Consider the following 144,179-nt stretch of genomic DNA (forward strand, 5'->3'; position numbering starts at 1 on the left):
AGGTCAATGCTTCACAAAGGCTAGTGTAGATCTTTGTCATTCATAGATCCCTAATTATCTTTGTTGTTGGGAAATTATCTAGATCAAGTACCTTTCTCAATTATCCATAATCATCTAGTTGATCAAAACCATAATCCCTTTCTGTTGGCATTAGATTGTCATTGATGTCAACAATTGAGAAGATGTAGTGGACAGTTTAGATTGATAGGTTGGCAAAAGCGTTGTTGCAATATCGTATAACACATTATGTTATATGCACAAAGGAGATACATGAGGATTGCATGATGCATGTCATTGGGAAATGAAAATGTACAAGGAGGACATAGGCAATTGCATTGGAAATGTATCATGAAATTTGGTCTAACTCATAAAAAAGTTAGTTGCAGTTGTCAATAATACACATGTTATCACTATCACTATGAACAAAGGGTTGTTGCATACTATGATAGGAAGTGTCAATAACCTAATGGTTATGTGTCTATAAGTGTCAATAACACAATGGTTATGTGTATGCAAGTGTCGATAACACGTTGGTTATGTGACCGAGGTTATCAATAACATGACTAGTTGGTCGTAATGGTCTCGCAATAGAGGATGTGAATAAGGTGCATGTTATGTGATCCTTTCTATCCTGCAACATGTGCAGTTGAAGGTGTATGACCTTATGGGATAATAATTATGTGTTGCACATAATGTTTCCTCTTATCCCACAGTATGTTGGACAAGGGTTGAATACCTCACGGGATAATACTTAAGTGAAGAGAACAAGTGTTATACCTTATCCCACACAAGAAAGAAGCTCACACAATGTCATGCAGGTTAACAAAAGTAAAGGAAAGAGATGGACTCGTAGGATAAGAAAAACAAAGGGAAGTGAAGGGTTTGATTATCCTGCATAACCAAGATGGGATGTGAAGAAGCCCATGGGATAAGGAAAAGAGAAGTAAGCATTGAAGAGTTTGCTTATCTCGCATGACATAGTAGGGATGAGAAGAGACTCGCAAGATAAAGAAAAGAAAAGACAAAAGAGGAAAACCTTATCTTACTTGGGTCAAGAGACACACAAAATTTTGTGTGGGCTAACAAGTGAAAGAATACCATGAAGAAAACCTTATCCTATATGAGACAGATGGCTATGTAGATGTCTATTGATTGACTCGATGGTCCACATGGGTGTTGAATGGATGATGATTGGATGTTGACTTGTTTGATCAAGTGACCTAGATGCAGATTGAGGAGAATTTAAGGAAACATTGCATGCCGACAAATATAGGGATTATGTGGAAACTGACTATCTAAACAATCTAAAAGATACATTGGAAATTGTACACATCAAGGGACATGGCAACAAGGAAGAACAACGATTGTCTTGTGTGTGATGAGTTATGATCCAGTCAACTATTTGGAAGTGATGTATGCTTTATGAACTTAGCTGTGGATATAGTGTAATGTTGTTGTCAAAACAGAAGTAGAGAGTAGGAAAAGAGTGACAAAGTGATTACTGAACAAGGAAGAGAAAAAGTGTTGTAGAGGTAAACCTGAGAAAGGAAGCAAAAAATTGAGCTGGAACAAAATACTAATTTGGAGAGGCCAAGAAAGAAGATACAGAGAGATAGAGATGAAGTATCATTAAGGTATATTTCTCAGAGTAACAGATAGGTGTTACAAAAATCATTTGTAACAAGGTTTCTATAATTGTAATAAATTGTTTATTGAATCACTTTGTATCTCTAAGCAGGTGCTTAGAGAAGGGGTAGGTGGTCCTTGAGTTGGTGCTCAAAATATTAGGGGTTGGTTCACCTTGGGTTTGTGCCCTAAAAAATATTATAACTATGATTTACTTGTGAGGTTGGATTAGAGGAGTAAACTCCCACAACTATTCTCACCGAGGTTTTTCCCACATTGGGTTTTCCTCGTAATTTCTAGTGTTATGTGATGTGTCCTTGTGTGTTCTATGATTTTGGTTTTATTTTTATTTGCACACACACTTGATTGAATTTTTAATATTATCACTGATTCATCCCCCCTCTTAGTGTTCACTTGTGTCTTTCAATTGGTATTATTGTCACTAAGGATTGCACCCATGATGCTAAGTTCAAAAATAAGCAATCCTGTGAAACATGGAAACACCTTCGAGCCTGTGGATTGCTCAAAGTGAAGGTGAATGTCTGAAGATTAGGTCGGCTGCCTGTTTGGTGAATCTCTTGTAAATACTTTTGATAAGAAAAGGGATAGAAAGTGTGTATGTAATAAAAATCTATTCTAATGAAGGTGATGCACCAAATATCTTATCTGAGATCTGTAACCCGCTTAACTCACAAAACCTTCAACAAATAACCTTGATTGCTTCACAACTCAACTAAACATGTAATTACATAAACATTTCCTAGAAAGGGATGAATTTAATGCATGCATGAAGGAAAATAATAAGTTTTCACAACTTCAAGCAACTAAAATCAACTCACACAAACTAGAACCTGCAACTAACACATATCTCCTTGCACCACAAATTAACTGAATGAGATAAATTAGAGGATAAAAATAACAGGAAATCATCAAATCATTCATTCACTAGATAATACAAGAAGTACCAAGAAGGAAATCTATTGCCATATTATTGAAAAATAAAGAAAGGTTGTTGTTACAAAACTCAAATACTGTTGAGCTACAATGCTTTTTTGTAAAAATGTGTATGCAAAAAAGAAAGAACCAAAGGGAAAAATAAGGAGAGAAGGAATATATAGAAATTATGATGAATCCCCTTCAAAACCCTAAAATGACTGCATGAGAAAAGCCTTGGGCAAATCTACCCCAAAATGGCATAAAAATGCATGCATAATACTGTAAAATAATAATCTTTACTACTCAAAAGGACTGTCACTGATCTTGCATGAAGAGAAACCGTCATTACTAAATATGGAATTGCTAGTCTCGACCTGAATAGCTTCATTGAAAAAATGAACCTCCTATTTAAAAATCTGCATATCTAAATGTGAAAAATAGCTATCCCCATATGAAAGTTGCATGATGAACTAAACTATAACTATATAGAAAAGAAATCCCACTGAAAAAATCTTATGCATTCCTTGGCAACTGCTCTCCATGTTGAAACTTCTGTTAAAAATGGTTGAAAAAATGCATCTCTCTATTTCGTGAGCTTTCCAATGGTATGTCACACTTAAATGTTCAGAAGTTTCATTTTTTCACCAGCCACTGGACCACCACCTGTCTGCCACTTGTCCCTGGTCATATACTCTCTTTTTTGCCACATCATTAGTCACCAAGTCACAATGATATTTGGTGATCATCTTTTCATTGCAACAGTTGTTAGATCTCTTACATCACTATTGATCTTTCTTCAACTTTCTCATTCTTTAGTCTCTACCCGCCATCCGGTCACAAAATTAGGACGCTTTGAGATGTGCACACATGGGGTCCACCAGGACATGAGCTGCCTCTTGCCAAAAGCTTTCTAGCTTTTGACGCTTGATATGTGTGTGGGTTTACATTTAAATGCTGAAGAATTCCTTCCCACTATCAATGTGGGATAAGTGCTTTTCACAGCCCCTACTGCTATATGTGATCTGCACCTAAGCATTTGTCATGAAAATCTCTGAGCTTGATGCTTGAAAACCTCTGAGTCCTTCTTTGTCTTTACTTGATCAGGTGACAGGAAGATTTTGGCATTCTTAAATCAGCATGTTGAGCTCAACCCCTTCGAGAGCCCATTTTAACCCACATGCTGCATTGCTTCTCCTATATCTGCACATGAAGCAAACAAGTTAGAGAAAAAAGGTGTATTTATGATTTCTTGCTCATGATTTAGACCTTTTCAAATGAATGCAAGGCTTCATTAGGGCACCAAATTTGGCATGTGCAAAATTTTGGTAACATTTTTGGCAACCTCTGAGGGGTGTTTGTCTGCTAAATAGTAGAATCCAGTAGCCTAGCATATCCATTGGGCATTGAGTCAATTTTTCTTTTCTCAAAATCTGGAATTACATCTCAACATTCTAAACAAAACTAAAAAAGAAACTACAAAGGCTCTGCATACATTTGAGGCTACATACTGTGCAATTTGCACTTAAGGAAAATAGAAACAAAAATAGACTGAAAAAAAATCAACTACGATGTGCTTGAAAGCACTTTATTCAATCAAAACTACTATAACTCTGCTAATAACTGAGCTTGACAAACTGCTGAAAAGAAAGAAAAGCAACTATTCTACTATGTACATATGCAAACTATTATTACTTAATAGCATAGTTTGAGGTGAATCCCATTGATAGGGATTGGAAACACCTCTTCATTCAACTTAGCAAGTTGGAATACATTATTTTTTTTGCCTTTTGTGATAACATACGGACCATCCCACATGGCATCAAACTTGGTATGTCTACCAGGTTTGTTCTTTAATTCATCCCATTTGAAAACAAGATCACCTTGATTAAATATGCATGGTACATATTTTCTATCAAAGGTTCTCTTCATCTGAGCATGGTGAATTTCTAACTTTATGTATGCTTCCCTACGAGTTTCTTCTAACTCCATAAGCTGATCAAGCCTAATTTGTATTGGCTATTCTTCAAGTAACTCAAATTCTTTTACATAATTCAAAGTTGGCAATTTAACTGAAATAGGTAACCTGGCTTCTTTGCCATAAGTTAAAACATAAGGAGAGTTACCTATTGATCTCTTTGGTGTAATTCTGCTAGCCCAAATGGCTAACTTGAGCTTTTCATGCCAAGTTCTTTGATTCTGAACAATGGTCTTCTTAATGATGTTGATCAAGTTCTTTTTAGTTGCTTCAGCTTTTCCATTACCTTGAGGGTAATAATTGGATGAAGTATTCAAATATATATTATGCTTAACTAACCAATCTAAAACTCTAAGACCAATGAAAGCTAAAGCATTATCATAAATGATTGATTCCGGGTTACCAAACCTAGACACTAAGTCTTGATAGAAATTTAGGACAAAAGTTTCATTAGCTTCTTTAAATGGAGTTACTTCTATCCACTTTGTGAAATAATCAATTTTTGTAAGAATCCATTTGTGACCTGCACTTGAAGGTAGATTAATAGGTCCTATAAAATCAAGCCCCCACTTTGCAAAGGGTTGTTCTACTTCAATTGGTTGCAAAGGCAAGGTTGTCAGCCTCTATTTACCTACGAACAATGAACATTTTTTACATTTCCTCACCCATGAGTGAGCATCTTTAAACATTTCAGGCCAATAATAACCAACTCTCATAATTTTTAGGGTTGTTGTTCTTGTTGCAAAGTGACCTCCTGTAGGTCCTTCATGAAATTCTTTTAAAAAAATTTCTATTTGATCTGGCTTAATGCATCTTAATAGATCATTGTTATTATCTTTTTTGAACAAAATACCATCTATTAAAGCATAAGGAATGACTTGTAGCGTAAAATATCTTCATTTTGATCTGCCTAAGCCTTCGAGACAATCACCAGTTTGTAAATAATGGACAATTTGCTGATTCCAAGTGGTTGGTAAAGTTAGGGCAGCAGGTTGTTCTTCATTATTAAGCATTGTTTTAACTTTTTGCTCCTCTTCTTTACTATTTTCTGTACTTCTAGCAAGTTGTTCACATTAACCCTTTCCTCTAACTATCTTGGTTACCTTGATAGAGATGTCATATTCCATTGCCTTAGTAATCCAACCTGCCCTTTTGTCATTTATGTCTTTGTTGAGTAAAAACTCTTTCACTGTATGATGAGCAACCATAAGTTGAATCTTATTGTTAGAGAGAATGTGCCTAAATCTCTTAAGGCTTCTTATTACTACTAACACATGCTTTTCTACAAATGAGTATCTAGTCTCATAATCATGCAAAATATGGCTAAAGAAAGCAACTAGATGTTCTAAGCCTTTATCATTTTGTTGACACAACATTGCAGAAATAGTATCCTCACTCCCAAAAGCATATAGAATAAAATGTTTCTTAAAATTAGGATTAATGAGAGTAGGGGCTGCTACAATTACTTCTTTAATCAAAGACATGAGCATGGTATCGAAGATCTAGATTTTTTATCACTCTAAAAAGGATGAGAGCATACTCTCCTACTCCAATGTCACACTCAACAATCAAAGCAAAAACATGTTCATTCCAACCTATTTAGAAATCACTAGGTGCCTAATTAAAAATCACAAACACAAAGTTCGGTTGTTTCTCCAAGGCAACCTGCAAAAACCAAAGTTAGAAGTTTGATTTGTTGTCTTTGACTATCAATTCTGCATAAAACATGTTAGTAATTTGATTTGTTGTCATCACCATGCATATCCAAGATTCTGCACAGATAATTAGTACCAAAATCCAAAATACAGAAAACAGAATGCAAAAACTAAACAAATTTCAAATAAAATACTGCATTTTTACCTCTATTCTGGACTTTACACAGGAGCAGAACTCAGGATACAGGCGCATAATGCATGACACAGGCATAGAATGTCTTCAACACAGGCACATAATGCATAACATAGGCGCAAGTTGCTTCACACAGGCGCAAAAGTCTCCAGAAAACCGTGCACGACCCTGTTTTGGGGTTTTTTGGCCTGCAAATCAACTTGAAAGCACTCAAAAACACCATAAAGAGGTTAGATGGTTAGTTTACACATCGGGTTCACTAATTAATGTAGCTAGGAATCAAGAAATCTGGAAATCATCACAAGCAAATATAAAAATACTAGTCATAGCTCAATCACAAAACTAAATGTAATGATCTATCCTAAACACACTCAATAAAGACATAAAGATAAAACATTCAAAAGTAAATACTATGCAAACCATATCTGGATATGAATGCTTCCTTCATGCAGCTCCATTGTTCTTCTTTCCTCTTTAAATAGTTTGGTTGTGGATCTCACCTACAAGTGCACAGACATAATTGAAAGCAAGTAGACAAGATTATTGATCAAGAGTACTCGAAATGTGATTGATTAGAAATTCGATAATCTGATTAGGGATTAGGGATTATTAGGGATTAGGGATTGAAGAAATTCATCCAATTTATAGATAAATTGGAGACAAGATCAAATTAGCATGACAAGGATATTAGAAGCAATTGATTTCAAAATGGCAAAATTTAGTGAAAAGAAGAAGGTTATGACACCTTCTATGTCATGAATTATGACATATTGCCAATGCAAAGCTTAGAGAACTAGAACCTTATGACATCTTGCTATGTCAAGAGTATGACGCATGAAGCACAAAAATAGGGAGAACTAGAGACAAGTTAATTAGGTGGAAATTAAAATTAGGAAATTAGAAAATAGGTGGAAATTAGGAAATTAGGAAATTGATAAAAATTAGAAATTAGGAATTAGTGAATTAATTAATAATTTTTCATTTATTAATCAATTCACAAAGAGGAATAATTAGCCAATTAATTGAACATTTAATTGTGACAAGAAGACTTAGGATAAATAAATAAATTATTTAATCCTAGAGGAAGAAATGACACACAAGGTTAAATGATTAAATCATGAAACCCTAGAAGATGAATTAGCAATGAGAATGACAATTAGGTCTTGATTGAAGATAATTGATGTCGATCATGATTCTGATTAAATGATTTGATTGATAAATATGCCAATTGATGAGGAACAATGACAAATTGATCCAAATTGACATAATTGAGACAGACAACGATCGATGACACATCGATCGCAAAATGACAAGAATTGACAAGCGGACAAGGGTTGATGGCAAAATAGATTGCAAGATGACAAGGTTAAAAATGACCACGATCGATGACAAATCAATCGCAAAAATGACAAGATCGAACATGACAACGACCGATGACAAATCGATCGTTAAACGACAAGATTGAAGGATTGATGATAAAGCGACAAGATTGATAAGAATAAAACGATCGATGACAAATTGATTGCAAGATTGACAGGAGGAAAAAACCCTAATTAGGATTGATGATGTCCAAAATGGTGACAAATTAGCACGCATATTGATGCGACAGGATAAAATTGATCAAAATCATGACTGGATAGTGTTGTCGACAAGACCAAATTTGAGAGCGAGATGAATGAAGAATGTAGAGGAATGACTCGATGCTTGCAAATGATAAAGACCAAGTGCCAATCATAGGAGAAATGTTAATGCAACACAAAAACCTAAAATGAGGCAATGCGCAAATGTTAAAGTATGACTCCACAAGCGTTGACCATTTTTAGGTGTCTACATTTTGCCCCTCTTTGAGACAATGCAATTTTAAGCGTTGTTTCAAAGAACAATAATGAAAATGCCCTAGACAATAATAATGACATATGCATGCCCCCTCGAGAGGAATTGGCCGGAAACATCTAGAAAAGAGGCCAATTGATCGATAAGAATGATAGAAAATGATAGGAGCAAACAGATCACCAAGACTGACGAAAGGAATGTTAGTAAGAAGAAATTAGACAGAGGACAGTTAGAGATGAAGGAAAAACTTGCTTTTAGTAATGCACTTTGTAGGTGAGAACCTTTATTTTTATGTAGCAAAATGGATGCGTAGCATCATGGCATTGAAGGCCAGAGCTGAAATGCAACCCTTTTTGCAAAAGACATACACATCGTAGACAAACAACAATCACAACAAAAAAGAAAGGGACCATGAACCATCCCGGTCACTCTAAATCACTCAATGACATCATCGAGCAACATAGGAACATGATCGAAGATAAATCAATAAATGATAAGACTTGCTAATTCCAACAAGTCAAACAATCATCTTGATCTTCATTGTCAAAAGTTGAAAGTGCTGATAGGATGATCATGCTGTCTGATTTCAGGACATGTGGTACCCCATCTAAGACAGGACACAGTCTGATTTCGAGTATACCACACCCTGTATAAGACCCATGATAGTAGATACAAGGACAAATGATATTGATGGTAAAATTCGATTAATATGACAATTGTGATCAGTTTGAATGTCTAGTTTGATTGAAAAGTTCATCTGTTTAAGTGTGATTTTATTAAAGTGCAGCGTTGGATTGCGAGTCGTTGGATGTATACTTAGTGAGCTATCTATGCACAAAGGGGATCATTTATTGACAAAATGCAAAATGCCAAAGGAATTGTTTTTGGATTTTGATGCTTTTCAAGTTTTTACAATTTTTTTTTTTTTTTTTTAGGACTTTATTTGACTTTTTAGGGATTTTTTCGAGACATTATTTGATTTTTAGAGATTTTTTCAGGACATTTTTCAATTTTTTTTAGGATTTTTTTTTTTCAGGACATTATTTGATTTTTTTTATGATTTTTTTTTTCAAGACATTTTTTTATTTTTTTGGATTTTTTATGATTTTTGCCCCCAGTGTCTAGCTAATTTGTCAATAAATAGGCTTGCTGAAATGTTGGTGGATAGAGGGAAGACAAAGGCCTTTTATCATGGAGACAATATGGATGCAATTTTCAAGGGCTATGGCATGATGGGACAAGAGACTGGATATGACAATGTAAAGCAGTGACATGGAATGAGGGACTGTCAAGAGGTTTTTGAAAAACATGTTTTGCATTTCACGTCCGTATGTCAGATCAATGATCAAGAAATGAAAAAGAGTGTATGGATAGTGATAAGATATGGATAGGATAAGCAAGACCAAGAATGGATAAGGGACATGGACTGAAGGTCAGGATTGGCTAAGGGATAGTGGCAGAAAGTTGCAATAAGCCAAGGAATATGGATGAAAGGTTGTAATAAGCAAATGGATAAATGACCAAAAGCTATGATGGACTAAAAGCTGCAAACAAGATGCATGATGCTCATGATGATCCTCAGCCTTGTCAAGATCAAAGGTGGAAAGGGAAACTAGACATGAGGGACAATAGGATATGAAGGGTAATGATAGGGGTTCAATAGGATAAGGAAGGGCAATAGGATATGAAGGAGGAAATCTGCCCCCAAGTGTGGTGTGCAAGAAGTTCAAGGATTACACATGATGCCTATTTGCCAGGTTTTCATCACGGTACTTGCCCAAAGTGCCTGTTTGCCAGGTTTTCACCAGTGGACGAATTATTTTTCTTTCTTTCTTTTTTTTCTTTTTTTTTTTGTTTTTGATTTTTTGACTTTTTTTTTTTTTTTGATAGTAGCCTTGAAAAAATTGGACCATGACCTTTAAAAGTATGCTCAAAGACATTGGTAGGATAAGGACATGGAAAATGAGATGGAACTAAGGTAAGGATTTATGCAAAGGATTGGACCAAAGGGGTCAAAGGATGGAAAATATGCATTGGATAATGGATAGGGTATTGGAAGAACTGGGCTTGAGTGGACAGAAATGTTGGCAAGATTGACATTGGCACACACCTTGAGGGGTGATGGACTGATGGAGGAAAAATGTATTTTGGATATTGAGATTTTGAGGAAGGAAAGCATAGTGATTTTGGGACATAAGGGCCCAAAATGGATGAAGAAGGTGGTGGAGAAATAGACTTGGAAGGTTTGGATGGAGGAACAACAATTTTAGATGCCAATCTGGGTTGTTCTTTTTGTGCTTCAAGGAGCTTCTTGGGGATCCACATGGTTTTTGATTTTTCATGCTTTTGTGGTTCCTTGGAGTGCATTGCTTGCACAAGGGATTTAGGAACCCATATATATTTTGACTTTCCTTTATTTTTCATAGTGGGCCTTTGTGGCCTTTTGGATATATTTTTTTCTTTATAGATCTGTGTAGGGGAAAAAAGCAAGACTAGGTTAATCATGCCCTAATCCTACCTTTCGACACACATTACGGAATACGAAAGAGCCTAGAGATATCACACAGTTGGCTACTTCTTTTGGTGAAAGAGAGAGCCACGAGATATCTATTAGGATTTCTATTCCCTTGTTGAAATTGTAAGGTCAAGTAATGCAAGTTCAAACCCTAATCTCAAAATGCAAGTATGAACTAATAACAAGATTGCAGAATTGAGATTAAACAATGAACAACTGTAAGTGTAAGGATAAAATAAGAATGCAGATATGTACCCGGAGTCGAAATCGGACTGAAAATGTTCCGGATGGGGGCACAGGCGCCACTATCCTGAAAACTGCACCGGAAACCACTGTTCTGCACCCTGAAACACTGTCGAAAAGTCGTTGGAAAGCTGTCTGTCCGGAGGACCAGGGCGCCCAGCACCTCTGTCCCAGGGACCAGGGCGCCCAGTGCCCCTGTCCCGGCAGGACCAGGGCACCCAGCGCCCCTGTCCTGGTCTTCTAAGCTGCAATTTTGCACAGGGTTCTGCCTCAGCCTTCTCTCTCCGGATCTGTGTCCCGCGGCGTCATCCGAATCCCGAAACCTGCAATAATATCTGAAAAGGGGGAGGGGCGGCTATATAGGGTTTTGCCTTAGTCAAACCCCCACTTCGGTGATTTCCACCTCCACGAATAGCCAAGTTGTTTTGTAAAATGTATTGTGTGTGCAGACCTAGTGTGTGTGCAAGGTCCAAAATGCAAGAAAGCAAACTACAGCAACCTAGAAAGTAAACCCTAATTGCTTGTAAATGATAATGTAAATGCTCTAAATCAAGATGCAATGTGATCTAAAGCATGAACAAATGATGTATCAAAGCTTATGCAAAGACATGAAAACAATACGAAATCATACCCAACCCTCAAGGGAGGAGTACAAGCCAATCTTCAGTCGGTAATCTCCTATTGTTCTTCAATGTCTTCCAAGCCCTAAGTGGATGAATGAATTTGATAGATGCTTGATAAAATGATGTTGAATGTTGTTGAAGTCCTCAAAGATCTGCTCTTTCGCTGCATATGAAGTTCCTGAAAACAAAAATCTGATCCCTTCAAATCAGGAAAGAGAGCTCTTATGTATGAAACCCTAGGTCATAAATTCATATTTTGGCCGATCTAGAGATTGAATATCCTGCCAATTTCTTGGGGTTAAGCTTTATTTTATGATTGGATCGTGCTCCTAAAATTTTGGGAAAAATGTCCGGGACCATGTGCACGGGCGCCATGGTCCCGACAACTTTTCACCAAATTTTCAGGGCCATCGGATATGATGATTTTAGAGAGAATCCCGAAGTTACAGGTGATTTCGAGATGTTTTGACCCCGAAACCAAGCCCCCAAGTTTGGAATAGGACTTAATTAGGGTTTTTGATTAAGTGATGTATTGGAGGAATAAAATGCGAAGGGCACGCTTTAGTGAAAGGGCCCAACTTTATGATGTAGAAAATGATGAAATAGGGCCTTAGACCTAATTAATCTGATTAATTAAGTGCTTAAGGAGAAATGCAATGCAAAATACAAAATGCACTAAGGCGGGTGCTAAACTAGGTGCGAAATTGTACCACCCTAGCGAGTGCGTATAATTTACGACGCTACATTTAGCCCCCACTTTAGCGGTCATATGAGTACTATGTGCATATGCAAGCTAAAGTACAGAAAAGTAAACATTATTTGAAAAAGGATATATCCATAAGTCGTCGGACGAAGCCCCCAGCGGTATCTGCAGTACACAGTTAGGAACCGCACCCTACAAAACAAACGTTAGATCACAAAATCACCTAATGCTTACTAGGGAAAGTGATGAAATCTGTGAGTAGCTATATGCCCCCCCTGTTTCGACTTGCTTATTTAGGGAGGTGAAATAGGGTAGCATGTTTACTTGCGACAAATTGTGTAAGAGAGCGTTGATGAGGAGTGTTCACTAAATAGGCTTCATCAGAGCACTTTTTGGAACATCTCGAGAGTAGGAGAAGGAAAGTATGATTCCAACACAACAAACGGCTCGAAAATCACATCTCCCAAACTCAAGTTATGATAAAATGAATGATAGAAGAAAAATTAGGGTTTCAAGAAGTAAAAATAAACAAACGAGAGTATATACTTCGAAAGTGACACTTGTATTCGTCACTTTGTCGATTTTAGGATACTATTCAGTGCAGCGGAGCCCACCTAGCCATCACCATGCCTTCACGATGATCAGAGCGTCCCACGAGGATCAAGATCCTGCGCGAGGCCATGATCGACGACGAGCCACTGGATGAGGTGAGTTGACTGAACATTTGACTTTTGATTTTTCGCATGTTTGACTTTTTCATGATCGAATGCGGACCTTGAATGCCGACCGGTGCCCACCTAGGGCGCCATGGTCCCTGAGGGGCGCCCTGGTCCCCCCAGGGCACCATGGTCCCTGACAGGGGCGCCATGGTCCCTACAGGGCCCCATGGTCCCTGACAGGGCGCCACGGTCCCCTCAGGGCGCCATGGTCCCTGACAGGGCGCCATGGTCCCCATCAGGGCGCCATGGTCCCCAATCAGGGCCTGGCGAGGGGTTACAAGGCGAGCATACAATGTACGACAGTTTGCATTTGCGATTTTGATGATTGAGTACTGATTATGGTCATGTTTTCATTTTGGAGGGTCTCCCGTACATGAGAGAGCATACAGCGGGACACATTCTTTACACTTTGCGAGATCAAATTCCATGGCTGACTCAGTCAGAGAGAGAAACCCTATCGATAGTAGGATTGTGGTACGTGATTCTTATGCCGGCCATTCGATTTCATCCTGCGATGTTGATGGCACTGATGGAGAGATGGGATCCTGACACCTCTACCTTTCACCTTCCAGTAGGGGAGCTGACGGTCACACTCGAGGATGTGTACCGTATACTGCATCTTCCTATCAGAGGAGCGACAGTCACATACATGACTGATCGGGTAGCGGAGGATCATTAGAGGGAGCAGAAGTATTGCATAGGGAGAGTCATGCCGAGTGAGACGAGAGGCCATATCATGGTCAGCTGGCTCTTACATCCTACAGGGGAGATACCACTTCTGAGATGCCTCATGATAGCCATCATAGCACTAGCTGTCTGCCCTAATGGGCGAGGGACACACATGCACGGGGGCCTCACATGGTGTATCAGAGCGATGGAGAGACACAGGAGAGTGTATGCCTGGGGTCGGAGTATGCTTGCGCATCTCTATCACGACCTGGAGGAGTATGTATTCGGACAGGGTTGTAGTTTGATGACATGCACACTTCTGCAGGTGTGGATCTTAGAGCACGTCACATGCACTAAGCCCATCGGCTTTCCACTGAGTATAGCGAGCGAGCGACCTAGGATGTTCGCTTATCCACTGACCAGCGAGTGGAGATTTGGAGATTTGTTATATTGGAGAGTGATTATTGATAGACTGACATCCGAGGTGATAGTGTGGAGACCTTACCTACTGATGCACAAATGGGATGGGATGGAGAGACAGTTAGCATGTCTACAGAGGAACCACCTACTGCGAGGATGATATGCACACATCATAGTCCCTTTCTACTTTGATCGAGTATGGAGGCAGTTCGGACTAGAGCAGTGTGTTCCAGCCGATGTGCCCATCTATACTCAACACTCACGGGTCCTTCCCAGACCTAGAGCAATAGCGAGACCGATGGTAGATGATATCGAGACGACAGACTTAGAGGGATCAGATCAGGATGTAGTCACTGACTATTCTGCAGAGCCTGGAGCACAGCGCAGATATGTTTCATGGTTCATGAGATCATATCCAAGTCCTATCTTTCCACCAGATCATCCGACAGGCTATCTAGGCCCATGGAGACATGGAGACTGAGACGAGGATGAGGGATCCAGGTCAGAGGAGTCAGAGGAGGGAGAGGATCATGAGGAGGCAGAAGATCCTGATCCACCTGCAGGCGATCAGCCCAGTGATGAGGAGGAGGAGGACGAGGATGCAGATAGAGAGGAGGACGAGGAAGATGCAGGTGATGATGCGGATGAGGACGAGGATGATGAGGATGATGAGGAGGAGGATAGAGATGATGAGGAGGAGTCAGATGTAGCTCCCCACCATTCAGGAGACGATACCATAGCTCTGGATCCACCTCTTATTCCCCAACAGGGGGAACAGGAGGCGATACGGAGACCACTCACCAGTACCATCCAGCCTACACCCATCGTGGATAGAGTATATGAGCGAGGGGAGCCTAGCGGTTCTCAGTCACAGATACTACCATATCATGATCCCTACTGGCGCGAGGGAGATCGAGGTATAGTAGGTTTATATTGATTGATTAATGTTTTGATGATAAAGAATGGTACTAACAAAGATCTGTTCTACTGCCATAGCTAATGTGCAGGAATGGCATTCCTTGATTCAGCAGGCAATGATAGACATTTCCATGATAGCACAGATCCCCAGTTCCTCACAGATTGCCTATAGGCCTCAGGGGAACGCAGGTCGGCATGAGAATTTGTTTTTCCCATTCCGAGTACAGGTAGATATATGGAGGGAGAGAGAGAGAGTCCTATCAGAGGACCTCCAGCAGGCATGGCAGAGAGAGAGAGGACCTCCAGCAGGTGCGGCAGAGAGAGAGAGTCCTATCAGAGGACCTCCAGCAGGTGCGGCGGGACCTAGTAGCAGCTCAGACCGAAGCTACCACCTATCGTGTGATCCTTATGGATAGGGATCGTAGGAGTTCCTCTCGGAGTCACTCACGATCTGTATCGCGCTATACACCCATGGGTCCACCTCCACGGCCAGATCAGGAGGGAGCATCCAGTCGACACTCCCCAGCCACTAGCCCTAGAGATAGAAGATGATTGTATGATGTAGGAGAGGTCACATTTTGGATATATAGTGACCTATGTTTGTATACGATTCACACATATATATATGTATATATACATGCTTCTCTTTTGTCTCAAATGTGTTATCTCTAATGCTTAAAACAATGTATGTTTTGTTTTGATTAAATCTAATACATTTGGTAAATGTACATGTATGTTCAGAATTTAATTTCTATGTGATTGATTTCTCAATGCTCCATGATTAAATTGATACATGTGTGACTTAATTAAAATATTTAATCAAGTACAACATTGATGATAAGGAAGAAATATGCATTAAGTCTAAGAATCATATAACTAATGTGATTTAATTTTGAACTTAAACACAACATGATACGATTCTACTTAACACACATAAAGACACTGTATAATATGCTAGCATAATGGAAATGTAAATCTTTCACAATTTACATAAATGAATTCAAGACAAACTATAAAGTAAGAAGGCACGCTTGTCAGGAATGAAGCAATATAGATTAAACAATATAACATTTAATTCTATTTTTCTTTAATTAAGAAACACTAACATATTATCCAATGTTGAAGATAGATAAGAAATGAAGAATTTAAGCATAATATCTATGCAAGTGCATAGCATTGATAGGTTCTTTAAGAGGCGTACCGTCTACATCCACTATTTTGTAAGCACCTGATCCATAATCCTCAATAACGATATATGGTCCAAGCCAATTAGGACTAAATTTTCCCTTTTTGGCCGGCAAGGCATTCACATTGCGCTGATTCTCATAAAGGACTAAATCACCTACTGAGAAGGAACGTTGAATAACCTTATCATTATAGCTTCGCTGTAGAGTTTTGTGATACGCTTGGATATGCTCAAGAGCGTTTATACACTGTTCATCAAGCATCTCAAGCTGTTGAAGTCGTTGTTCTCTATAAGAGTCATCATCTATTATACCTTTAAGAGAAACCCTAAGTGATGGAATTTCTAACTCTAAGGGCATAATAGCGTCAGCACCATAAACAAGATTATAAGGAGTAGTTCCCGTAGCAATTCGTACACTCGTTCGGTAGGCCCAAAGAGCGTAGATTAGCTGGTTACTCCAATCCTTACCATGCTTATTTACGGTTTTACGAAGAATTTGCTCAATTATCTTATTGGATGATTCGGCTTGACCATTTGACTGAGGGTAATACGGTGTAGAAAATCGATGTTTGATATGATACTTCTCGAGGAATTTCTTCACGTCCTTGTTCTTAAACGAAGTTCCATTATCTGAGATAATAGTGGAAGGTATCCCAAATCGAGAAATAATGTTTTCTAGGAGAAATTGACAAATCACTTCAGCAGTAGTAGAGCGGAGAGGAATAGCTTCTACCCACTTCGTAAAGTAATCCGTTGCAGTTATAATGAAGGTGTGTCCTTGAGATGAAGGAGGAGAGATTTTTCCAATAAGATCCAAACCCCATGCGGAGAAGGGCCAAGAAGCTACTTGAGAGCGGAGTTCTTGGGCAGGAGCATGAATCAGGTTATTGTGTTGTTGACATTGATGACATTTTTTAACAAATGAAAAGGAATCCTTCTGCATAGTTTGCCAATAGTATCCCATACGAAGCAGCCTATGAACCAAGGATTTACCCCCAAAGTGCCCCCCACAGGCACCCGAATGTGCCTCTTCAAGGGTAATAGGGATTTCTGACTTGTTAAGACAACGAAGGAGAAGACCATCATAACCCCTTCGATAAAGGACATTAGAAAGGATGATATATCTAGCAGACAACTTGCGGATTCTAGCCCTAGTGTTCCTATTAGTAGAATCAGGGAAGGTACCATCAGTCAAATATCTTAAAATATGCGAGAACGATTCATCTGAGTCTACAAAGTCACAACATGTTACCAAGCTAGAATCATCTTCAATAGCTGGAGAAATAAGATTGTGAATAATGAAGTTAAGATCGACCATAGGGTCCTCTAAAGATACTAATGAAGCAACACATGCCATCGCATCCGCATGTCAATTATCTTTTCGAGGAACAGGTTCCATGGTATAAGAATCGAAATTTTGTAATAAAGAGATAGCTAGGTCTTTATATTGTGATAATTTGTCCTGTTTTGCTTGATATATTCCTGTTACTTGTCTTATAATCAATTGCGAATCTCCATAGATATGTATGTGTTTTATAGTAAGAGCTAAGCCTGCTTTTATTCCTGCTATAAGAGCCTCATACTCAGCAATGTTATTGGTACACAGGAAATTTAGATGATATGACAAGGGAATAGGTTTCTTTGTAGGAGAAACCAGAACAACACCTGCCCCCGATCCCGTACGACATTAAGAGCCATCAAAGTATAACTCCCAAGTTTCATCTTTCTCTATAGAAAGAATGAAGTCATCAGGAAAGGATTCAGGGTTAGGGAATGAAAAAGGTGAAGGGGCCTCAACTAAGTGATCGGTCAACGCTTGTCCTTTAATTGCTCTTTGTGAAACAAATTTAAGGTCAAATTTAGTTAACATCATAACCCACTTAGCGAGACGTCCTGATAAATCAGTTTTAGAGAAAAGATGCTTCAACGGATCAAACTTAACCATGACGTGGACTTCTGAATTTAAAAGATAATGTCTCAATTTCTGAGTCGCAAACACCACGGCCAAGCATTGTCTTCCTATCGCAGAATATCGGGTCTCATAATCGAGTAAAGTATGACTTATGTAATACACCGGACACTCCTTACCATCTTTATCATGTTGTGCTAACAATGCTGCGAGAGCATGAGAAGAAGCAGCTGTATACAGGATAAAGGGTTTAGAAGGTTCAGCAGGTTGAAGAATAGGAGGACTAGCCAAATACACTTTTAAATCTTCAAATGCTTGCTGACAATCCTCATTCCACTGAAAAGTGATATCCTTTTTAAGAAGTTGAGTAAAAGGAAAGGTACGATCCGCAAGCTGAGACACAAACCTATGAATAGCTTGAATCTTTCCTTGTAAGCTTTTAAGTTGAGATACATTTCGAGGAGGTGGCATGTTAACAATAGCATCTATTTTCTTAGTATCCACCTCAATCCCACGATGCGAAACTATAAATCCTAATAGTTTTCCACTATCCACACCAAAAACACATTTTCGGGGATTCAAGCGCATGTGATATTTATGAATTCTTTCAAAAATTTGTCGAAGAATTTTAACATGATCCATGCGAAGAAAAGATTTGGCCAGAATACCATCAACATAATCCTCTAAAATCTTATGCATATAATCATGAAAGATAAGGGTCATCGCTCGCTGATAAGTTGCACCGGCGTTTTTAAGTCCAAAAGGCATCATTATCCAACAAAACGTACCCCAAGGAGTGGTAAAAGCGGTTTTGAATTGATCTTGAGGGTTAATGAAAATTTGATTGTAGCCTGAAAAACCATCCATGAAGGATAAGAGGGAATGTCCTGTCGTAGAATCAACTATCATGTCAATGTTTGGAAGAGGGAAATCATCTTTTAAAGAAGCCTTATTTAGATCCCGAAAGTTGGTACACATTCTTATTTTGTTATCTGGTTTAGCCACAGCGACAATGTTTGAAATCCATGGGGAATAGTCAATAGGGCGGATAAATCCAGCCTCCAATAATTTTTCAATCTCAGCTTTAACAAGCAGAGCTATCTTAGGATTCATTTTTTGAATCTTTTGTTTCACGGGCTTAGCATCAGGAACTAAGACAATATTATGAGTAACAATCTTAGGATCTATACCAGGCATGTCAGAATATGCCCAAGCAAAGATCTCAGGGAATTCATGTAATAGTTCTTCATATTGTTTATGTTCCTCTTCATCCAAACATTTTCCAATTTTAATGACTTTCTCTTTATTGCAAGGATCCATCTTAATATCAGTGGTGTCACTTATGAGGAGATTACTTTGTTGAGGAGTATCCTTTAACTGAGGGAATTCTTTCACAATCTCGTAATTATCAATCTCTTTTCCAAAATAGGCTTCAGTGTTCAAACAATAAGGGAGTCCCCTATTGTGATGATAACGAGGAAGAGTGTCATAGGCTCCCAAGAACTCAGCTAAAGCATCGTCGGTAGGGAAGATATCTAGAGCACAATCACCCGAAGAATCCTCATCAATGTACTCAGGGTGTTGTATTGATAAAGATGTAGAGATAGCATTAACACTAATGCATGGTCTTTTAGAGGCTTTAGTACGTCTGCATGGATTATAACCAAGTCCAAAGGCATAATGTTGAAAATTAGTCTCTAGAGGAACTCTTATCCCTTGTTCATTAGCACCACAACCTTTTCCATGATACCCATGCTTAGCAAAAATGCGAAAACCATGACCATAACGATCAGCCATTTCAGGAAGAGAAGGTGGTTTTTCATAAGACAAAGAATCAAACTCTTCATAATTATAGATGTGAGGAGAAGAAGTTTGAGAAGCGGCCACAAAATTATTACTCATAGCTTCAGGTAAGGTTGATTGACTTTTAGCTTCTTCTTTCTTTTCAACTTTATGATTTTCAGCTTCTTCCTTCTTTCCAACTTTAATTTCTCTAGAAGGAACCTTATATTCACCTACAAAGGTAGGGTTAAAATCAAGAGATCCCCAATCATCTTCTCCGAGATCCTTCTCAGGATCAAAATCCTTTTTATGTGTAGTTTCAAGTCGAGAAGGATTTTCTTCAGGAGTTCCAGATTCATCCAAAGGATTTTGATCATCGGAAAGTGAAGACTCATCGATAGGTTTCTTGTTTAAAGAGTCATCACTAGACGAGGATGGCTTAGAAGAATCTCCTTTGGAATTAGATGTTTGTAGACAAGCTTGAAAATTAGTATCTCCCATCAAAGTATATGTCTTATTGTTATAAATGAATTTAACTTGTCTATGCAATGTAGAGGGGACAGCTTGCATGCTGTGAATCCAAGGCCTCCCTAATAACAAGTTATATGTTAAATTTCCTGGCATAACATGGATAGGAGTAGGCAAAGTAACAGGTCCTACTGTGAGAGGTAAGGTGATGATACCCAATGAAGTCTTAGCCACATTATCAAAGCCACGAATGGAACGAGAGTCAGGCTCCATAAGAGAAGTATCCACATTCATCTTATGCAATAGATTGATGCTACACACATTAAGGCCAGAGCCATTATCTACTAGTGTTCGTCTTATAGCAGTGTCTTTCATGACAACCACAATCATCAAGGGATCATATTGTTGTTGGACTTCACCAGTAGGCAACTCATCTTGCGTAAACACAATTTGAGGTTTAGGATTCATCACGGAGTTAACAAAAGATGCTATATTACTAGATGTATTCGGTGGAGGAACATTCAAATCATTCAAGGCATCTTGTAACATTCCATGATAAGTGGAAGAAGTTTGAATCAAATCCCAAAGGGATATCTTAGCAGGGGTAGCTTTGAGTTGTTCTATGAGATCATATTCCTTACCCATAACTTGTGAAATACGGGGAGCTTGAGGAAGAATTGGTTGAGGATTAGGAAGAGAGACTGGAATAACAGGAGGAAGATTAGGTTGCCTATTATTTCTGGTATGATAGGTATGGGCAACCGCATGATAACTCTCTCTAGTTATTTTCTTAGCATAATTGTAAGGACTTATAGGTTTTCTTCCTTGTACGGTGATGATTGGTTTATTCGGAGTACAAAAGGAATCATGATCATACCTTCCTTGGACAGTAAGGAGAGGAGTTTTAGGAATTTGAAAGGTGGGGGAAGGATAAGCACCTTGGACTTCAAAGAGAGGCTTGTTATATTCATTCAAATTTATCATGTTAACCAATTTAGAAGTCTTGTTTTTGTTTAAAGGTTTCGACAAAGCCACAAAGTCATCAAGAGCATCATCCAACAAAGCATGATCATATCGATTAAAAGGTTTGTCTTTTGATTCAAAAGGAGACATCTCCTCATAGAGGGGATTATTGAAAACAACCATGTTACTAGATTCAGGGGAAGAGTGGATAGGAATGTATCCTTGAGAGGAATCATTCGACTTATCTTTCTCATCACACCTAAATGGCATAATAACAAGGTTTATGAGTTTTTGGTAAAATGAAGGTTTAGCATCCTTAGGGTTTAAAAACTCATCTAAAGCTTCATCTAATTCATCTTGGCTATACTCATAATAATCATCAAATGCATGAACATTTTGCAAATAGAAATCTGACATTTTGAAAAGATTGCATAAAATTTAAACACACAATGCAAAGAAACACAAGTTTTCTCTCTTTTTTTTTCTTTTTTTCTCTTTTAATGAAATGAAATGAAAACACACTAAATCTAGATCTAGATCTAATAAATGCAATGCAAGAGGAAGCAATGATAGATTCACATCAGGTTCACCAAAATGTGTAGGGGAAAAAAGCGAGACTAGGTTAATCATGCCCTAATCCTACCTTTCGACACACATTACGGAATACGAAAGAGCCTAGAGATATCGCACAATTGGCTACTTCTTTTGGTGAAAGAGAGAGCCATGGGATATCTATTAGGATTTCTATTCCCTTGTTGAAATTGTAAGGTCATGTAATGCAAGTTCAAACCCTAATCTCAAAATGCAAGTATGAACTAATAACAAGATTGCAGAATTGAGATTAAACAATGAACAGCTGTAAGTGTAAGGATAAAATAAGAATACAGATATGTACCCGGAGTCGAAATCGGACTGAAAATGTTCGGGACAGGGGCGCGGGCGCCACTGTCCTGAAAACTGCAAACCACTATTCTGCACCCTGAAACACTGTCGGAAAGTCGTCGGAAAGCTGTCTGTTCGGAGGACCAGGGCGCCCAGCACCTCTGTCCCAGGGACCAGGGCACCCAGCGCCCCTGTCCTGGCAGGACCAGGGCGCCCAGCGCCCCTGTCCTGGTCTTCTGAGCTGCAATTTCGCACAGGGTTCTGCCTCAGCCTTCTCTCTCCGGATCTGTGTCCCGCGGCGTCATCCGAATCCCGAAACCTGCAATAATATCTGAAAAGGGGGAGGGGCGGCTATATAGGGTTTTGCCTTAGTCAAACCCCCACTTCGGTGATTTCCACCTCCACGAATAGCCAAGTTGTTTTGTAAAATGTATTGTGTGTGCAGACCTAGTGTGTGTGCAAGGTCCAAAATGCAAGAAAGCAAACTACAGCAACCTAGAAAGTAAACCCTAATTGCTTGTAAATGATAATGTAAATGCTCTAAATCAAGATGCAATGTGATCTAAAGCATGAACAAATGATGTATCAAAGCTTATGCAAAGACATTAAAATAATACGAAATCATACCCAACCCTCAAGGGAGGAGTACAAGCCAATCTTCAGTCGGTAATCTCCTATTGTTCTTCAATGTCTTCCAAGCCCTAAGTGGATGAATGAATTTGATAGATGCTTGATAAAATGATGTTGAATGTTGTTGAAGTCCTCAAAGATCTGCTCTTTTGCTGCATATGAAGTTCCTGAAAACAAAAATCCGATCCCTTCAAATGAGGAAAGAGAGCTCTTATGTATGAAACCCTAGGTCGTAAATTCGTATTTTGGCCGACCTAGAGATTGAATATCATGCCAATTTCTTGGGGTTAAGCTTTATTTTATGATTGGGTTGCGCTCCTAAAATTTCAGGAAAAATGTCCGAGACCATGTGCACGGGCGCCATGGTCCCGACAACTTTTCACCAAATTTTCAGGGCCGTCGGATATGATGATTTTAGAGAGAATCCCAAAGTTACAGGTGATTTCGAGATGTTTTGACCCTGAAACCAAGCCCCCAAGTTTGGAATAGGACTTAATTAGGGTTTTTGATTAAGTGATGTATTGGAGGAATAAAATGCGAAGGGCACGCTTTAGTGAAAGGGCCCAACTTTATGATGTAGAAAATGATGAAATAGGGCCTTAGACCTAATTAATTTGATTAATTAAGTGCTTAAGGAGAAATGCAATGCAGAATGCAAAATGCACTAAGGCGGGTGCTAAACTAGGTGCGAAATTGTACCACCCTAGCGAGTGCGTATAATTTACGACGCTACAATATCATATTGTTCTTTGTTTTGACATGTCGATTATATTGGACATGTTGATCCTTGAATACATGTGGATTGCTAGACTTATGATTTTTATACTTTGCATCCAAATTGCTTGGAGGAGGAAAGGAATGAATGGATGGATATGAATGAAATGGAGTTCTTTTGGATGGATGAAATTTACTCAAGGATGTGTGCCTTTGCTGACCTTGCATAGAGGATGAAGGGATATAAGGACCTAAGATTGATGGAAGGTATGATGGGGAAGGTGTATGTTTGGATTGTGATGGAGGGATACCAACGTCTTGAGAGTGAGTTGTGTAGACATGAGCCTTAAGATCTTCTTTGACATGAAGGGATTCTTTCTTATGGAGATCTACTCCTTTGCCTTTATGAATATCTTGACTTGTAGGAGACTCTTTTCTTTGGGAAGAAGACGCGAGTCCATTATGAGGTGGATATGATATGAGAGAAATAATGAGATCTTGAAGTGGATCGGATTGCACCAAAGTGGAAGAACCCATTATGCATGTCGAGGGTTCATGAACATCTTGCACTGACACGTTAGAATCATGAGGGGAATTAGGATCATGAGAGGGACTAGGATTTTGTAGTGGACATAGTTCAATGACAGGCTCTTCAAGAGATGGAATGGGAAAAATAATGGGATCATCAAAAGAAATGCGATCTTGGAGTGCATATGGAGCATTAAGACAAGGAGATGGAGAAACAAGTGGATCTTGTGGAGGATCTGAAGGCATAATTTGATCTTGACAAGGAGGAAGATCATTGGAATCCTCTTTAAAAGTGCTTTGCTCTTGATTTTCAATGGGATCATTAGAAAGGATGGAAGGGATATCTTGAATGTCAATGGGATTTGAAAGGACATTTTTTTCATGAAATGGAAGGGGATCATTTGGAATTTGATAGACTGGGATATCTTGATCTTGCTCAAGGAATGGAGTGTCAATAGGACTTTAGACAGGATGGAAAAGAATAGGGGAAGCATCGTGAGTGTCTGGGAAGATGGGGTCCTAGTCAACAATTGGATGGGATGATAAGGTTTCAGGATCTTGATCTTGATCTATTTTAAGACACGTTTCTTCATGCTCTAAATTATCCTCTTGACATGGGGTTAGACTTTGGATATGAATGGGGGATTCTGACAAGGAATCAATGATTTGGCATAAATGAAATGCACTTTGAACCTTTGTGATGGATTCTGGCAAGGAATCAATGTTTGAACATGAGGAAGAGGGACTTTGAATGGGGTCCTCTAAAACAGGTAATGGCAATAAAGTGCATGGTGGCATTGGGTCTTGTATTTCTGAAACATGACAAGTATGTGCATCATGAATTGGATTATCTTGGCAATCAGTTATGGATAGCCCTTGGATAATTGCATCCTTAGGTGTATTGTTTGATGAGGACAATATAGAAGGTTCTTGTGAAACTTCTAGAGGTGTAGGGATAGATGCCACTGGAGAGTCAATTTGTTTGTGGGGGGATGAGGCATTGCTAGACATAATTGTATTATTTTGATCTTCCTCAAAGAACTCACTTGGTAATTTCTTTAAGATCATTGCAATAAAGCCACCTTTCTTTGGAGGTTTTGACATAGTTGTATTTGGAATTTGAACTTGTTTGGCAAGAATTTGGTTTAATGTCATGTTTTGATATTGGACTTGGTTCAATTGTTCTGACATGTTTGAAACTTGGGTTGGTGTGTGCTGCAACCTTTGTTTTTGAATGTTTGTGATTGTGGTTGTTGACATTGATATGTTGATTGAACTTGTCGATACCCCACCATTGGTTGAACTATTTGTTGACATTGTATAGTTGGTTGGACATATTGTTGAAATTGAACCATTGGTTGTGTTGGTTGAATATGTTGAAATTGTTGAACAATTGGTTGTGATGGTTGAAAATCTGATTGATAGTAAACACCTTCTTGTTCTTGTTGTGAAGGCACATAATGTTGTTGTCTCTTTTCTTGAAATTGTTTCATCATCTCTATTTGTGAGAGGAGAGTTGGTATGTCTGATTGTTTAAGAAGAGATTTTACATCAATTGGCTCGATATTTGGATTTCGACCTAGAAATTTTTGAAACATTTTGGACACTTGTGATCTATTCTTCTCAATGTTTTTCACTCTTTGTTCCAATATCTCTTCTTCTTGAGCTAGCTTCTCCTCTAGTTTTTGTATTTGGAGACTTGTTTCATCATAAAAAGTTTGATCACTGTCGCTTTGTTGTTGGGTTGGATAGAATTGTGATTGCATTGTCGGTTGATACGTCAAACTTTGTTGCATCATTGGTGCTTGGAACCTTGTTTCAATAAACATGTCACTTATGCAAATGCAATATTTTTGGATTTTTTTTTTTAAGGGCAATATATAATATGCAACTAAATGCAAACTAAATAGATGAAAATGCAATCTATGTTTTTGGTTGTTTTTGAAGATTTTGATAAACTTTTGAACGCAAATCTAAAAGAGGGACCCTTAGGAAATTGGAATGATGTCTTAGACCTCAAAGGACAAAAGGACTTAAGTGACAAAGGACAAGATGACAATGTCTCCCCTATATGCTTGGATACTAAGCTAGGTTTGACGAAATGACATTGATGATAAAAGGACAAAAGGTTTGATAAGGTCTAGACTTCTTAACAATGACTTAGAGTTTATCAAAGATTTGGATTGCTCAAGTATGACAAAACCTAGTTTTGACACTATATGCAAAGGAACAATTACTATGCAAATGACCCTAATATGATATGATAATGACCTAAGCTTAATGAAGAGACCTGGGGTATGCAAATACAAATGTATGATAATGGTATGACTTTAATGCAAGAGGACACATACAAATGGATGACTCTTATTGATATGTGAAAGGAGTATTACTTAGGTGAAAACCTAACCTTGGTACTTGATAATGACCTTTGCAAAATGCAAACCTAAAATGAACCTAAATCTAAGTGACATGAATGTTGAGACAAGAATTTGAACAATGTTTGATAGCCATGTTTGAAGGTGTTTTGAACTTTGTTGGATGAAATGTTCTTGTGTTTAACTTTGTTTTTAATCAATTTGTCTTGCTTTGGAAATGAGATGCAATTCAACTTTTGAAAAGTAAAGAAGACAAGATATTTTAACATAGACTCAAGACAATCATGCTCATTCCCACATTTCTTATGGTAGGAAAGGACATTAGGTACTTGAGAGGTAGACTCATTATGGGATTCAAGGAGAATACATAGATGCTTGACCCCATGGGCTCCCCTCCACAACACTCACTTCTCAGGGCAGCCAAGCATCAGTCCCCATGGAAATCTCCCCATGGCGAACTTAGTATCTCTTCCAAGTATCCGAACTTGTCCTTCTCAAGCAACTAGAAGGGTTTTTGGCCTCTAAAAACAAGGTGTTTAGTAAGGATTTCTATTAAGTGTTACTCCTTGGTGTCATGGAAGCGTGATTGAGACAATAAGCCCACCAAGATACCAAACAAATGTAGTTGCACAAGCATGATTTAGACCTTGAGGCCCTACTTAGATGTTGATATGAGAAAGAGTCCAAGGGTCATCACTTCCCAAGTAACTACAATTCCCACGTAACCCTTCCTTCAAAGCTTTCACCCATCAGGTATTTGTTTATAGTGAGTTAGAATGCCAAGGTATTCTAGCTATACTCACTTTGGGTTGTTCCCCTCTCATGATTATCACTTGCTTGCAAAAGCAAATGGTCGGGAAGGCAGGCCCTCTAAAGGTGACACACAATCAAAGACATGAGCGTGGTATTGAAGATCTAGATTTCTGATCACCCTAAAAAGGATGAGAGCATACTCTCCTACTCCAATGTCAAGCACAACAATCAAAGAAAACATAGATTCATTCTATCCTATCTAGAAATCATACTAGGTGCCTAAAATATTAATTGCAAACACAAAGTTTAGTTGTAATCCAAGGCAACCTCCAAAACCCAAGTTAGAAGTTTGATTTGTTGTCTTTGACTATAGATTCTGCATAAAACATGTTAGTAATTTGATTTGTTGTCTTTGCCATGCATATGCCAAGATTCTGCATAGATAATTAGTACCAAAATCCAAAATACAGAAAACAAAATGCAAAAACTAAACAAATTTCAAGTAAAACACTGCATTTTTACCTCTGTTCTGGACTTTACACAGGTGCAGAACTCAAGACATAGGCATAGAATGCATGACACAAGTGTAGAATGTCTTCAACACAGGTGCAGAATGCATAGCACAGGCACAAGTTGCTTCACACAGGCACAGAAGTCTCCAGAAAACCCTGCACGACCCTGTTTTTGGGTTTTTGGCCTGCAAATCAACTTGAAAGCACTCAAAAACACCATAAAGGGGTTAGATGGTTATTTTTCACATCGGGTTCACCAATTAATGTAGCATAGGAAATAGGAAATCATCACAAGCAAATATAAAAATACTAGTCATAGCTCAATCACAAAACTAAATGTAATGATCTATCCTAAACACACTCAATAAAGACATAAAGATAAAACATTCAAAAGTAAATACTATGCAAACCATATGTGGATATGAATGCTTCCTTCATGTGGCTCCATTGTTCTTCTTTCCTCTTTAAATAGTTTGGTTGTGGATCTCACCTACAAGTGCACACACATAATTGAAAGCAAGTAGACAAGATTATTGATCAAGAGTACTCGAAATGTGATTGATTAGAAATTCGATAATCTGATTAGGGATTAGGGATTATTAGGGATTAGGGATTGAAAAAATTCATCCAATTTATAGATAAATTGGAGACAAGATCAAACTAGCATGACATGGATATTAGAAGCAATTGATTTCAAAATGGCAAAATTTAGTGAAAAGAAGAAGGTTATGACACCTTCTATGTCATGAATTATGACATATTGCCAATGCAAAGCTTAGAGAACTAGAACCTTATGACATCTTGCTATGTCAAGAGTATGACGCATGAGGCACAAAAATAGGGAGAACTAGAGACAAGTTAATTAGGTGGAAATTAAAATTAGGAAATTAGAAAATAGGTGGAAATTAGGAAATTAGGAAATTGATAAAAATTAGAAATTAGGAATTAGTGAATTAATTAATAATTTTTCATTTATTAATCAATTCACAAAGAGGAATAATTAGCCAATTAAATGAACATTTAATTGTGACAAGAAGACTTAGGATAAATAAATAAATTATTTAATCCTAGAGGAAGAAATGACACACAAGGTTAAATGATTAAATCATGAAACCCTAGAAGATGAATTAGCAATGAGAATGACAATTAGGTCTTGATTGAAGATAATTGATGTCAATCATGATTCTGATTAAATGATTTGATTGATAAATATGCCAATTGACGAGGAACAATGACAAATTGATCCAAATTGACATAATTGAGACAGACAACGATCGATGACACATCGATCGCAAAATGACAAGAATTGACAAGCGGACAAGGGTCGATGGCAGAATAGATTGCAAGAATACAAGGTTAAAAATGACCATGATTGATGACAAATCAATCGCAAAAATGACAAGATCGAACATGACAACGACCAATGACAAATCGATCGTTAAACGACAAGATTGAAGATTGATGATAAATCAACAAGATTGATAAGAATACAATGATCGATGACAAATTGATCGCAAGATTGACAGGAGGACAAAACCCTAACTAGGATTGACGATGTCCAAAATGATGACAAATTAGCACGCATATTGATGCGATAGGATAAAATTGATCAAAATCATGATTGGATAGCGTTGTCGACAAGACCAAATTTGAGAGCGAGACGAATGAAGAATGTAGAGGAATGACTCGATGCTCGCAAATGATAAAGACCAAGTGTGAATCATAGGAGAAATGTTAATGCGATGGAAAAACCTAAAATGAGGCAATGCACAAATGTTAAAGTATGACTCCGCAAGCGTTGACCATTTTTAGGTGTCTACACTAAGCCTTTATCATTTTGTTGATACAACATTACAAAATAACTATCCTCACTCCCAAAAGCATATAGAATAAAATGTTTCTTAAAATTAGGATTAATGAGAGTAGGGGCTGCTACAATTGCTTCTTTAATCTCTTTGAAATTGTTCTTACCTTCCTTAGTCCACTGAAAAGGAATGTTTTTCTTAAGCATGGTTGTAAGTGGCTATATCAATGCTACAATATTAGGAATAAATCTTCTGATAAATTTAATCCTACCTATGAAACTCTGGAGTCCCTTCTTATGTGTCGGTAATGGCAATGCAAGTATGGTTGTGATCCTCTTAGGATCTATTAAAATCCCATGCTTTGAAACAATATATCCTAGCAACTTGCCTTCATGAACAACAAATATGCTCTTCTTATGATTTAATGAAACTCCATATTCCCTACATCTCTCAAATACCTATCTAAGATAGTCAAGATGTTCATTAGTCTTTTTAGAAAATATAGTTACATCATCTAGGTAAACCAAAACAAACTTGTTACTTAGGCCTTGAAATGCCATATCCATTGCACGCTAAAATGTTGCCCCTACATTAATCAGTCCAAATGGTATTTTATTATAAGCCATTGTACCCTACTTGGTGGTAAATGCTCTTTTGTACTGGTCTTCTTCTTTGACCAGAATTTGGTTATATCCTAAATAACCGTCAAGTAATGAGAATCTCTCTAATCCTAATACAACCTGAAAAATTTGCTCCATTGAGGGCAACAAGTAATGGTCTTTTAGGGATGATCTATTTAGATCTCTAAAATCAAAACATAATCTCAGTTCACCATTCTTCTTCTTAATGAGAACTAGATTGGACACCCAGGATGTGTGCTTGATTGGAAATATGATGTTTCCTTCAATCAACTTATTTAACTCAGTCCTCATAAGATGTTCTAATTTTGGATTAAGAGGCCTTTGTTTCTGCCTTACTGGTTTTGCATTATCTACCAACTCTATTGTATACTAGGCTAAATGAGGATAAAATCCTTTCAAATCTTCATGCCTCCATGCAAATATGTCATTGAATTCTTGACAAAGTTTTATGAAAGTGTGTTTTTCTTCAAGGGTACATACCTTGCCAATTTTCAGTAGCTTGTCCTTGAATATTTCAACATGGTCATAATATTCTTCCTTCACCAAAATGTTGCCTTTATCATTCCTAACTTGATCATCTGTATTAAAAATAGATTCAAGGGTTACCAGACCCTTGGGTTGCTTGTTAGTTTTCAATTGGAGAAACTGATTTTCATATTGATCATTGAACTTACATTGATTTAAAGCAACAAACTCAGCTTCTTCAATTAGGAAATTAGTAATTTGCTCATCTAAGTCAAAAACCTACCAATTAATAGTGTTATCTGGAATTGAGGGCCTTACTGCAACTTTAACATGCTCTTGTCTATCAATATTTTTTAGTTCTATTGAAATATTGAACTGAGTTGCTAAAGCAGCAAGCCTATCTGCTTCTTTATTTTGACTTCTAGGTATGGACAATAGATTAAAAGCATCAAAATCTTCAATTAAATTTCAAATTTTATTCTTGTACATCTTCAAAACATCATTTTTGGTGGCATGGATATTCCTTACTTGGTTCACAACTAGTTCACTATCACCAAAAACTTGTAAACATTTAACTTTTTTCTGCCTAGCCCATTCTAAGCCATGTGCTAGTGATTCATACTTAGTTGTATTGTTTGTACAGCTAAAAGAAAATTTGAAAGTAGTGTAGTATCTCATACCTTCAGGGGAAACTAGCATAACACCACCTCCGGAACTATTTTTACCTCTTGAACCATCAAAATAGAGCTACCAAACTTGATTTTTTTGCTGCTCTGACTACTGGTCAAGCAAAATATCCTCTTTTTTAGGCTTAGGAATAACATAATCCTCCTCATGAATCATATAAACACCAAGACTTATTTCATCCATGTTGATGAAAGGATCTTCTATAGTATTCTAGGCTTCCCACTCATCCAAATTCACATCAGGTATGCCTTGAATAGGTATATCTAGATCCTGAATAGGTGGTAACTCCTCATGGTCTCTAATGGAAAGATCTGCATTTATAGGACTTGGGGTATATGGTTCTAAGTGGCAAGTGGCTTGGGGTTCTGACTTAATGGTAACCTTAGTACCATATCAGGTTCTAAAAAACAAGTTTGACCAATCATCAGAAAGGTATCCTCCTAATTTTGCTGTGAAATCTTTAGATAGGCAAATAGAAAAGTGTGGAGGTAAGTTAGCTATGTACATGTCCTGAGGTATTACAAAATTAGTACAAGAATGCAAGGTCAAACCAAGATCTTTGACCAATCCAACTAACTTAATTGTTGTTCCATCTAATTGTACAACTCCTCTAGAAACAGACTCATAAATTAGTCCAAGTTTATCTGCAAGGTCTTTGGGCATAATTGAACTACTAGCTCCTGAGTCTATCAAGCAATTATGGACTAGATGGTTACCAATTATCAATGTTACAAAAAATAGAGGAGGCTTTGGTGTTTGGATTGGCTGATTATTCTTAACTGGGATATCATTAGCTAATGTAACTCTAGGTTGATTTTTTTGAGGCTCATTAGTCAAGGAAAGATTATCCAATTTGTCTCCTAGTAATTCCTTTTGTCAAGTAATTTGCAGTGCATCTATCATTGTTAGGAAAATAGTGGTTTTTACCATAGATTTAACAATATTAAATGGAACACCACTAACCTTATGTTGTACTTCCGGAGCAACAATCTCTTGATGAGATGGTTTTAATTGAGATTGAACCTTCTATAGTTCTTTAGGTGATGCAGGCCATCCTCTTAGTAAAATCTACACATTCTGGACAGGTGGAGGTGTACTAACATCTTGCTGACTTGTAGAAACTTGTTGTTTTCCTTTATTTGGCTATTTTCTGGATTTATTTTATTGTTGTCCATTATTTATAGATTTTTGTTGATTATTTGCAGCTTGTTGTCCAATATCAATAACATGTTTCTTTGACCTTGTATTTACTGCAATAGGTGAAAAGGGTCTATTTTGTGCTTGCGGATGATTAACTCCACACAATTCCTCACCTTGCCAATTCATCATAGCCACCTTAGGACCATCTGGTTCCTCATTTGTATGTACATCCTGATAAGATATGTTATTCTGAACCATCAAAGCTTGTGATTAAGCATTCATTATATTTTGACATTATGCTTGATTATGAGGTTGTTGGAAAGGAAAACACTAGTCTTGCACCATATTGTTCTAATTAGGAACAATTTCTTTAGAATTGCTAGTAGTATTCTGATTATACTGTTGGTTTTGCTTATTGTTGTAGTTCCTCTGATTCTGAGCATCAACTTGGTAGTTAGGCCTATTGGGTTGATAAGGAGCTTGATATATTTGATTTTGGTTCTAATTTTTCTTGAGGTTCACCAATTCATTGCCAAAATTTTGTATAGTCTGCTAGATTTATTGAGTTGCTTCAACACTATTTATAAACATCTCTTGTAACATCTATAGTTGCTTTGACGAGTCTTCTACAACACTATTTTGAACATAATTTTGAAAACCTAGTACTGGAACTATTGGGACTCATTAAAATTGAGTCAATTTTATAGGCCCATTTCAAACTTTTGCTCTGTATGTCAGAAAGGCACCTAAATGAGTCAGTTTGAATGCCTAGTCAGAAAGGGGGTAAATGGAGCCGGTTGATTTTTAGGGGGTAAGGCTCGGGATTCATGTCTTACACCTTTCATTTGGCCTATGCAGTGATGTGAAACTTTTAGAATTCAGTTCGGATAAGTCTACCAGGTACCCATTTTTGAGGGGTGAGCTGAAAGTGCATTTTAGGCACAAATGCAGATTTTATTGAGTAGCCTACTTTGAGTGAGTACATCTTTTACCCTATTAATTTACATGAAGAAATTCAAAATGGATTCAATTATATGCATAAATTTGAGTCACTCTACAGAATTTCAAGTCTTGATGAATCCATTTGCTCAGTTTTCAAAGCCAAATCCGTTTGTAGTTTGTGTGTTTTGGCAAGTCCCTGTTTCGATAGCTAGTCGGAGCCCTGTTTTGCATAAGTGTAAAATTTGCCTTAGTAAGCGTCATGCCATAATGTTTATTTCAGGATAATGTCAGTATAAATGATGAGCTACGTTTCAAGTTTCAGGCTTCTGCTAATTCGTTTGATCGGTTTTCCAAAGGGTTCATTTAGCCATCATTTTCAGTCTTCCGTACTTTCAGTGTTATATCAGTTAATGTAGCCATTTTCATGAGTGCACCATTTGCATCCTGTCAGTCTTGTCATTGAACTAAGAATTCTAAGTTTTAATATGTACTTCAAGGTACCTATGTTTCAAATTTGAGGGCCTACGGAGGTCATTTGATATTTTTGAGAAAGGCATCATGTGTTGCTAGGACATTGACTTCATCAAGTCCGCAATGTCGACAAAGCCAGTTTGTCATTTTCGCCGATAAATATCTCTTCGCTCGGGACTCATCTTGAGAAACCATTTGGTAGATTTCATGCTTGTATATTAGAGTACATGCCTGTCAGATGGCGAGGTCCAGAAGGTATTTTGACGAACTTGAAAAATACGTCTTTGCGATTAAATGCGAAAATGGGGCATAATCACTTGAAGGTTGCAAATTTCAGTTGGATGATCCAAAAACAGTGCCGATCATTTCCAGAGGTGTGTTTAAGGTGTCTAAAGCATTTCAAATGCCAGTTGCTTGAAAATGAATTTTTTTTTAGTCAGACCCACTTTGGGGCCCGACTTGGCTCGGTTGCAATTCGCCAGTAGGATGGTAAAAGGCTTATTGAAACTTGGAGTAGTGCACATTTTGTGCCTTGGAGGCATTCAACCAATTATGTGTATTCAACTTTATAGAAAATAATGTGAAAACCATTAAGCAAACACAGTAGCTCCAGAATAGACAGCAGTCTTTAAAACTTCCAAGCTAATGTAACAGTGGCAGTGAATGAGTCGCCCTCTTCCCACGCATGATATTGGTTGCAGAAGTTTTAAATGCAAATGCAAAAGGGCATAAACAAAATTAAATGATAATGGCAACTCCTTTGTGTGGTGTGATTAAGATAAGATGCCAGTTGAAATGTTTAAGCAGAAATGAACCTTCAGCAAAGTGCTATGTAACAGGTGTATGCCCAAATTCCTCCAACATCACATGCCTCCCCTTTCTCTGCTGACTATGGAGTTTAGAAAGGCGTTAATGTTTCTAGCCAATTCAATTTTGGCATTCCCTCCTTCACGTGGGCTGAAAGGGTGGTAGATTAAAACCTTCAAGAATATGGACAATGGTGAGGGAGCAGTGTTGGAGTCTTAAGGAAATGCAAGTAGATTGTCACATATCCCTCTTCTCACGCGCTGGCAAGGAGCAGCCATAGAATTTCTCAGACTAATGCAATATTGGAAATCTTATATGCCATTCTTCTCCCCCATGTGAGAAGAGACATTGGTGTCTAAGAAGCAATAAGGATCAAGGTTACTTGGCAAATTAAATAAGAATGCAACCTCTGCGTGGAATGGAATTGGGAGCCTTAAAAGGAGTTTCCAATGCAATTTCCATTGGCCGATTTGCCCAGATTAATGTAGTCTTCCCTATGTGTGGTAGATCAGAGGGCGTTGGTAGTTTCAAGTCAATGCAAACAAAATGTTAGTTCCCTCCTCCCTCACGTGCCTCCCATCTCCCTTCAGGCTACACGTGACTAGTGAAAGGGGCAATTTGAAACAGTAAAATGCATTCAGCAATAGAAAACCCCTCTATGTGGCTATTTGGAGGCCATATTAAACATGTAGCAAATGCATTTGGTTGGTGTAAAGCTAATGTTCATGACCTTGCCAACATTTTCCCTCCCCTACGTGGTGCTTGGGCATCAACATTTTAATCAAATAAAAAAAAATCGCCATTAAAACCCAGGAGGAAAGCTTCAAAATGCAGTTACAAGAAAAGGCTTTAATTCCACATTCGCTGGGAAGTGATAGTTTTTAATGTTTATAAGCAAAACCTTATCCATCTATAATGTCAAAGCCATCTGGGCTTTTGATGGACAGTGTCGTTGGGCACCAAAAGTAGGCCCACGTGTGGGCACTAATCCCGAGGTGATGGAGGAGGTGACTAAGTGGTGACCAGGTGGACCCCACATAGGCACGCTTCTCGAGGAAGACAAGCAAAATTTTGCAAAGAACAAATGACTTAACTAGCGAGCATGTCTGAGATGGATCGATGGCTCGTGCAACTTCGCGAAGGCGAGATGCACAAAAGTTAAGCCCTACGAAATGGCGAAAATCCTAGGCCAAAGAAGCAGCGAAAATGAGGAGTTAAAGATTGAGCAAGTTCGCAGAGATCTGACGGCTCGCGCGATTTTGGAGCTTGAAGATGCATGAAGATTAAGCGTTGCGAAATGGTGAAAGCTAGGTGGTGGGTCTAGGTGGAAAGATAGCTTGCAGGTCATCCGAGGTGGTAGTGACATAGCACACAGTTGGCGCATAGGTGGCAGTCCAATGGCGATGATGCAGCGTTGAGGTGGCGATGATGTGGTCGACAAGCAAGCAAACATGTGGCGCAGTGATGAGGTGTCATCCCAGGTGGTGCCCAGTGGACCCCATCAACCAATCAGGTCCCACCATGTGGCAAAGCATTGGGACCAAAAGGCAAAAATTAAAATTAAAATTATGTTTTTGATTAAGTAAAAACAGGTTTTAAGGGACCCGAAACCCTTTACAAGGCAAGTTTTGGAAGGACCTGCAACCCGAACCGAAAGATAAACTTGAAAGACCACTCAAAGAAATAAGAGACAAATGAGATACAACATGGCCAAACCAAGGATGGGGTACATCACAAAAATGACCCCCAACAAGAACCTGTGAGCTACAAGAGACTGGCAATCCCAACCCAACCAGGATGGATCAAGAGTTTGACCTACCCTTATGGGATCGAAGGGTCATATCAAAAGAGGACTGAGATGATTTAGATTTTTTACTTTTAACAGTAATCCATCCCTCCTCAACCCTAGCAGCAACCTTTTGCCAAGAAGATGGATCCATAATAGAGGACCTCCCATCACCAGGAGGAACAGAGCCAGCTTCCGGAGAGGCAGGGACAACAAAAATCAATGGATCAGCCAAAGATCTAGCATGACTCTGGGAAGCAGGAAGGTCATCCACCAAGGAAGAAGATCCAACAATCTTTAGACAATCATTAGGGATGCCACCGCAAGCATCCCCACACCCCTAAGCACCAGAAACAGAGGTAGCAACCAGAGGCCCGGCCTGAGGAACCTGCGCAACCACCTCAGAAAAGCTTTTCTTTTTAATAAAGTAGTGCTTGGAGGAGGCACCTTTCCACCAAGAAGCAAATTTCTTTTTCTTCTTATCTAATTCACACCGTGCAACAACATGTCCAATCTGGAAGCACTTTCGACATCTAAAGGGGATGCCCTCAAAGTCAAGCGGTTGGACCCAAGATCCCAAAGAAGATTTAATTTCTATCTCAGCTGGAAGCCCTTTAGAAGCATCAATGTTAACCAATATCCGAGCATAAGTAGAATGATAGATTTGGTAAGAATCCTTATCAACCATTAGGAATTTACCTAAAGCCTCCCCCACCACCTCTAGCAGAGAGTCTGACCATAGATGAAGGGGAAGGTCAGGGAGCCTAACCCAGATAGGAATCTCATTAAAAGAATTAGTAGAAGGATTAAAGCCCAAGAACTAGGGTTTAACCATCAAAACAAATTTGTCCTCCCAGCTGAAAGGATTTGTGCATAAAAATTTTGATCTATCCTCTTCATATTCAAATTTAGCAATGAAAAAGTCCTTAGCTAAAGGAAAGATGTTAACTGAACCTTTCAAAATCAGGTCCCAGCTTTGGGAAATCCAAGTGTGCAGCTGAGGAAGGCTTGGCCAAAAGCTCTGAAACCTACAAATTATACCATGAGACTCAAACATAGAGGAGTTGTGGATGATCTCCTGATCAGTATCATTAGACACCCGGAAAGCCAATGGTTTGCAAATAGGAATAGTCAGAGACCCCAAACCGCAAGTAGCCCGATCTGAACTAGAGGGCACCGAATGCATTGAATCACTACCCTTTGTATTAGTAATAGGAGTCTTGGGCTTGCAAGGTGCAGCCATAGTAGTCTCCTCCAGCAAAATGGTAGCATGGGAGCCTCTAGGAATCGGAGCAGACCCAACATCCACCCTCGAAGAGGGAAAGGCTTGCAAGGAAGTCGTAGAAGAAACCCTCGGACCATTGGCTTTGGCCCGAATAGAAACTTCCATGCCCTTCGCAGCTCCCACAACATCCTTCAATGAGCTCCTCATAGTAGCAGTAGGGATGGGAGTCGGCCTTAGGGCTACAGCGGTGGTAGTAGCATTCGGCCTTAGGGCTGCGGTGGCGGCAGTGGCTCCAGGCGACATAGAGATTTTAAAATTTAAATCATGTTAATGATATAGTTTCAACTATATTAAAAATTCAAAAAATTTAAATGATGGCTTGTTGTTCAAGATTAATTCGCCCAGGGTTTAATTTTTGGCCAAATGTAGAAGTATAATATACTGTCGAAAAGCTCTCGAGATGAGGAATTCAGTTATGGAGTTAATTTCAACAAATGTGGGATATTTTGGAAGCAATTTCCATGGGAAAGAAGAAGATAATGAATTTCAGTTGGAGAAAGGGGCACAAATGGTATGTTTTGATGGATTCTGATATTTTTCCCCTCTCCTTCTTATTCCCAATTCTTCTCAATTGTAGGGGTTCTAGTTTTTGAGAAATTCTCTCCAAAGGAGAAATCCAAAATTGCAGGTTCCAACGATGGCATCTTTTTATCAATGCAAATGACAATGTGTTCTTCTATGTTTTCAGTGTTGTCTTTATTGTAGGTTTAGTTTTAGTTTGCAGGTTCACACATATGCAAGGCATGTGTGAGTTTCCATGAAATTGTCTCTAAAATGTATTTAGATTTATATAATTTCATATTATCAAGAATAATATGAGTTGTCTCTTTTAGATTCCTCTAAGAGTGTAATGTTTATCTTTTGGGTATTCTTCAAGGAAGGATTTAAGTCCTAAAAACCCAGCATTAATGATTCTGAATGCATATTGGATATATATATATATATATATATATATATATAAGTATGGTTTTGTGATAGAGTAGAGGATTGTATTAATGTAAGGAATTGATACATGAAAATTTAAATTTGAAAAGAACTTGCATCTGGGATTTCTCTTCCAGTTTTATGCATGACTCTGTGGCCTGGATAAGGCACTGGTCTCTTGTAGTATTGAAAGGTTGTCAGAACACCATTTAAAAATCCAAAATCAGAATATCTTTTATATTTTATGTTATGTGGAAGTGTCCCTCCATCTCATGATTCAAAAATGTTGAGTTGCAAGTGTGGATCTAGCCCATCTGCAGTTACCTCTTAGTTTTTGAACGTTTTGAGATCTATCTGCTTTTGATTGATGCAGTCTTGTGTGTAATAGATCTAATTAAATGCATCAAAGGTATACCCACCTAGGTTTTGCAGAGCTTGAAGAGTAGAAGGATTTATATCCTTGTCATGTTGTCTAAGCCCTGAGGTGTTTCATTGATTGAGATTGGCTATCTCATAGATAGATTTGCAGGTGCCTTGGGTTATCACTTTTGGTGAACAACAAAAATGGTGACTCTGTTGGGGAAGAAATGATCTGTCTAGAGCCTCTAGTTAAGAAAGATTTAATTCATATAAGGTTGAAATTATCCCATCTGAGTCAGCACAACAAAAGTGGCTACTCTGTTGGGGAATGAGAATGGAAATTGCCAAAATTCATCCAATTAGTCTGTCCATTGTGTATGCACAAAGTTTGAAAGTGGTTTTATGGTGAAAAAAATGCTCCTTGTTCTAGATCTGTAGAGTGATATGTGTTACATGTCATATTTTATGAAGGAGTAATAGTGAATTTATATAGTTTAGAGTTGTAAGAAGTTCTTGCAGCTATATGCAAATTTTTCTCCAATTCCTTATTAGGTGGTGACTCTGTGGTTCATACTAGTGTTAAATAGACTGGAAGAGTGTAGGTTGTAGCAAGATTGAAAGAGAAACAGAGAATTAAATTTGTGATTGAATGGCATTCTACTGCTCAATATATCCTCTGAGCAAGAGGTGGTGACTCTGATGTAAAAGATAGTGCTAAAGTGTGAAGTAAATTTCCAGATCTACAAGTCTTACAGCTACAAATCTCTAGGTATTTTCAGAGGTTTCAAATGCAAAGATGTTTGTTCTGAAAATTAGAATGTGTAATGTCATTTTCTCATTTAGTGAACATCACTAGTCTAGAGGTAAAGAGAGGATCTCAAAATTGATTTGCATATCTATGCTGCTAAAATATTCAGTGTATGTTATCTTCCGTAGTATGCAAATGTGAAAGAACTTTATGTCAAGCAATGTTAAGGAATAGATTTGAATAAGGATATGTGCTTGAGGTTTTTAATTCCAGATTGTATGATCATTTGTGGAAGTAGGAAAAAATGAGCAGTGAAGTTTTTCAGCCTTATGTATTTCCACAAAGAGCGATGCCTAGTAAACCAGAACAACCATGTAATAGGAAAAGTTTTAGTATGAAGCATTGTTGCTCTAAACTTTGAAGGTATTCTGGGTTACCCAAATCCCATACCCACAAAAATCAGAAAGTATTTGCCTATATTCAGTGGGAAGAAATCAGAATCAACATGCCAGCATGTGAAAAGAGTTTCAGATTTGATAGGAGAATTTGAAATTTGTTAGGAAGATATATGCATGAAATTGTTTGTTCAATCATTGAAAGAAGATGCAAGAGATTGGTTTTTTTTTTGCCAGTGAATTCTATTACCTCATGGGAACAATTGATTTCAGATTTCATGGATCAATTTGATAAGAAGGTGAGTGATTATGACTTGTTGAAAGAATTCACTTATATACAAATCAGGGAAGATGAATTGGTACCAACATTTAACATCAGATTTTCACAAGCATTGACTAAAATTTCCAAAAAGTATAAGTTTGATGATATGATATCTCTGGATATTTATATGAGTGCTTTTGGTAAGGAGATGGGTTTCCTATTGAGAAACAAAGAACCTAAGACTTTGTATGAAGCTTTTAACACAACTAGAGACATTGGAAATAATTTGAAATTTGGGATAGCCAAGAGATCTGTGTTTGCTCTAGTTTCTTATCAAAATGCCTTCAATGGTGAAATACCATGTGAAGCTCAACCAATCATTCCTTCTCTAGGTGCATCAAGCTCTCCAGTTTCAAATGGTTTTGTTGATGCATGTGTTTCAGATTTGAATGAGAGTCAAAATCATTTGCTATCAATGCCGATTGCCTCTCACAGTAATGAGGGAATGATTAGTGTGTAATGTTGTGATAATGCTGATACGGAGATTGATATATACAAAGGATGTGTACCATTTGATTTGTATGTCAGTTATGCTGACTATGTGACTGCAAATTATCAAGTTAATCATGCATCTCCTAAGGTTAACAATAATGAAAATTATGGTAATGATGACCATCTATCTTTAAATGTTGCTGATGTATTTGATGTTCAAATACCAAATATTGAAGGATCACCAAATGTTGCTGATTATGTAAGTGAAGTTGTGCAATATGATAAAAATCAGATTTTGGTTAAGTCTGATAAATCTAAAAATGAAATTGTGAATGATGTTGATAATGTGTTCAGTGCAAATATCAGTGATGAATGTGTTTCAGAATGGAGTGGTGTTGCTAATTATGAGGACAATGAGTTCTATTCCCAGCACCTTGAAGGTATGCAAATGAACAATGAAGATCAATTTCAGAATGAGAAAGATCTTGGCACAAGTGTTTCACTTTCTTTTGATCAGCAAATGAAGATGATATAATAGAAGACCAAGTTATGTACCTTAGTTATGAATCTGAAAATGAAAGTGTTTTTGAAGATAAGAATGTATGTGACAGTGTTGATAATGTTCTATTTTCATATTTAAATTAACCCACGCTTGAATGCTTTCAGAATTTCAAGTACCATGATGAGGATGTGAATGTTGATAATAAGATTGAACCAGATTTGGAGTCCTTTTCTTTTGATACAAATATCCATGGTGCTGCTTTCATTGATGAAAAAGATGAAGTTTCCCCTTGTGCGGAACAAATTTGTAATGTTGATGAAGTTTCGAACAATAGAAGCATGGGTTGTAAGAATTTACTTCATGATGAAGACAAGAGGCATGGGTTATGTGATGATTGTTCCAAGCCACAAATGGAAGTTTTTTAGATGGATATAAGTCTGGATGAAGAAGATTTAGCTGAGGATTTGCTTCAGCCAAAGGTAAGCATTCTTTTCCATGAATGGGATATTGAGAATGTGGAAGTTTTGAGTTTAATAAACAAGGAGAGTATAGAGTGTGATCAGCATAGCGAAGTATCACATCCGGATTGTAATGTTCATGTTCCTTGTTTGCATCAGTTGGTTAGTAGTGTCCCTCATTCTATTGATTTAAATGATAATAAGGTATGTGCTGATGAGTTTTACAATATTGAAAATGAATGTTTTACTTTTAAAGTTCAGCATGATGATGTCCTTGCAAATGGTAGAATTGATTGGGATAGTGAAGTGTATTGCAGCTTGTGGGAAAACCTCTATGGTGAATTGTCTCATGTTTTTACTTGTGTTGAAGTAGTGTGTGATTACAAAGTTCAGAATCGGACAAGAGGTATGCACACCAGTTGTTGTAGTGATGAGACAAAAGAGGTTGATTATAAGAATTATGCACAGCTATTATTGAAAAGTGCCTTTGTTTGGATCATGGTATCAAGTGATGAGAATCAGATTTTTGACAGAGGTAAATGCTGAAGATTGTTTGAGCAGTTTGTAATCAGTTGTCAGCATGTTTGTATATTTTGTATAGTCACTTTGCTTTCAGTTGTGTGGTTTTCAATAAAGTGCCCTGCTATTTGGGTTGAGTAAGGATGCCTTGTTTTTGAAATGAGATGAAAAGAAATGAGGAATGATCCATTTTTGGGTGGTCTGCTTAACCAAAGATATCTAGATTCTTGTGTTGATCTTGCAATAAACCATCCCTAGTTAGAGCCACTATTGGGACCCATTAAAATTGAGTCAATTTTATAGGCCCATTTCAAAATTTTGCTTTGTATGTCAGAAAGGCACCTAAATGAGTCAGTTTGAATGCCTAGTCAGAAAGGGGGTAAATGGAGCCGGTTGATTTTTAGGGGGTAAGGCTTGGGATTCATGTCTTACACCTTTCATTTGGCCTATGCAGTGATGTGCAACTTTTAGAATTTAGTTTGGATAAGTCTACCAGGTACCCATTTTTGAGGGGTGAGCTGAAAGTGCATTTTAGGCACAAATGCAGATTTTATTGAGTAGCCTACATTGAGCGAGTACATCACCCTATTAATCATCATGAATAAATTCAAAATGGATTAAATTATATGCATAAATGTGAGTCACCCTGCAAAATTTCAAGTCTTGATGAATCCATTTACTCAGTTTTCAAAGCCAAATCTGTTTCCAGTTTGTGTGTTTTGGCAAGTCCCTATTTCGATAGCTAGTTAGAGCCCTATTTTGCATAAGTGTAAAAGTTGCCTTAGTAAGCATCATGCCATAATGTTTGTTCTGAGATAATGTTAGTATAAATGATGAGCTACGTTTCAAGTTTCAAGATTCTGCTAATCCGTTTGATTGGTTTTCCAAAGGGTTCATTTAGCCATCATTTTTAGTCTTCCATACTTTCAGTGTTATATCAGTTAATGTAGCCATTTGCATCATATCAGTCTTGTGATCGAACTAAGAATTCTAAGTTTTAATATTGTAGCATAGGAAATCAAAAATCATCACAAACAAGTAGTATTAATCATAGCTCAATCACGAAAGCAAAATGCAATGATCTATCCTAAACACACTCAATAAAGACATGAAAATGAAACATTCAAAACTAAAGATTATGCAAACCATATGCAAATCTGAATGCTTCCCTCATGCAGCTCCATTGTCCTTCTTTCTTCTCCAAATAACTTTGTTTTGGATCTCACCTACTAGTGCATGATCATGATTGAAAGCAAGTAGACAAGATTATTGCTTAAGAGTACTCTAAACATGATTGATTAGAAATTCGATAGTCTGATTATTCTCATTATGTGAGTAGGGGCTTTGATTGAAGAAATTCATCCAATTTATAGACAAATTGAAGAGATGAACAAATTAGGATGGTAGTGATTCGAATGGAAATTCAAATCAAGAATAGAAAAATTATGACATGTGTATGACAAATTGCTATGCAAGGATTTATGACAATTTATGACAATTTATAACAAATTGCTATGCAAGGATTGATTGATTGTCAATTATGACAAATTATGACAAATTTCTATGTCATTCCCATGAAATTAGGAGAAAAATAGGAGGAAATTGAAATTAAGAATTAAGAAAATTAGAAAATTAGAAAAAGAGGAATTAAGAAATTAGGAATTAAGAAATTGATGAAAATTAGAAATTAGGTAAATTAATTAAACATGACAACGATCGATGACAAATCGATCGCAAAATGACAAGATTGAAAATGATAAGGATTGATGACAAATTGACAAGATTGATAAGAGGAAAAAACCCTAATTAGGATTGACGATGTCCAAAATGATGACAAACGAGCATGCACATTGATGCGATAGGATAAGATTGATCAAAATCATGACTGGAGAGTGTTGTCGATAAGACCAAATTTGAGAGTAAGACAAATGAAGAAACACAAAAGAATGAATTGATGCTCACAAATGATAAAAACCAAGTGCATAACATAGGAGAAATGTTAATGCGATGCAAAAACCTAAAATGAGGCAATGCGCAAATGTTAAAGTATGATTCTGCAAGCTTTGACCATTTTTAGGTGTCTATATTTTGCCCCTCTTTGAGACAATGCGATTTTAAGTGTTGTTTCAAAGAACAATAATGAAAAATGCCCCAGATGATAATAATGACATATGCATGCCCCCTCGAGAAAATGGCCGGAAACATGCAGAAAAGAGGCCAATTGATCGATAAAAATGATAGGATCGAACAGACTGACAATCAGAGATCGGATGCATAAAGGACAAGCAATTAAAGACACAAAAGACCACGACCAACATGAGATGGAGAGGGTGCACGTCCATCTATGCACTAACAAAGATCTATAAATGAGACCAAGAGAGTGAAAAATTGCTCATTTGCACTAGCCAAAGAGGAGAATTTGTTGCTCTGGAAAAGGACACTTGTAGAGAGATGGTGAACATTCCAAGGGCAGATCACCTCGGAGAGCGTGTATGCACATTCAGATGACTAGACGACATGGGATCAGCTGTATGTATCTCAAAAACCCATGTTTTCAATTTTATGAATTTAACTTGCTTGTGGGACATTGTGGGGCCCACAGGGGATGCAGGAAGTGACTTCTGCGCTTGTGTAGGGCGAATCCTGTGCTTGTGTAATGTCTTCTACGCTTGTATAGGGGGACACAGATGATTTGGATATCATAGAGAGGGAGATCAGCTGGGAGACCATGGCAGGGATGAGGAGGACAGAGGGAGCACCCAGTGACAGAGGCACATGATCCTGATGATGGACAGATGTAGTTTGACATTTTGTAGTCAGCCTACGGGCCATACTTAGGACAGATAGTCCAATTTTGTACTTTGATATTATTTTGATATATGATATGATATGCATCTATATGATGGGATGCAATGTGTTATGACTTATGTTTACTTTCCATGTATGGATGACTTATGCACTGTTTATTGTGGAACATGTATGGATGTATTTTTATGTGTTTTTTGATGCATTTATAATATGAAATGGATAAAATGCTTGATATGATGCTTGATGTGATGCAAATGTACTAACCAAATGGATGCAGGATGCAGCATGTATGTTTGGGGAAATCGGAGCACGAGACCGAACTGACTATCCGAACGAATAGAAGAAATGTTAGTAAGAAGAGAATGAGATAGAGGACAGAAAACCTTGCTTTCAGTAATGCACTTTGTAGGTGAGAACCTTTATTTTAATGTAGCAAAATGGATGCGTAGCATCATGGCATGGAAGGCCAGAGCTGAAATGCAACCCTTTTTGCAAAAGACAGACACATCATAGACAAATAACAATCACAACCAAAAAAGAAAGGGACCATGAACCATCCTGGTTACTCTAAATCACTCAGTGACATCATCGAGCAACATAGGAACATGATCGAAGCCAAAGATAAATCAGTAAAAAGATAAGATGCACAAATTCCAACAAATCAAACAAACATCTTGATCTTCATTGTGAAAAGTTGAAAGTGCTGATAGGATGATCATGTTGTCTAGTTTTAGGACATGTGGTACCCCGTCTAAGACAGGACACAGCTAGTTTCGAGTATACCACACCCTGTATAAGACCCATGATATTAGCCAAGGACGAATGATAGTGATGCTGATGTTTGATTGTTATGACAATTGTGATCAATTTGAATGCCTGGTTTGAGTGAAATAGTTCATCTGTTTACATATGATTTCATTAAAGCATAGGTGGTTGATTGATTGCCATTGGATGTATACTCAGTGATCTGTCTATGCACCAAGAGGATATTTATTGCAAAATGCGTGTTTTTTGATTTTAATGTTTTTGAAAAAAAATTTGTTCATTTTTTCAAGATCATATTTCAATTTTTTTGTTTTTATTTCAAGACATTTTTCAATTTTTATGATCTTTTTTCAAGACATTTTTCAATTTTTTTGAATTTATTTCAGGACATTTTTCAATTTTTTTGAATTTATTTCAGGACATTTTTCAATTTTTTTGTTTTTTCAGGACATTTTCCAATTTTTTAAATTATTTGCCCCCAGTGTCTAGCAAGGCAAGGAATATGACAAGTGAATAAATAGGCTTTCTAAAATGTTGGTGGATAGAGGGAAGACAAAGGCCTTTTATCATGGAGACAATACGAATGCAATTTTCAAGGGCTATTGCATGATGGGACAAGAGACTGGATATGACAATGTAAAGCAGTGATAGGGCATGAGGGACATGTCAAGAGGTTTTTGAAACCATATTTAAATTTTGCATCCTTATGTCAGATCAACATCAAGGAATGAAAAGGAGTGTATGCATAGTGATAAGATATGGATAGGATAAGCAAGACCAAGAATGGATAAGGGACATGGACTGAGGGTCGGGGTAGGCTAAGGGATAGTGGCAGAAAGTTGCAATAAGATAGGAAACATGGATGAAAGGTTATAATAAGCAAATGGATAAAGACCAAAAGCTATGATGGACTAAAAGCTGCAAACAAGATGCATGATGCTCATGACGATCCTTAGCCTTGTCAAGATCAAAGGTGGAAAGAGGAAATGGACCTGAGGGACAATAGGATATGAAGGGTAATGACATGGTATGATAGGATAATGAAGGTTAATAGGATATGAAGGAGGAAATCTACCCCCAAGTGTGGTGTACAAGAAGTTCATAGATTATGCATGACGCCTATTTGCCAGGTTTTCATCATGGTACTTTCCCAAGGTACCTGTTTGCCAGGTTTTCACCAATGAACGAATTATTTTTGCTTCACTTTTTTCTTTTTCTTTTTTTTCTTTTTTTTTTTCACTTTTTTTTTTGTATTTTGACTTTTTCAATAGAAGATGGACACATGATAGGGGATGGAAGAAGGACTCAAACATCTTTTTGTTTGGATAGTAGCCTTGAAAAAATATGGACCATGACCTTTAAAAGTATGCTCAAAGACGTTGGTAGGATAAGGACATGAAAAATAAGATGAAACTAAGGCAAGGATTTATGCAAAGGATTGGATCAAAGGGATGGAAGGATGGAAAATATGCATTGGATAATAGGTAGGGTATTGGAAGAATTGGGCTTGAGTGGATAGAAATGTTGGCAAGATCGACATTGGCACACACCTTGAGGGGTGATGGACTGATGGAGGAAAGATGTATTTTGGATATTGAGATTTGGATGGAGGAAAGGATAGTGATTCTGGGACATAAGGGCCCAAAATGGATGAAGAAGGTGATGGAGGAATAGACTTGGAAGTTTTGGATGGATGAATAGCAATTTTAGATGCCAAGTTGATTTTTTCTTTAGGCTTTTGTGCTTCAAGGAGCTGCTTAGGGATCCACATAGTTTTTTATTTTTCATGCTTTTGTGGTTCCTTGGAGTGCATTGCTTGCACAAGGGATTTAGGAACCCATATATATTTTGACTTTTCTTTATTTGCTCAGTGGGCCTTTGTGGCCTTTTAGATATATTTTTTTGTTTATAGATCATATTGTTCTTTGTTCTGACATGTCAATTATATTGGACATGTTGATCCTTGAATACATGTGGATTTCTAGACTTATGACTTTTATACTTGGCATCCAAATTGCTTGGAGGAGGAAAGGAATGCATGGATGGATATGAATGAAGTGGAGTTCTTTTGGATGACTAGAATTTACTCAAGGATGTGTGCCTTTGCTGACCTTGCATAGAGGACGAAGGGATATAAGGACCTAAGATGGATGGAAGGTATGATGGGCAAGGTGTATGTTTTGATTTTGATGGAGGGATACCAACGTCTTGAGGAATTTCACTGAGGCCATGACCCTTAAGATCTTCTTTGATATGGAGGGGTTCTTTCTCATGAAGGTCTACTCCTTTGCCTTTATGAATATCTTGACTTGTAGGATACTCTTTTCTTTGGGAAGAAGATGCGAGTCCATTATGAGGTGGATATGATATGAGAGAAATGATGAGATCTTGAAGTGGATCAGATTGCACCAAAGTGGAAGAACCCATTGTGCATGTCGAGGGTTCATGAACATCTTGCACTGACACGTTAGAATCATGAGGGGGATTAGGAGGCTCTTCAAGAGATGGAATGGGAGAAATAATGGGATCATCAAAAGAAATGAGATCTTGGAGTGTGTATGGAGCATTAGAACAAGGAGATGGAGGAACCAAAGGATCTTGTGGAGGATCTGAAGGAATAATTTGATCTTGACAAGGAGGAAGATCATTGGAATCCTCTTTAAAGGTGCTTTGCTCTTGACTTTTAATGGGATCATCAGAAAGGATGGAAGGGATATCTTGATCTTTATTAGGGAGTGGAATGTCAATTGGATTTGAAAGGACATTGTGTTCATGAAATGGAAGGGGATCATTTGGGATTGGATGAACTGGGATATCTTGATCTTGCCCGGGGAATGGAGTGTCAATAGGACTTTGGATAGGATGGATGAGAATAGGGGAAGCATCGTGAGTGTTTGGGAAAATGGGATCTTGGTCAACAATTGGATGGGATGATAAGGTTTTAGGATCTTGATCTTGATCTATTTCAAGACATGTTTCTTCATGCTCTAAATTATCCTCTTGACATGAGGTTGGAATTTGGATATGCATGAAGGATTCTGACAAGGTATCAATGGTTTGGCATGAAAGAAATGCACTTTAAACATTTGTGATGGATTCTGGCAAGGAATCAATGCTTGAACATGAGGAAGAGGGACTTTGAATGGGGTCCTCTAAAACAGGTAATGGCAATAAAGTGCATGGTGGCATTGGGTCTTTTATTTCTGAAACATGACAAGGGTGTGCATCATGAATTGGATTATCTTGGCAATCAATTATGGATATCCCTTGGCTAATATCATCCTTCAGTGTATTGTTTGATGAGGACAATATGGAAGGTTCTTGTGAAACTTCTAGAGGTGTAGGGATAGATGCCACTGGAGAGTCAATTTGCTTGTGGGGGGATGAGGCATTGCTAGACATAATTGTATTATTTTGATCTTCCTGAAATAAATCACTTGGTAATTTCCTTAAGATCATTGTGATAAAGCCACCTTTCTTTCGAGGTTTTGACATAGTTGTATCTAGACTTTGAACTTGTTTGGCAAGGAGTTGGTTCTAATATAATGTCATGTTTTGATATTGGACTTGGCTCAATTGTTCTGACATGTTTGAAACTTGGGTTGGTGTGTGCTACAACCTTTGTTTTTTACTGTTTGGTTGTAGTTGTTGACATTGATATGTTGATTGAACTTGTTGATATTGCACCATTGGTTGAACTATTTGTTGACATTGTATAGTTGGTTGGACATATTGTTCAAATTGGACCATTGGTTGTCTTGGTTGTATATGTTGGACCATTGGTTGTGTCTGTTGGAAATCTAATTGATAGTAAACACCTTCTTGTTCTTGTTGTGGAGGCACATAATGTTGAAATTGATGTTGTCTATTTTCTTGAAATTGTTTCATCATCTCTATTTGGGAGAGGAGAGCTGGTATGTTTGCTCATTCAAGAAGAGATCTTACAGCAATTGGCTCAATCTTTAGATTTTGACTTGGAAATTTTTGAAACATTTTGGACATTTGTGATCTATTCTTCTCAATGTTTTTCACTCTTTGTTCCAAAATCTCCTCTTCTTGAGCTAGCTTCTCCTCTAGGTTTTGTATTTGGAGACTTGTTTCATCATAAAAAGTTTGATCGATATTGCCTTGTTGTTGGGCTAGATAGAATTGTGATTGTCTTGGATTAAAATTTGATTGCATTGTCGGTTGATGCGTCAAACTTTGTTGCATCATTGGTGCTTGGAACCTTGTTTCAATAGACATGTCACTATGCAATGTTTTGGGGATTTTTCAAGGATAATGTATGATATGCAACTACATGCAAACTAAATAGATGAAAATGCAATCTATGGCAAGAGTGAAATCTATGTTTTTGGTTGTTTTTGAAGATTTTGACAAGATTTTGGAATGCAAATCTAAAAAGAGACCCTTAGGAAATTGAAACAATGTCTAGACCTCAAAGGACAAAAGGACCAAGTGACAAAGGACAAAGTGAAAATGTCTCCCCTATATGCTTGGATACTAAGCTAGGTTTGACCAAATGACAATAATGACATAAAGAGAAAAGGTTTGATAAGGTCTAGACTTCGTAACAATAACTTAAGGTTTATCAAAGATTTGGATTACTCAAGTATGACAAACCAAAGTTTTGACACTATATGCAAAGGGACAATTACTATGCAAATGACCCTAATATGATATGATAATGACCTAAGCTTAATGAAGAGACCTAGGGTATGCAAATATGAATGTATGAAAATGGTATTACTGTAATGCAAGAGGACACATGCAAATGGATGACCCTTATTGATATACAAAGGAGTATGACCTAGGTGAAACTTAACCTTGGTAGTTAACAATGACTTTGCAAAATGCAAACCTAAGATGAACCTAAATCTAAGTGACATGAATGTTGAGACAAGATTTTGAAAAATGTTTGACAACCATGTTTGAAGATGTTTTAAACTTTGTTGGATGAAATGCTCTTGTGTTTAGCCTTGTTTTGAATCAATTTGCCTTGTTTTTGAAATGAGATGCAATTCAACTTTTGACAAGCAAAGAATACAAGATATTTCAACTTAGACTCAAGACAATCATGCTCATTCCCACATTTCTTATGGTAGGCAAGGACATTAGGTACTTGAGAGGTAGACTTGTAATGGGATTCAAGGAGAATACATAGATGCTTAACCCCACGAGCTTCTCAGGGTAGCCAAGCATCAGTCCCCATGGAAATCTCCCCATGGAAAACTTAGTATCTCTTCCAAGTATCCGAACTTGTCCTTCTCAAGAAACTAGAAGGCTTTTTGGCCTCTAAAAACAAGGTGTTTAGTAAGGATTTATGTTAAGTGTTAGTCCTTGATGTCACACAAGCGTGATTGAGACATTAAGCCCACCAAGATACCAAACAAATGTAGTCACACAAGCATGATTTAGACCAAGAGGCCCTACTTAGATATTGATATGAGAAAGAGTTCAAGGGTCATCACTTCCCAAGTAACTGCAATTCCCACATAACGCTTCCTTCAAAGCTTTCACCCATCAGGTATTTGTTTATAGTGAGTTAGAATGCCAAGGTATTCTAGCCATACTCACTTTGGGTCATTCCCTTCTCACGATTATCAATTGCTTGCAAAAGCAAATGGTGAGGAAGGCAGGCCCTCTAAAGGTGACACACAATCAAAGACATGAGCATGGTATCAAAGATCTGGATTTCTGATCACCCTAAGAAGGATGAGAGCATACTCTCCTACTCCAATGTCACACTCAACAATCAAAGCAAAAACATGTTCATTCCAACCTATTTAGAAATCATACTAGGTGCCTATAACATTAACGGCAAACACCAAGTTTAGTTGTTTCTCCAAGGCAACCTACAAAACCCAAGTTAGAAGTTTGAGGTATTTATTCTTTGACTATCGATTCTGCATAAAACATGTTATTAGTTTCATTTGTTGTCTTTGCCATGTGTATGCCAAGATGCTGCATAGATAATTCGTACCAAAAAGCAGAAAACAAAATGCAAAAACAAAACAAATTTTTAAGCAAAACACTGACTTTTTACCTTTATTCTGGACTTTACATAGGCACATAATGCATGACACAGGTGCAGAATGTTTGACACAGGCGCAGGATGTCTTTCTTACACAGGCGCAGGATTACTCACATAGGTGCAAGAGTACTCACACAGGCACAAGACTCACACAGGCACAAGAGTACTCACACAGGCACAAGAGTACTCACACAGGCACAAGACTCACACAGGCACAAGAGTACTCACACAGGCGCAAGAGTACTCACACAAGCACAAGAGTACTCACACAGGCGCAAGAGTACTCACATAGGCACAAGACTCACATAGGCACAAGAGTACTCACACAGGCACAAGAGTACTCACATAGGCAAAAGAGTACTCACACAAGCACATGAGTACTCACACAGGCACAAGAGTACTCACACAGGCGCAGAAGTCTCCAGAAAGCCCTGCATTACCCTATTTTTGGTTTTTTTGGCCTGCAAATTAACTCAAAAGGCACTCAAGACATGATTAGAGGGTTAGTTCGCATCAGGTTCACCAATTAATGTAGCATAGGAAATCAGAAGTCATCACAAACAAGTAGTATTAATCATAGCTCAATCACGAAAGCAAAATGCAATGATCTATCCTAAACACACTCAATAAAGACATGAAAATGAAACATTCAAAACTAAAGATTATGCAAACCATATGCAAATCTGAATGCTTCCCTCATGCGGCTCCATTGTCCTTCTTTCTTCTCCAAATAACTTTGTTGTGGATCTCACCTACTAGTGCATGATCATGATTGAAAGCAAGTAGACAAGATTATTGCTCAAGATTACTCTAAGCATGATTGATTAGAAATTTGATAGTCTGATTATTCTCATTATTATTCTCATTATGTGAGTAGGGGCTTTGATTGAAGAAATTCATCCAATTTATAGACAAATTGAAGAGATGAACACATTAGCATGATAGTGATTCGAATTAAAATTCAAATCAAGAATAGCAAAATTATGACATGTGTATGACAAATTGCTATGCAAGGATTTATGACAATTTATGACAATTTATAACAAATTGCTATGCAAGGATTGATTGATTGTCAATTATGACAAATTATGACAAATTGCTATGTCATTCCCATGAAATTAGGAGAAAAATAGGAGGAAATTGAAATTAAGAATTAAGAAAATTAGAAAATTAGAAAAAGAGGAATTAAGAAATTGATGAAAATTAGAAATTAGGTAAACTAATTAAACATGACAATGATCGAAGACAAATCGATCGCAAAATAACAAGATTGAAAATGATAAGGATTGATGACAAATCGACAAGATTGATAAGAGGACAAAACCCTAATTAGGATTGACGATGTCCAAAATGATGACAAACGAGCATGCACATTGATGCGATAGGATAAGATTGATCAAAATCATGACTGGAGAGTGTTGTCGACAAGACCAAATTTGAGAGTAAGACAAATGAAGAAATGTAGAAGAATGACTCGATGCTCGCAAATGATAAAAACCAAGTGCGTAACATAGGAGAAATGTTGATGCGATGCAAAAACCTAAAATGAGGGCAATGCGCAAATGTTAAAGTATGATTCCGCAAGTGTTGACCATTTTTAGGTGTCTACAAATATGTACTTCAAGGTACCTATGTTTCAAATTTGAGGGCCTACAGAGGTCATTTGATATTTTTGAGAAAGGCGTCATGTGTTGCCAGGACATTGACTTCATCAGGTCCGCAGTGTCGACAAAGCCAGTTTGTCATTTTTGTCGATTAATATCTCTTTTCCCGAGACTCGTCTTGAGAAACCATTTGGTAGATTTCATGCTTGTATATCAGAGTGCATTCCTGTCAGATGGCAAGCTCCAGAAAGGTGTTTTGATAGACTTAAAAAATACATCTTCGCGATTAAATGCAAAAATGGGGCGTAATCGCTTGAAGGTTACAAATTTCAGCCGGATGATCCAAAAATAGTGCCGATCATTTCCAAAGGTGTGTTTAAGGTGTCTAAAGCATTTCGAAGGCTAGTCACTTGAAAACAATTTTTTTTTTAGTCGGACCCACTTTGGGGCCCGACTTGGCTCGGTTGCAATTCGCCAGTAGGATGGTAAAAGGCTTATTGAAACTTGGAGTAAAGCACATTTCGTGGCTTGGAGGCATTCGGCCAATTATGTGCATTCAAATTTATAGCAAATAATGTGAAAACCATTAAGAAAACACAATAGCTCTAGAGCAAAGGTGAAATAGATAGCAGTCTTTAAAACTTCCAAGCTAATGTAACAGTGGTAGTGAATGAGTCCCCCTCTTCCCACACATGATATTGGTTGAAGAAGTTTTAAATGCAAATGCAAAAGGGCATAAACAAAATGAAATGATAATGGCAACTCCTCTATGTGGTATGATTAAGATAAGAGGCCAGTTGAAATGTTTCTATAGAAATGAACCTTCAGCAAAGTGTTATGTAATAGGATCACATGCCTCCCCTTTCTCTACTAACTATGGAGTTTAGAAAGGCATTGATGTTTCCAGCCAATGCAATTTTGGCATTCCTTCCTTCACGTGGGCTGAAAGGGTGGCAAGTTAAAAACTTCAAGCATATGGAAGATGGTGAGGGAGCAGCGTTGGAGTCTTAAGGAAATGCAAGCAGATTGTCACATATCCCTCTTCTCACACACTGGCAAGGAGCAACCATAGAATTTCTCAGACCAATGTAATATTGGCAATCTTATATGCCATTCTTCTCCCCCACGTGAGCAGAGACATTGGTGTCTAAGCAGCAACAAGGATCAAGGTTACTTGGCAAATTAAATAAGAATGCAGCCCCTGCGTGGAATGAAATTGGGAGCCTTAAAAGGAGTTTCCAATGCAATTTCCATTGGTAGATTTACCCAGATTAATGTAGTCTTCCCTGTGCATGGTGGATTAGAGGGCATTGGTAGTTTCAAGTCAATGCAAACAAAATGTTAGTTCCCTCCTCCCTCATGTGCCTCCCATCTCCCTTCAGGCTGCACATGACTGGTGAAAGGGGCAATTTGAAATAGTAAAATGCATTCAGCAATAGAAAACCCCTCTGTGTGGCTATTTGGAGGCCATATTAAACATGTAGCAAATGCATTTGGCTGGTGTAAAGCTAATGTTCATGACCTTGCCAGCATTTTCCCTCCCCTGTGTGGTGCTTGGGCATCAACATTTTAATCAAATAAAAAAAATCGCCATTAAAACCCAAGAGGAAAGCTTCAAAATATAGTTACAGGAAAAGGCTTTAATCCCACATTCGCTAGGAAGTGATAGTTTTTAATCTTTAAAAGCAAAACCTTATCCATCTATAATGTCAAAGCCATCTGGGCTTTTGATGGAAGGTGCCATTGGGCACCCAAAGCTAGCCCATGCGTGGGCACGGATCTCAAGGTGATGGAGGAGGTGACTGAGTAGCGACCAGGTGGACCTCACATAGGCACGCTTCTTGAGGAAAATAGTCAAAATTTGCAAAGAAAGGTCGATTTAACTAACAAGCATGTCTGAGATGGATCGACGACTCCTGCGACTTTGCAAAGGCAAGGTGCACAAAAGATAAGCCCTGTGAAATGGCGAAAAGCCTAGGCCAAAGAAGCAGTGAAAATGAGGAGTTAAAGATCGAGCAAGTTCACAGAGATCCGACAACCCACGCAATTTCAGAGCTTCAAGATGCACGAAGGTTAAGCATTGTGAAATGGTGAAAGCCAGGTGGTGGGTCTAGGTGGAAAGATAGCTCGTAGGTCATCCAAGGTGGCAGTGATGTGGCACACAGTTGGCGCATAGGTGGCAGTACAATGGCAATGATGCAGTACTGAGGTGGCGATGATGTGGCCAACAAGCAAGCAGACACATGGCAGAGTGATGAGGTGTCATCCCAAGTGGCACCTAGTGGACCCCATCAACCAATCAGGTTCCACCACGTGGCAAAGCGTTAGGACCAAATGGAAAAAAATAAAATTAAAATCATGTTAATGATATAGTTTCAACTATATTAAAAATTCAAAAAATTTAAATGATGGCCTATTGTTCAAGATTAATTCGCCCAGGGTTTAATTTTTGGCCAAATGTAGAAGTATTATATATTGTCAGAAAGCTCTTGAGATGAGAAATTCAGTTATGGAGTTAGTTTCAACAAATGTGGAATATTTTGGAAGTAGTGTCCATGGGAAAGAAGAATATAATGAATTTCAGTTGGAGAAAGGGGACACATGGCATGTTTTGATGGATTCTGATATTTTTCCCCTCTCCTTCTTATTCCCAATTCTTCTCAATTGTAGGGGTTCGAATTTTTGAGAGATTTTCTCTAGGGGAGAAATCCGAAATTGTAGGTTCTAGTGATGGCATCTTTTTATCAATGCAAATGACAGTGTGTTCTTCTATTTTTTCAATGTTGTCTTTACTGTAGGTTTAGTTTTAGTTTGCAGGTTCACACGTATGCAAGGCATGTGTGAGTTTCCATGAAATTGTCTCCAAAATGTACTCAGATTTATATAATTTCATATTATCAAGGATAATATGAGTTGTCTCTTTTAGATTCCTCTAAGAGTGTAATGTTTGTCTTTTGGGTATTCTTCAAGGAAGGATTTAAATCCTAAAAGCCTAGCATTAATGATTCTGAATGCATATTGGATATATATATAAGTATGGTTTTGTGTCAGAGAAGAGGATTGTATTAATGTAAGGCATTGATACATGAAAATTTAATGTTGAAAAGAACTTGCATCTGAGATTTCTCTTCCAGTTTTATGCAGGGCTCTATGGCCTGGATAAGGCACTAGTTTCTTGTAATATTGAAAGGTTGTTAGAACACCATTTAAAAATCCAAAATCAGAATATCTTTTATATTTTATGTTATGTGGAAGTGTCCCTCCATCTCATGATTCAAAAATGTTGAGTTGTAAGTGTGGATCTAGCCCATTTGTAGTTACCTCTTAGTTTTTGAACCTTTTGAGATCCATCTGCTTTTGATTGATGCAATCTTGTGTGTAATAGATCTGATTAAATGCATCCAAGGTAATACTCGCCTAGGTTTTGCAGAGCTTGAAGAGTAGAAGGATTCATATCCTTGTCATGTTTTCCAAGCCCTGAGGTGTTTCATTGATTGAGATTGGCTATCTCATGGATAGATTTGCTGGTGTCTTGGGTTATCACTTTTGGTGAACAACAGGAACAACATGTATTGCAGGTATAGGGGGTACTTGTAAAGGCATTAATGGCTGTATATTAGGAAAACTAGGCATAGGAGGCCTAGGGGAAACTTTACCATCTTGTATAAGGTCGTTTCATGCTCTAATAGATATATCATAAGTTGTTGGTAATGTAACCCGACCCATAGATTGAATCATAACAGCAATATCGCTATTTAAAGCTCTCAAATAATATAAAAATGCATGTTCAGGAGAGGGTTTTACCGTTGTAGGAATTTTATTCTAGGTTCGCTCAAAATGGTGATTGAAATCAGTCATCTGCTTAACCAATGATAGGTGATCTAATTTATCTGCAAACTGCTTTGTTATCTTATGACCCAAATCATCCCAATCAGTAACTGAATTAATTTGCAAACCCCTAAACCATTGAAGTGCTTTGCCTTTGAATGATGCTACCAATAGACTAAGTGCTATATTTTCTTGGGTTATATGGGGAACTGCACATAGAGATGCTACATCTCTTATGTGCTCAATGGGTGTCACGTGGTCTTCACCAGTGAAAATAGGTACACTTTTCAGAGCTGTTCCTGGTATAGGATGATGTTGGGTCAAATTCAAAGGGTTGCCTCCATTGAAGGGAACAAAAGCATGTGCTCTTGGTACAACCATTTTAAATATTGGAGGATTTACTAGTGGATTCTGGGTAATATATTGTTGAATTGGAGTATTTACAAAAAGAGGATTTATGTGGGTGGCAAAATTGGGCTGATAATTATTAGGTAGAGGAGAAGAATTAGACAGAATATTAAGATATGGAGTTTCAAGAAAAACTTCAATTGATGAACTTTCTAGAAACTCAACTACTAAATTTGTTTTTTTTTCTGTCTTTTTTGTTGTCCTTGACCTTCTTTGTGATGGTGGTAGCTCAATATGCTCAACCGGATCCTCAGTTTATCTAGTTTGATACTTTCTCATATTTTGTTAAGAACTATTTTGCACATAAAACCAAAAAATAGAATTGCTAGGTACTTAGAAAAAATAACCTTAATAGGCTGAAATGTTGCTGTCAATACCAAAACAATAATAAAAATGGATTTTCTTTGAGTTGTGATAGCTCAAACGTGTCCCACCGGGCATGCCAAAAATTGTTGTCACTGAGGATTGCACCCATGATGCTAAGTTCGAAAACAAGCAATCCTATGAAACATGGAAACACCTTCGAGCCCGTGGGTTGCTCAAAGTGAAGGTGAATCTCCAGAGATCAGGCCGACTTCTTGTTTGGTGAATCTCTTGTAAAGACTATTGATAAGAAAAGGGATAGAAAGGGATAGAAAGCTTGTATGTAATAAAAATCTATTCTAATGAAGGTGATGCACCAAACATCTTATTTGAGATCTGCAACCTGCTTAACTCACAAAACCCTCAAAAAATAATCTTAATTGCTTCACAACTCAACTAAACATGTAGATGCATAAACATTTCCTAGAAATGGATGAATTTAATGCATGCATGAAGGAAAACAAAAGTTTTCACAACTTCAAGCAATTAAAATCAACTAACACAAACTAGAACCTGCAACTAACATGTATCTCCTTGCACCACAAATTGACCAAATGAGATAAATTAGAGGATAAAAATCACATGAAATCATCAAATTATTCATTCACTATATAATACAAGAAGTACCAAGAAGGAAATCTGCTGCTATATTACTAAAAAATAAAGGAGTGTTGCTATTACAAAACTCAAATACTGTTGAGCTACAATGTTTTTTTGCAAAAATGTGTATGCAAAAAAGAAAGAACCAAAGGGAAAAAAGGAGAGAAGGAATATATAGAAATTTTGATGAATCCCCTTCAAAACCTTATAATGACTGCATGAGAAAAGCCTTGGGCGAATCTACCCAAAAATGACATAAAAACACATTCATAATACTATAAAATAATAATCTTTACTGCTAAAAAGGACTGCCACTGATCCTGCATGAAGAGAAACCCTCATTACTGAATATGGAATTGCCAGTCTCACCCTAAATAGCTTCATTGAAAAAATGAACCTCTTGTTTAAAAATCTGCATGTCTAAATGGAAAAAATAGCTATCCCCATGTGAAAGTTGAATGGTGAATTGAACTGTAATTGTATGGAAAAGAAATCCCACTGAAAAAATCTTATGCATTGCCTGGCAACTTCTCTCCATGTTGAAACGTCTATTAAAAATGGTTGAAAAAATGTATCTCTCTATTTAGTGAGCTTTCCAACGGTATGTAACACTTGCATATTCAGATAATCAATAAGCATCTGCATTAATCTTTCATGCAGAAATTCATCTCCTTGCTTGGTGGGCTTTTCACCATTCAAACAACTAGTTTTGAGTCCACCTTGCAATTTTTTATTGCTAGCCACTAGATCACCTGCATGAACCATGGCCGCTTGCATCAACTTTTTGTTTGCTTTCTACCATGCCCCACTATTTTCTTTTATCTCTACTTGTTTGCTTTCTTCATCCTAGGCCCATGGGAATAAGCGATGATAATGAACTTTGAACCATTGAACCACTTTGAACCATTAAACCACTTTGAACCACTTTGAACCAGTTCAAAGTTCAAGTTCAAAGTTGACTTAAAAAATATAGACACCCACTCATCTGTAGACTTTTGCCACGTGTTAGCCTCTGATTTGCTCACGGGTCCACTTTGTCTACCATCTGGACTGCCATCTGGACTGGACCCACCTTATCGCTAAGTACTCTCTATACCATGGCGCATCCTCATTCATTCTTAGCCCACCTGGATGACCACCTCTACTTACATGTCATCAATCACTATTTCATAGGGGATAATCATCGAGCATCTTTATCATATGGTATAGCAACAACTGTCGATCTGCCCTCAAATTGCTCGATCTTTAGCACCTTAGCCGCTCACCTTTTCCACATGTGCTTTGTGGCCAAGTCATGGAGGTAATTGGTGAGCTTCTTTCTATAGCGGTATAGTGATAGCCCTTAGATCTTTCAGACTAGCATTGATCTTCCCTCAACTTGCTCGCTCTTTAACCTCGGCTGATTTTCTATCTCGTATCACGTGTCAAAATTGTCACCCTTTGATTGGCTCATGAAATATTCTTGAGCACCACCTATTTGTCTAGCCTACCATGTGTCTTTCTCTATTAGATATCCTTCTTTTGGCCAAAGTAATCCCTCAGCAAGCCATTTACTAGTCTCATCGAACTTGTAGTTTCATTGATATTTTTATGTCGATGAAACTGAACCTTTGGTGAAACCTTTTTGGGACTCATCGTGGCCAAGGTCTGCTCGATGTCGATGGAACTGAGCTTTTGATGAAACCTTTTTGGGACTCATCAAGGCCAAGATCTACTTGATAAGTCACCCATCCATGCCATGTCACTAGCCACTAGACTATCACCTGCTTGCCACCTGTCCTTGGTCTTATACTCTCTGTTCCTCTATGTCATCAGTCGCCAAGTCGCAATGATATCCGATGATCATCTTTTCATCGTGACATAGCAACAACCATTAGATCTCATGCTTCACCATTGATCTTTCTTCAACTTTCTTTCTCTTTAGTCTCTACCCGCCAGTTGGTCACAAAATTAGGACTCCTTGAGATGTGCTTGCATGGGGTCCACCAGGACATGAGCTACCTCTTGCCAAAAGCTTTCAAGATTTTGACACTTGATATGTGTGTGGCTTTACATTTAAATGCTGAAAAAATTCTTCCCACTACCAATGTGAGATAAGTGCTTTTCACTACCCCTGCTGTTATATGTGATCTACACCTGATTATTTGTCATGAAAATCTCTAAGCTAGATGCTTGAAAACCTCTGAGTCCTTCTTTGTCGCTACTTGATCAAGTGGCAGGAAGATTTTGGCATTCTTAAATTAGCATGCTAAGCTCAACCCCTTCGGGAGCCCATTTTAATCCATATGATGTTACATGCTAGGGTTGTCGTTGCACAAAAAGATCAACCTATCAATGCCCAATACAACCACTAGACTTATAGAATCTATAGGAGGTTGTTAAACCATGTCACGAATCCCCACGAGGGACGCTGGCCCTTTGCCAACAATCTCCCTCCCAGTGTCACTCACCTCAGCCTGTGTGATTCAAACCTATGACCAAGCTCTGATACCACTTGTTACAAGCTAGGGTTGTCGTTGCACCAAAAGATTGACCTATCAATGCCTGATACAACTACTAGACTTATAGAATCCATAGGAGGCTGTTAAAACATGTCGCAAATCCCTACGAGGGATGCTGGCCCACTGCCAACACATGCCACATTACTTCTTCTATATCTACACATGAGGCAAACAAGTTAGAGAAAAAAGGTGTATTTTTGATTTCTTTCTCATGATTTGGACCTTTTAAAAATGAATCCAAGTCTTCATTAGGGCACCAAATTTGGCATGTGCAAAATTTTGGTAACAGGTATTTGAGCCTAGGTTCCCTTGTAGTAAGATATTTCTCTAGCTTGGGTAGATCTTGTCTTATGAACACTATGGCTAGGAATAAATCCTCCTCTAAAGCACCTATGTTTGATGGCACTAACTATTCCTTCTGGAGCAGAAGAATGAAAACTTACTTATCCTCTTTAGGCTTTGATGTTTGGATTTCAGTGAAAAATGGTTATATTGTTCCTCAAGTTCCTCCTACAAACCCTAATGCAAAGAGGAAATATGAGAATGATGACAAAGCTAATAATGTAATCTTAAGTGGTCTATCTGATACAAAGTTTGTCAAAGTCTTGCACTGCACTTCATCAAAGGAAGCATGGATAAGATACAAAAAGTATATGAAGGAGATACAAAAGTGAAAGAAGCCAAATTGCAAAATCTAAGGGCTCAATTTGAAAGCGTAAAAATGAAAGAGGAGGAAAAGACTGTGGATTATTTGCAAAGAGTGGATGTGTTGGAATTTGCATGAAGATTGCATTAATGATATGTTATGTTGTCATTGTTGTCAATAAATTAGTAATGATATTGTTGTAATATTGTTACTATAACTGGTAGGAAGAATCTATGGAGTGAAACGGTAATCGGTGTAAACCTTATCTATTGTTGTAACCGGTAAACCCTACCTGTTATTTTTTATAAACCCTAACTAGTTAAGTTTAGTGAGTTGGTTATATTGGTTTATGATCTAATGATGAGTGGTAATGATGATGACATGCATGATTATTATATGAAGACAATTCCAAGAGATTTTGGTGAGTTGTTGTAATGGTTGTTGTCTAGGGAATGATAAAATGTATTGCATCTAATGCAAAGCACTTGATGAGTTACTAAGTTCAATGAAGTAGTGATCAAGGAGTGATCAAGGTTTTCTTGATTGATGTGCAGAGATTGCTATGTACTCCAATGGTCATACTTGAACCGAATTTGTTTGTAATATCGATGAGAATTAGGTTTTTGTTGTGTTACTAACCTGATTGATTTGTTTATAAGGATGATGAAGTTGTTTAGTGTTATAGAGTTGGCAAAGAGATAGACACAGTTCAGTTGAGTATGTGGTTTCTGAACCGGATGGTGTATCTGCATTTTGAGTAAAGGTAGATAGGAGCATGAAATGGATCTGATCAAGAAAGTGTAGTTCTATTAAGAAATATCGACAAACTCCTGTTGTTTTCTAACAATTACAACAAAATTGAAATCCCCTAACCAGGTAAGCTCTAACAAGCTTGGTGCTATTCAAATCCTCTAACAAGGTGGTCCATTAGATTGGATTTTCAAATCCTCTACCAAGGTTACTCCTTATAGGGTATTGCTTCTAACAAGGAATTTGTAATCAATCCCTGAATCGGGTGATTCCTAATAGGGGAAACCTAAGAAGAGTTCAGATAGTTATCTTGTGAGTCTCATCTCACCATGGTTTTTACCTATTTTGGTTTCTATGTCAAAAATATTTGTGTTAAGAGGGGAATGTTTTTGTGGTTATGTTTTCATGGTTGATTTACTTAACCACTTAACTATTTTGATAAGTCATGATAACCGGAAGCATTGACAAATGAATAAGTTGTTTACTATTAATTTGTTGTAACAAACAACTGGTTTATCTTATGAGTTTTTATCTTGACAAAGTTGCTAGTTCTAAGTTTACTTTGAGAGATTGATTGGTGAAGTTTGTATCAGTTTTTCTATCTATAGATTCAGCTCCCCCTCTCAGTAGTTGACCAAATACTTATTCTTTCATCATAGCCTCAAGATGAGATTGTGAGTGCTATAAGAGGACTTGGAGAGGAAGTCAAATATGAAGTCACTGTCAAAAAGGTGCAAAGATCACTCACTTCAAAGTATGACACAAAGGTCTTTACAATAGAAGAAGCTAAAGATCCAAAAATCTTCTCCACAGATGAGTTATTTGGTTCCTTATCAGCCTATGAGATGAGGACATTTGGTATTGAAACCTCAAAAAGAGAAGTTTCTTTCAATGCTACAAAGAAAGGAAAAGAAGAAGTTGTCAATATGGAGGAAGATGAGACTTTGATGTTGCTATAGCCAACTTTGCAAGGAAACTCAAGAAAGGTTCTGAAAAATATAAAGGTAAGCTCCCTTTTAAATATTTCAACTGTGGTAAGATTGAACACTTTTCATCTAAATGTCCTTATGGAGAGAAGGATGAAGATGACAAGAAAAATGTAAAGATCTATGGTAAAGAAGATGAAGAATTATTTCAAGCCACGAAGAAGAAATTTTAGAAGGATGGACAGAATTTACACATTTGAGGATGATTCTACTGATGAAGAAAGTATGTCTGATGAGTACTGTAGTGAGAATGAAAAAAAAGTCAATCTCTTTATGGCACTAGAAGAGTTGCATGATGAATATGTTGTTGAAGAAGAGGAAGTTGAAGATGAGGTAGATCTTGAAGGTGAACTCATGAGTAAACTTGAAGAACTCAAGAAAGTAAGGAGAGAATACAAAAAGATTAAGTATGCTACTGCTGAAGAACAAGACAGATTGACCAAATGTCTTGACGAGTCTGAGATAAATATTTCACATCTGAGACCACAATTGGATGAAGCTAAAAGGATGTATGGGGTAACTAAAAAAAAGTTAGAGAACAAGGAGGAGTACCAAAAAATGGAGGAAGAAATTTTGAATCTCATAAAGGATCTTGAAAAGTGCAAAGATGAGCTCAAGGTGAGAATCAAATATGAGGGTAGCACAGATGCAATGGATAAAATGTTGACCAAACTAAAGCACTCTAAAGACATAGATGGTGTTGGATTTGATTTGTTGGTATTATAGATATGTTTCATTGGTTTTGTCATTGATGTCAACACTTATCAACACTTATCCTTTTGGAGATCTTTGGTTCTGTTCATCAACAAGTTTAGTGACTTATGCATAGTCACCGATATTTGGTTCACTGGCAGGTTATATTGTTCACTGGCACTGAGGATGACTTGTTATCATCTAGAGATCACTTGGTTATTTCAAAGACATGGTTTGGAGACTTGGCTTTGGAGATTTGGTTATTGGTCTAGTTGGGTTGGCATATTTGTTGTTACCGGCAAATTGGTCTAAGTTATGGACCGACATGCATTATCTATTCCAAATCAGCACAAAATGTTATGGAGATGGTTTAATCAATTAATATAGTTGTTGAGACGACATGATGCATCTCATCTTGATTTACTTGTATTATATTTTATTGTATAATTCTTAGTAAGCTGACCTACACATTTGGTCTTAGGTTTTGGTATATATGTAAGATCTCAATTGAGAGATTGTAGTGGTGATATGTAGTAGGGTATTATAAAGTTGTGATATTCGGTATATGCGAATATAAGCAGAGCTACTCACGTAGACATCATTTGAAGATTCAAGAAAGGTTTGAAGAAGACAATCAAAGCTTAACTGGTACTGAAACCAACATTGGAGATGGTACTTTCAGTAGTACATTATCATTGGATTTAATCATCCAATTGTAGTTAGTGTGACTCCTATTTTGTGACTGAGTAGTGAGCTCTAGGCAGCTGGCCTTTCTACATGTGCAGAACCCATTTGTAAACACTTACTATCTGCAGTAGTATCATCTGATTATGGTTAAGGTTTCCAACCATGGTTTTTCCCCTTACAGGGTTTCCATGTACAAATATCTATGTTATGTGATGTGGATGTTGTTTATCTTTCTGTTTCATGCATTTAGTTTTACTGATATTAATATTAACTGTTAATCTTCTTACCGACATCAAGTTTGGTTAAGTTGTATTTGGGTTGAAATTATTAGACAATTGATTCACCCCCACCTCTCAGTTTCCTCTAGGTCCTAACAATTGGTATCAGAGCTAAGTCCTCTTTTTGTAGAAGTTTAACAACTTGAAGAGATTCTATGGCAACTAACTATTTTAAGAAGGACAGTTCGAAACTTGACGGAACTAACTATGGTATATGGAAGATCATAATGGAGACACATCTGAATTGCATTGGAAGATACATATGGGATGTTACATAGAATGTTTATGTTGGTCCTACACTAGGTCAACCTAATCCACTTACATTGGCTAAGGATCAAGAGAATGATTTAAAAGCAAGAGAAGCACTCTTGAGTGCCTTGTTTGATCAGCAAATCATGGGATTATCAGACCAATCTACTACTAAAGCTATTTGGGATAAATTGGAAACATTGAATGAAGGAGATACCACTATCAAAATTGCAAAACTGGAATGCTTCTGGGCCAGGTATGAAAATTTGAAAATGGAAGAAGATGAAAGAAATTTTTCTTTTATGGAAAGGGTTATTGAAATCGTTTTGGGAATACAATGTTGTGGAGGTTATTTAAGTGAAGATAAAATTATTTCTAAAGTTTTAAGAGCATTGCCACCTCCATACAAAATGAAATTAACTGCTATTAATGAGTTAAGAACCATGCCTAGTACATTAGTGTCTAGGGATACCTTGGTTGGAAAAATTTCAGCATTTCAGCTGGAGGAATTTGGTCCTATTGTTACAATTAAGACAAATTCAGCTTTCAAAGCATCATAATCTATAGTATCTTCATCATCAGCTAATAATTTGATTGGAAAACACTTTATGAAAGAAAACTTGAAGACATCAGGAGGGAAAATGAAGAACTTGAAGAGCTTGAAGCACTATTTGCAAGGAAAATGCCTAAAGCTCCTATTGGAAGTAAGTATGAAGGTAAAGCACCTTTTAAATGTTTTAATTGTAATAAAATTGGTCATATGGCATCTAGATGTCCGGATAGACATGAAAGATTGAGAGAAGAAACTATTGGTTGCAAATTCTGATTTCCCTCTTACCCTCTTGTAAGAAAATGAATAACTCTGCCTGCATACAAAGAGATCAGGGAAATAGAACTCAAGAACAACATATAACAAGGTTTGAGAACCTTCTACACTTTGAACTTGTTTGAAGTTTAGGTGGGTATACCTTTTGTGAATAAATTCACACTTTCGAACAGAGATCCACATTCAACCAATGCATAAATACCTATGGACCTCATCACCTTTGCAAATACTTGAAAACATTTGAAAAGAATATGCATTTATCTTCAATATTGATCACCAAGAAGGTTATGGAACATAGAAAAACTATACCAGTGCCTTATCCTGGGCTTCTAAGTCACCTAAGCTATACAAGAATTCTGAATTTGGACATTTCAATACATTCCATCACTTCAACTTCATTAACTTAATATATGCCTGACATATATGTAAGTTTTTCCTTTATGCTAAACCTGTTCATCAAATTCAAGTAGAAAATGCTACTAATTCACTAACAGAGGGGTTCTATGTATATTTAATTCCTCCCCTTGAGAGAACAACCTAGAATACCTCTGCAAGATTGCCTTGCAATCCCCATCCAATCAAATAACCCTTGATTATTTAGAAGAACACAGTAAATCAATAAATGCATGCAAGAAGACAATAGAAATGTGAGCTCAAAATGATTTGGTCTGTATATTGATATCCATCATCAAATTCTACATCTAACTCAGAGTAATCCTTCAAATCTAGAAAAGGGGCCCCCAAATATGTTTTGCCAGAGGTTTCTTACAATATCCTTGAGATCCTCACAAATGAGAAGAAAATGGAAATATGAAGGAGAGGGAAGAGAATCAAATCTACAACTGAAAATTGCCAATTGTCTCCCCTCTAATTGAATTTTGTTCCTATGGATACTGCTTCCAAAGTATCCCACATTTGTCAAAATTAACCACACAATCAGATTCCTCACTCCGAGAGCTTTCCGAAAATATATAACACTTTATACCTTGGTCAAAAATTGAGTCCTCGGCGAATTAATTCCCCAATGTGCACCATCATTTAAAATTTTCATTTATTAATATAGTTTAAAATATATAATAAATAATTTTAATTTTAATTTTTTGCCTCTAATGTGCTTTGACACATTTCCACGTGGCGGCCTCCAATTGGCTGATGGGGTCCACTCGGTGCCACCTGGGATGACACCTCATCACCACCACTTGGCCGCCACGTGTACACCACCTTAGCACCACATCACTGCCACCTCACCGGGACCTGCCTACTGGACATCTGACTGTACCCGCCACCTAGCTTTCGCAACTTCGTAGGGTGTAACTTGCGTGCATCTTCCTTTCATGAAATAGTGCGAGCCATTGATCTCTCTTGAACTTGCTCACTTGTTAACCCGACCTTCCTCTACAAAATTTTGCCTGTATGCCTTGAGAAGCATGCCTACGTTGAGTCCACCTAGTCATCGCTCAGTCACCTCCTTCATCACCTCGAGATGCATGCTCATGCATGGGCCCGCCTTGGGCACCATCGGGCACCATCCGTCAAAAGCCTTTATGGCTTTGACATATTACTACAGTAAGGATTTGCTTATAAACATTAAAATATCCCACTTCCCAGCGAATGTGGGATATTATGTTTTGCCTGTAGCTGCACTTTGAAGTTTTCTCCCTGGGTTTTAATGGCGTCTACTTGTTCACTTGCCACATTTGAGGGAAGGAGGACTGCTGAAGGATGCCAGCGTGCCACGCTTTAACAGAGAGGGAGGACGTTGAGGATTAATTCCTTGCCATTTTCCACGTCCCTCCCCAATCTTCTACGCCTTCTTCAAAGCACCGCTCCTAGCAATCATTATGGTGTTTTCTTTATAGTTTTCAATCTGCACCCCCCCCTTTCTTCACCACGTGAACAACAAAATCTTCTACAAACTACTTTAGCCACCATGTGAGCCTGGAGGATTGGTTTCATAAAATGTTGAAACACTTTCTAGATCTCCTTTATGCCATGTGAGGGAGGGAACTACTACTGCAATTACCATTTTGTTGAATGGTTTTTATGACCTGTGTCACATGATCTTAAAATTCTTCTAGAACTCCTTTACCAATCCTCACGTGGACTATTGGGAGGGCTGATTTCATCTTGTTTTGAAATATTTTCCATGGCCTCCTTTATGCCACGCACAACTTGGAAATCTGCTCCAATACACTCCTTCGAAGAGGTGAAATCTTTTCCCACTGGGAATGAATTCCATCATAAAAATCAGTTTTTAATGAATTCAATCTACAAAGAGCTCCCTTTGTAATGATTCTTTTGTCAATTGGATGCTTCATGTTTAGTCCATTAAAATGAATTGTGCCTTAAAAGTCGTTGGTCTATTGGAAGATAACATCGCTGGGAACGTTGGCACTAGACCTGCCAATCGCAAATCTGGAAAATGACTGTAAATTGTATTTGATGGGGTTTCAATGTCCTTTCAACATACTCCAATTCCATTTCCATGTAGGAAGAAGGAAATAGCGGTGGCTACCATAAACATTTCCTTGAAATTTATCAAATTCCTTCATCAATGCCACACCAAAATGGGGAAATTTGGTTTACCCTTTTATACTGGCCACTTACCAGGAAAAGGAAATGGCACTAGACATGTACATTTGTTGTTGATTTCCATTGCTAAAAGTATTTAAATTGCTGAAGGCTTTAGATGCTTTTCTTTCTTAGCCATGCCACATGAGGGAGAATTGGCTGGGCATTTGCTTGGAAATTTCTAAGTTTTAAATTCAAAGAGGTTGTTGGTTAAACATCACTCTTACACCAATTCCATTTTCTAATGTCTCTATGCTGCACTCCGCTCAACCATGTGAGAGGGGATTCATTAATTGTTGGTATTTTAAACACCCACCAAACTTCATGTGAGAGGAGAAGGGTGTTGGTTGGGCCTTAAGCCTACTGGTTGCTTTCGCTTAGGTTTTATTTTAATTCATTTAACCATTTTTCCACATGGAGAAAGGGGTCACTCCTGCTACTGTCATTTGTTTGCATATATTTGCAACCTCTAGGTGATTATGCCACAATTTTCGCATTTAATCATGAAGACGTAATTTTCAAACCTGTCAAAACACCTTTCTGGAGCTCGCCATCTAACAAGCGTGTACTCTGATATACAAGGATGACTTCTACCAAATGGTTTCTCAAGATGAGTCTCGAGCAAAGAGATATTAATTTTCGAAAACAGCCAACTGGCTTTGTCGACATTGCGGACCTAATGAAGTCAATGTTCTGGCAACACATGACACCTTTCTCAAAAATATCAAACGACCTCCCTAGGCCCTCAAATTCAGAACATAGGTAACTTAAAGTACATATTAAATCTTTGAATTCTTAGTTCAATCACTAGACTGATAGAATGCAAATGACGTGCACACTAAAATGGCTACATTAACTGATACAACACTGGAGGTACAGATAACTGCATTTGATGGCAAAATGAGCTCTTTTGAAAACCGATCAAACGGATTGATAAAGGTTTGAAATTTGAAAAATAGCTCATAATTTATACCAACATTAGCTCAAAACAAAAATTCTAGCATGACACTTACTAAGGCAACTTTTACACTTGTACGAAACAGGGCTCCGACTAGCTGTCGAAACAGGGACTTGCCAAAACATAGAAACTGCAAATGGATTTGGCTTCAAAAACTGAGAAATGGATTCGTTAAGACGTGAAAATTTGTGAGATCACTCAAATTTATGCATAGAATTGAATCCACTTTGAATTATTCATGATGATCAATAGGGAAAAAGATGTAATCACCTAAAGTAGTCTACTCAATAAAAACTGCATTTGTGCCTAAAATGCACTTCCAACTCACCCCTCAAACTGGGTACCTCATAAACTTATCCAAATTGAACTTTGAAATTTGCACATCACTTAATAGGTTAAATGAAACGTGTGGGACATGAATCCCAAGCCTTACCCTCTAAAAATCAACTGGCTCCATTTTACCCCCTTGCTAACTAGGCCATTCAAACTAACTCATTCGGGTACTTTTTTGACATACAGAGCAAAATTTTGAAATGGGCCTATAAAATTTATTCAATTTTAATCAGTCCCAACAGAAACTAAAAGAACATATAAGCCTAACCCTGAATATCAGAGATATAAATTTAAGAAGTATAGAGACAAATCTTGTTACTATGTTGATGAAGGAGTTACAGATGATTCTGATGAAGAACCAGAAGATAATGTTGGTAAATGCACACTCCAATGAGAAATTGTAGGTGATTGAAGGTATTGTCATTGATGGCAACCTTGTAATCATATGATACTGACAGGCAGACATAGGCACCGCCACCGACAGACTCTACACCGGCACATAGAACACTAGCACCGAAAAAGAAGAATATCAGCACCCTCGCCGACAATAATTTTGTATTAATGTATTTTGTAATTAATTGTAAAATCTTTTTTAAAGCCAACATGGTAGATTGTAACATGACTCATATATGTATGAGATCATTGTAGATCATTTTGTAAGAGGTAGGATGCGAAATATATATAGAATGTAGCAGACCTAATATACATATTATTGGATAAGGGTTTATGTATGTAGCAGAGCTTAAACCGGTACTGAATCTAGCATAGCAGATGCTAATCTGAAGCAATACAAGACATTGGATTAGTAAAATCCATTTTTGTAAGTCAATGTGACTTCCTTTGTAATTGAGCAATGAGCTATAGGCACTTGGCCTTCCTGCATGTACAGACCCCTATTGTAGCAGTAATATTCCCTTAATGGCCAGTAAGAGAATATTGTGGGTCACAAATCCCACTAAGGTTTTTTCCACACTGGGTTTCCTCATTAAAATATTGTTTTATGGTGTGCTCTTTATGTTGTGCTTGTTATTCTTATTTGTTGCATTATTTCTAGTTTATTGGTACACAGTTTTGATAAGCTTTTCATGTTATAAGTTAAGAAAATATTATTACCAGTCAGATACTAATTCACCCCCCCCTCAGTATCTTTGGGAATCCTAACAATTGGTATCAGATCTGTGTCCTCTATTTTCAAAAGCCTAACAACTTGAGGAAGATCTTGACACCTGTATAGATGGAAAATTTGCGAAAACAATTGGAAACAACTCTTTCAGACTATGATGCAGAAAAGGTGAAGAATATCAAACTTGAAGGTGATCTGAAGGTTGCTCAGGATATCATTCAAGCACTTGAAGAGAATTTTACTATTGCAAGGACCAAGAGGAGATAACTTTGTAAAAATTTGCAGAAAGATGAAGATGAAAATGAAACTCTTAATGATCTGGTAAACAAGCTAAGACAAGAAATCAGTACAACAAAGAATGAGATGCAAGACATGACTATGAGGTTTTGTAAAGAAATTGAAGAAAGAAAGAAGAATGAAGAAGACTTGGTTAGAAGACTAAATGATGTTGGAAATGAAAACACAAGACTCAGTCATGAAAATGATATGTTGAAGACAAATTTGATACATACACAAAATGACAGAACTGAACTCATGAGATAGAAAAGAATCTTGGAGAATTAACTAACTGCTGCAAATCAACACAAGGAGAAATTCAAGAAAAGTTCAGAAGAACTTGGTGAAATGCTAAAGAATCAGAAACCTAATGGTGATACAAATGGACTTGGCTTTGAAATTGGTGAAAGCTCTAGTACTACAAACAATCATGATCATACCAAACTAGCAAGACAACCTAATGCTTACAAATTTAATGGGAAATACTTTAACTATAACAAGTATGGTCATAGAGAAAATCAGTGTAGATCTAGAAATTATCAGAACACTAATACACCTGCCGGACAATATTCTAAATGCAAAAAGGTTGGTCATAATTTAGAAAATTACAGAATGAATGTAAGATGTTATGTTTGTGGAAGATTTGGACGCTTATCTAATCAATGCAGAACACATACCAACATAGGATATGGGAAAGCTATTCAGAAAAACAATGTGACTTGTTATGCTTGTAAGAAGATAACAAAGGTCCTAGTTTGAAAGGTAAAGAAAAGGTTGAAGAGGTAAAGAAAGAATTCTCAAAATAATGGATCAAAAAGTCAGATCAGAATGTTTATGGGAATACTCCTCCACTGGCAAAATAGAGTAACACTCCATCGACAGAAGACTCTTCATCTAAGTGAAGGAAAAACCTTGAGGGTTTAGCAACAAAATGAAAAACATGCTATTATTCCCTCAGTTGATGGTGAGAAGTTGAATTTACTTCCATACCGGTAGATGAGTTAAGTTGTGACTTAACCGATGAGCATTAAATGTGGTAGTTAGAGAAAATAACATTATAAAGAAAGTGTTTTGGTTCCTTTTTCATTCACTGAGCATTCAAATCTTTGAGAGTGCAAAAATTCCCAAGCGAAGGCATTCTTAGCGAAGAAGTGAAGCAATTCATCAAAGCATTCATCCTTAAGGTAGATTGAGGTATTTATATCTATGGCTTCTTCATCCACTCTTGAATTTACTGCAAACCCTACTATTATTGAGGTTATTAAGCACCCAAGATCCGTATTCAAACTGGTTCCCAAAATAGCGAAGAAAGATGATAGTATAGGTGCATTTTCTTAAATTCCTAAGGGAGTTGTATATGTTGAAGACCCTAGGATGTATATACATTGTCATATAGAGGAATTAGGTGATGATGAGATCAAAAATATATATAGGACTGTGATTTGTGATGAGTCTGGAAATATCAAGCCGAAACATAAGATAGTGGAAACCCTAGGTTTTATTGAAATCCTTAGTGTCCCAGATTTTCCCAAGGATATTATAAGGATTGTGCTAAGCAGGGTTCATGGTGAATTCTTCTGGTTGGATTCAATCCATAAAATCACAAAGGAAGCCATCAAGGTTGTAATAGGGTTACCTTCCACCGGTAGCAGACCTGAAAAAACAAAAGAGAGTCTCAAATGACACAGTGATGGATTTAACCAGTGCAACATTCGACAAAATGTCTCTAAGGGTAAACGATGTAAAAGACATCAATGTGAGATTTATCAATATGATCTTAGGTTATAAAGCTACACATGCAAATAGGTTGAACTCAGTTTCTAGCCTATGTATCAAAAGTGCATATGATATGGTTAATGATAATGCTAGAATAGATGTATATGAATGGCTCAAAGATGAATTGATAGAAAATCTAGGGAAAATTAAAAGAGATAAGAAAGGAACATTCAGATTTGGAAATTTACTTGTTTGTCTAATGTTGTACATAACCAAACAAGTACCTGGTATTGGTGCAAGAGATTTTGGTTTTGACATTCCGGTAGGAAAATAACTGCTGGATCTATTGAGCAATATGGGAGAAAATTGATAGAAAAACTTAAATGAATACTTTCAAGCACTGAAGGCTCAAATGAAAACTAGAGTAAGTCTATCACAAGCTACTATGGACAAATATCAAAAAGAAATTTGTTTTGTAATCAAGAAAGATGAAATCTAGATGGAGGCAGTTGTCCCTAGAAGTATCTGGGTAACTTAAATGGGCTATGAGATAGATGACAATATTATTGAAACTTATGCAAAAGCCCTCCTTGAAGCACCCAAGGAACCTACTGAGAAAGTTTTTGGAAATGCTGAAATAATAGAAAGTGGAATTCAGTCTAGGAAAAGGGTTAAGAAAGTTGAAGCAATTGTAAGGAAAGGAACTTGATAGGCTAAATAAATTAAAGAAGATGTTTTGAAGCAAACTGTTATAAGTTAAAGTGAGTTGGAAACACTTCAACCGGAAACTCATCTCTCACCAGTTGGAACTTCTTCTGAGAGTGACATACTGACAGTATTTAAAAGGGTAGAAAGGAAAAGAAAACCCTCACTGGTAGCCTCACCTACACCAAAGAGAACTAGACAAAAACAACAGATAGTAAGGCCTCCAGTAAAGAAAATGACTCCTAAGAAGAAGAAGATGAAACAAGATATTGCTCCAATAGACAAACTTCTTAGTGAAATTATAGAGGATGGTAAGCTGAAGAACATCAGCAAATTATACAACACACTATCAGCAGATGACAAGGAAAGCATAGAGAACAGTGTAATTTTACACTTAGATATTTATAAGAAATTTTTTATGGAAGTTGTTGATGAAATACCAAATGATCTAAATAGGAGATTAGAAGCTAGAAGGTTAGCAATCATTGAGCTGAACAAGAAAATTAAGATTGAAAAATTACTTGCAGTACATCCAGTCAACTCAAATTATGAAATAGATAAACTTATTAGTGAAGCCAACCAAACAGTATTCTCCATTGCTCACCAACATGTAGCACTGATGGTAGGAAGAGTAAAAGAAGTCTCTAAGGAAACAACAGATGCATGGGATATATTCTTTGTGGAAAAAGAAAAACAGGAAGAATTACTTAGACCAAAGACTATTAAAGTATATCAAAAGGACAAGGATAAGGGGAAAGGTAAGGTAGGTGGTCCTCCAAGCCTTAAAATAACTGATAATGTACCCCCACATCCTTTAGATACTCCACTAGTAGATACTACTGACAGTCAATCGGCCACAAAGAGTATGGAGACTCCATTAGAGGATACAAATCCTAAGTCTGAGGTTTTGTACACTGTGAATATAGATACTCAAGAAGTAACTGTTGTGGTTGATAGAGAAACCACTAAGGACAAGAAGATAGATGTGACTATTGAGTCACCAGATGCAGATGCTAAAGTTGAGATAAGCATAGAAAAACCTACACATATAGAGCAACCGGCAGAGGATACCATTGAGAAACTGGTAGATACAACTGAAAAACCATTAGAAGAATCAGCAAAGGAAAGTACAGAGGTACAAACTGATACTACATCTGAGAAACTGACATTTGAAAGCTCAGAGAAACCTTTTGAAACACAGATGGAGAAATAGGAACCAAAATAGGTTGAGATAGAAATAGTGCCACTGACCAAAATGAAAAGCCCAAACCTTTACTTATAGAAATGCAAATAGAGACTGACCTACCAGAGGTCGAATCAAGCAAGGTGATCACTACAACCGGTAGTATGGATATTGTAAGAACAGTTGGATAGACATCCAGTACTTCTATAGCAGAATTCAGACCTAAAAATGTAACATAGGTTTTATTGGATTCAATAAAGAAGATCACAGAATGTAATGCACAAGCCTATAAGGCTATTTATGACACCATCCCTATTCTTAAATTGATAGCACCAAAGTGCATTGTTGATAATAAGGATTCTTTAGGTCAACTAGACACATTATCTAAGTTCATCACCGACAACATATTGACTATTGATCAAATAAATGAGGATATAATTAAGGGGAGAATGATTAAAGAAAAAGAGAAATTCTTTGAGTAAATTGTGAAGAAGAACAAAGAGAAAATGGATACCCTATTAGTGGAACTTGGAGAGATAATTTTTGACTTCAAGAAACTGTAGAAAGACACTTGTAAAACAAACATTCTAACTGAGGATCTAGAAAAGGAAATAATCAAAGAACAAGATGAGATAAACAATATTGCTAACAATCTGATAGGTACATTGGACTCATTTTTGGAGATAGAAAAGCAAATTGCTGAGCTAGAAGAGAAAATCAAGAAGTTTGAGAAGGACAAAGAGAGAATAAAGGATAAAGCAAAGGAATTGAAATGTAGACTTGGTCCAAAACTAGATTACCTCATTTCTTTGAGAAAAGAAATATCAGAGGCTCTAGTTCCTAGACTAAAGACACCGAAAGATAAAATTCAAATACTCACCAGTACAGTGTAGAGAACACAAGAGGCAATACAGGACAACAAAAGATTTACCTACTGTATAAACTTGATTTTGATAGATATTTTTGTTGGTATTTTGGTATGGTTTTGTCATTGATGTCAACACCTGCTAAATACACCTACTTTGGAGATCTAGCAACATTCACTGGCAATCAGTAAACTGTTCAAACAATCACCGGTATACAGTTAACCAGTAGGATATAATGTTCACCGGTACTTGCAATGAAATGAAAGACACTTGGTAATGTCGAAGACATCATGTGGACACTTTTCCTTCAAGTAATATCATTGGTATATTCTAATTTGCATATTTGCTTTTACCGGCAAATAGGTCCAGGTTATCTAGGGTTACACCGGCAGGTTTATCTTTTCCAGATCAACATGGCATGCTATGGAGATGATTTATTATTGTTATAAAAGCATTAAGTCGACATGTTCAATCAGTTATTGCATTGGATATTGTATTATTTGTAAAATGTTTTATTGTAATATCTTGTAGAGCTGACCTACTAAAATTGGTCTTAGGGTATGGTATAAATGGAAGATCTTATTTGTAAGATCAATTGTGGAATGCGAAAAAGATTTAAGGAAGGATATATGTGAGATCAAGCAGAGATATACATGAAGACATCATTTGAAGGTGAAGTTAGGTTTTTGTAGAAGCATATCAGCATTACATCGGTACTGAATTCAGCATATGAAGATGCTATTTTGTGCAATACATTCTCATTGGATTTAACCATCCAACTATAGTCAGTGTGACTCCCATTTGTGTTTGAGAAAAGAGCTCTAGGTTGTTGGCCTTTCTGCATGTGCAGACCCCTCTTTGTACACTTACTATCTGCAGTAGTATCATCTGATTGTGGGTAAGGTTTCCCACTGAAGTTTTTCCCCTTACAGGGTTTCCACGTACAAATATTTGTGTCATGTGTTGTGCTTATGTTTCATGCATTAATTCTTACCGGTACAACATTTCCTGTTAACACTGTTTATTGACACATTTAACAGTCTTACCGATATTAAGCATTAAGTTGGTTAATAAGATTTTGGTTTGAATTTACTAGAAAACTGATTCACCCCCCCTCTTAGTTGTCCCCGAGACCTACAATTGGTATCAGAGCCTAGTCCTCTTTTTTTGCAGAAGTTTAACAACTTGAGGAGATCCAATGTCTACTAATTATTTTAGAAAGGATAGTCCTAAACTTGATGGAACCAACTATGGAATATGGAAAATTAGAATGGAGACACATCTGGATTGCATTGGTAAAGACATCTGGGAAGTTACTAAGAATGGTTATATAGCTGTTGTAGCTGGTCAGCCTACTCCTATTACTTTAGCTAAAGATGAAGAAAATGATTGCAAAGCAAGAGAAGCACTTTTGAGCACATTATCAGATCAACAAATCATGGGAATATCAGATAGATCTACTGCAAAAGCTATTTGGGATCATTTGGAAACACTGAATGAAGGGGATTCCACAGTCAAAATTGCAAAACTTGAAATCTTCCAAGTCAGGTATGAACATCTGAAAATGGAAGAAGATGAAAGAATTTCTGCTTTTATGAAAGAGTAAATGAAATTGTTTTAGGTATCAAATGTTGTGGAGGAACCTTGAGTGAAGATGAGATTGTCTCAAAAATCTTAAGAGGTTTGCCACTGGCATATAAAATGAAGGTTACTTCTATTAATGAGTTGAGAACAATGCCTAATACATTAGTAACTAGGGATACATTGATTGGAAAACTTTCAGCTTTTGAAATTGAGGAATTTGGTCCTGTTGCTACTATAAAAACTGATTTGGCCTTCAAAGCATCAACATCATCTGCTCCATCTTTTGACAAATCAGACTGGAGAGCCTTTTATGCAAGAGAATGTGAAGAAACCAGGAAGGAGAATGAAGAGCTTGAAGAACTTGAAGCACTATTTGCAAGAAAAATGCCAAAAGCTCCAATTGGAAGTAAGTATGAAGGTAAAGCACCCTTTAAATGTTTCAACTGCAATAAGATTGGTCATATGGCTTCAAGATGCCCTGATAGACATGCTAGACTAAGAGAAGAAGCTAGAAGGACATACAAACCTAATTCTGAATATCAGAGATACAGATTTAAGAAAAACAAAGATAAATCTTGTTACATTGCTGATGAAGGTGTGACTGATGATTTTGATGAGGATCCAGCAGACAACAGATGGGTCTTTGTTGCTATAACAGAAGATCAATCGGTACCTATTGCTCAACTGGTAGAACAAGCCCTAGCAGCTAAAGTTGAATCAAAGGATGAATGGATTATTGACTTAGGATTCTCACATCACATGACTCAAGACAAAGGCAAATTCTTGAACTTTCAAGAATACAATGGAGGTTTAGTAAGATTCAGAGATGACAAAGCCTATTCAATCAAAGGTAAGGGTTCAATATCTCTTGATGGTAAACATAACACTGACAATGTTTACTATGTTGAAGGATTAAAACATAATCTTTTAAGTGTTGGTCAATTAGTTGAGAAAGATTTTCAGTTACAATTTAAAAATGGAAAATGCAAAATCATGAGTAGAACTAGTTTGGAAATTGCAATCGGTAATCAGAATAGAGGTAATATCTTTCATTTGAATAACAGTGAAAAGGCATGCTTAATTGCACATATAGATGAAAGTTGGCTATGGCATAAAAGACTATGTCATGTAAATTTTGATTGCATGGTAAAAATCAGTACTTCTAAGGCAGTTAGAGATCTACCTAAAATTATGAAACCTTAGAATACAATTTGCAAGGAATGTCAATTTGGAAAATAAGTTAGAACTAGTTTCAAAAGTATTCTAGAAAAATCCAATAATGCTCTTGATTTAATTCACACTTATTTATGTGGTCCGGCTAGAACTAAAAGCTTACAAGGTGATAGATATTTCATGCTAATTATTGATGATTATTCTAGAATAAGTTGGGTTACTTTTCTCAGGGAAAAATCAGAAGCACTTGGGAAGATCAAACTATTCAAAGCAATGGTTGAAAATGAAACTGGTAAGAAAATTAAATGTTTAAGATCAGATCAAGGAGGAGAATTCACATCTAGAGATTTTAATACATTCTGTGAAGTAAATGGAATAAAAAGACAGTTATCAGTACCTCGGACACCGCAACAAAATGGAGTTGTTGAAAGGAAAAATAGAACTATTTTGGATGCAGCAAGAAGTATGTTATCAGAAGAAAATCTACCACATGTACTGGAGAGAGGTAGTAAGCACTATTGTCTATACATTCAACAAAGTTCACATCAAAGGTGAAACCAGTAAGACCCCTCATGAACAATGGTTTGGTAGTACTCCTACTCTTAAGTATTTCAGAATTTCTGGAAGTAAATGTTATATTAGAAGAGATGAGTATATTGGCAAGTTTGATCCTAGAAGTGATGAAGGAACATTTCTTGGTTATTCATCTAAGAGTAAAGCTTATAGATGCTTTAATAAAAGCTACAGAAAATTGTTGAGAGTACAAATATAAAGATTGATGAACAATTCAGAGGAACTTCAAGGTATATAGACTTTGAACTGGTAACAGAAATTATGACAAATGAACCAACAGTAAATCCATCAGTACAGAATGATGATCCAGTTACTCCGGTATCATCAGAGGATACCATAGTAATTGAAGAACAACAACAGACTAAGACACCCATGGTGGGCGCCAGAAATGTATGTGGGAAAAATGGATTAATAAAACTAAATATGTGAAAAATTATGATAAATATCAATCCACACACACACACAGGACTTCTTGATGCAAGCTATGGAGTAACGATGCGTTACTCAGCTTCCCAAGGAGGGTCCCATGGTTCTCTATCTCACAATGTCCCTCAAACCAATGTTTTGCTCTCAGATTACTGAGCAAAATGGCTTAGGGATGGCAAATATGAGAACGAGAGAGATTTTTAATCGATTTTAGCATGAGATGTATTATAAGCTAGATGAGATGCTAGAAATGCAACAAACTAAATGATAAGATGACGAGGTTAGTATGAATACTATCCTAGCATACTATATTTAATCTATGATTGAGCTAAAATGATAAATAAACTACTTTAACATGCATGTTCATGATTAATTCTGATCTAAAAGAGGCTAAATGATGAGCATAAGATGATATGAAAGCTTGAAAGAATTTGAGCATAAGTGTGATGCTTCAAATTTGAAAGATGGTTGTTAAGAATGGAGGAATGAGAGCTCTATTTATAGCACAAACAGGGCAATGGATGGTCAAGATTGAATGGCTTAATCAAGGGCCAAGTTTGAAAGTTGGGGATCCATGTGCACAATTGGCACCAATGAAATAGTGACAAATGTCCACACCAGATTGGGTTGAGAGAAGAGGTTGGAGGCATTAAAGGCCTGAGGAGACCTTATGGTTATCTAAAGGCTAAGTGTCAAGTCTAAGTTAGGTTTACCCACTGAATTAGGAGTTAATCCAAGGATAAACCTTTGTGCAAATGATTAAGAGATAATCATGGTCAAAGCATTAATGACCTGATGAGACCCTTGGGTTGGATAGAGGTTGAGTCAAAACAAATGTTTTAACCATGTGGGAGGGTTTGAAATAACCATTAATGGTTATTGGAGACTTTGGGGATTAAGTGGTTGAAGGTTGGAAGCCTTCAATGGTTTTCAAAGACTTTAGGGTTTTTGGTGGTTGAAGGTTGAAAACCTTCAATGGTTATCCAAGACTTTGGGCCATTTGAGAAGTGACCTCCCTTTGCTTAGGGATGTGACAAAGTTTAAAGGAGGGTTAGGTTAATTAGAATTGGTTAGAAGATTCTAGAAGGGATTAGGAAGGGGTTTGAGATTTTGCAAGTGGATGGGGGATAATAGGATTTAATTGAATTAATTGATTTTCATTCAATTTGGTTGTAATTAAATAAATTTGATTTATTCAATTTAGGATAACTATTTAATTAAATTTGAATTTAATTAAAAGTGGCTAGGGGGATTTAATTGAATAAAATGATTTATTCATTAAATGGTATAGTGAATTTTATTTAAATAAATTGAATAATTTATTTAATAAAATAGAAGAATGTGGATAATTTAATTGAATTGGATTTAATCAAATAGAAAAATGAACATAAAATATTCATTTAGGAATATGGTCATTTTTATACGTCTACATTTTGCCCCTCTTTGAAGTGACGTGTGTGCACATGTTAATTCAAAGAAAATGATTGTTTTTGTGTTTTTATGATCAAATGCAATATTTGTGTCGCTCTCTTGATTTGCAAGTCATGCCCCAGATTTGATGTTATGCCCCAGATTCGATATTTGATGTGATGCCCCCTCGGGAGATGAATCAATATTTTTTATTTTTTTTTGGTTGGAAAATTTCTGATTTAAATTGATGACGTTCGTATGATGTGTAGGATTTCATGCGTGTAGTTAGTGTGTAAATTGATTCATCTCCCGAAAAATTAAAAATGTTTTAGTATAGGGGAGACCGCGACCATATTACAGGCCCAGTTAGGTAACCCTAATTTCAATTTCTCCTATAAAAAGGGAAAAAGGTTTGATTTGAATTCATTTGTGTTTGTGGATTTTGAAGAGAAGAGAATTTGCTCTGGAGAGAAAATGCCGATTCCTTACCACAGACACCGTTTCGAGCGCGTTCGGAGATATCGGAGACCTGCAGCGTATGGACCACCAGTAAGTCAACGTTTTTGACCCCTGTTTGATTTTTTATTTTGTCGTTTTTAGATGTTTTTCGAATTTTAAAGTTCGGACTCATCGTTTTAGCGCGTCTAAGGCGCGTATTAGCACACACGCAATGTGAAGTAGCGCATAGAAGCTATTTTAATTGCTGCGTCCGAAATGATTGTGATAGCGCATAGCTCGTTTAGGTTAGCGCGTCTATGTAGAATAGCGCAGGTAATGTGTATATTAGCGCGTTAGAAGGACAAGATAGCGCGTAGGTCTAACCTAGCGCATAGGAAGCATAGAAGTTCGCATCAAACAGGAGGTTTAGCGCGTAGGCATAACCTAGCGCATAGGAAGCATAGAAGTTCGCATCAAACAGGAGGTTTAGCGCGTAGGAATAACCTAGCGCATAGGAAGCATAGAAGTTCGCATCAAACAGGAGGTTTAGCGCGTAGGCATAACCTAGCGCATAGGGCTGGAAAGGTAGCGCGTGGGCAAGGGGATTTAGCGCGTAGAACTAGTCTAGCGCATAGCATTGAAAGGAGAGCGCTTAGAGAAGACAGGTTAGCGCGTAGAAATCTTCTAGCGCATAGGGTAAATTGGATAGCGCATTGGAGGAAAAAAATAGCGCATGAACAGAGTCTAGCGCATAGGATAAATTGGATAGCGCACCAGTAGAAAAGGATAGCGCATGGATTGAATCTAGCGCATAAGAGAGATAGGTTAGCGCGTAGGACAAACAGCCTAGCGCGTCGGTCCTTTTAGCGCATTTCATGTCTGTTTTAGCGCATCTAGGAAAAATTTGCGTTGTGGTTGATCTAAAATGTGGTATTTTTGCGTGTCTATCGTGTTTTTGATGCATGTATCCAATATGAGTATTTGTGTAACTTGTTTTGATGTGAATGTTTCCAAGTTATGTATAAATATCAAGCTATTTGTGGGGATCAGAACATGATTTATTTTTGTGTTATCTGTTTTAAGTTCAAAATGCATATGAAAGCCTGAGTTGTTTTACAAGCCGGTATGGGTTGGAAACTTGAGTTGTTTTACAAGTTTTGATATGGGTGGGAAACTTGAGTTGTTTTACAAGTTTGTGATTGTGGTACTTGAGTTGTTTTACAAGTTTTGATATGGTTTTTGAGAACTTGAGTTGTTTTACAAGTTGATATGAAATGATAGGTTTTTGAACTTGATGTAGATGAGCAAATTTGTTTCATGTATTTGATGTGAGTTGTATTTTGATATCTTTTTATTGATGTAGAATCTGATATTGGATATGTTTTGTTTGTTGACAGGAGCGATTGGGGATCGTGCAGTCGAGGGAGAGATTCCCGAGACCATGGACACTGATACCGCGTCTGTCACAGGCAGACTTAGATATTATTGAGAGGTGTGGATTGACCTCACTTTTGGATATGCCTCGGTTCACTGTGAACCGGGGACTCTTGATAGCACTGGCAGAGAGATGGCATAGTGACACGAACACCTTCCATTTTGCTACTGGGGAGATGACCGTGACACCAGAGGACTGCTATCGTATCCTGCGTATTCCTGTGGTAGGGGCTATATTGCCCTATGAGCAGACAGAGGAGGGCGGTACAGAGGCACTGCGCCGGATTTTTCACGATGAGAGCGTCTGTGGGTATGAGATCCCGTGGCAGGAGTTCCTGGATCTGGATTATGCACCGCTGCCATCTGTATTGGCAGGATTTATTGGAGGATTCCTTTGTCCTGATCGCAGGTCAAAAGGATTTTCAGTGGGATGGGGGCTGGTTCTGGAGCAGATGGTCACACAGGGCCGAAGATTTGCTTGGGGGTCAGCGATGCTGGCCCACCTTTACAGGAGCCTGCACGAGGTAGTATACCTTGGTTATGGCAGTTTATCAGCAGGGGTGACACTCTTACAGGTATGGTGCTGGGAGCACATTCCAGCAGCGAGGCCACTGGCAGATAGGGATAGGCCCGTAGGGGCGGCTTATGCTTATGGTTATAGAGGCCTAGTTGTCCAGCGCAAGCTGGGAAAACTAGAGCACTGGAGGAGGGTTTTTGATGACATAGATACGGTCATCTGGAGACCGTACACAGGCTGCGAGGTATGGGCCGAGGATGGTATAGAGATGCCTTTTGTGTTTATGACGAGGCATTTGATTGGGAGGACCCCGTTCGTTATTGAGCGGTTTTTGGTTACCCGAGTTTTGAGGCAGTTCGGGAGGCAGCAGGGTGTTCCCAAGGGGACGTGCTTATATGCACGGCGGCAGCAGGATGTGGCCGATTGGGGGCCGACCATTGACAGTGCCGTTGTGATTGAGGAGTTTACTGGTTTGGCTGGGCAGATCTGGGACTATGCCCCAGAGATACAGGATGCTGGTATGACTGACGAGTTCGCTCGTTTATTTGCTGCTCGGGCTGTGGCTAGGATCTCAGATCCAGAGGAGATGAGACCGGTTTTTGATTCAGATGGAGAGGAGGGAGACGGGGGAGATGAGGGGGATGATGGGGATGATGGGGGTGATGGAGGGAGGAGGAGAGGGAGAGGTGTGCAGAGGGCGGTGCGACAGGGTCGGATTGAGAGAGGGAGGGGAGGATTGGCTATTGGAGCCGGGAGAGAGGGCAGAGTCACAGAGGTACTAGCGGCAGTAGGAGGAGAGGAGGAGGTGGGGAGGCCAGTACAGAGGAGGAGGATAGATATTCTTCCACCTCCCATACCCAGGACAGGCCGAGTGGGGGGAGTGGCGCCAGGACAGGTACCGTTACGGGTTCGAGTGCCAGGACACATAGAGGACGCCCAGATCCGGACGCTTCAGATCACTGTGCAGCAGTTGCAGGCACAGATTTTGACGTATCAGAGGCAGATCTCTCAGTTGATCACTGAGAGAGATACCGAGATGGAGCGGCGGGGGCGAGCAGAGGAGGCCTTGGCGACCGTTCAGAGAGCTGCGGCGGGTGGTCCCTTGAGAGACACCCTGAGAGAGCTGACACGGAGTGTGCAGGAGGCTGCATATTACAGGCAGCACTATGAGGAGGCGGTTCCCAGAGAGCGGCGTGTAGAGAGCTTTGCGCAGTCGAGATCGAGTCGATCTCGAACTGCCAGGACACGATCGGAGAGCCGTGGAGTGACAGGGCCAGCGGGACAGGACCCTCCTGCCGATCCGGGAGCAGGTGCCTCAGGGGCTAGACCATCTCCATCAGGGGATAGTCATACTTGAGAGACATGGTCTCTATTGTATTTTGAGCAGTGTATTCTTTGTACTGGACACAGTTGTGACACATTTTGTAGATTTTGATCATTTGAGAAATATATATATAGAGCACTATTTTGACCGATGTGATGTGTTTATGGATGGATGTTGTATGTGTGCTTCTTCCTTTTTACATGATGATGTAATGCTTATATATGATGTAATGTATGATGTAGAATGTGTGTTTTTATATGTTATGAGACGTATCTTGAAAATGAGATGTATGATGTTAACATGCTGCTTTATGTAAGATGATGTGTAATGATGTAATAATGATAGATGGGATAATAATGAGATGCAACTTTTTATAAAATGAGATGCAACTAATTGTAAAATGATATGCAACTAATTGTAAAATGATAGGCAACTAATTGTAAAATGATATGCAACTAATTGTGTTTGGATCATCTCTCATTCTGTATTTGCCATCCGATATAACCATTAATTTGCTTTTTTTGTAAATATCATCATTGAGCATTGATTTGTTTAGGATATGTTGAAAATTTATACAAGCATAATGGTATAATTGAACCAGAATGACCTGAGTAAAATTTACATGATTTTTAATTTTGCAAGATAGCACAAGCGTCAAGGTATAATTGAACCAGGACGACCTGAGTGCGTATTGCGTAAACATACAAGAGTAGATCATTTATAATGCGTGAAATGGGATCAAGCCTTCAGTGATATGAATCACGTCTCGAGGCAAATATTCATACAATACAAGTGATCGCCTCCCAAACAGAAGACTAAGAAAATGTTGGAAGTTTTCCATGATCTCTGGCTGTGAAGCTTTTGATGAGATAAGGAAAAGATTCCAATTTATTTAAAAAGTTCAAAATGCAAAATAATCAAGACCTTAATACGATAATGCAACATTGAGTACTTCAGAAAATCATCCATCCTTAAGTTTTTGGTGTATTGTTCGTGTTTGGTTGTTGTGATGTAGTGTAGTTGTGTTTGTTGGATGTCAGATGTCTAAGTTTTTGCAATAGTTGGCATGTCTTGAATGTTTGCAACTTTTTGAATAGTCTAATGTCCCTAGATGAGCGTTTCTGCTGGATATGAGTATGTACAGTGATTTCCAAGCCATGGGAAAATGTGGTAGATGAATAACCCAAGATAGTGACTACGCTAAGTATGTCCTGGAGAGATATATGCTAAGTGTCGGGCGATGGCCGAGAGTGTTTTGACGGATAAAATGGCATGGATATAGAGAAAGGAGCCGGCCTTTCACAAAGGCGCCTGTTTACCAGGTTTTCACCATTTGTTTTTATTGTACTTTGTATCTTGACTTTTTCTGGAGTTGTGTATTTTTTTGTTTGTTTTGGCGTTTTCCGTGCACTAGGCTACTTTAAGTATAGTATTTTTTTAGGTGAATGCTATTAGTTGGATCATCAAGCACATCTCCTTCAGAATTTGTTAGCTGATAAGCACCTGATCCATAGACTGAAATGATGACATAGGGACCCAACCAGTTAGGTTCAAATTTCCCTTTCTTTTCTCTATCTTGCTGGTTTCTTGGATTTTCTTTTAAGACTAGATCACCAATTTTGAAGTTACGAGGAATAACCTTATGATTGTAGCTCCGGCACATGCGTTGCTGATATGCTTTGAGATGAGTATAAGCATGTTGGCGTCTTTCATCTAATAGTTCCAATTCTTGCAGTCGATTTACCCGATACTCTTCATCGGGAATCAAGCCTTTCAAAGAGACTCTAAGAGATGGAATTTCTACCTCCAAGGGTAAAATAGCTTCTGATCCATATACCAAGGAATATGGTGTTGCCCCTGTAGGTGTGCGGATGCTAGTCCTGTAGGCCCAAAGAGCTGGATTGAGTTGTATATGCCAATCTTTGCCTGCATCATTCACTATTTTCTTAAGGATTTTTAGGATCGTTTTGTTAGATGCTTCTGCCTGACCATTTCCTTGTGGATAGTATGGTGTAGAAAATCGATGCTGGATTTTGAATTTTTCACATAGTTCCTGCACATCTTGGTTTTTGAAAGGTCGTCCATTATCTGTGACAATTGAACTTGGAATACCATATCTGCAGATCAGATAATTTAAGATAAAAGAAGCAATTTGTTTCCCAGTTACTGTGGTCATGGGAACTGCTTCAATCCATTTGGTAAAGTATTCTGTGGCGGTTATAATGAACTTGTGTACATTTGAAGATGAAGGATGTATTTTGCCTACCAGATCTAATCCCCACTGACAAAAGGGCTAGGATGTGGTAAATGGTTGCAGTTCCTGTGCTGGTGCATGTATCAAATTGCCATGGATTTGGCATTTAGGACATTTCTTGGCGAAATGATATGAGTCTTTTTCCATAGTAGGCCAGTAGTATCCCATTCGTAGAAGCTTTTTAGCAAGAGTAGTGCCACTCGAATGTGTACCACAAATACCTTCGTGAAGCTCGTGTAAAGCCGAATCAGAATCATTACGATCAAGACAACGAAGAAGAGTACCATCTAGACCTCGACGATATAAGGTATCAGCGGTAAGGGTGTAACGGGGAGCTTGTCGGATAAAGTTACGTTTTTGGTTGCGGGATTGGTCAATGGGTAATATATTATGCTTGAGGTAGTCATATATTGGTCCATATAACGGAGAATCTGAACCGGTTAAGGCATATATAACATGAGATTCAGAATGGTCATAGGCGGGAGAGAACAGTTGCTCTACCAGGAACTCATAACGACTCTGTTGTTCTGGAATTTGTAGTAATGAAGCGATCGTAGCCATTGCATCGGTTGCTTTGTTATTTAACCTTGGTATTTGCTCAAAAGTGATGTGCACAAAATACTGTTTGAAATCATCCACCATCCGTTTGTAGGGTAGTAGCTTATCATCCTTTGTCTGATAGTTGTTGTTGATTTGATTGATGACCAATTGTGAGTCTCCATAAACTTTTAATTCTGTGATCTTCCATTCGACGGCCATTTTGATGCCTATGACCAATGCTTCATATTCAGCCATATTATTTGTACATGGAAACATAAGCCTGTATGATCTTGGCATAGTGTGTCCTTCAGGGGTGATGAATAGAATGCCGGCCCCTGAACCATGTTGGGTATAGGATCCATCAAAGTATAGGATCCATTGTTTGGAGGAAAGAGCAAAAACGTCCCTGTCTGGAAATTCAATGTCCATGATTTGTTTTCCTGGTAGCGGTGCGTCAGCCAGCTGATCTGCAATTGCTTGTCCCTTGATGGCACGTCTTTCTGTGTAGTGGATGTCAAATTCATTGAGAATCATAACCCATTTAGCTAATCGGCCTGTGAGAGCTGCCTTGCTGAGTAAATATTTGAGAGGATCAATTTTGGCTACTAGCTTGATAGTGTGCACTAGCATATAATGTCGGAACTTTTGAGATGCAAAAACAACTGTTAGGCAAGCCTTTTCAATGAATGTATAATTGAGCTCATATCCATTCAATGTTCTACTGATGTAATATATGGCGTGTTCTTTTCCTTGTTGATCTTCTTGTGCCAATAATGCCCCCAGTGAAACATCTGTCGTTGATATATACAATATAAGAGGCTTTCCTGCAATTGGTGGTACTAGAACTGGTGGATTCATCAGGTACTGTTTGATTTGGTAAAAGGATTCTGCACATTTAGTTTCCCATTTGAATGGCACATTTTTGTGTAACAAGTGGTTAAATGGCAGACTTTTATCTGCTAATTGAGCGATGAATCGTCTGATTGATTGAAGTCGCCCTTGGAGAGATCGAAGTTGACTAATATTCTTTGGTGGTGGCATATCCATGATGGCTTGTACCTTTGCTGGATCCACTTCAATACCTTTAGCTGAGACAATGTAACCTAGTAACTTGCCTGATGTAACCCCGAAGACACACTTCTTAGGGTTAAGTCAGACTTTGAATTTCTGCAATCGATCAAAGATCTTTGTTAGGATGCCAAGATGTTCAGTTCTAGTGAAGGATTTGGCTAGCAAATCATCCACATAGTCTTCCATAAATGTGTGCATCATATCATGGAATATGGTTGTCATTGCTCTTTGGTAAGTGGCTCCGGCATTCTTTAAGCCAAAAGGCATTACATTCCAACAGTATGTTCCCCAAGGACAGGTGAATGCTGTTTTGTCTTGATCTTCAGGAGCTATTTTGATTTGATTATAGCTTGAGAAACCGTCCATTAATGAGAGCATTGCATGGCCTGCTGTGAGATCTACAATTATATCAATACTTGGTAGAGGAAAGTCATCTTTTGGGCAAGCTTTATTGACATCTCTGAAGTCGGTGCATATTCTGATACTACCATCTGGTTTTGAGACTGGAACAATGTTAGAAATCCATTCTGCATAGTCAATAGGTCGGATGAATCCGACATCTAATAATTTCTTTAATTCCGTTTTGACCATGAGTGCTATTTGTGGATTCATCTTCTGTAGTTTCTGCTTGACTGGTTTAACCCCCGTAGAGATGGATAAGTGATGCATGATTAGGTGTGGATCCACTCCAGGCATATCAGCATATGACCAGGCAAAGTTAATTTGCTGTCCTTTAAAGAAGATGATGAATGCCAATCTTTCCTCTTCGGTCAGAGATTCTGCAAGGTGAATGTTTCTGACGGCTTCAGGGGTACCAATGTTGATTGATTGAGTGGGCTCAATCAATATGGGTGATCGTTCATGAAAATGTTCAGGAAGAGTGTCAAGTCTCCCATCATTAGGTGCCTTATAAAGGTTTTCACCCTCAGATGCGCCCTTTATTTTTACTTTTTTGGGATCTATTGCTGCCATTGACTGGTTTTCAGCCTTAGATTCATGATTTGATTCATTTTTGCGACTGAGAGACTTGGCACTCTCTGAAGAACAGATGTCGTTATGCAGTTCACTGGTAGAGCCTGTTTCGAGATTTACAGTACATAGGTAGTGAATAATAGATTCATCATCTGGAAAAATTGGGATATCATGAGTCTCAGGTTCAGTCCAGTCGATGAGATCAGGGAAGACAAGTGGTAAGGAATCATTGGGTGGGTCAAGTTCAGCTGCTATGAGTGTTAGAATAGAGTTATCATCGTGATGGGTCTTGTTTTTAAAGAAATTTAGGGTTTCATCGAGGTCTTCGATGGTATCATCTTCTACATAGACTTGTTCGTAATATTTCTGTTCGCTTTCCTGAACATCATAGATATGTTGTGGACCAAATTCAAGAGATCTATCTTCTGCGTTATGTTCTTCTTGAGAAATGGATATGAAATCAGTATCATCAGGGATATTTGTAGCAGCGTCGGAGCAGGTACCCCATTCATATTCATTTGAATCGGTCTCATAGGCATCATCCCAAATTCTATCTGTATTGTAGACAGGTATGTTGTATGGCGAAAATAAATCCTTGATGATAGATACTATTTTGACATTTTGTGTGGATTCTGTATCTGATCCATCTTCTACATTCTGGATTTGTTCATATATTGTGCTTCCTCGGGGAGGAATGATGGGTGCTTGTGATGATAGGATTGGTTCTTGAGCCCCTGGTGTGTGAATATGAACCACTGCTGCAGATATGGCCTTCTTATGATTCAGAAGCTTTCCCTGATGTATCTGCTGATCTTGACGTTCTCTTGCCTTACGGATTGTTTCTGCTGTTTCAAAGAGAGCTTCCTGCCATGATTCTTCCTTGTATTTCTTCTTTTCTTTCCATTGAGGTTTTGTATTTGTATGTGGCGGCCTTTTTAATAGGAAAGTGAATTTAGAACCTAATCCTGCCTTATTTCTACTAGGTTGTGAAGGAAGATCTATAGGTTCAGTGACTCCTTCTTGGCGTTTCCCAATAGGTCCTTTACCGCCATATCCCATTTGTTTCATGATCAGGTAGCCTTTTCCATACAAGTGTGTTGGTAGAACAATGTCTAGAGCAGCCGCTCTATTAGCTTCTTCTTCATCTTTGTATAACCAGTTAAGAACATCTTTATCTTCTGATTCATGTGCTAGAGTTCCTAATTGGATGAAGGTACCATTAAATTTAGTTATGGGCTGAGTTGCCTGATGTATTGATAGAGTAGGTAAACCATGTGATCTAGGTGATGTTGGCAATTTGGTTAAACACAAAGGTTCCATAGAGTATTCGCCCATGCCTTGGTCTTTGATTTGCATTTTCTGTTTGAAATCTCCCCATAAGGAGTTGGATTTTGCTAGTGGTAGATCAGGTGTCGAAGACTGTTGCTTTTCTCTGTTATAAGGAACCAAACTGTCTTGGGCTGCCCCCATTGTATTGCAATGTTGAAATGGATTGTGATCAGCTGATATGGAGATTTCCTGTCCATCATAAGGAAATTTGACACACTGGTGGTATGTAGAAGGTACTGCTTGCATTTCATGTATCCAGGGTCGGCCTAGTAAGATATTATAAGTGAGATCAATATCTAAAACTTGACATATAGTATTCTTTTGCACTGGGCCTACCTGAATAGGTAATATCACTGTTCCTTTAGAGGACCGTTCCTCATCATCATATGCTTTTATGGTAATCTTTTTACAAGGATCAATAGATTCTTCTGAGAAACCTAGTGCACGGATAAGCTTTAAAGTACATATATTAAGTCCGGCTCCTCCATCTATTAAGACTCTTTTGACACGGTGTTTGCAAACAATGACTTCAATATGTAGAGGAGTATTATGCGGATGACTCAATGAAGTATTATCATGCTCTGAGAAAGTGAGGTTATGAGACTCTGTCATGTGGGCCACCATAGCTTGGAATTTGTCTGTATCCAGATTTTGAGGTACATTTGTTTCTAAGAGCGCTTGCTCTAATATGTCTTTGTGTCTTGGAGATAGTTTTAACAATTCCAGGATAGATATCTGAGCCGGAGTTTTTCGCAGTTGAGTAACTAAGTCGTATTGGATTTTGGGTGTGGTGGTGGGAGGTGCAGTATGTCCCTTTAAGACATATTTCTGGGTCCGGGTTGTTACATTGACAGATTCATGATCACGTTTATCTCGAATGGTTATAACATTGACTTGATGGTCTTCAGCTGATATGTGATTGATTGTGTTGTTGTAGATGTGATTAATACGAGCTCCGCGGGGATCGTTTGAAGTTGATGCTCCATCTTTATAATTTGGTAATGGATCTTTGAAGGCTTCATGATCATTATTTGTTTTGAGACCATCCACTATTAAGTCCCCTCGATCAATCATGTCTTGGATTATGTGTTTCAATCTCATGCACTCATTTGTTCTATGACCTTTGTTTCGATGAAAATCACAATAATGGGAATCATTCCACCAAGGTGGTTTGATCGGGGGTTCATAATTGTTGATTGGAGGTAAAGAAAGAACCTTGTTTGCTAACAGCTCTCTAAATGCGGACTCTAATGATTGGCCCAATGGTGTGAAAATACGTTTATGGAAATTGTTGGTGTTGTTGCGTGAATTGTTGTTAGGCCCTGGATTTAGATTTTTGTTTTGATTATCGTTGGCATTGTTGGTGTTGAGTTGTCCTTGAATATTGTTGGGTGTATTGGGAGTAGCATTTTTAGGATTTTTCGTATTCTGAGTATTTCCTGATAAAGCAAGCACTGGCTGTTTAGATTTAGGATCATAGGATTCATTGTTGCCGTCGTTTTTGTTTCGAGTCCAAAATCGAGTTTTGTCTAGGTTGGTATTGTTTTGGTTATTGTAGTTTGATGAGTTCGTTCCTTCTTTGTAGAATTTGAGTGTTCCCTTTTTGACACAAGCTTCCTCTACTTGGATGCCATTTTCAATTAACTTGTCAAAAGATGGGATGCATTGAAGTTTGAGTCTGTAACTCATTTCCCCATTCAAGTTATCAATGAAGATTTCCATTTTCTCTCTTTCAGGAATATCGCGAGGATATCTTGATACCATGCGTCACCAACGTTGAAGGAATAACATGAATGTTTCATTGTTCTTTTGTTTGGTGTTGCAGATATCTAACATGGTTATGGCATGTTGGATGTTGTAAGAATAATGGGTGATGAATTTGTTGACTAATTCGTCAAATGATCTAACAGGTGGTGTAATCTTGGATAACCATTCCATTGTTTGTCCTCCCAGGCTTCTTGGGAATAACCTCATCAGATACGTGTCATTATGAGCAAATTCAAGACTCATAGTACAAAATTCTCGAACATGATCTCGAGGATCACCTTTCCCATCATATTTATCAAATTTAGGAATGTCTGAGTTTGGAGGAAAAGGTATCATGTTTAAGCTTCTGTCAAATGGATAAGGACAGATTTCGTTTATAGAATACCGCACGGTTGTCCCTTGTTGCATATCATGCATTTGTCTTTGCAACATTTGCATTTGTTGAGTAAGAGCAACCAAAGGCGCATTATCTTGCCGAGGGAAGAGTTCCTCCCTTGGATTTGTTCTCATTTGAAAAGGTGTAGCAAATGGTATGTGTTGTTCGGGGGTTTCGAACATAGGTACTCGCATTTCTGGTATATGTTGTTCAGGAATACGTTGTTCAGGTATGCGAGTCTCTTCTTCCCTTTGTTGTTCTTGGTATGTGTATTGTTGAGATCCTGTTTGAAAGACATTTGCATCGAAATCTTCAGGAATTTTGACACCTTTGCTTGTAAGCATAAGCAGATATTTTTCTTTGTCATTTTCCATGAGTTTTTCAATGAGTTTTTGGAATGAAGGATTTTCTTGGCATTCCTAAAGGATTGCATCAGTAATTTCAGGATCTTCTGAAGATGGAACTTCAAAAGGATTTGATAACCTGCGATTCATACTTGATTCCGCGGGTGTCTCGCTTTGTTTGTTTCGTTGAGAACGAGTGACAGGCATTTCAATAGAAACTTTCGGTGATGAAAGGAACAAAGTCCTCGTTGATGTTTTGCTCTGGCGTTGGTGGTTCTGGTCTAGGTGTGTTATATGTGATGCACTCGTCGGGCAGGAATGCTGGATTGATTTTTCCTCCGCAATTTATCTTTTGATTAAAAGCAGACTTTTGACAGTATGCTCTTGTTTTCAGGGGTTCTTTGTCAAATTCGCTGGATTTGTTTTGGATATAACGTTTGACGTGATAAAGAAATACCCGATGGGATTTGAAGAGTTGATGATTGATGTATAAAAATTTATTTCTCTTGATGAATTTGGAAAAGCTTGGTTGCTGTTTCTTTAACATGATGTTGCGATAGAGGTTCTTCTTTCTCAGAATAAGGCGATTAGTCATGCATGAGTGATCAATGATTTCCTTTGATTGATTTGGACTTAGTTGATTCTTGTTTTGAAAATTTCAAATCTTACTTTATCAAAGCGAAGGTTTAGCTGTCCCTTCAGGATAAAGCGCGCCAAATGATATGGATAAGAGTTTCCCAATCGGGAAACTGAATTTGACAAATTTGGAAAATTTCTAGACAAGTGTTTTTGAGATGAGATCCGTAAGATATTTAAAGGATTGAATTGACACTGATGATGACAAGTTTCTGGATTATGATAGAAAAGACGTCCTCTAATGCTTGATTCGTTTTCAGATTCAGGCAACCTTGTTTGACGCAAATTTGACTTGAAAAATAGTTTTTATGGCTTTGTTTCTGTCACTCTGGTTTGATGAAAAACGTGTTTTGATGGAAAACTGTGTTTGAAATATTTTTGAGATTTTCAAAAATTTTGGTTTTTCCAACTCTCTGTTTTTCTCCTTTTTCTCACGCGCTAAAACAGTTGTTTAATGTGCTAGCAAATTACTTCAATGCGCTAAGAATAGTTACCTACGCGCTACTCTGCCCCTGGTTACGCGCTAAGAAATTGATTCTGGAAAATTTTGTTCGGTTGACTATGAGATATGTACGCGCTAAACTGTATTTTCTACGCGCTACCTGGTTTGGCTAATGCGCTAAAACAGAGATTCCACGCGCTAAGCTGCTTGTTACACGCGCTAAAACAGACTTTTTTTGAATTTTGTTGTGAGATTTTTCTGAGAATTACGCGCTACACTGTGACTTCTACGCGCTAACTGGTTTAGTGGATGCGCTAAAACGGAGTTTCAACGCACTAAAATGTTTGTTATACGCGCTAAAACAGATTTCTTTGAATTTTGCTGAAAAGTTTTTCTGAGAATGACGCGCTACACTGTGACTTTAACGCGCTAACTGGTTTTGTTGATGCGCTAAAGAAGAGATTCAACGCGCTAAAATGTTTGTTATACGCGCTCAAACAGATTTCTTTGAATTTTGCTGTAAAGTTTTTCTGAGAATGACGCGCTACACTGTGACTTTAACGCGCTAACTGGTTTTGTTGATGCGCTAAAATAGAGTTTCAACGCGCTAAAATGTTTGTTATACGCGCTGAAACAGACGTTTCTGAAATTTGTTGTGAGGTTTTTCTGAGAATGACGCGCTACACTATGACTTTGACACGCTAGTTTGTTCTTCAGATGCGCTAATATGTTGTTCTCACGCGCTAGACTGCCTTGATTTTTCTTCTTGGTGTTTTTATGATGTTTTTGATTTTGTTGAGAGATTTATCAAGTAGGATGGATGATTTTCTAAAATACAAAATGTAAACACGGCATACAAAGTATAATCATTTTACTTAATCTAACATAAAGTGTATGTTCTGGCGAGGATGTTTTCGAATCCCCAATGTTTTAACAGGTTGGAGATAAGATAAACACTTCAGAAAGACTCTTTATTCAAGGGTCATAAGTAACATCATAGCTCACTAGTCTCGATACTTCGTCAGCTCAAACAGCCGTGTCACCCCCTAGAGGGCGCCCGTTTTTTTGCCTTTTGCCAGAAGTTAACCCAAAGTGAATTGCTTCACAGTTGAGTAGTTATCTTGGGAGATATATGGTGAGTAATCTTGTGGGTGGATTCTTCCCCACCCTTGCACTATGATGTTACAAATGTTTGGATACTGACTCAGCTCAAAGTTTCTAATGCTAAGGTTCTTAATCAGGCTTCCTGTTCGGCCGTCAGTGATAAACTCCCTCAGGAGGCTTCCCAACCTTTAGAACAAAGGCTTTACGTATCTCGAGGATACTGGGGGAAGGCTAATCGCTGCGCGCAACCGTTGAAAAGGACTTTCGTCACTTTCCACATTTGATTATAGTGGGTTGGAATTCTTGGCGTCAAAGCCGTTCCCCACTTAGGTCGTTCCCTTCACACCGGCCATAAACGGCTTTAAGAGTTGAGTGCAACTCCTCGGGAAGGCAGGCCCGCTAAAGGATTTATTGCTTGAATAAAAGAAAGCATAAGAGTGGTTTGGCTTTTTGGTCACCCAGTTAAGGGGAGAGCATATACCTTCCACTTTCGATATACGGCAGATAAGTTGTTCCTTTTAGCCTTCAAGACAATGATTTGCTAACTTCTATTTGGAGATGTTGCTCCAATCAGCATGGTGTTCTTTTTAACCCTTTATAGCAATGATTATTTAATCTATGGAAAATAGATCGTCAACAAAGAAAATTTCGATATTCGAGGTCAACGAAAAGAAAAACGTTTTTGCTTGTAAAACAAATCTCCTCGCTTTTCCTGCAAGAAATTTGTTAAAAATCCTGCAAAAGAAATTGGTTAGTGTGTTTCGGGGGACTTTCACAAGTCTAAAATTATTTGTTAGGTTACACAATCCTTTTGTGGGTTTTGCTGTTGATGCGCTACAGAACAAACTGTACGCGCTACAATATTCAGTGGATGCGCTACTATCCCCTTTGTATGCGCTATCCTGTTTCTCCGAAGCGCTACTTTGTGGCTTTGATGCGCTAATTTATGGTCTGGTATTTCAGCGACCTGTTTTTCGAGAATTTTGGAATTAAATGCGCTAACTGTCCGTTTGTATGCGCTGGAAGATTTACTCTAAGCGCTTGTATATTGGGCCGATGCGCTAATCTGTCAGGTAGAAGCGCTGATCTGTGTTTCGGGTTTTCTCAGAAAATGGTGGATTTCTATGCGCTAACTGTTTGCTGAGACGCGCTATTATAGGAAGGTGGAGCGCTAAATCTGTTGGTATATGCGCTAATCTGTCATGTAGAAGCGCTAATCTGTGTTTCGCCGGCGTCGACACCTACAGGAAAATATGTTAAATAGTATCATGCGCTAAGGAACAGGTTTAACGCGCTAAGAAAGAGAGCCTACACGCTAAACAGTAGGCTAGAAGCGCTAAACTGTTCGGCGGATGTGCTAACTTATGTCTTTGACGCGCTAATTCTAGTTTCTCGCGTACCTGCAAAAGTCTTCAAATTCAAAAAACGATAAGTTATTGGGGTGCGTGCCCCATGGTGGGCGCCAGAAATGTATGTGGGAAAAATGGATTAATAAAACTAAATATGTGAAAAATTATGATAAATATCAATCCACACACACACACAGGACTTCTTGATGCAAGCTATGGAGTAACGATGCGTTACTCAGCTTCCCAAGGAGGGTCCCATGGTTCTCTATCTCACAATGTCCCTCAAACCAATGTTTTGCTCTCAGATTACTGAGCAAAATGGCTTAGGGATGGCAAATATGAGAACGAGAGAGATTTTTAATCGATTTTAGCATGAGATGTATTATAAGCTAGATGAGATGCTAGAAATGCAACAAACTAAATGATAAGATGACGAGGTTAGTATGAATACTATCCTAGCATACTATATTTAATCTATGATTGAGCTAAAATGATAAATAAACTACTTTAACATGCATGTTCATGATTAATTCTGATCTAAAAGAGGCTAAATGATGAGCATAAGATGATATGAAAGCTTGAAAGAATTTGAGCATAAGTGTGATGCTTCAAATTTGAAAGATGGTTGTTAAGAATGGAGGAATGAGAGCTCTATTTATAGCACAAACAGGGCAATGGATGGTCAAGATTGAATGGCTTAATCAAGGGCCAAGTTTGAAAGTTGGGGATCCATGTGCACAATTGGCACCAATGAAATAGTGACAAATGTCCACACCAGATTGGGTTGAGAGAAGAGGTTGGAGGCATTAAAGGCCTGAGGAGACCTTATGGTTATCTAAAGGCTAAGGGTCAAGTCTAAGTTAGGTTTACCCACTGAATTAGGAGTTAATCCAAGGATAAACCTTTGTGCAAATGATTAAGAGATAATCATGGTCAAAGCATTAATGACCTGATGAGACCCTTGGGTTGGATAGAGGTTGAGTCAAAACAAATGTTTTAACCATGTGGGAGGGTTTGAAATAACCATTAATGGTTATTGGAGACTTTGGGGATTAAGTGGTTGAAGGTTGGAAGCCTTCAATGGTTTTCAAAGACTTTAGGGTTTTTGGTGGTTGAAGGTTGAAAACCTTCAATGGTTATCCAAGACTTTGGGCCATTTGAGAAGTGACCTCCCTTTGCTTAGGGATGTGACAAAGTTTAAAGGAGGGTTAGGTTAATTAGAATTGGTTAGAAGATTCTAGAAGGGATTAGGAAGGGGTTTGGGATTTTGCAAGTGGATGGGGGATAATAGGATTTAATTGAATTAATTGATTTTCATTCAATTTGGTTGTAATTAAATAAATTTGATTTATTCAATTTAGGATAACTATTTAATTAAATTTGAATTTAATTAAAAGTGGCTAGGGGGATTTAATTGAATAAAATGATTTATTCATTAAATGGTATAGTGAATTTTATTTAAATAAATTGAATAATTTATTTAATAAAATAGAAGAATGTGGATAATTTAATTGAATTGGATTTAATCAAATAGAAAAATGAACATAAAATATTCATTTAGGAATATGGTCATTTTTATACGTCTACAGATTACAATGAAACCTTTGCACCGGTAGCCAGAAATGAGGCAGTTAAATTATTCTTGGCCTTTGCAGCTCACAAGGATTACAAAGTTTATCAAATGGATATTAAATGTGCATTTTTGAATGGAGATCTTAAAGAGGAAGTCTATATTGAACAACTTGATTGATTTTCTTTAACAGATAACAATGATATGGTTTGCAGATTAAGAAAAGCTCTGTATGGACTAAAACAAGCTCCAAGCGCCTGGTATGCAAGATTGGATAAGTATCTTTTAAAAATTGGTTTTACTAAAGGAAATGCAGATATCAATCTATATTACAGAGTAACTAATGATGACATTTTGATTATGGAAGTATTTGTTGATGATATAATCTTTGGAGGAGAAGATGGATTATGCAAAGAATTTTCTCTTAAAATGCAGCATGAATTTGAAATGTCTATGATTGGAGAAATAAAATTCTTTTTAGGATTGTAGATTTTATAGACTGATAAAGGTATATTTTTGAGTCAATTTAAGTACTTGAAATAACTACTCAAGAAATTTGGGATGGAGAACTCTAAACTGGTAAGCACACCTATGACTACAAATGACAAATTATCTCAAAGGGATGAATCTACACCTGTTAATCTAGCTAGATACAAATCTATGATTGGAGGTTTATTGTATTTGACACAAACCAGACCTGATATTATGAATTTAGTATGTATAGTTTCTAGATTTTAGAGTAATCCCAAGGAAAATCATGAATCAGCAGTAAAAAAGATTTTTTGGTACTTACAAGGCATAGCAAATCTTGGATTATGGTATCCTAAAGATAAAAATTTTGATCTATATGCATACACAGATGCAAATTGGGTAGGAGATGTGGATGATAGAAAGAGCACCATTGGAGGAGCATTCTTTCTTAGAAAGAGATTAGTTTCTTGGTTAAGTAAGAAACAGAGTTGTACATCTTTATCAACAACAGAATCAAAATATGTTGCAGCAGCAACAAACTATACACAGGTACTTTGGCTTAAGCAAATGTTGAAAGACATAAAGGTAAAATGCAAGGAACCTATTACTATATATTGTGATAACACTGCAGCAATTGATATATCTAAGAATCCAATATTACATTCTAAAGCAAAACATGTTTCTATCAAACTGAATTTTCAAAGGGAAAAAGTTGAAGAAAAGGAAATAAAACTGGTTTATGTGAATACTAAAGAACAACTTGCAGATATTTTTACAAAACCTTTACCTAAGGAAACTTTTAAGTATTTCAGAGATCAACTCAGAGTCTTACATCCACCGGTAGAGACTTAGACAGTTGATGATTGTCATCAATCGACACAATTAAATAGATAAATCTTTTATTCTGGTATTTGATGAGGAAGCTACTTCTCAGGGGGAGTAGTTGGTATATTGAATTGGTTGGTATTTTGTATGAACTTGACCTTCTTGTGACTTTGGCATTTGATGTCAAAGGGGGAGAGATATATGGAAAAATGCATTATCTTTTTGAGGAGAGATTGGTATTGTAAATAAATCTTTGTATAAACACATATTACTCCTAGGAGGAGAATTGGTTTTTGTACTTGGCATTTTTATTTTGGCACTTTGATGGTGTTTCCATCTTGTGTTGCCATCAATGCCAAAGGGGGAGATTGTTGGTATTTTGGTATGGTTTTGTCATTGATGTCAACACCTGCTAAATACACCTACTTTGGAGATCCAGCAACATTCACCGGCAATCAGTAAACTATTCAAACAATCATTGGTATACGGTTAACCGGTAGGATATAATGTTCACCGATACCTACAATGACATGGAAGACACTTGGTAATGTCAAAGACATCATGTGGACACTTTTCCTTGAAGTAATATCATTGGTATATTCTTATTTCCATATTTGCTTTTACCAGCAAATAGGTCTAGGTTATCTAGGGTTACATCGGCAGGTTTATCTTTTCCAGATCAGCATGTCATGCTATGGAGATGATTTATTATTGTTATAAAAGCATTAAGCCGACATGTTCAATCAGTTATTGCATCGGATATTGTATTATTTGTAAAATGTTTTATTGTAATATCTTGTAGAGCCAACCTACTAAAATTGGTCTTAGGGTATGGTATAAATGTAAAATCTTATTTGTAAGATCAATTGTGGAATGCGAAAAAGATTTAAGGAAGGATATATGTGAGATCAAGCAGAGATATACATGAAGACATCATTTGAAGGTGAAGTTAGGTTTTTGCAGAAGCCTATCAGCATTACACCAGTACTGAATTCAACATATGAAGATGCTATTTTGTGCAGTACATTCTCATTGGATTTAACCATCGAACTGTAGTCAGTGTGACTCCCATTTGTGTTTGAGTAGTGAGCTCTAGGCTGTTGGCCTTTCTGCATGTGCAGACCCCTCTTTGTACACTTACTATCTACAGTAGTATCATCTGATTGTGGGTAAGGTTTCCCACCATGGTTTTTCCCCTTACAGGGTTTCCATGTACAAATATTTGTGTCATGTGTTGTGCTTATGTTTCATGCATTAATTCTTATCGGTACAACATTTCTTGTTAACACTATTTACCGACACATTTAACTGTCTTACTGGTATTAAGCATTAAGTTGGTTAATAAGATTTTGGTTTGAATTTATTAGACAACTGATTCACCCCCCCTCTCAGTTGTCCCCGGGACCTACAATTTTTTAGATTGTAACCCATCGGTTACAAGAATCCAGGCAGGACTCCACTGGCAGTGAATGACAACCTTTGTCATTGATGTCAAAGGGGGAGTAGTGTGATGAGAAAAATGGTCAGAAGGAAGTAGAGATTATCTGCTCAGGGGAAGCATACATTATTGGACATACAGTTTTTGGCAAAGATTTTTGGACTTCAGTTTTTGGATACATTCTTAAATTTTTCTTAGGAGTGTTGCCATCAATGCCAAAGGGGGAGATTGTTGGTAAATGCATACTCCAATGAGAAATTGTAAGTGATTGAAGATATTTTCATTGATGGCAACCTTGAAATTATGTGATACCAGTACGCAGACATAGGCACTGGCACCGACAGACTCTACACCGACACATAGAACAACGGTACCAAAAAAGAAGAATATCGACACCCTGGCCGACAACGATTTTGTAATTAATTGTATAATATTTTGTAAAGTTGACATGGTGGATTGTAACATGACTCACATATGTATGAGATCATTGTAGATCATTTTGTAAGAGGTAGGATGTGAAATATATATAGAAGGTAGCAGACCTAATATGCGAATTATTGGATAAGGGTTTATGTATGTAGCAGAGCTTAAACCAGTACTGAATCTAGCATAGCAGATGCTAATCTAAAGCAGTACAAGACATTGGATTAGTACAATCCATTTTTGTAAGTCAATGTGACTTCCTTTGTAATTGAGCAGTGAGCTCTAGGAACTTGACCTTCCTGCATGTGTAGGCCCTTATTGTAGCAATAATATTCCCTTATTGGCCAATAAGAAAATATTGTGGGTCACAAATCCCACTGAGGTTTTTCCCACACCAAGTTTCCTCATTAAAATATTGTGTTATGGTGTTCTCTTTATGTTGTGCTTGTTATTCTTATTTGCTGCATTATTTTTGGTTTACTGGTACATAGTTTTGATAAGCTTTTCATGTTAAAAGTTAAGAAAATATTATTACTGACTAGATACTGATTCACCCCCCCTCTCAGTATCTTTGGGAATCCTAACAGATAATGGATGGGATTTTGTTGCAATAATAGAAGATCAACCGACACCTACCATTCCACCAGTAGAACAGGCCCTGGCAGTTAAAATTTGAGAAAAGGATGAATGGATTATAGATTTTGGATATTCACATCATATGATTGGTGATAAAAGTAAATTCTTATCTTTTGAAGATTACAATGGAGGTACAGTAAGATTTGGAGATGAAAAATCTTGTTTAATTAGAGGAAAAGGCACTATATCTTTTGATGATAAGCACAATACTGACAATGTTTATTTTATTGAAGGTTTGAAGAATAATCTTTTGAGTGTTGGTCAATTAGTTGAAAGGATTTCAGTTACAATTCAAGAATGGTAAATGCAAAATCATGAATAGAACTAATTTGGAAATTACAACCGATAATCAGAATAGAGGTAGTATCTTTCAATTGAATAACATTGAAAAGACATGCTTGACTGCATATATTGATGAAAGTTGGTTATGGCATAAAAGACTCTGTCATGTGAATTTTGATTACATTGTAAATATTAGTTCATCTAAGGCAATAAGGGATTTACCTAAGATTGTAAAACCTCATAATCCGGTATGTAAGGAATGCCAAATAGGAAAGCAAGTTAGAACAACTTTTGAAAGTATTTCTGAGAAAACCAATGATGTTCTTGATTTAATTCATACTAACTTATGTGGTCTGACAAGAACAAGAAGCCTACAAGGAGATAGATACTTTATGTTAATCATTGATGATTATTCTAGAATGTGTTGGGTTACTTTTCTTAGGGAGAAATCAGAAGCTTTTGGGAAATTCAAATTATTCAAGGTACTTGTAGAGAATGAAACTGACAACAAAATCAAATGTTTAAGATCAGATCAAGGAGATGAATTTATATCTAAGGAGTTCAATACATTTTATGAAGTGAATGGAATCAAAAGACAACTATCAGCACCCTAGACACCTTAGCAAAATGGATTTATGGAAAGGAAGAATAGAACTATTCTAGATGCAGTTAGAAGCATGATATCCTAAGTAAATCTACCTCATGTGTATTGGAGAGAAGTGGTGAATACAACGGTTTACACTTTCAATAGAGTTCACATCAAAGGTGAAACCAGTAAACACCCTATGAATTATGGTTTGGTAATATTCCTACTCTGAAGTACTTCAAAATATTTGGAAGAAAATGTAACATTAGGAGAGATGAGTATATTGGTAAATTTGATCCTAGAAGTGATGAAGGAATATTTCTTGGGTATTCATCTAAAAGTAAATCATATAGATGTTTTAATAAGAGATTGTAGAAAATCATTGAGAGTGCAAATGTGAAGATTGATGAACACTTCAGAAAAAATTCAAGGTCTATGGATTCTGAACCAGCAGTTGAGATAATCACAAATGAACCTATACAGAGTACACCAATACAGAATCTTGATCCAGTCACACCGGCATCATCAGAGAATTCCATAGTGACTGGAGAACATCAACAAGTGAACACACCAGGTATGTAAGATTGAATCACTCTAAAAGTCAGATAATTGGGAATAATTATCAAGGAGTTATGACAAGAGAAAGACTGGCAAATGAAGAGGTATGCCGAATTTCTCAAATTGAACCAACATCTGTCATTGAGGCATGTGAAGATAAACATTGGATTAAGGCTATGGAAGATGAATTGGAACAAATTGAAAAGAACAATACATGGACATTGGTTCCCCAACCTAAAAATAAAAATGTGATTGGAACTAAATGGGTATTCAAAAATAAACTGAATGAATATGGTAAAGTAATTAGAAACAAAGCAACATTAGTGTGTAAGGGATATTCATAGAAAGAGGGAATTGATTACAATGAAAACTTTGCACCAGTAGCTAGAATTGAGGCAGTCAGATTATTTCTTGCATTTGCAGCACACAAAAACTATAAAATATATCAAATGGATGTTAAATGTGCATTTCTAAATGGTGATCTTGAAGAGGAAGTTTACATAGAACAACCTAATGGATTTTCATTGACAAATGATAAATATATGGTTTGCAGATTAAGGAAAACTTTATATGGATTGAAGCAAGCTCCTAGAGCTTGGTATGCTAGATTGGACAAATATCTTATGAAGCTTGGCTACACTAAAGGTAATGCTGACAACAACTTATATTCCAAAGTGACTAATGAAGACATTTTGGTTATTAAATTTTTTGTTGATGACATCATTTTTGGAGGAGAAGATGGACTGTGTAAAGAATTTTCTAACAAGATGCAGGAAGAATTTGAAATGTCTATGATTGGGGAGATAAACTTATTTTTAGGATTGTAGATTTCACAAACTGATAAAGGTATATTCTTATGTCAATCAAAGTATTTGAAGGAATTACTGAAGAAATTTGGTATGGAAAACTCTAAACCGGTAAGTACTCCTATGACTACAACTGATAAACTATCATTGAAGGATGATTCAGCTCCTGTTAATCTAACAAGATACAAATCTATGATTGGAGGTTTACTGTATTTGACACAAACAAGACCTGATATAATGAATGCAGTGTGTATTGTTTTAAGATTTTAGAGTAATCCTAGAGAAAATCATGAATTAGCGATAAAAAAGATTTTCCGGTATTCACAAGGCACAACAAATCTTGGTTTATGGTATCCTAAAGATGAAAATTTTGAGTTATGTGCATACACTGATATGGTATCCTAAGAACCTGGTATTTCACTCTAAAACTAAACATGTTTTTATCAAATACAATTTTTTGAAAGAGAATGTTGAAGCAAAAGAAGTGAGATTGGTTTATGTGAATACTAAAGAGAAGATTGTAGACATCTTTACTAAGCCTTTGCCTAAGGAAAATTTTGAATATCTCATAGAGAAGCTTGGGGTCATACCCTCACCGGTAGAGACTTAGATAGTTGATGTTTGGCATCAAACCGACAGAATTTATAGAGAAACCTTTTTCTAGCTTTGATGGATGAGAGCTACTTCTTAGGGGGAGTAGTTGGTATTTGTAATTGGTTCTATGAACTGGTTTTATCTATTGCTTTGACATTTGATGTCAAAGGGGGAGAGATATCTATGGAAAAACTTTAAAAAATTATCCATTGGTAAGAGATTATTCATTGGGGGAGAGATTGTTACTCTCTGCATTTGTATTTTAATTTCTAGTATTGATCTATTTTGGAGATTGTTGGTTTATTGGTATTTCGGCTTTGGCACTTAGATTGTTTTTCCATCTTGTGTTGCCATCAAGGCCAAAGGGGGAGGTTGTTGGTATTATAGATATGTTGCATTGGTTTTTTCATTGATGTCAACACTTATTAACACTTATCCTTCTGGAGATCTTTGGTTATGTTCACCGACAAGTTTAGTGACTTATGCAGAGTCATCGGTATTTGGTTCACTAACAGGTTATATTGTTCACTGATACTAAGGATGACTTGTTATCATCTAAAGATCACTTGGTTATGTCGAAGACATGGTTTGGAAACTTGGTTTTGGATATTCAGTTATTGGTCTAATCGGGTTGACATATTTGTTGTTACTAGCAAATTGGTCTAGGTTATGGACCGACACACGTTATCTATTCCAGATCAGCACGACACGTTATGGAGATGGTTTAATCAATTAATATATTTGTTGAGCCAACATGATGCATCACATCTTGATTTACTTGTAATAGATTTTATTTTATTATTCTTAGTAAGCCGACCTACACATTTGGTCTTAGGTTTTGGTATCTATGTAAGATCTCAATTAAGAGATTGTAATGGTGATATGTAGTAAGGTATTATAAGGTTGTGATATTTGGTATATGTGAATATAAGCAGATCTACTCACACAAACATCATTTGAAGATTCAAGAAATGTTTGAAGAAGACAATCAGAGCTTAACTAGTACTGAATCCAACATTGGAGATGCTACTTTGAGCAGTACATTATCATTGGATTTAATCATCCAATTGTAGTTAGTGTGACTCCTATTTTGTGATTGAGCAGTGAGCTCTAGGCAGCTGGCCTTTTTGCATGTGCAAACCCCATTTGTAAACACTTACTATCTGTAGTAGTATCATCTAATTGTAGGTAAGGTTTTCCACTGTGGTTTTTCCCCTTACAGGGTTTCCACATACACATCTCTGTGTTATGTGTTGTGGATTTTGTTTCTCTTTCTATTTTATGCATTAAGTTTCACCGGTATTAATATTAATTGTCAATCTGCTTACCGACATCAAGTTTGGTTAAGTTGTATTTGGGTAAAAATTATTAGAAAACTAATTCACCCCCCCTCTCAGTTGCCTCCGGGTCCTAACATGATGTTGGTGAATGTTCTACAAGTAAAGAATTTTCAAGCAAGGAAATACACTTTGTCACTTCAAGTAATAATAATAATAGCCAAACCTTTATAGTCAAGGATGGACCAAGGAAGAAAATAGATCTAACTATAACTGTTGAAGACATGAACAAAACATATGATGTTGTTGAAAAAAGAAAACATGTTGATCTTAAAGGAAAGGCCAAGGTGGATAATGATGGATTCATAAAAGTCAAAGACACTAGGAAGAAATCAAGAAGATTAAGTTATGTTGTTGCATGGAGACCAATGAGAAATATATTCAACAATAATTGGTATGTATCTCAATTTAATGGCTACTACTATAAATATAATACTTATGGTCATAGAACTACTTAGTGTAGGCTTATGCATAGGTCTCTTCATAGTTATGAAATTAGTAATCCTTTTGCTACTATTAGAGATGCAATAGGGGGCCATTTGGAGGAATTGATTATGTGTTTCACTGATGTTTTATCATTGATGTCAACACTAGCTATTTGGATGCTTTACTGGTACCCTTCTGGTTGGTTTGGATCTGGCATAATCCGGTAGGCTTCGGTATGGTTTGGTTATGGAATTGGATTATTCATGATATTAATGTTCATATTTAGTAAGTTGGTTTTGGTCTGGTGATCAGATGCTACCCTACTTGCTTGGAAGCTTGGCTTGTGGTTCTGCCGAGGGTTTCACCAACAGATATTTTGATGAATATCTTTGATGATATGCATAAGTGGTGTTGGTGCAACTTTTGGTAGAGATTCAGGATGTTGTTGGTAATCATGTTTGAGACTTCGTAGATGGAGATAATTTCTTTAGCACGTGGACCTATATTGGGTTCCAAATGATCTAGGTTATGGACCAGCTTAATGTAACATGTGGATTGGACCTCTCAATGTGTTTCCAAAATGTCTTATGTGTTTTATATTATTTGTTTGGTCTAAGGCCAACATGTTTTGTAATTATGTATTTGATTTATTATCTCGTGGATGACTTGATTGTTTATGGTCGAGGGTTTGTATATGATGTAAGATCTCATTGTAGATCATCATAGGGATAAGGTCAGGGAATGGATATGGATATGTAATGTGCAAATAATGTAATATCATTGAGGCAGAGGATTTGTTCAATCATTGGAGATCGAATTGGGTTTATGTAAGAGGATTTAGTCCTTCGGTATTGAGCTTAATCGAAACTGTACTCAGGTATAGGAGATGTTATCTTTGCAATTTAAACACTTCTTCTGGATTGTAGTCTGGATTTCTATGTAGTTAGTGAGACTCCTTTTCTGATGAGTAGTGCACTCTAGGTTGTTGGCATTTCTGCAAGTGCAAGCCCCTTAATTGTAACTCACATACTTGTTGCAAAAGTATTATCTGACGGTGGGTAGGCTTCCGACCGTGGTTTTTCTCTTTACTGGGTTTTCCACATATCAAGCTTGGTGTCATGTGGATGGTATTTATTCTATGATTATTGTTTATGCTTAATTGGTTTAACTACTATTCTGGTATTTGGTTTAAGCATTTTGGTATTAATGTTTTGGGTTCTAGTATTAAAGTTTTAATTGCTAAATGTTTTGGTAATCTATGACAACTGATTCACCCCCCCCCCCCCCTCTCAGTTGTCTTCTAATTATTTGAAGTATCTAACAATTGGTATCAGAGCTTTGGTCCTCTTTGCTAATAGCTTAACCACTTGAGGAAGATCCTATGGCAACTAACAGTTCAAGTTCATCCAATTCATCTGGAGCTATCTTTTGGAGAGATATTCCTAGGCTTGATCGAACAAATTACTTAGTATGGAAGATTCAGATGGAGACTCACCTAAGATGTCTTGGCAAGGAGATTTGGGAGATCACACAGAATGGCGTTACACCTCGTAATCTAGCATTTGGCAATCCTCCTTCAACAAACCTGGATAAGGAGCTTGAGAATTATTGTAGAGAAAGACAAGCCCTCTTGTGTGCACTTTCTGATCAACAAATAATGGGATTGACTAACAAATCATCTAGAAAGGCTATATGGGATAAGTTGGAGACTCTTAATGAAGGTGACCCTATAGTGAAAATTCCTAAACTTGATGTTTACTAGATGAGATATGAAAACCTGAAGATGGAAGAAGATGAAAGTATTATTGCATTCATGGAAAGGGTAAATGAGATTGTTATGGGGATCCAATGTTGTGGTGGAACTCTAAGTGAAGATGAAATTGTTTCTAAAGTTTTGAGAGCCCTACAACTGGCTTACAAGATGAAGGCTACTACTATTAATGAGTTGAGAACAATGGTTAATACATCTGTCAACAAAGATACCTTAGTTGGGAAATTATCTTCTTTTGAGCTTGAAGAATTCGGACCTTCTGGAGCTGTGAAGACTGAACCTACTTTTCATGCATCTGCATCAGCAACCAGTAAGCAAGATTGGAAAGCTTTATATGCAAAAGAACTGGATGATATGAAGACTAAAGATGATGAGTTTGAGAAACTTAAAGCACTATTTTCTACAAGAGTACCTAAAGGACCGACAAGAAGTAAGTATGGAGGAAAAGCACCTTGTAAATGTTTTGCATGTAATAAGTGTAGCTAGGAAATCGAAAATCATCAAAGCAAGTGGTATTAATCATTAGCTCAATCAAAAAAGCTAAAATGCAATGATCTATCCTAAACACACTCAATAAAGACATGAAAATGAAACATTCAAAACTAAAAGACTATGCAGACCAAATGTAGATCTGAAATGCTTCCTTCATGCAGCTCCATTGTCCTTCTTTCTTCTTCAAATAGTTTTGTTGTGGATCTCACCTACAAGTGCATGATCATGATATGAAAGCAAGTAGACAAGATGATTTCTCAATAATACTCGAAGCGTGATTGATTTGACAAAGTAATTATTATTCTCATTAGCCAAGATTGAAGAAATTCATCCAATTTATAGATAAATTGGAGAAAAGACAAGATTAGCATGAAATTGATATTAGAGGCAATTGATTTCAAAATGGCAAAATTGAGTGGAAAGAAAGAAGGTTATGACACCTTCTATGTCATGAATTATGACATATTGCCAATGCAAAGATTTATGACAAGAATTTGAAATAGAAATAGACATTTAGGAATTTAGGAGAATTTAGAAAATTAGGTTAGAAATGATGACTTGGAAATTAGGAAATTGATGAAAAATTGGTAAATTAATTAATAATTTCTCATTCATTAATTAATTTACAAAAATAGGAGGAATTAATTAGCCAATTAAATAAACATTTAATTGTGACAAGAAGACTTAGGATAAATAAATTAATTATTTAACCTAGAGGAAAAATGCCAAACAAGATTAAATGAATAAATCATAAAACCTTGGAAGATGAATTAGAAATGCAAGGATGACAATTAGGTCTTGACAAAGGATAGTTGATATCGATTCGATCATGATTTTGAATTGATAAATGACCAGTGTTGATAAATGATTTGATTGAGATTGGTTGACAAAAATCAATGACAAATTGACCAAATTGACATGATTGAAAAGGACAAGGATCGATGAAAAATCGATCGCAATATGACAAGATTGACAAGGACAAAAATCGACCAAAATCATGACTGAAGATTGCTATCGACAAGACCTAATTCGAAAGTGATAAAAAAATGAGGAATGTAGAAGAAAGACTCGATGCTTGCAAATGATAAAGACCAAGTGCGTAACATAGGAGAAATGTTAATGCAATGCAAAAACCCTAAAATAAGGCAATGCGCTAATGTTAAAGTATGATTCTGCAAGTGTTGACCATTTTTAGGTGTCTACATTTTGCCCCTCTTTGAGACAATGAGATTTTAAGCGTTGTTTCAAAGAACAATAATGAAAATGCCCCAGATGCCGACAATGACATATGAAAATGCCGCAGACAATAACAATGACATATGCATGCCCCCTCGAGGAATTGGCCGGAAACATGCAAAAAAGAGGCCAATTGATCAATAAGAAGGACAAAAGATGATAAGGTCGAACAGACTGCCAAGACTGATAGAAGAAATGTTAGTAAGTAGAAATTAGACAGAGGATAGGTAGAGGTGAAGGAAAAACTTGCTTTCAATAATGCACTTTGTAGGTGAGAACCTTTATTTTTATGTAGCAAAATGGATGCGTAGCATCATGGCATTGAAGGCCAGAGCTGAAATGCAACCCTTTTTGCAAAAGACAAACACATCATAGACAAGCAACAATCACAATCAAAAAAGAAAAGGATCAGGATCCATCCCGGTCACTCTAAATCACTCAGTGACATCATCGAGCAACATAGGAACATGATCAAAGCCAAAGATAAATCAATAAAAAGATAAGATGCACAAATTCCAACAAATCAAACAAACACCTTGATCTTCATTGTCAAAAGTTGAAAGTGCTGATAGGACGATCATGCTGTCTAGTTTCAGGACATGCGGTACCCCGTCTGAGACAGGACACAGTCTGGTTTCGAGTATACCACACCTTATATAAGACCCATGATAGTAGAGACAAGGACAAATGATAGTGATGCTGATGTTCGATTGATATGACAATTTTGATCAGTTTGAATTTCTAGTTTGATGGAAAAAGTTCATCTGTTTACGCATGATTTCATTAAAGCGTAGCATTGGATTGTGAGTTATTGGATGTAAACTTAGTGAGCTATCTATGCACAAAAGGGATCATTTATTGCAAAATGCTTTTGTTTTTAGATTTTAATGTTTTGAAATTTTGTTTTTTGTGTTCATTATTTTCAAGACTTTTTATTACTTTTTAGGGATTTTTTCAGGACATTTTTCAATTTTTATGATCTTGTTCAGGACATTTTTCAAATTTTTTTTTTTTTGAATTATTTTAGGGCATTTTTCAATTTTATTTATTTTTAATTATTTTAGGGCATTTTTCAATTTTTTTGTTTTTATTTCAGGACATTTTTTAATTTTTATGATTTTTTTCAGGACCTTTTTGAATTTTTATGATTTTTTTCAGGACATTTTTGAATTTTTTATGATTTTGCCCCTAGTGTCTAGCAAGGAAAGGAATATGACAGGTGAATAAATAGGCTTGCTGAAATATTGGTGGATAGAGGGAAGACAAAGGCCTTTTATCATGGAGACAATACGGATGCAATTTTCAAGGGCTATTGCGTGATGGGACAAGAGACTGGATATGACAATGTAAAGCAGGAACATGGCATGAGGGACATGTCAAGAGGTTTTTGAAACCATGTTTAAATTTTTGTGTCCTTATGTCAAATCAAGATCAAGGGACAAAAAAAGTGTATGGATAGTGATAAGATATGGATAGGATAAACAAGACCAAGAATGGATAAGGGACATGGACTGAAAGTCAAGATTGGCTAAGGGATAGTGGTAGAAAGTTGCAATAAGCTAGGGAATATGGATGAAAGGTTATAATAAGCAAATGGATAAATGACCAAAAGCTATGATAGACTGAAAGCTGCAAACAAGATACATGATGCTTATGAAGATCCTCAGCCTTGTCAAGATCAAAGGTGGAAAGGGGAAATGGACATGAGGGACAATAGGATAATGGAGGGATAATGATAGGGGTTCGATAGGATAATGAAGGGCAATAGGATATGAAGGAGGAAACTTGCCCCCAAGTGTGGTGTGCAAGAAGTTCATAAATTACGCATCACGCCTGTTTGCCAGGTTTTCATCACGGTACTTGCCCAAGGTGCCTGTTTGCCAGGTTTTCACCAATGGATGAATTATTTTTCTTTACTTTTTCCTTTTGTCTTTTTCTTTTTTTTCTTCTTTTTTTTTTGATTTTTTTGTATTTTGACTTTTTCAATAGAAGATGGACACATGATAGGGGATGGAAGAGGGACTCAAGCGTCTTTTTTTTTTTTCAATTTTTCACTTTTTCAATAGAAAATGGACACATGATAGGGGATGGAAGAAGGACTCAATCGTCTTTTTGTTTGGATAGTAGCCCTGAAAAAAAAAATGGACCATGACCTTTAAAAGCATGCTCAAAGACGTTGGTAGGATAAGGACATAGAAAATAATATGAAACTAAGGCGAGGATTTATGCAAAGGATTGGATCAGAGGGATCGAAGGATGGAAAATATGCATTGGATAATGGATAGAGTATTGGAAGAATTGGGCTGAAGTGGATAGAAATGTTGGCAAGATTGACATTGGCACACACCTTGAGGGGTGATGGACTGATGGAGGAAAAATGGATTTCAGATTGTGAGATTTGGATGGAGGAATAGCTTGGGATTTTGGGACATAAGGGCCCAAAATGGAAGAAGGAGGTGATCGAGGAACAAATTTGAGAGGGTTGGATGGAGGAATAGAAACTTCAGATGCCAAGTTGGATGTTTCTTTAGGCTTTTGTGCTTCAAGGAGCCGCTTAGGGATCCACATGGTTTTTGATTTTTCATGCTTTTGTCATTCCTTGGAGTGCATTGCTTGCACAAGGGATTTAGGAACCCATGTATATTTTGACTTTTCTTTATTTTTCTCAGTGGGCCTTTGTGGCCTTTTGGATATTTATTTTTCTTTATAGATCATATTGTTCTTTTTTTTGACATGTCGATTATATTGGACATGTTGATCCTTGAATACATGTGGATTTCTAGACTTATGATTTTTATACTTGGCATCCAAATTGCTTGGAGGAGGAAAGGAATGCATGGATGGATATGAATGAAGTGGAGTTCTTTTGGATGGATGAAATTTACTCAAGGATGTGTGCCTTTGCTGACCTTGCATAGAGGACGAAGGAATATAAGGACCTAAGATGGATGGAAGGTATGATGGGGAAGGGATATGTTTTGATTTTGACTTTGAAGGGATACCAATGCCTTGAGTGTGAGCTCTGTAGCCATGACCATTATAATATTCTTTGATATGGAGGGGTTCTTGCTCATGAAGGTCTACTCCTTTGCCTTTATGAATATCTTGACTTGTAGGATACTCTTTTCTTTGGGAAGAAGACGCAAGTCCATTATGAGGTGGATATGCTATGAGAGAAATAATGAGATCTTGAAGTGGATCGGATTGCACCAAAGTGGAAGAACCCATTATGCATGTCGAGGGTTCATGAACATCTTGCACTGACACGTTAGAGTCATGAGGGGGACTAGGATTGTGTAGTGGGCATGGTTCAATGATAGGCTCTTCAAGAGATGGAATGGGAGAAATAATGGGATCATCAAAAGAAATGAGACCTTGGAGTGTATATGGAGCATTAGGACAAGGAGATGGAGGAACAAGTGGATCTTGTGGAGGATCTGAAGGAATAATTTGATCTTGACAAGGAGGAAGATCATTGGAATCCTCTTTAAAGTTGCTTTTCTCTTGACTTTCAATGGGATCATCATAAAGGATGGAAAGGATATCTTGATCTTCCTCAGGAAGTGGAATGTCAATGGGATTTGAAAGAACATTGTGTTCATGAAATGGAAGGGGATCGTTTGGGATTGGATGAACTAGGATATCTTGATCTTGCTTGGGGAATGGAGTGTCAATAGGACTTTGGATAGGATGGACAAGAATAGGGGAATTATCATGAGTTTCTAGGAAGATGAGATCCTGGTCAACAATTGGATGGGATGATAAGGTTTCAGGATCTTGAACTTGATCTATTTTAACACGCGTTTCTTTATGCTCTAAATTATCCTCTTGACATGGGGTTAGACTTTGGATATGCATGGGGGATTCTAGCAAGAGATCAATGCTTTGTCATGAAGGAAATACACTTTGAACATTTGTGATGGGTTCTGGCAAGGAATCAATGATTGAACATGAGGAACAGGGACTTCGAATGGGGTCCTCTAAAATAGGTAATGGCAATAAAGTGCATGGTGGCATTGGGTCTTGTATTTCTGAAACATGACAAGGATGTGCATCATGAATTGGATTATTGTGGCAATCAATTATGGATAGCCCTTGGGTAATCTCATCCTTGGGTGTATTGTTTGATGAGGACAATATGGAAGGTTCTTGTGAAACTTCTAAAGGTGTAGAGATAGATGCGACTGGAGAGTCAATTTGCTTGTGGGGGGATGAGGCATTGCTAGACATAGTTGTATTATCTTGATCTTCCTCAAAGAACTCACTTGGTAATTTCCTTAAGATCATAGCAATAAAGCCACCTTTCTTTCAAGGTTTTGACATAGTTGTATCTGGAATTTGAACTTGTTTAGCAAGGAGTTGGTTCTAGTCTAATGTCATGTTTTGATTTTGAACTAGATGTTTCTCAAATTGGTTTGACATGTTCAAAATTTGGCTTGGTGCATGTTGCGACCTTTGTTTTTGAATGTTTGATTGTAGTTGTTGACATTGATATGTTGATTGAACTTGTTGATATTCCAGCATTGGTTGAACTATTTGTTGACATTGTATAGTTGGTTGGACATATTGTTGAAATTGGACCATTGGTTGTGTTGGTTGTATATGTTGAACAATTGGTTGAACCATTGGTTGTATTGGTTGAAAATATGATTGATAGTAAACACCTTCTTGTTCTTGTTGTGGAGGCACATAATGTTGAAATTGATGTTGTCTCTTTTCTTGAAATTGTTTCATCATCTCTATTTGGGAGAGGAGAGCTAGTATGTCTGATTGTTCAAGAAGAGATCTTACATCAATTGGCTCAATCTTTGGATTTCGACCTGCAAATTTTTGCAACATTTTGGACATTTGTGATCTATTCTTCTCAATGTTTTTCACTCTTTGTTCCAATATCTCCTCTTCTTGAGCTAGTTTCTCCTCTAGTTTTTGTATTTGGAGACTTGTTTCATCATAAAAAGTTTGATCGATATTGCCTTGTTGTTGGGTTGGATGTAATTTTGATTGCATTGTCGGTTGATATGTCAAACTTTGTTGCATCATTGGTGCTTGGAACCTTGTTTCAATAGACATGTCACTATGCAAATGCAATATTTTTGGAATTTTTTAAGGATAATGTATGATATGCAAAATAGATGAAAATGCAATCTATGGCAAGAATGCAACCTATTGTTTTTGGTTATTTTTGAAGATTTTGACAAAATTTTTGGAATGCAGATCTAAGAGAGGGACCCTTAGGAAATTGAAATGATGTCTAGACCTCAAAGGACAAAAGGACTAAGTGACAAAGGATAAGATGACAATGTCTCCCCTATATGCTTGGATACTAAGCTAGGTTTGACAAAATGACATTGATGACAAAAGGACAAAAGGTTTGATAAGGTCTAGACTTCCTAACAATGACTTAGGGTTTATCAAAGATTTGGATTACTCAAGTATGACAAAACCTAGTTTTCACACTATATGCTAAGGGAAAATTAATATGCAAATGACCCTAATATGATATGATAATGACTTAAGCTTAATGAAGAGACCTAGGGTATAAAAATATGAATGAATGACAATGGTATTACTCTAATGCAATAGGACACGTGCAAATGGATGACCCTTATTGATATGCAAAGGAGTATGACCTAGATGAAACTTAACCTTGGTACTTGACAATGACTTTGCAAAATGCAAACCTAAGATGAACCTAAATCCAAGTGACATGAATGTTGAGACAATATTTTGAACAATGTTTGGCAACCATGTTTGAAGATGTGTTTTTAATCTTGTTGAATGAAATGTTCTTGTGTTTAACCTTGTTTTGAATCAATTTGCCTTGTTCTTGAAATGAGATACAATTCAACTTTTGACAAGCAAAGAATACAAGATATTTCAACTTAGACTCAAGACAATCATGCTCATTCCCACATTTCTTATGGTAGGCAAGGACATTAGGTACTTGAGAGGTAGAGTCATTATGGGATTCAAGGAGAATACATAGATGCTTGACCCCATGGGCTCCCCTCCACGACACTCACTTCTCAGGGCAGCCAAGCATCAGTCCCCATGGAAATCTCCCCATGGTGAACTTAGTATCTCTTCCAAGTATCCAAACTTGTCCTTCTCAAGAAACTAGAAGGGTTTTTGGCCTCTAAAAACAAGGTGTTTAGTAAGGATTTCTGTTAAGTGTTACTCCTTGATGTCACGCAAGCATGATTGAGACATTAAGCCCATCAAGATACCAAACAAATGTAGTCATGCAAGCATGATTTAGACCATGAGGCCCTACTTAGATGTTGATATGAGAAAGAGTTCAAGGTTCATCACTTCCCAAGTAACTACAATTCCCATGTAACCCTTCCTTCAAAGCTTTCGCTCATCAGGTATTTGTTTATAGTGAGTTAGAATGCCAAGGTATTCTAGCCGTACTCACTTTGGGTCATTCCCTTCTCACGATTATCACTTGCTTGCAAAAGCAAATGGTCGGGAAGGTAGGCCCTCTAAAGGTGACACACAATCAAAGACATGAGCATGGTATTGAAGATCTGGATTTCTGATCACCCTAAGAAGGATGAGAGCATACTCTCCTACTCCAATGTCAAAATCAAAAATCAAATCAAGCATAGATTCATTCCATCCTATTTAAAAATCACTAGGTGCCTAATACATTTAATGACAAACACCAAATTTAGTTGTTTCTCCAAGGCAACCTGCAAAACCCAAGTTAGAAGTTTGAGGTGTTTATTCTTTGACTATCGATTCTGCATAACACATGTTAGTAATTTCATTTGTTGTCTTTTCCATGCATATGCCAAGATGTTGCATAGATGATTAGTACGAAAAACCAAAACACAAAAAACAGAATGCAAAAACAAAACAAATTTTTAAGCAAAACACTGCCTTTTTACCTCCATTCTGGACTTTACACAGGTGCAGTTTTTTTTTTATTTTTTTTTATTTTTATTTTTTTTTACACAAGCACAGAATGCATTGACATAGGCACAAAATACATAAAGATGCCTTACACAGGTGCAGATTGTCTCACACAGGTGCAGAAGTGCCCAGAAAACCCTGCACTACCCTATTTTTGGGTTTTTGGCCTGCAAATCAACTTGAAAGCACTCAAAAACACCATAAAGGGGTTAGATGGTTAGTGTTCCCATTGGGTTCACCAATTAATGTAGCTAGGAAATCAAAAATCATCAAAGAAAGTGGTATTAATCATTAGCTCAATCACAAAAGCTAAAATGCAATGATCTATCCTAAACACACTCAATAAAGACATGAAAATGAAACATTCAAAACTAAAAGACTATGCAGACCAAATGTAGATCTGAAATGCTTCCTTCATGTGGCTCCATTGTCCTTCTTTCTTCTTCAAATAGTTTTGTTGTGGATCTCACCTACAAGTGCATGATCATGATATGAAAGCAAGTAGACAAGATGATTGCTCAAGAATACTCGAAGCGTGATTGATTTGACAAAGTAATTATTATTCTCATTAGCCAAGATTGAATAAATTCATCCAATTTATAGATAAATTGTAGAAAAGACAAGATTAGCATGAAATTGATATTAGAGGCAATTGATTTCAAAATGGCAAAATTGAGTGGAAAGAAAGAAGGTTATGACACCTTCTATGTCATGAATTATGACATATTGCCAATGCAAAGATTTATGACAAGAATTTGAAATAGAAATAGACATTTAGGAATTTAGGAGAATTTAGAAAATTAGGTTAGAAATGATGACTTGGAAATTAGGAAATTGATGAAAAATAGGTAAATTAATTAATAATTTCTCATTCATTAATTAATTTACAAAAATAGGAGGAATTAATTAGCCAATTAAATAAACATTTAATTGTGACAAGAAGACTTAGGATAAATAAATTAATTATTTAACCTAGAGGGAAAATGCCAAACAAGATTAAATGAATAAATCATAAAACCTTGGAAGATGAATTAGAAATGCAAGGATGACAATTAGGTCTTGACAAAGGATAGTTGATATCGATTCGATCATGATTTTGAATTGATAAATGACCAGTGTTGATAAATGATTTGATTGAGATTGGTTGACAAAAATCAATGACAAATTGACCAAATTGACATGATTGAAAAGGACAAGGATCGATGACAAATCGATTGCAATATGACAAGATTGACAAGGACAAAAATCAACCAAAATCATGACTGAAGATTGCTATTGACAAGACCTAATTCAAAAGAGATAAAAAAATGAGGAATGTAGAAGAAAGACTCGATGCTTGCAAATGATAAAGACCAAGTGCGTAACATAGGAGAAATGTTAATGCAATGCAAAAACCCTAAAATAAGGCAATGCACCAATGTTAAAGTATGATTCTGCAAGTGTTGACCATTTTTAGGTGTCTACAATAAGATAGGTCATTTTGCATCTAGATGTCTTGAAAGGAATTCAAGATTTGAAGAAAGAGTTAGAAGATATTTTAAACCTAACCCTAGATATCAGAACAAGTACAAGTACCAGAAAAACAAAGACAAATCTGTTGGTATTTTGGTATGGTTTTGTCATTGATGTCAACACCTACTAAATACACCTACTTTGGAGATCCAGCAACATTCACCGACAAGCAGTAATCAGTGTAATAGTTACTAGTATATGATTAACTGGCAGGATATAATGTTCACCGGTACCTGGAATGACATGGAAGACACTTGGTAATGTCGAAGACATCATGTGGACACTTTATTTTGAAGTAATAATCATTGGTATATTCATATTTGCATATTTGCTTTTATCGGTAAATAGGTCCAGGTTACCTAGGGTTACACCAGTAGGTTTATCTTTTCCAAATCAACATGGCACGCTATGGAGATGATTTATTATTGTTGTAAATGCATTAAGCCGACATGATTAATTAGTTATTGCATCGGATATTATATTATTTGTAAAATGTTTTTATTGTAATATCTTTTAGAGCCGACCTACTAAAATTGGTCTTAGGGTATGGTATGAATATAAGATCTTATTTGTAAGATCAAGTGTGAATGTGAAAAAGATTCAAGTGAAGGTATATGCAAGATAAAGTAGAGGCATACACGAAGACATCATTTGAAGGTGAAGTTAGGTTTTTGTAAAAGCATATCAGCATTAAACAGGTACTGAATTCAACATATGAAGATGTGATTTTGTGCAGTACATTCTTATTGGATTTAATCATCCAACTGTAGTCAGTGTGACTCCCATTTGTGATTGAGCAGTGAGCTCTAGGCTGTTGGCCTTTCTGCATGTGCAGACCCCCTTTTGTACTCTTACTATCTGTAGTAGTATCATCTGATTGTGGGTAAGGTTTCCCACCATGGTTTTTCCCCTTACAGGGTATCCACGTACAAATATTGGTGTCATGTGTTGTGGATGACTTTGTGTTTATGTTTCATGCATTAATTCTTACCGGTATAGCAATTTACTGTTAACACTATCTATCGGTATACTAAACTGGTTTATCGGTATTAAGTATTAAGTTGGTTAATAAGTTTTTGATTTGAATTTATTAGACAACTGATTCACCCCCCCACCCTCTCAGTTGTCTCTGGGACCTAACAATTGGTATCAGAGCCTAGTCCTCCTTTTGCAGAAGTTTAACAACTTGAGGAGATCCAATGCCTACTAATTATTTCAAGAAGGATAGTCCTAAACTTGATGGATCCAACTATGGGATATGGAAGATCAGAATGGAGACACATCTGAATTGCATTGGTAAAGACATCTAGGAAGTTACTAAGAATGGTTATACTACTACTGTAGCTAGTCAAACTGCTCCAACTACTATAGCTAAAGATGAAGAAAATGATTGCAAAGTAAGAGAAGCACTCTTGAGCACATTATCAGATCAACAAATCATGGGATTATCAGATAGGTCTACTACTACAGCTATTTGTGATCATTTGGAAACACTAAATGAAGGAGATTCCATAGTCAAAATTGCAAAACTTGAAAGCTTCCGAGTTAGGTACGAACATTTGAAAATGGAAGAAGATGAAAGGATTTCTGCTTTCATGGAAAGAGTAAATGAAATTGTTTTGGGTATCAAATGTTGTGGAGGAACCTTGAGTGAGGATGAGATTGTTTCAAAAATCTTAAGAGGTTTGCCACCGACATATAAAATGAAGGTTACTACTATAAATGAGTTGAGAACAATACCTAATACATCAGTAACTAGGGATACATTGATTGGAAAACTTTCAGCTTTTGAAATTGAGGAATTTGGTCCTGTTGCTACTATAAAGACTGATTTGGCCTTCAAAGCATCAACATCGTCTGCTCCATCTTTTGACAAATTCGACTAGACGGCCTTTTATGCAAGATAACTTGAAGAAACTAGGAAGGAGAATGAAGAGCTTGAAGAACTTGAAGCACGATTTGCAAGAAAAATGCCAAAAGGTCCAATTGGAAGTAAGTATGAAGGTAAAGCACCCTTTAAATGTTTTAACTACAAGAAGATTGGTCATATGGCTTCAAGATGCTCTGATAGACATGCTAGACTAAGAGAAGAAGCTAGAAGAACATACAAGCCTAATCTTGAATATCAAAGATATAGATTTAAGAAGAATAAAGATAAATCTTGTTACATTGTTGATGAAGGTGTGACTGATGATTCTAATGAGGATCCAGCAGACAATGGATGGGTCTTTGTTTCTATAACAGAAGATCAATTGACACCTACTACTCAACTGGTAGAACAAGCCCTAGCAGCTAAAGTTGAATCAAAGGATGAATGGATTATTGACTCAGGATGCTCACATCACATGACTGGAGACAAAGGTAAATTCTTGAACTTTCAAGAATACAATGGAGGTTTAGTAAGATTTGGAGATGACAAAGCCTATTTAATAAAAGGTAAGGGTTCAATATCTCTTGATGGTAAACATAACACTGACAATGTCTACTATGTTGAAGGATTAAAACATAATCTTTTAAGTGATGGTCAATTAGTTGAGAAAGGTTTTCAGTTACAATTTAAAAATGGAAAATGCAAAATCATGAATAGAACTGGTTTGGAAATTGCAACCGGTAATCAGACTAGAGGTAATATCTTTCATTTGAATAACAATGAAAAGGCATGCTTAATTGCACATATAGATGAAAGCTGGTTATGGCATAAAAGACTATGTCATGTAAATTTTGATTGCATGGTAAAAATCAATACTTCTAATGCAGTTAGAGATCTACCTAAAATTGTGAAACCTCAGAATACAATTTGCAAGGAATGTCAATTTGGAAAATAAGTTAGAGCTACTTTTAAAAGTATTCCAGAAAAATCCAATAATGCTCTTGATGTAATTCACACTGATTTATGTGGTCCATCTAGAACTAAAAGCTTACAAGGTGATAGATATTTCATGCTAATTATTGATGATTACTCTAGAATGTGTTGGGTTACTTTTCTCAAAGAAAAATCAGAAGCACTTGGGAAGTTCAAACTATTCAAAGCAATGGTTGAAAATGAAACCAGTAAGAAAATCAAATGTTTAAGATCAAATCAAGGAGGAGAATTCACATCTAAAGATTTTAATACATTTTGTGAAGTGAATGGAATCAAAAGATAGTTATCAACACCTCGGACACCACAACAAAATGGAGTTGTTGAAAGGAAAAATAGAACTATCTTGGATGCAGCAAGAAGTATGCTATTAGAAGCAAATCTATCACGTGTACTAGAGAGAGGCAGTAAGCACTATTGTCTATACATTCAACAAAGTTCACATCAAAGGTGAAACTGGTAAAACCCCTCATGAACTATGGTTTGGTAATATCCCTACACTTAAATATTTCAGAATTTTTGGAAGTAAATGTTATATTAGAAGAGATGAGTATATTGGCAAGTTTGATCCTAGAAGTGATGAAGGAATATTTATTGGTTATTCATCTAAGAGAAAGGCATATAGATGTTTTAATAAAAGATTACATAAAATTGTTGAGAGTACAACTGTAAAGATTGATGAACAGTTTAGAGGAACTTCAAGATATATAGACTCTGAACCCGAAACATAAATAGAAGAACAACAATAGACTAAGACACCCTGGTATGTAAGACTGAATCATTCTGAAAATCAAATAATTGGAAGCAAATTTAAAGGAGTTATGACAAGAAGAAGATTGGCAAATAAAGAGGTATGTCTTATTTCTCAAATTGAACCATTAACTACCAATAAGGCATGTGAAGATAAATTTTGGATTAAAGCTATGGAAGAAGAATTAGGACAAATTGAGAAAAATAATACTTGGACACTAGTTCCTCAGCCTAACAATAAAAATGTAATTGGAACCAAATGGGTATTTAGAAACAAACTTAATGAAGATGCTAAGGTTGTCAGAAATAAAGTAAGACTAGTGTGTAAGGGATATTTTCAGAAAGAAGGAGTTGATTACAATGAAACCTTTGCACCGGTAGCTAGAATTGAGGCAGTTAGATTATTCTTGGCTTTTGCAGCTCACAAGCATTACAAAGTTTACCAAATGGATATTGAAGAGGAAGTCTATATTGAACAACCTGATGGATTTTCTTTGACAAATGACAATGATATGGTTTGTAGATTAAGAAAAGCTCTCTATGGATTAAAACAAGCCCCAAGAGCTTGGTATGCAAGATTGGATAAGTATCTTTTAAAAAATGGTTTTACTAAAGGAAATGCAGATAGCAATTTATATTACAAAGTAACTAATGATGACATCTTGATTATTGAATTATTTGTTGATGATATAATCTTTGGAGGAGAAGATGAATTATGCAAAGAATTTTATCTTGAAATGCAACAAGAATTTGAAATGTCTATGATTGGAGAAATAAAATTATTTTTAGGATTGCAGATCTTACAGACTGATAAAGGTATATTTTTGAGTCAATCTAAGTACTTGAAAGAACTACTAAAGAAATTTGGAATGGAGAACTCTAAACCGGTAAGCACACCTATGACTACAAATGACAAATTATCTCAAAGGGATGAATCTATACCTGTTCATCCAACTAGATACAAATCTATGATAGGAGGTTTACTGTACTTGACACAAACCAGACCTGATATTATGAATGATGTATGTATAGTTTCTAGATTTCAGAGTAAACCTAGGGAAAATCATGAATCGGCAGTAAAAAGGATTTTTCGGTACTTACAAGGCACAACAAATCTTGGATTATGGTATCCTAAAGATGAAAATTTTGATCTATGTGCATATACAGATGCAAATTGGGGAGGAGATGTGGATGATAGGAAAAGCACCACTAGAGGAGCATTCTTTCTTGGAAAAAGATTAGTCTCTTGGTTGAGTAAGAAATAGAGTTGTACATCTTTATCAACAACAGAATCAGAATATGTTGCAGCAGCAACAAATTGTACACAAGTACTTTGGCTTAAACAAATGTTGAAAGACATAAAGGTAAAATGCAAGGAACCTATTACTATATACTATGATAACACTGCAGCAATTGATATATCTAAAAATCTAGTATTACATTCTAGAACAAAACATGTTTCTATCAAACTGAATTTTCTAAGGGAAAAAGTTGAAGAAAAAGAGATAAAACTGGTTTATGTGAATACTAAAGAACAACCTGCAGATATTTTCACAAAACGTTTGCCTAAGGAAACTTTTTAGTATCTTAGAGATCAGCTTGGAGTCATACCACCATCGGTAGTGACTTAGATAGTTGATGATTGTCATCAACTGGCAGAATTAGATGGACAAATCTTTATTCTGGTATTTGATGAGGAAGCTACTTCAAAGGGGGAGTAGTTGGTATATTGAATTGGTTGGTATTTTGTATGACCTTAACCATTCTGACTTTGGCATTTGATTCAAAGGGGGAGAGATATCTTCTATGGAAAAACACATTATCTTTTTGGTAAAAGAGATTTTAGGGGAGAGATTTTGAAAAACACATTTAAGAAGAAATTGGTATGAAAGATTGTTACTCCCAGGGGGAAATATGGAGATTGTTCATTTTTGGCATTTCTGTTTTGGCATTGTGATGGTTTTTCCATCTTGTGTTGCCATCAATGCCAAAGGGGGAGATTGTTGGTATTTTGGTATGGTTTTGTCATTGATGTCAACACCTACTAAATACACCTACTTTGGAGATCCAGTAACATTCACTGGCAAGCAGTAATCTATGCAACAGTTACTGGTATATGATTAACCGGTAGGATATAATGTTCACCGGTACCTAGAATGACATGGAAGACACTTGGTAATGTTGAAGAAATCATGTGGACACTTTATTTTGAAGTAATAATCATTGGTATATTCATATTTGCATATTTTCTTTTACCGACAAATAGGTCCAGGTTATCTAGGGTTACATTGGTAGGTTTATCTTTTCCAGATCAGCATGGCATGCTATGGAGATGATTTATTATTGTTTTAAATGCATTAAGCCAACATGATTACTCAGTTATTGCATCAGATATTATATTATTTGTAAAATGTTTTTATTGTAATATCTTATAGAGCCGACCTACTAAAATTGGTCTTAGGGTATGGTATAAATATAAGATCTTATTTGTAAGATCAAGTGTGAATGCGAAAAAGATTCAAGTGAAGGTATATGCGAGATAAAGGAGAGGCATACATGAAGACATCATTTGAAGGTGAAGTTAGGTTTTTGTAAAAGCATACCAGCATTACACCAGTACTAAATTCAGCATATGAAGATGTGATTTTGTGCAGTACATTCTTATTGGATTTAATCATCCAATTGTAGTTAGTGTGACTCCCATTTGTGATTGAGCAGTCAGCTATAGGTTGTTGGCCTTTCTGCATGTGCAGACCCCCTTTTGTACACTTACTATCTGCAGTAGTATCACTTGATTGTGGGTAAGGTTTCCCACTTTGGTTTTTCCCCTTACAGGGTTTCCACATATAAATATTGGTGTCATGTGTTGTGGATGACTTTGTGTTTATGTTTCATGCATTAATTCTTACCGGTATAGCAATTTACTATTAACACTGTCTATCGACATACTAAGCTAGTTTACCGGTATTAGGTATTAAGTTGGTTAATAAGTTTTTGATTTGAATTTATTAGACAACTGATTCCCCCCCCCCTCTCAGTTGTCTCTGAGACCTAACAAAATCATGCTACATAACGGATGAGGAAGGCATTACTAATTCTGATGATGAACCGACAAAAGACTCTGCTAGTGTTTCCAACAATAGGAAGGAATGGGTGTTCCTGGCTATCAAGCACTAGTACATTTGGGCCTAATTTCCAATGACTAGTTGTTGGATTTGCGACGACCAAATGTCGGACTTCCAACCAACTTTACCGTCGAAAACTCATTGTCGGGCTTCCTGACGATGCCATTTGTGTCAATCGTCCGATGATGTTATGAACTCCTCTGACGGTGGCTATATTTGCACCCCTGGCCACAAATTTTGGCAGATTTCCATTAGATTTCTGACAGATGCTATGACTGCTCCTCAACGACCATCCAACATGGAAGTGATGTTAGATATACAACATCCTTGTCAGACATTTCATTAGTTGTCATCAGAATTCCAATAGTGAGAGATGATGTGGGTCAAATGGCTTTGCCGTCGATGAATGAAAGCATTGAACGAGTTCTATTTTTAAAAATTGCATTAAACATTTATTATTTATTTGATTCAGTGTTATTTGGAAAAAATGATTATCAATGATGTTTCCTTTCTCCAAGAATTGTCTAGACTCTTTTCGTCAGATAATATGTAACATCGAATGACTAAATCTTTTCTTTACAAATGCTTGTTTTATTTAATTATTATCTGAGTGTGAATTAAAATTTATATCTGTACGGAAGTAGAACATACAAGCTGAAGAGTCATGTGCAAGCAAATTTCGTAAAAGAAAGTAAGCATGCATTATCTTGAATGACATGGAAACAAGCTCATCAGTTGCCTAGAAGAGAGAAATTGGAGAAAAGAAGAGGAAAATGTTTAAGGGTGATAAATAGATAGAGAGTATGCAATAAAAACAAACAATGTTTGGAGTGTGTGATGTGACATCTCTAATTTATGTCTAGAGGGACTAACTGGTTTTGGAGTTCCTGCGAAACCTATTGGGCCACTTTTTGGAGGAAATCAATGTGCTCATGCAAGGAGCACCTTTTTTCTATTATGAGAATGATTCTTTTGCACCGAAGGATATTTGGAAGTCAATATCCAAATATTTCTATAGTGTGGAACCAGAGTTGGCAGACTCGAAGTAATTTTTAGCTTTCAGAAGACCAAGAGGTTATGTACACAATCTCCCAATAGAAGGGAGATTTCAAGCATTACCTCTCCCCCCCATGATTATTCAAGAAGCACTTCCTCAGACAAAGGACTATTGGCCTCCATGGGATCAAAGAAAAAAATTGAAGCATAGACCCTAGATGATGTGATGGTGTCCTTCATGAATAACTCTGCACTATAATTGAAAATTTATGAGGGAAACTGCAAGATAGTGAAGAGAAATACAATATTGAAAAGTTGGAAGAATGGATCTTAGTTTGGGTAAGGCCAAGTCAGGTGGCTCCTCTAGAGGTTGTCGAGATAGAAATAATATTAAGATTTGAAAAATATCACACTCATGGAACTTCATGTGCGAGTATTGATTGCAGTGTTTGGGTAATGCATACAAATAGATATAGTTGCATACCATTTATCTGTCTTGATTAAAGACTTTTATCTTGATGGCATTAAATTAAAGTTTTTTCTCTTCTATCTGGTATTGGTAGGGAAGAGGTTGTTTTGCATCGACCTGACATAGAATTTAAAGCCATTAGGATAAAATGCTTTCAAGACATATATTAGGTATAAAAGGAGGCCTACCCCGTCATTTGAAGGGGTCTACCTGCAATTAAAGTGATCTCTTAATTATAAAATCAATTCAATTCCAAGTGAACAGGCAATCAAGTATTCATCAAGAATTGAAAGAGAAATCAATATTGAACTTACCCCTATCTCATATAACCCTATGTTACTCCAAAACTCGTTAGTCCCTTCGGACATAAATTAGAGACGTCACATCACACACTCCAGACATTGTTTGTTTGTATTGCATACTCTCTATCTATTTATCACCCTTAAACACTTTCCTCTGCTTTTCTCCAATTGCTCTCTTCTAGGCAGTTGATGAGGTTGTTTCCATGTCATTCAAGATAATGCCTGCTTGCTTTCTTTTATGAAATTTGCTTGCACATGACTCTTCAACTTGTATGTTTTTCTTTCATACAGATATAAATTTCAATTCACACTCAGATAATAATTAAATAAAATAAGTATTTGTTAAGAAAATATTTAGTCATTCGATGTTACATATTATCTGATAGGAACATCCTAGACAATTCTTGGAGAAAGGAAACATCATTGATAATCATTTTTTGCCAATAACACTGAATCAAATAAATTAAAAATGTTTCATGTAATTTTTAAAAGTAGAACTTGTTCAATGCTTTCATGCACCGACGGCAAAGTCATCTGACCCACACAATTATCCATAATAGAACAAATCAATATAATAGGCTATTATAAAGAATATATACAAAAATATGAAAGAACATTAAATTACCATTACAAACCCATCATTTCAAATGAAAGGTGACTCCATCATCATTTGGATGGTATAGTGTTTGGAAGAAGGGTATATGAGAAACCCTACTTTTAAGGGTTTGTGAGAGGCTAAATAAGGGATTTTGCATCTAAGAAGGTTAAAACTTGTAAATAATTGCATTTCCTTAGTTTTGAATTACATACTTTCCAAAGCAACCTTTTGATAGTAGATTTTGTGTACCATCCTAATCCAAAAAGAATTCATTTTGTCTACATCCGATAGTCATTGCTAAAATCAATTTAGAGTGGATTCATTTAGGGACCTTTCATAAAATATTCTCAACTTACACATCATAAAAGGATCTTAAAATATTCATTGTTTATAATGATAAGAATTTGGTTGTTCCATACACCTTCCTTTACTATTTTAAAAATATCATTGACCAAAATATTGTGCAATAGTAGTATGGAGTACATTTCATCTATTTTATGCCTAAATATTTCATCATACCACTTTCTTTTCAAAGGCGACTGATTGATTGCCATGTTTGGCTAATGCATTCCAAATAGATACAGTTGCATACCATTTATCTGTCTTGATTAAAGACTTTTATCTTGATGGCATTAAATTAAAGTTCTTTCTCTATTTTCTGGTGATCTCTAGAGCAGAGGTTGCTTTGCATCAACCTGGGATACATTTAACTTGTCTTGTATCTACAAAAATATGTATCCTAGGATGGTGCAATGCAACCTCTGCTCCACCAATACTAGATAGAAGAGAAAGTACTTTAATTTAAAGCCACCAAGATAAAATGCTTTCAAGACATATATTAGGTATAAGAGGAAGCCTACCCTATCATTTGAAGGGGTCTACCTACAATTCAAGTTATCTCTTAATTATAAAATTAATTCAATTCCAAGTGAACGAGCAATCAAGCATTGAAGGAGAATTCAACTTGGTGCAGGCTCATTTGCAAGACCAAAGGACTTAATGAAGCCATTAAAGAATTTTGAAGGTCTTAGAAGTGAAGAGCCAATCAATTATGATGTCTTAAGTTCCATTATGGCAAATGTAAGAGTGGAGAAATTGCTTGCTAAGGAGTAGCAATAGCAAATCTGCCTTAAGGAGGGGCACATTTTATGATTGACAGTGTTTAGACATTTCAAATGAAAGGTGAATCCATCATCATTTGGATGGTATAGTGTTTGGAAGAAGGGTATATGAGAAACCCTACTTTTAAGGGTTTGTGAGAGGCTAAATAAGGGATTTTGCATCTAAGAAGGTTAAAACTTGTAAATAATTGCATTTCCTTAGTTTTGAATCATATACTTTCCAAAGAAACCTTTTGATAGTAGATTCTGATGAATACTAAGAGTGGAAGGGGTGACTTACTATGCCAAAAATAAATGTACTTAAACACTTTAATAGACTAACAGTAAACCAGTAAAACAATTTAGCAGACAAACTGGTTAGCACATATGCAAACCAAATAGAAAATAATGCATTCACCCACAGAAGCAAAAACACCATAACACAAGAGATTTTGATGTGGAAACCCAAATGGGAAAAACCACAGTGAGATGGAACTCACAAGTAACTATCTATAGAATAGGAACCAGACCGGTTAAGGTCATACAATGTTCTTTACCAGAACAGATCTTGTTAGGAATCTCAATCTTTGTTAGGAGATAAGTCCGATTAAAGACTACCATGCTAGAGGATTTTAGATCCACAGATGTGAACCACCTTGTTAGAGGATTTACAAAAGGCTTTTGGGCCTACCCGGTTAAGGGCTTCAGACTTGTCGAAGATGTGAGTAATCAACAAGTGAGTGATCTAGCAAATAGCATAAATTGCTTGGTTATATCCTTGATAGCTCATTCCTAATGCATTCCAGCATTACTTCAGTCTTCAACACATTCACACTTTCTCTAACTCATCAACCACCTTAAACCCCAGCAACAACTTAAAACCCTAGACATAATTTCCTTATAAAGCAATCCGATTTCATGTCGGTCCAATAGGATTACATTACAATTTCCTAGGTTCAATGCATCTAGACATATTCTGTAACACAACACAAAATGCACTGTTAAAGTGTCGGAAACGTCAAACAATTAATGGATGGTAACTAATCACAAAATGTCGGTTGGTAACTCATCACAGAGTATTGCTGGTTTATACAAAATACCGGTTGCCAGTTTGACAAAAATGAAAACTAGGGAATATGTGTTTCATCGCTTTGATCCTTTGTACCACTTGAGATCCTTGAACCGCTTTAGATCGGTAAACACATTCTGCAAAACACCGATATTCTAAAGACTATAATGCATCATATCAGTTGGAACAAATACCGGTTGAGCTTTAACTTATACATATAAAAGTGATCTCAATGCAAGTATGTGTCCATCAATGACAATCACAACATAATCATAAAAAACACCAATAATCTCCCCCTTTGGCATTGATGGCAACACTTAGGAAAATTTTGACATCTAAGTATTTTACAACAAAAATATTCCATAATCAAAATTACTCCCCCTAAGCATATACACTATCCCTTTTGCAGAAAATACAATGTATACTACTTCTGAACAGAAATAACATGAAAGTATACTCGAAAATATTCAAAATTTATACTTGTCCCCCTTTGCCAACAATGACCAAAATAATATTGCAGACCAACCCCTATTTCATTAGTATTAAAATAATAAGAGTTTATGATAATAGAGAATAGAACTTGTCAAAAACTGATTTAAAGTCCTGCAAAAATTGTTTCATTGATAAGGACCAAGACTCAAGTAGGGAGGTAGCCACTTCTTTCTCTGTCTGCATCTGGGAGACCTATTCTTCCATGGCATCTATAGTGCTCATCTCTTGAGTCACCGTTAAGGCATCCAGATTGAGATAACATTTCTGAAGTATTTGCAGGCATGGGAGTGGAACCAGTTGTAGTTCCTACAAATCTCGAGTCCGGTTGCTAATTTCCAACTCTATTTTGGCAAACTGGATATGGAACCGGTGAACGGTTTGCCCATAGCCTGTAAAAGAGTCATATGGTGGCTTGAAGGTACTCATGTATAACTGCAAGTCAATTTGTAGCTTGTGCTTCTATACAAGCACATCATCACAGAAGAGATGTGGTTGGAAAATCTTACTTAGTAGTAGATTCCCCTCATCCAAAGCATTCCTTATGTCTTTTTGAGCTTTTTGCAGATTGGACTAGAGCTCATTTAGCTTCCTCACCAGGGCAATGTTGAGAGCCTTTTGATGCTCTTTCTTGGCATTTGCCTCTGCTACCTCTTCTAGGCTTTGCACATGATCATCCACTACGGTGCATAAGAGCTTCAATTGTGCCAGCAATGAATCAATATTGGGGAGGTTTGTGTCAGGTAACAAACCAGTAAGAGTGTCCACCGCAGCTTGGATCACATTTTGCTCCTTCTTCTACCTTATCACTTCAAGGCGTTCTTGAGCAACCTTAATGCTCTGTAGCAGCTCCATTTCATTTGTAGACTCGAGGTCAATAGGACTGGTAAGGTCAGCCAGTTTGGCTTGACTACCGGTTGCCTTTGGAGTCTCCATCTGAGTGTCATGCCCAAACTTTTGGGCACGAACGGGATAATGTTTTTTTAAATCATAACTAAATAACATTAAAGTGCTAATATGAAATGTACTAGCAAGTTTTTTCTGAACTATGTTTTGGTTAACTTAAACCACTAACTCAAGTAAACAAAAATAATTTAAAATTAAATGCGGAATACTAAATGAATAGTTTTATTATATCATCAAAACATGTCAATAGATTAATTAAATCACAACTCTCTAAAATATTAATCTTCAATAACCATTAATTGCTTTAAGGATCTAAATAAATTAGTCCTAGCACTTTGTTTATAAATGTCTACCATTAATTAAAATATGATTAATTTTAACCAACTAAAGGGTTAATTAAATTCATAATGATATTCGTCCTTTAAGGTTTAATCTCATAAACCTATAGTTAGTATAAACTCCAAAATGGTAATAAAATCTAAAAACATCCTTTTGTTTCATACCCCTATGTTTAACAATAACCACCTAATAAAATATTAGAACTACCATTTGCACTTAAACAACATTATTATTAAATGTCTAAATTAAAATAAACATTAATATATATGATAAATTATAAAAATTCTTTAATATATATAACTAAATTATATATATTTTTCCTTAAACAAATATTATTATGATTTACCCATTTTGATCATATTATTTTAACTCTCCCTATATATATATATATATATATATATATATATTTATATAACTATATGTATATATATTTTTCCATTGTTATAAAATCTATGGTAACCCTAATTTCTTTATTAATATAGAGAAAACCCTTTTTATTCTTTTCATATCTTATTATCTATCCCCATTTCACCCTAGCCCTAACTGGCTAGGGTTCTATTCTCTCTCTTTTTTTTTCCTGTGCAGGGGCGATGGTTGACGAGCGGCGGCCATGGGTGGAGGGTCAGTGATGGCGGTCCTCAGGGATGTCGCTCATTGTGGGTTTCCACAGTGGCTGTGACCACTGTGGCCACCCACAGTGGTGGCAACCATTGTGGTGGCGCTTGGGCTGTCCATTGTGGAAAGTGGTGGCGACCACTGTGGTCGCCCATAGTGGCAGCCCTTGGGCCATCCATTGTGGGACACTGTAGTGGTGCCATCCACTATGGTCACCCATAGTGGAGGCTCCCCTATCCATACCGAGCACTGTGCCAAACATAGTGGTTCAGCCCTGGTTTGGCCCTGAGACCCTATGCAACGGTTCCTTTTTTTTTCATTTACTTTTTTTTTTTGTTTTAATAAGATATATATATATATATATGTATATATATATGTGTGTGTGTGTATATATATATATATATATATATATATATATATAGATATATAACTTTTAAAACTGATTGATTACAACATTCTGAATTAAACCCATGTAATTTAAAAAAATAAAAAATAAAAATACCTTGCTGCTAAATCATAGATGCACTATTTTAACCTTAGATTTATTTTTTGCATAAAGTAAATGATAGAATTAAATAATTTTTTGTAGCAACTATAAGAATATATTTCTATTTAAACTAGTTAGCCTATCTAACTTAGATTTTAATTTCTGCAGATAAATGAAAGGAACAATGACAGAGTTTTAATATGCTATATTTGCATTTCCATAAACAGGACTAAATAATTTATTTCCAACTTTCTATCATTCATGCTTTTCTAATACTTTCTTTTCCAATGTTTCAAATGCATAAGGAAATAAATGAACCCTTATTTACAAAACAACATGCATGCAAAACATATTATTTTAGTAACTATAGGAACTTAATCCAAGATAAACCCTTTCATTTTTGTTAAAAAATAATGGTTAATAACAAAACAATATATCTCCTCAAAGTATATTTAAAATACATCCCAGGCAACCTTACAAATGGATCTCTTATTTCTAATAATGAGGACTTTAAATAACAATGGATACATTTCCTTTTCAAATTAATTACAATATATAGTTTCCCTTTTACATTGCTGCAACTTAAAATATAAGCTATTCCATTTCCCAATCTTTTTCTGCAAACACACAAATCCTACAACTTCCACTGGTTCTTTTCTTTTCTTCCAACAACCTACAAATGAATCAAAAGCTATGACCATGGAGTGCTCACCTCCTAGCCTAGGCTAACTAGTAGCCACCCTCAAGCTTGGAGAACCAAGCCCTAGACAGGTAACACACATGCAACACAAAAAAGAAGGGGAAACAATCCAAACATATTGCCAACCAAGGCTACACTGCACCACACAATGTGATGACTATACACGGGTGGTAGTCGATCAAATACCCTGAGGAGATTGCAAGTATAGTAAAACTCAAGGCCACCTCATGGCAAACAATGATAAATGATAAGTATAACAACCCCACAACCTTATGCCCCCCAAGGCATTCATGCCTTATTTGTTACTACTTATCAAATTGCCATTAGTTTTTATATTCAAAGTTATACTATATACTCTAGCCGGTTAACACTACCAAATCATGCAGTTGGTATACACAGAGAAGTTGGTATGCACAATCTAGTCGGTTACAGAAGAAAGCAGTAAAAGAACACAGTACACACTGAGTTGTCTACCGAGTATCTTTTTATATCTACTGAGCAGCAAAGATGACACACCGAGTGAAATGTGTTACCAGATACATTGAACTTGGACATGGATATGAAAACGTGTTACAAGATCGAGGCACATCTAACCATTATTACATTGGAAATTGCACTAGAAGATTGTGTATTATTTTGAGATCAAGTTAACCAATGAAATATTTTTTTAGTTATTCATTCAAGGAATCTTGTTTGTAAGATTGAAGAAATGAATTGGATCACTATTTTAGGAGAGCTATTTATAGAGCATGAGTGAAGTATATGTATGCATTAAGGAAGACTATTATAGAGACACAGAGGTCACCGAGAGGGTTTTCAAAGAATAGTCGAAGAGCAGAGTAAACAGAAGGGTTTACCAAGTTACTATATGGGTTACCGAGGTATGCTATAAGCAAGGTAATCTATTCTGAGCACATAGAATCTGCTATAATATTTTAGATGAGAAGTTGCAGATATTTGTAATGATTTTATTGTAATATTGTGAAGTTGAAAGAGAAACCTTTAATAGGGTAAAAGACTCTAATCAAGTCTATAAATTGTAAAGCCTCTAACCAGGTGCAACATTCAGATTAAATGTTGTAAAATCCTTTAGCAAGGTAGATCTAACAGATCTTGTTACTCCTAATAGGGTAAGCTATTAGGAATAGCTAAAATGTAGCTCTAACCGAGCATTCTTTATTATTGCAGTAGTGAAGTTGTGGGTGCCATCCCCACCACAGTTTTTCTCTCTAACCAAGAGTTTTTGCATAACCAAAATATATGTGTTATGGAGTGAATCATGTATGATTGTTATCTATTTGTTTTAACTTTATTTTATGTTACTGCACTATTCGGTTTATGCATAACAGTAAAGATATTCTTCAAGAAAAGTTTTGGAGTACTGATTCATTCCTCCCCTCTCAGTACATTAGCTTTCCATATTGGGCCTAACAATTGGTATTAGAGCTTGAATCTTGGAAAAGGGTTTAACTACCTAAAGAGAAAGATCTTATCAATGGAAGGCTACAAACAATCTCGAAGGATTGTATATCTACAAGAAGAGCTGTATCATGCTTATCAAGTGATTGTAGACATGCAAAGGCAAATGCAAAAATCTTTGAAAGTAAGAAGAATATTATTTGATGACTTGTAGGATTCTCAAGAATTAGTGGAACAAATTGAGACATCATCTGAGAACAATATATTTGAAGAGACTAAAGAAATGATTGGAGTATTGAAAGAAAAGAACAAAGCATTGGCTGATCAACTAAAAGCAATGAAAAGAGAACATGAACATTTCAGTGCACAGATGACTAAAAATCTAGATGCATTAAGGACAGCTGAGGATAAAGCAAGAGATCTAGAAAGAGAGAAACAACAACTTTAAGTCTTAGTATCTGATAAGAATGATGAAATCATAAGGTTGACTGGGATTCAACAAAATATGACAGATCAAGTTGTTTATGCACATTATGAAGCAATTTTGAAGAATGATGAGAATCAAGCATTGAGACTTGAAGTATCAAGGTTGACCGATGAACTTGAAACAGAGAAGAAATCCAAAGAAACACTAAAGAAGAGTTATGAAGCATCAAAGATGTTGGATGAGCAACTGAATACAAGAAGACCCAACAAAGATGTAGGACTCGGTTACAAAGGAAAATAATCTACCGAGAAAGGAATTCATACTACCGAGAGAGGAGAATCATCTAAACAAGCTGGAAATAGGAATAACATTAAAAGAAAGAAGCCTATTTGCTACTACTATGGAAATCAAGGTCATACTGCCAACATATGCCAAATTAGAAAAGGTAAGCAACCGAATATCACTAAGTCCAATGGTTATTGTTACAATTGCAATAAATATGGTCACACATCTAATTAATGTAGGACAAAGTTTGTTAACAACTATCAGGAGGCAAAATTCAAAGGGTTTTGTAAGAACTGCAATAGATATGGACATAGTACCGAGAAGTGATGGATTAAGCAAAAGAACTATATGTGGTCTGCACACTGAGCAAACACTAGAGGTTACCTAACTCACACAGATCCTTACCAAAAATATGCACTAGTACCATGGGATTACAACACAAGGATATGGTGTGAATGTTGTGGAAGATATGGACATATTAGTGCCAATTGTTTTATAGGGTTTGGAATGAACAACTGAAGATCATGGAGAATTCCTGGTATGGCATGTTTTCATTGTCACAAAGCTAGACATTTAGCTAGAGACTGTAGAGATCAACCTAGAGGAGACACTGAAGAAATAAAAGAAAAATTAAAGATGTTTTGGAAAAAGAAGGAAATTGTGTCAAATGAAGAAAGCACCTTACCTACCGAGTTAGGTGCACCTATTCCAAATTAATCGGCAAAGGTATGAAGGGACTGCATTCTCTAAAGGTTAAAATCATAATAGTTCCTATTCTATTATGTACTAGATTCAAAATCTGCATAGTTAAGATGCATTAGTAAGTTTGAAATTCTATCAAAAGTACTTTACAAGAAACCTATCAAGTCGGTAAATATAGGAAACCTATCAAGTCGGTAAAGGAAGGAAATTTGGTTACTCGGTTAAAACAAAAAAAGGAGTAAATCAGTTAAAGGTGAACTGAGTGCATTTAATGTTTTTTACCTAACCCGCACGGAACTCGATGAGGTATTTTACATACTTAAAGGTCTTTTCGCGGTCATTTACACTTACCAAGTTTTCAAGAGAGCAGAACAGAGTGAATCAAGGTGATCAAACCTCATTCAAAGTGAATCCAAGGTATCTACATCAATCTCATCACACTATTAAGCTAGTTTACCAATCTTGTCAAATTGTTATTATCTGCTAAGTGTGAAACATCTACCATTTGTAAACCATCAAACCCTAAGGATAATTTGCTAGATTTATCTGAAATTTACAAATGGCACCCAAGATCCAAGATCCCATAGTTGTCAAGAATGTAGAGAAGCCCTCACTAAAATATTCTTTGACTCCCATAGTCGCCTCTAAACCAGATGATAAAACTGCCTTTTCACTCATCCCAGATTGAGTCTTGTTAGTCGAAGATGTGAGATTCTTCACCAAATGCCATGTTGAAGAACTCGGTCATGTTGAGATAAGTGACACATATGATGAGCTATGTACCAATGGCAAAATGGATAGCAAGTATGAGCATATCAAAATAAAGGGATTAACTAAAGCCCTAGCCTATCCCCGTGTGTTCAAACCCTAGTGGGTTAAGTTTGTTTTGAGCAGAGTTCATGATGATTTCATGTGGCTAAAAGAGAAGCCATTCAAAATCACCAAGGAAATCATTCATGTGATCATCGGGTATCCTATCTATGATCATGCACGAGCTTAGAAGATGATATCACATAAGGAGTTAATCAGCTTAACTGGAGTAGAATCTAATTACTGAGGACTGAAACTGAACAATGTCACTGATGCAGAACTTAAGTTTGCCATTAGAGTAATTGGTTACTGTTTCTTCCAATCAGCAAGGGAAAATAGTGTACCCTGTGTAGTAGTTGACTTAGCCTATAAAATTGTGAAAAAGGGAATGAAAGTAGATTTATGTGAAGTGTTATTGAAGAACATATTTGAGAACCTGAACACAATAAGGAAGCCAAAGAAGAACAACTCAGCAAATACACTGAAGTTTGGTTCACTTCTTGTATGCATGTTTTTCTACTTTGAGAAATTCTTTCCATCAGTCGGTAAAGTAGTTTGGGAGCTACACTGACCAATCACCCATCAAATTAATGACTTTATTAAGAAACTGGGAGATAATTTCAATGATATCATGGATGACTACTTCAACAAATTTCAAGAGAAGATGCACAGTAGGTACTAGATTCCACCCCAGCTGGTAGAGAAATATAAAGATGATATATGCCTTGAGGTAGACACTGATTACTGTTATGTGAATGATGTGGAACCAATGACTCAATCTTTGCCACCTATGGGTTATGAGATTGACTTTGACATCACACAACAACAAATTGATGCATATATTTCATTGCCAAGGCATGCTACCAAGCTGAGATATGGAACTTACGAAGAAGTTAAGGAAAAGGTAAAAATGAGCATTGTAGTACCCAAAGCTACAAGAAAGGCCACAAACATGATTAAGGTATTATCGGAGCTTCCTCCACACCTGTCAAAGGCACTCTTGCCATAACTAAAGAGGAATTTGAAGCTCAAGAGGCAACAATAACATTGAGCACCGAATTGCCTAAGGGTAAAGTATTGAAAAGAAAGAAACAGGACATTTCAAAGGCCCTACCGACTCCTCCATCAAAGAGACCTAATACAAGAGCATCAGCTGTATCACTGAGTAAGAAACAAAAGAGTGTTACTGCTCCCAAGGTAACCAAGACATATAAGAAATCTACTCGAAAACTCATTTTGGCAAAAGAGTCTAGTGATACAAAATTTGAGGATGCCAACAAATTCTAGATTGTCAAGAGCAAGAAGGTAAATATACATAGTGTTGAAAATTTTTGTGCAAATCTAAAAGAATATGGTGTATTTGAAGGATTTAGATATGTCAAGTATGAGACTAGGAATAATGATGAGAAGAGACAAATTGAAGAAGCTATCATCTACACACTTCTAAAGTTTTGGCTAGCTCCATTAGAACTAGTAAAGTCACTTCCAAATGAACTTTACTTGCATATTGATAATAGGTGGAAGTATGCAATGGACTCAGAGAAACAAATCAAAGAAAGAAGTCTAGTCCATCTTTTTCCTAATATGTTTGTAGTAGAAATAAAGGAACATTTGACAACCTACAATTAAAAATTTCTTGTCAAACAAAGAGCCTTAAAACTGATGAATGGGCTATATATTGATGTAGAAAAAGAGACAAAAGCAAAATGGTAGGAAATCTTCAAAATAAAAGATGTCAGTGAACAATCTACAGTTGAAATAGTTGATGTCACTGAGCAAGATCCTGATGTCACCAAGCATAGTCCTAATGCTACCGAGCAAGACTTGATTGACACTATTCAAATTGATGAAGATGTCATGGATGCAGAAGAACAGGAGCAGGAAATGATAGAAGGCACTACATATGCAAAATGTGTATCTAGTGAATCAGTGTTAGTACAAGTTCAACCTAATCCATCAGTCAAGAAACCTGTCTCTATCAAAGCTCCTAAAGATATAGCACAAGGCACCAAAAGTCACCAGTCTGAAGCAGCCAAAGGTACAACTCAAGAAAAGACCTCTCAAGCACCATCGAGCATTGAAAATGTAGTAGCTAAGACACCTAGTACCGAGACACCAAAGGACACCACAATGGCTACAGGAACCGACCAAAGTGTTGCCTCTACCAAGCAACCTACCAAGGGTTAGCAAGCCTCACAAGCTATTGTCTTGGCCCAACCGACCAAAGGTAAAGAGAAGAAGGTGAAAAAGCATAGTTTTAAAGTTGATTTGAGTATACCAATAGTGTTGCCCAAAGTGGATATCTCAAAATTGAAGGGGCAAGGACTTATTGATTTTGGTGAACTATGCAAAGCAAAGGTTGAATAGGAAAAATAGATGGTCATACAAAAGAAGAATAAAGTACTTCAGAAGGTGAAGACACTGCTATCAGATATGCTACCTACAACTACAGTGTCAACTGATGTAACCATCCACATTCAACTGGATGAACTCCTTAATCAAATAGAAACATCCGGAGTTGATGCATCTGAGTACTTGAGCAAGCTAAAAGACAAGGAGCTTATTGCAAAAATGATAGAAGAGATACAAAAAGCTCTAGCTATTAGCAAAGTCAAACTTGTCAAATTCATTGCTGAGTTGTCCCCTCAACTCAAGCATATTCTTTATTTATTTCAGAGACTTTTCACATGTATCAAAAATAAAACCGATGCAATTGAGAAAGAGATCACTGATCTCTCAAATAAGTTGACCACAGAGCCAAATTCAATTCAAAATTTTTATACCAAGCTTCAATAGCTCATGGCTCAATAGTTAGAACTAACAAATGAAGAACACAAGATTAGGATGGATATAATGAAACTCTAGACATTATTCCTTGCTCATCTTTCATCAGTTCAAGAATAGATTAACCGAGCTACACGCCTATCTACTACACAAGAGGGAAGCACTCTTGATGGCTTAATATCACTATTGGCTAATATTCAAGAACATAATTCTTTAATGGAAAGTGTCAAAGATGCACTCTCTGTCACACTCACCGATGCCCAGAAGAAGTATAAATCTATTTTTGATCAGTTACCACCCCCAAATGGAAATTAAGTTTTTGATGTTTGTCAAAGAGGGGGAGTGATACTATATATTTGGGGAGTGATATAGTTTTGATATAGTATTCAGAGTATTGTATACAGGGGAAGTATACCGAGCAGAGTATGTAGAGTATCCAAGGATAGTAAGCAAAGCACACAAGCACAGAACCGAGCATGTGAAATCAGAGTGATGTACAATATAATGATAAGGGGAGTATATCTAAATATACTATTTTATTGACTATTGTATATACTGTCAAGTATAGTCATTTTGCAAAGTATATAGATTTTTGAGTTATAACTTTGAAAGTAGTTTTTGTCAAACATCTCAACTAATGTCAAAAGGGGAGATTGTTACCACTTATCAAATTGCCATTAGTTTTTATATTCAAAGTTATACTATATACTCTAGTCAGTTAACACTACCGAATCATGCAGTCGGTATATAGAGAGAAGTTGGTATGCACAGTCTAGTTGGTTACAGAAGAAAGCAGTAAAAGAACACAATACACACCGAGTTATCTACCGAGCAGCAAAGATGACACACCCAGTTGACATACACTGAGTGAAACGTGTTACTAGATACATTGAACCTGGACATGCATATTAAAACATGTTACAAGATTGAGGCACATCTAACCATTATTACATTGGAAATTGCACCACAAGATTATGTATGATTTTGAGATCAAGCTAACTAATGAAATATTTTGTATAGTTATTCATTCGAGGAATCTTATTTGTAAGATCGAAGAAATGAATTGGATCACTATTTTAGGAGATCTATTTATACAGCATGAGTGAAGTATATGTATGCATGAAGGAAGACTGTTACAGAGACACAGAGGTCACTAAGAGGGTTTTCAGAGAACAGTCAAAGAATAGAGTAAATAGAAGGGTTTACTGAGTTACTATATGGGTTACCGAGGTATGCTATAAGCAAGATAATCTATTCTGAGCACATAGAATCTGCTATAACATTTCAAATGTAAAGTTGTAGATATTCATAATGATTTTATTGTAATATTGTGAAGTTGAAAGAGAAACCTTTAACAGGGTAAAAGACTCTAATCAAGTCTATAAATTGTAAAGCCTCTAACTAGGTGCAGCATTTAGATTAAATGTTGTAAAATCCTTTAGCAAGGTAGATCTAACAGATCTTGTTACTCCTAATAGGGTAAGCCATCAGAAATAGCTAAAATGTAGCTCTAACCGAGCATTCTTTATTATTGCAGTAGTGAAGTTGTGGGTGCCATCCCCACCGCAGTTTTTCTCTCTAACCAAGAGTTTCTGTGTAACCAAAATATATGTGTTATGGAGTGAATCATGTATGATTGTTATCTATTTGTTTTAACTTTATTCTATGTTACTGCACTATTCGGTTTATGCATAATAGTAAAGATATTCTTCAAGAAAAGTTTTGGAGTACTGATTCACCCCTCCCCTCTCAATACATTAGCTTTCCATATTGGGCCTAACATTATTTCCCTCCTTATGACCCCCAAATGCATAAACATGCCATGCAACAAGGGTTACATAGGAAACCCTTGAGATCACTCTCTTAATGAGAGCCTCTCACTCGAGGCCTGTCAAACTTCTACCACCCACAAGACCATCCTCTCTCCCAAAAGTAGGAGGTCTTGGTTACTCCCAAAACATAGAAAATACACAAGAGTAAAATGTAGAACACAAAACAAATTTTCATAGGGAAAAATACAAGAACCAAGCCTTTTCTATGCAAGCAATTCCTTTCAACATAACATGCAATATACAAAACAATACAAGAGAAATTTAACCAACCTTCAACTGCCCAAAGGAATGGTAGATTAGTTGAGGATGAGCAACCCAAATCCACAATCCCTTGCTTCTCTACACTTAGCCAAATTCCTAAAAACCAAATCTATCTTCTTTACAAAAATTCTTGTGCCCAAAAATGGAGACTGGGTGATTACCCACAAAATCTCTCATTCTTGCCTAAAAAGGCCTCCATGAGAGTTCTCACAGGTTTCTAAAATTGAAAAAGGAAAAGTCATAAAAGGATCCAAAAGGATCTCTCATCAAAAAGGAAAGTTAACAACTTAGGTGATGCCTTCTAATTTTCAATTTTCGCTCAACTTAGGAAATCCACTTTTTAGGGTGTCTAAATGGTCACATGGGAATTGAAACATGCCTAAAATTACTCCTAACCCTTAGGTATACCTTATGGGCTTTAGGAAACACTCTTAAACTACCCCTACGTGTCCATTTAACCCCTTTAAAACCCCTCTGAAGTTAGTTTTCGGGTCAAACTTAAGTTGACCACTAGGAAGATTCTCTTCCCAAGGCAATTATGGAATCACATTAAATTAATTGGAAAAGCTATGGTTAAACAACTCCCTCCAAGAGACAATTTAAAATAAACCAAAACATAAATCAACATGTGTCAAGTGACACAATAAAAATACTTTTACAAGATTATACATGAAATCTTGTCTCTTGTTGGATTTACACAAATAAATAAATTCAATCTAACACACATGCAACATCCACTTTTACAAATAAAATACTATACAAATGGGGTGTTGTCTCTCCAAATAGACAAACCCTGGTTTTACGAACGTACATAGGTCTAGGTTTGGTTCTCCATAATATTTCCATGGTCACATGGATAATTTTCTTGCACATATCAATTACACATTAGTACTTCCAAATAACCTCATATAACATTTAAATACATGAATAAGAATAAACATCAAAAACTTTGCATACCATATACATTTAAACAAATCAATATATCTTACATCCAAATAAATCCACATAAGCAGTTATCATAATCCTCATAATTTTAATCCATACATAAAACATACATCCTATTTCTATCATCATAGTGAAGTCCTGCAAATCCAATAATGACATATATCACCTCAAAGTAATCCTATTCTGGAATCATATAGAGTTCTATATCATAATGCATATAAATGAAGAATCAACATACATCAATGTTATTGAAATCCTAGAATCTTATAAGTTCCAAATCCATAATGCATAAAAATGTACACCTCAAGGTGAAATGATTTCATAACCTAGTTCAATTACTTTTCTCAGCAATCTATCTATCTAACATAGCCCATCCTATTGAATTATAGCATTTATTAGTAGGGTCAAACATGGTCAACTAAGTTAATCAAAGGTTGGTTGGGGAGGGCCTTACATCCTCGTCCCCTAGAGTTTGACTTACTCCTGGAAGTCACATGAGTAGATTATGAAGTAGGGACACAACTTTTCCCAAAATTTCAATACGTTACTCAAAATCTTATCTTCCCTACTAGAAAGGTGAAATACCTAGATCAACTTATAATTGTAATTAACTTACTATCTTCACAAGATTAAATTGTTAGTATTTTTATTACATTTCCCTTCGATCTTAGGTAGTTGTTTACAAAGTTCTACTTTCAACAACTTACATTAATGCGCCATCCCAATCATATCAATAACACACATCAACTCCCACAATCAAGGTTACACGTGTTAGTTTACTTATTACTT

This window comes from Cryptomeria japonica, chromosome 3 (genome assembly GCF_030272615.1).
Source record: "Cryptomeria japonica chromosome 3, Sugi_1.0, whole genome shotgun sequence".
NCBI lineage: Eukaryota > Viridiplantae > Streptophyta > Pinopsida > Cupressales > Cupressaceae > Cryptomeria > Cryptomeria japonica.